General features: G+C 38.1%; 12 protein-coding genes, 1 long non-coding RNA gene, 1 other non-coding gene and 1 pseudogene across 26 annotated transcripts; 9 read left to right on the forward strand and 6 right to left on the reverse strand.

The window, feature by feature from the left end:
* Window positions 1-5,625: 5,625 nt before the first annotated feature.
* Window positions 5,626-9,413, forward strand: LOC103701278 (fructose-bisphosphate aldolase, chloroplastic). Its single transcript, XM_008783285.6, has 6 exons — window positions 5,626-5,946; window positions 6,707-6,976; window positions 7,795-7,904; window positions 7,990-8,080; window positions 8,591-8,860; window positions 8,970-9,413. The coding sequence occupies exons 1-6, from the start codon at window positions 5,800-5,802 to the stop codon at window positions 9,246-9,248; spliced, it is 1,167 nt and encodes a 388-aa protein (XP_008781507.4). The 5' UTR covers window positions 5,626-5,799; the 3' UTR covers window positions 9,249-9,413.
* Window positions 9,414-9,676: 263 nt separating this feature from the next.
* LOC103701277 (glyoxylase I 4-like) lies at window positions 9,677-11,391 on the reverse strand. Its single transcript, XM_008783284.5, has 3 exons — window positions 11,079-11,391; window positions 10,215-10,552; window positions 9,677-10,109 (listed from the first exon to the last, which is right to left on the reverse strand). Exons 1-3 carry the CDS (start codon window positions 11,252-11,254, stop codon window positions 10,009-10,011), a joined length of 615 nt encoding a protein of 204 aa, XP_008781506.1. The 5' UTR covers window positions 11,255-11,391; the 3' UTR covers window positions 9,677-10,008.
* Window positions 11,392-14,195: 2,804 nt separating this feature from the next.
* On the reverse strand, window positions 14,196-18,044 carry LOC103701276 (serine/threonine-protein kinase SAPK7). Its single transcript, XM_008783283.6, has 9 exons — window positions 17,579-18,044; window positions 17,408-17,482; window positions 17,194-17,295; window positions 17,008-17,061; window positions 16,803-16,895; window positions 16,607-16,699; window positions 15,165-15,269; window positions 14,909-15,007; window positions 14,196-14,731 (listed from the first exon to the last, which is right to left on the reverse strand). The coding sequence occupies exons 1-9, from the start codon at window positions 17,696-17,698 to the stop codon at window positions 14,402-14,404; spliced, it is 1,071 nt and encodes a 356-aa protein (XP_008781505.2). The 5' UTR covers window positions 17,699-18,044; the 3' UTR covers window positions 14,196-14,401.
* A 5,104-nt stretch (window positions 18,045-23,148) lies between these two features.
* On the reverse strand, window positions 23,149-33,638 carry LOC103701275 (uncharacterized). The gene is made up of 6 exons (XM_039133214.3): window positions 33,225-33,638; window positions 29,862-30,054; window positions 27,602-27,688; window positions 26,253-26,639; window positions 25,280-25,439; window positions 23,149-24,915 (listed from the first exon to the last, which is right to left on the reverse strand). The coding sequence occupies exons 1-6, from the start codon at window positions 33,281-33,283 to the stop codon at window positions 23,735-23,737; spliced, it is 2,067 nt and encodes a 688-aa protein (XP_038989142.3). The 5' UTR covers window positions 33,284-33,638; the 3' UTR covers window positions 23,149-23,734.
* Window positions 33,639-37,368: 3,730 nt separating this feature from the next.
* LOC103701273 (uncharacterized) lies at window positions 37,369-41,902 on the forward strand. 2 transcript variants are annotated; one of them, XM_008783281.6, is made up of 4 exons: window positions 37,369-37,626; window positions 37,978-38,126; window positions 40,322-40,432; window positions 41,569-41,902. In XM_008783281.6, the coding sequence occupies exons 2-4, from the start codon at window positions 38,010-38,012 to the stop codon at window positions 41,800-41,802; spliced, it is 462 nt and encodes a 153-aa protein (XP_008781503.1). In that variant the 5' UTR covers window positions 37,369-37,626; window positions 37,978-38,009; the 3' UTR covers window positions 41,803-41,902. The 2 variants fall into 2 exon arrangements, with proteins under 2 accessions (XP_008781503.1, XP_008781502.1); XM_008783280.6 differs by having other exon boundaries at window positions 37,988-38,126.
* Window positions 41,903-43,332: 1,430 nt separating this feature from the next.
* On the forward strand, window positions 43,333-54,260 carry LOC103701272 (CBS domain-containing protein CBSCBSPB3). Of its 5 annotated transcripts, none has more exons than XM_088720486.2 (15): window positions 43,440-43,797; window positions 43,882-44,041; window positions 44,165-44,297; window positions 46,061-46,231; window positions 46,731-46,809; window positions 46,921-47,034; window positions 47,163-47,229; window positions 49,340-49,474; window positions 50,126-50,231; window positions 50,304-50,362; window positions 51,079-51,188; window positions 51,265-51,395; window positions 51,520-51,602; window positions 51,687-51,776; window positions 53,086-54,260. In XM_088720486.2, the coding sequence occupies exons 1-15, from the start codon at window positions 43,637-43,639 to the stop codon at window positions 53,260-53,262; spliced, it is 1,776 nt and encodes a 591-aa protein (XP_088576612.1). In that variant the 5' UTR covers window positions 43,440-43,636; the 3' UTR covers window positions 53,263-54,260. The 5 variants fall into 5 exon arrangements, 4 of the variants coding, with proteins under 4 accessions (XP_008781501.3, XP_088576614.1, XP_088576612.1 ...); XM_088720487.2 differs by having other exon boundaries at window positions 43,619-43,797; window positions 53,063-53,234; XM_008783279.6 differs by lacking the exon at window positions 49,340-49,474 and having other exon boundaries at window positions 43,333-43,797.
* Window positions 54,261-58,464: 4,204 nt separating this feature from the next.
* On the forward strand, window positions 58,465-65,599 carry LOC148714146 (filament-like plant protein 3). Of its 3 annotated transcripts, XM_088720495.2 has the most exons (5): window positions 58,474-58,711; window positions 59,187-59,360; window positions 61,105-61,303; window positions 63,104-64,830; window positions 65,166-65,599. In XM_088720495.2, exons 2-5 carry the CDS (start codon window positions 59,250-59,252, stop codon window positions 65,478-65,480), a joined length of 2,352 nt encoding a protein of 783 aa, XP_088576621.1. In that variant the 5' UTR covers window positions 58,474-58,711; window positions 59,187-59,249; the 3' UTR covers window positions 65,481-65,599. The 3 variants fall into 3 exon arrangements, with proteins under 3 accessions (XP_088576620.1, XP_088576622.1, XP_088576621.1); XM_088720494.2 differs by having other exon boundaries at window positions 58,465-59,360; XM_088720496.2 differs by lacking the exon at window positions 59,187-59,360 and having other exon boundaries at window positions 58,466-58,711.
* An 832-nt stretch (window positions 65,600-66,431) lies between these two features.
* On the forward strand, window positions 66,432-66,503 carry TRNAQ-UUG (transfer RNA glutamine (anticodon UUG)). The gene has a single exon. It is a non-coding gene; the product is annotated as a tRNA-Gln (tRNA).
* Window positions 66,504-71,615: 5,112 nt separating this feature from the next.
* SAG18 (senescence associated gene 18) lies at window positions 71,616-75,988 on the reverse strand. Its single transcript, XM_008783278.6, has 7 exons — window positions 75,829-75,988; window positions 75,047-75,143; window positions 74,838-74,958; window positions 73,963-74,084; window positions 73,723-73,844; window positions 72,883-73,042; window positions 71,616-71,999 (listed from the first exon to the last, which is right to left on the reverse strand). Exons 1-7 carry the CDS (start codon window positions 75,956-75,958, stop codon window positions 71,891-71,893), a joined length of 861 nt encoding a protein of 286 aa, XP_008781500.1. The 5' UTR covers window positions 75,959-75,988; the 3' UTR covers window positions 71,616-71,890.
* A 3,526-nt stretch (window positions 75,989-79,514) lies between these two features.
* Window positions 79,515-89,925, forward strand: LOC103701393 (fatty acid amide hydrolase-like). Its single transcript, XM_039133906.3, has 20 exons — window positions 79,515-79,919; window positions 80,037-80,146; window positions 80,494-80,554; window positions 80,717-80,904; window positions 81,197-81,320; window positions 82,461-82,538; window positions 82,636-82,783; window positions 83,194-83,306; window positions 84,273-84,348; window positions 84,448-84,519; window positions 84,618-84,666; window positions 84,883-84,954; window positions 85,129-85,209; window positions 85,391-85,494; window positions 85,591-85,683; window positions 86,789-86,857; window positions 88,420-88,484; window positions 88,610-88,671; window positions 88,746-88,841; window positions 89,587-89,925. The coding sequence occupies exons 1-20, from the start codon at window positions 79,820-79,822 to the stop codon at window positions 89,647-89,649; spliced, it is 1,824 nt and encodes a 607-aa protein (XP_038989834.3). The 5' UTR covers window positions 79,515-79,819; the 3' UTR covers window positions 89,650-89,925.
* Window positions 84,037-84,371, reverse strand: LOC148714147 (uncharacterized). Its single transcript, XR_015977390.2, has 2 exons — window positions 84,231-84,371; window positions 84,037-84,153 (listed from the first exon to the last, which is right to left on the reverse strand). It is a non-coding gene; the product is annotated as an uncharacterized LOC148714147 (long non-coding RNA).
* A 1,654-nt stretch (window positions 89,926-91,579) lies between the features above and the next one.
* Window positions 91,580-95,096, forward strand: LOC103701270 (V-type proton ATPase 16 kDa proteolipid subunit). The gene is made up of 3 exons (XM_008783277.6): window positions 91,580-91,759; window positions 91,846-92,131; window positions 94,767-95,096. The coding sequence occupies exons 1-3, from the start codon at window positions 91,684-91,686 to the stop codon at window positions 94,897-94,899; spliced, it is 495 nt and encodes a 164-aa protein (XP_008781499.1). The 5' UTR covers window positions 91,580-91,683; the 3' UTR covers window positions 94,900-95,096.
* A 750-nt stretch (window positions 95,097-95,846) lies between these two features.
* On the forward strand, window positions 95,847-98,747 carry LOC103701269 (acetyltransferase At1g77540). Of its 3 annotated transcripts, none has more exons than XM_008783276.6 (3): window positions 95,847-96,288; window positions 96,843-96,906; window positions 96,999-97,098. In XM_008783276.6, the coding sequence occupies exons 1-3, from the start codon at window positions 95,992-95,994 to the stop codon at window positions 97,058-97,060; spliced, it is 423 nt and encodes a 140-aa protein (XP_008781498.4). In that variant the 5' UTR covers window positions 95,847-95,991; the 3' UTR covers window positions 97,061-97,098. The 3 variants fall into 3 exon arrangements, with proteins under 3 accessions (XP_008781498.4, XP_008781497.2, XP_008781496.2); XM_008783275.6 differs by lacking the exon at window positions 96,999-97,098 and adding an exon at window positions 98,606-98,747 and having other exon boundaries at window positions 95,848-96,288; XM_008783274.6 differs by lacking the exon at window positions 96,999-97,098 and adding an exon at window positions 98,603-98,734 and having other exon boundaries at window positions 95,848-96,288.
* A 2,526-nt stretch (window positions 98,748-101,273) lies between these two features.
* On the reverse strand, window positions 101,274-107,712 carry FBP7 (F-box protein 7). Of its 4 annotated transcripts, none has more exons than XM_008783270.5 (11): window positions 107,591-107,712; window positions 106,402-106,488; window positions 106,108-106,142; window positions 104,902-105,018; window positions 104,725-104,821; window positions 103,849-103,922; window positions 103,605-103,658; window positions 103,415-103,516; window positions 103,210-103,268; window positions 102,838-103,045; window positions 101,274-101,649 (listed from the first exon to the last, which is right to left on the reverse strand). In XM_008783270.5, exons 1-11 carry the CDS (start codon window positions 107,598-107,600, stop codon window positions 101,590-101,592), a joined length of 903 nt encoding a protein of 300 aa, XP_008781492.1. In that variant the 5' UTR covers window positions 107,601-107,712; the 3' UTR covers window positions 101,274-101,589. The 4 variants fall into 4 exon arrangements, with proteins under 4 accessions (XP_008781492.1, XP_008781490.1, XP_088576623.1 ...); XM_008783268.5 differs by having other exon boundaries at window positions 106,046-106,158; XM_088720497.1 differs by having other exon boundaries at window positions 106,108-106,158; window positions 107,591-107,644.
* A 4,169-nt stretch (window positions 107,713-111,881) lies between these two features.
* The window catches only part of LOC103701392 (mitogen-activated protein kinase kinase kinase 20 pseudogene), an 831-nt pseudogene continuing 712 nt past the window's right edge, over window positions 111,882-112,000 (forward strand).

Here is a 112,000-nt window from a genome sequence, read left to right on the forward strand (position 1 = left end):
GTGATGGGGCCTCGGTCCTCTGCAGCTATTCCAATTTCCAAGCTGCATGGGGCCACTATCAAGCTAATGTTGAATACTAATTTAGAGAAGGGTAGCTCGTGAGCTGTGAAGCGTTGCCTTTGCTTTCACACTTACTTGTAATCGAGGTCACGGACTGTTGACCTCCATTGTCTTCTTTTTGGGTGCGGTTTAGCTCCGCTAGCATAAGCAGCTCATTTGGGTGGTACCCCTTATACATACATACATACATACATGCATATATATCCTCTAAGAGAGTGAGAGCAGAAGAATACTCAAGATTGCTTACCTGAGGGTCCTCTGATTGCCCATATATATAGAATTGGGTAAGTATCCATTGTCTTATTTGTTGGGACAACTAGCCTTATTCACTTAAAGCATAGTAATGACTCCTCATAAAATATTTGCGATATTAATTAATGTATTGATTGTGTATTTATGGCCAAACTAGAATAATTCTTGCTTAGACCATAATTACAGCTGCTTCAATAATTTTTGGTGTTACTCTAGGGCAGAACTGACCATCATAACATATCGGCCAATACTGAGGTCATTCACCTTGGTCAAGGCCAACGTCAAAAAAATCGGAATAATCCAAAATCAGGATGACCAATATTTTTCCCCATCAGTACCTTTTATATATACATACATACTTTACGTGGACATGTAACTATTATGATAAGAATAACATGGTGGGCATGGAATTAACTTCAGCTCAGCCTTCCAAGATTCCATGCCGATAATGTCATTCTTACGATGAAAGTTACATGATTTTTTTGGGAGTAAAGTGCAAGCGAAGTATCTGGATGGTCATCCAGATAAAAAAAGCTAAAACAATGTAGAGGAAAAAAAAAACTACATTAGCTACCTACTGATATCTCTCAATGGGTATTTAGTTTACAATGACGACGTTAAAGATTAGTAACACCTGAGGAAGCCAATGTTGTGGCAGCGTTAATAACAGGAATCTGCCGGCCTGTCCATGAGAAGGAATTAAGCTTGATTTGCTGATGCTTTCATGGTCTGCAGAGCCTGTGACACAAAAAAGCTGGGCAATAAAATAATGTCGTTAATTCTCGCAACACTCACCAAATCGTAAATTGATTCATGCTCGAATTCTTCAAACATTTATTGAAGCCATGTTGCCACCAAAAAAGCTTCATGTAATAAATATGGCAGCTGATCCATTGACCTGATCTCACAAATTCCCAGCTATGTGACCTATAGATTGCGATTTCTAGAACAATTACAACTGCTTCAGCCCCAACTAATGTCACCTTAGAAAATTTATCATAGTAATTACTAATTATAAAGTCTAAGGCCAAGAATTCTTCAGATTGTCTTAATTAAAAAAAAAAGTGTTATTAAGATTTTATTTCTCAGTTAATCGACTCATATTTAAGAGCACAAGAATTGGAACTTCTAACCAGAAGAGTCATATATCTTTCATTTTGTGATGGGTGATGTCTTAATCACACTGATAGACTCCTGATGATTCATTCCACAAAGAAATAACCAATTATATGGATTATAAAATGCTATTTTGATGTAAGTAGCATGACGGCATCATGAAGCTGGTGGTTAGGTGGCCATGTATGCATGGATGGAAGAGCTGATGACTTGGTCTTAATTAAAAAATCTTGGAGTTAACTAATCGTATGATGTGTACCTGTTGAATCACATTGTTAATGACAAAGAATTTTGTTGAAGGGCAGCATGATTGTTCGGATTATTAATATTATTTTTTTTAACATATGTTTTTGGAGTTTGACGTTTGGAGGTTGATGCGTGAGGTTTAGGTGGTGCCTAGGTCATAGTTAATTAGATAGCAAGATAGTTCCACAGGTTGGTGGTTCATGTTAATGGAGGCAAATAAATGGAGGCATCTAAGTTTTTTTTTTTTTTTTTTTTTTTTTTTTATGATTGCAAGGGAGGCAAGAGACACCCAGAATGGAGACATCCAAGGTGACAAAGCCGAGTGACGAAAAGTATTACTGATCTTTTAGAACATCTGCTTTAATTGTGAAAATATGTATGGATTTGGACAAATCATAGACACATTTTTTATTCAATTTTCAACCTTCATTTAGAATGAATATCTTTATACTATTGGTGCAGCCACTGCAATAATCATTATCATTGGAGTTTTAATTTTATGAAAAGATTCAAAATTTTAAAAATAAAAATCAATCGTACCTTTTATTTGTTAGTTTTTTCAAAGGCTTACTTTTTTTTTTTAATTTTATATCGAATATGCGAAAACAAGTCTTCTTACTTAAATAAAAATCTATTTCTAAAAAGCATAAGTGGACTGGTGACCACACGTGCGCACCCTCAGCCTAGCTCGGCCAGCCATGCTTGTTGGTGACTATGCACCTTTTTGCCAAATATACATCATGCTCGCTGAGTCATTGGTGCTTTGGTTTTTTGGGATAGAGATTTTTTTTTTTTTGCTGCTTTTTTTTGGGGGATAGGGGATCCGAAAAAATCATTTGGATCAAGATTCTCAATAAAAAAATTTAAACTGAGTTGAATTGTTGTACCTTAAAAAATTACTGCTTTCCACCTGCAAATTCTAATCTTAATTTAAGCCACAATTAATATCGATGTCGCTAAGACCATAAGTGAAAAACAGAGACAACCCTGCACAAAGAAAGCCCTAGAAACCGGTTGTAAAATATTTGTTCTTTGCTAGGCTCCTTTCAAGTCACGATGCCTGGAGTTGGCAGCAATTTTGACGCAATGCTGCACCACCTCAGACCCAATATGAGAAGAGTCTAAGTCAATGGTGAAGGGCAATACAGCTCTTGAGCAACCACTAGTTTGAGAGGAAAGGAAAACATCTACCAAATCAGGACGGTGACGTTAGGCCACTTAGGTTCCCTTTTTTTGGGGGCAGATCATGAACCATAAAAATTAGCAAATTTTAGAAGAACTATAACACACAAGTTGTGAGAACCAGGTCAACTGGGCCTATCCTGGACCAAAGTTAGCAGGTCCAGCCGGCTTCAAATAAAAAAAAGAAAAAGAGAGGGAGGGAGGATGCACGCAGGTGCAATGAAGGAAGAAGACTTTTGATGGAAGTCTCCTTTCTTCCAACTTTACTGGAGGAATCCGATGCTGAGGTGGATTCCGGCCAATTTTGAGGCCCCTTCGATTTTCTATTCGATCCCACCGAAGAATCGAGGTTTCCGGTCGAAGCTCATCGACCGATTTCTTTGATTCTCTTTTCGATTGTTGGTCATCTTTCACACCATCATTGCACTCGAATCCTCACTAGAAAATCGGTAAGGACCTTACCACTGTCGAGTTACTTCTCTCCTCTTCCTTCCAGATTGTTTGGAGCTTTGATTATAGCCAGTGATTGCCAGAATTTGACCAAGAAGGACGACCCCTATTTCCGTCACTATTTATTTTCTCTTTTCTTTATTTCGATTACCTCCGCTATCAGCGTTCATCGCCGAAGCCCTCAACCCCTTCCATGTATCGCCCTTTGGCTGGAGCTAGATCCCACAATTGCCGGCAAGTGGGTTGAGATCCGAGGATAACCGAGTCAAAATTTTTCTATTCGACCCTATTTTGGCTGGAATTTGGTCGGCCATCCACCACCGCCGGCTACCCTCCGTTTTATGCCACCGCCACCTTACCAGACTATCACGGTCACAACCACCAGTTTTTCCCTTTTTCTTCTGTTTTGCCAAAAAAGAAGAAGGAAGAAAATAAGAGAAAGAAAGGAGAAAAGAAGAAGAGAGGAAAGAGAGAACCATCCCTCCTTTTCTCTTTCTTATTTTCTCTCTCTTCTCTTTGTTTCTCTCTCTACTTTCTTTCTTTAGAAGATCTATGGAACCTAATATTAGGTCCTATCGACCTGATCTACGAACCCTTGTTGACCCCTGTAAAGAACCCTGATCCGTCTTGGTGCCCGAGTTGCCTACTGGACTGATCATTCTGGCCCTGTTGAATGTGCTTGAAACCTTCATTGATGAACTGTGTTGATTAATCTTGGCCCTGCTTGAGTCCAATTCATTAGATGATTCGTCTAGACTTGCCCCACATGAAACTACTGTGCGCTCAATCAAGTCTTCTCGTATTATTTTATTAAAGTCATCAAATAGAAATTAATTTTATTGTTAATATTTTAAATAGGTCCAGCGGAGTCGTCTAGTGAGGTATGACATTCTAAGATAAAAAAGGTAAGTAAATCTTATACTTTTTACTAGTTTTCGAATTTATAAGTAACCCTGACACTTCTTATTAGTTTTCAAATTTTCACATATTTTTCATACTCATAATATTAAATGCTGATGATATCATATTTTTTAAAAAATTAAGAATCAAGTATACGATATTATGAAACTCATGATTTATTACGAAATAATAGTTTCATGAATATTTTAATATTAATGACTAGTTTATGAACTATGAACTTCATATTTATGAAAATAGTATTTTTGTTATGAAAAGAATAATTTTATGATCATTCTACCATTAAATGCTTATTTATGGGCTATGAACTCTATAAAGTTAATTAGTATTTTATTCATTTATGATTCAAGAAAATATGATTCGAGAAATATGACTTAAGAAAAATTGTCTTAAGAAGTATGACGAAAAGACTCTCAGATAGCTATGTATGGTCTCTAAAAGTTGGGTAGATCGACATCCAGTTGGTATACGACCCTGCCAACAGGTAATAGTAGTTGGCATACAACCTTGTAAGCAGGTAATAGTAATTGGCATACGATCCTACTAATGAATAATAGTAGTTGGTGTTTGTCGATTACAACCTCATCATGGATAAAATAGTGACTTTAACATTTAGTCTAAGACAAGTAATTTAAACAATAATATAGTTATATGGTAAATTATTTATAATTTTATTTATGCTACACACTTAGAACCCTGTTTATGACATATTGATGATATTGTATACATGATTGACTTTATGACTTACTTATCATATGATACTATGAAATATTCTATCTTATGCATCGATTCATGCAAAACCTTACGTTTGATCCGATAAGATAGTGAAAAGTTTATTTATTAAGCCGCGTCGCTCATAAATCTCTATTTTTATTTTTTTCTCTAGACGAATAGGATCAGTAGGGACAAAGAATAGTCCGGACTTAAAGTTTGTGCTAGCAAGCTTAGCGATTTATATAGCAGAACTTTAGTTCTTTAGTTGATGATGAATTTGTAGCATAGTAATTTTCTACATGTTTGAAATTAGAAGCTCTGGACTAATAATAGTCGTATTTAATGGATAACAAAATTAGATTTCTATTTATTTTATTTTATTTAAAAAAATTAAAAGTTAAATATAATATCAGCTTCATCACTTCCATCACCATTCTCGATGAAGCCCTAATGTTCAAGCTGAAGAAGTTACGACCCCAAGTTTCTCCTGCTGAGGTCCAACTGAGGCTAATGGAGCATCACCCATTTATATGGATTAAAAACAAAGGAACGAGAAAATGTAGAACACAAACAAGAAGCAGACCAAGACAAACCAAATGCTTCCAAGAGAAAACAGTAATAGGATTGGAACAACCAAGAACTAGAGGCATCTCCTCGCACCCCATCACCCCAGCTAACGCCCGTTCCCACCATTCAAATCCTAAGGCCAACCTCCGCCTCACAACTCATATCCTCCTCCTGGCTCCTCACCACCTTAATAAACATAAATATATACACGCAGCCACTAGCTCGCACCCAAAGAGAATACTCAGCCCCCAGGGAGAGCAGAGAGCTCGAGGACACAACTTTCTTACGCTGCAAATGGCCTCGGCTACTCTCCTCAAGTCTTCCTTCCTTCCCAGAAAGTCTGAATGGTTCAATGCCCGGCCATCGTCGAGCTCTCAGCCCATGGCGGTCTCCTTCACCGTCCGTGCTGGTGCCTACACCGACGAACTCGTCAAGACTGCCGTAAGCTAACCATTTCATAATTCTTTGTGCTATCAAATATCTAGTACAGATACTAAATATGATTGCCGTGTGACTGAAGCACTGCATGAACTGCTTGAGACCATATGTTTTGATCTTGGTGCATCTTAACAGGACATAATTAAGATTTTTCGTATAATTATGGCTAGAAATTTTTTTCGCATATAATCCGCTTGTGATTCTGTTTATGAACTCCTTGAAGTTATATTACTAGGATCTTGGGGAATAATCCTAGCAACATAAGAATTCTGTACTAGAACTAGTTGATATGTATCACTATCAGGCAGCATATATGAAGTTCTTGGCTTAATAACGCCAGTTATATTCTAAAGCTGATAAATGCAGGAATCACTGGTCAATTCACTTATCCATATGATTATTGATTAATCAGATCCTCTATGCAAGCCATAATAAAAAAAGGAAGAATCAGCGCAAAAAAATAGACTTCCATGATGACATAACCATTTCAACGAGAGAGCGATATTTTAGATGACAAACTTCTTCTAATAGAATAATTTCTAGTATGTCGGGGGATTGTCATCTCATCATCAGGGCTAGTTGACAGATATAAGATGAAATAGTCTCCTTGTTGGTAAGCTAATGTGGAATATTCCATGAAATCCTGAAGTCTGAATTCAAAACCTGCAATCAGATTCGAACATTTTACATTGTAGATTTTCTCATTCTCATATTGCAAATATGAAAATAAATTTTCCTCCAAAAAATTGAATTCTGTCTGCAGAAAACCATTGCATCACCAGGTAGAGGCATATTGGCCATGGATGAATCCAACGCCACCTGTGGCAAAAGACTCGCATCAATTGGGCTGGAGAACACCGAGGCCAACCGACAAGCTTACCGTACCCTTCTTATCAGTGCCCCAGGTCTGGGTCAATACATCTCCGGCGCCATCCTGTTTGAGGAAACACTTTATCAGTCAACCACAGATGGGAAGAAGATGGTTGATGTTCTTGTTTCACAAAACATAATGCCAGGGATCAAGGTTGATAAGGTAGGCAATTCACTCAACAGCATGTTGTTATTATGCTTGTAAGTGTTCATTGGAATCACATTTTACATTCAGCCAAAGTTGTGACTAACCTGTTCGTGTCCTAGAAATACACTTCTTCCCCTCACTACCACAATCCTTAGATACAAAACTTTTCCAAAACCTCTGTTTGAGCTTTATATTTGAAAATAAATAATCACAATAAAGAAGAAGTATCTCATACCATGCAACAGCTCTTTAGGTCCTATACCATTATCATAACTCTGATCTTTGTAGTTTATCCATAACCACCGCTCGAGCCCTTCATCTCTGCTAAACCATCATTTGATTAATGTATTACTGATAATAAATAGGGTGCAGGATAACTGATTTTCTTAATCTTATAGCCTAAAGGACAATCTATTACATAACCGAGCATTAGTATAACATAAAAGTGGACTTCAACTTCAGATTGTATCTGAAAAGAATGAAGGCATACTCGGTCATTAGAACAAGTGATGAAGGAATCTCTTTCGCCAAAAAGAAGCGATGGAATAATTTATAGAGCAAAGCCTTTGGTTCTGAACAAATTCTTCTTGTTATGGTCTCTGCACATTTGCAATAACACATATGGAGCAAGATCATTTTGTAGTTTGTGTGTGCATGGATGCACATGCATGCGTAAGCATCTTCTGCATATGTATGAATATTTGTTTCTGTGACGAAAAATCACTAAGATCTGACCCAAAGATTAAAAAGCATACTTGTTATAAATGTTTGTAGGAGAGGTGAGTAACAGAAAGGAGAACTCTAATTGAACTCTGTATTTCTGCTGATTCCAGGGTCTTGTACCACTGACTGGCTCAAATGATGAGTCATGGTGCCAAGGATTGGATGGCCTAGCATCACGATGTGCAGCTTACTACCAGCAAGGCGCTCGCTTTGCTAAATGGTGAATCTACTTAGTACCCACTATTCACTATGAGTTTTCCGACATAAATTTCTGCAGAGGCTTATCCTTGTCAAGGGTTTTGCAGGCGTACAGTGGTTAGTATCCCAAATGGACCATCAGCTCTTGCAGTGAAGGAAGCTGCTTGGGGTTTGGCTCGATATGCTGCCATTGCTCAAGTAAATAGTTTTTTCTCTTTTATTGTTCAATTCCTCAAATATTATTGCAAGGTTGATAAGCTTTATCTGGAAATAGCATTCTAGAACTGTAGAACAGCTTGCAATTCGAGATTGACATCCAATCTACTTTAGTTGATAAAAATATGACTAATCCATCTGAAAAAAAAAAGCAAGAATTGGAGGAAATTATTGCAGTAGGGCACTAGGAAACATACACAGAAATCTCAATTCCTGATATAAAGTTTTTTTCTTATAATTCATAATATTGCAGGAAATTGCTTTAGTTTAAAAACAACAACAAAAATAAAGTTTATCTATCTCCATGATGCCAATCAATCACAGAATGGAGCCAAATGAATAAGCACTCGATAGCAGTAGTTGTCAAACAATGGAACGGATATTACGAACATAAAATCGATTCGAAATGTTGTGAATACAAAATTGCCTCAAATATGTATCCAGTTCTTTCGAGTAATCGGTCCAAGGGATTACATCTGTGGCTCAATGCAGGATAATGGGTTGGTTCCTATAGTCGAGCCAGAAATACTGCTGGATGGAGATCATGGAATTGAAAGGACCTTCGAGGTCGCGCAGAAGGTATGGGCTGAGGTCTTCTTCTACATGGCTGAGAACAATGTCATGTATGAGGGCATCCTTCTCAAGCCAAGCATGGTAACACCTGGTGCTGAATGCAAAGAGAGAGCCACACCAGAACAAGTGGCTGAATACACCTTGAAGCTTCTCCACAGAAGAATTCCACCTGCTGTCCCTGGAATTATGGTACTCTCTTAAAAGTTTGCAGAATCTATAGCAATTCTCTCCTAAAGGTGATGACTAACAGTTACAGAAACCAAACACTCAAAATCTTTCAAATTTTTGTGGCAAACAGTTCCTCTCTGGAGGTCAGTCTGAAGTGGAGGCAACGCTGAACCTGAATGCCATGAACCAGAGCACCAGCCCATGGCATGTCTCCTTTTCTTATGCTAGAGCTCTTCAGAACACTTGCCTGAAAACATGGGGAGGAAGGCCAGAGAACGTGAAGGCTGCCCAAGACATTCTCCTTATCCGAGCCAAGGCCAACTCTCTCGCTCAACTTGGAAAATACACAGGTGAGGGTGAGTCAGCAGAGGCTAAAGAGGGAATGTATGTCAAGAACTACAGCTATTAAGAACCTCAAGATAGTAAGACATTTCAATGCTATAGAATTTGTGAACACTGCTATGTTTACAGCAGGAGGTGGTGAATGTAATGCATTATTCTGGAGCTGTTCTGAATTATTAAGTTTGTATAAGAGTGGAGTGGCATTAGGTAAAACCCACATTGATGGGATAAATCGTGTTGGTTATGGCTATTACTATTGCAGATTTTTCCTCTGAGTGAAGCGAAATTCTTAAAAACGCGCTTGCACTGATAGCGCCTTAGAATCTAGTTTTACTCAAAAAAAAAAGAACTTAGAATCTAGTTAGGGTATGTTCAATTGGCTTGAGGTCTTTATTGTGCACAATTGATAAATCCAGAAGATGAGACTGAATTATAGAGCAATCACCACTGGAACAATAAAAATTGAGGCATTGATGCAATATATAAGACCATAAATAGAAGAAAAGAGGAGAAGAGACACCTCAAATTTATTGCAGAAATTACAAGAAAGCAATTGCTCAACCCCATAATGCCCAAGCTTATGGCTCGCTCTATTTTTAACCTTTTTTTTGGTTCTTTATTGGTGACAAATAACCCCCTTTTTTGATGGAATAAATGACCCCCTTCTTTAGCACTCTAAATAACTTGATAAAGGAGGCTTACAATTCAACCACCAACCCAGAAGACACCTTTGAGACACAAAAGACACAAACTCAAAAGAGATAGATATCCTGTACACAACTGAATCCAAAATCTCTTCTCCATTCCCTTGACAGTGAAACCAAATGCTAGAAGGAAATATCCATCATGTCGGTGACCAAGTTTTCCATGATCACGCACTCTGCTTCAGCTCCACAAGGCCTGCATTGGAACTTTGGAAGCCCCTTGCCTGCACAAAAAGCTTCCCTTAGTCAGATTTAGTACTAGGAATAGTAACAAGAGAGAAGCCTATCCAATTTACACACACAGATAGAGAGAGAGAGAGAGAGCCTACCATCATAGAGAGAAGATAGGATAGGATCCTTTGGATATGGGAACTTAAGTGGGCATGAGGAGAGAGGAAGCATAGGGAGGTTTTCGCAGTTGCATATCTCCACCATATAACCATCCGGGTCATGGAAGAAGAGCTGATCAACCTGAATACCACTGTCCTCGACAACTGCAGTCACGTACTCAATGCCCATCTCTTTTAGTTTGCGCTTCAGAAGATTAATGTCTGAACATTGAAAGGAGATGTGGTTGTCTTTGGGGTTTATAACACCCTTCTTCTTGGGCACATCATCTGGAGAGTTGCATTGCAGCAAATGGATGCCAACTCCATAGTTAAACAACCTGAGAATTTCCACACTTCCATGATCAGTTCACAAGTAAAATTGGTGGACCGTGCTTAATCTTAACATGCTGATTTCTTTTTAAACACTGCAAAGGAATAAATATTTGAACCTTGGAAATTGGGATCCATAGTCTGCTATACTATACCTGCTCTATAAGAACACAGGCCGGAGTTCTCTAGGCTAATTTAAGATGTAAACAATTTATTCTTTAAATTAGAAATATGAGCAAAACAACAATTTCTTTTTTTGAGCCAAAACATGCTTCAATCATTAAATAAGAGTCTTTTTAAGTGTATAAATTAGAATAATGCGATTTCATGTGTTCTATAGAAATCAGAATAAATGATTTCAAATGCTTTATCAGAAAATGAACAGAAATTTTGAGATGAAACAAACATACAAAGATTCTTCTTTTCAAAGAATTTTTAACAAAGAAGAAGTACATAAAACTTATCCAACAACAAAAATGCAATTTTAATCTGCAGGAGGTGGGGAGGGAGGGTTTCCATAAAGTCTATTCTTACCAAGCACCATGGAAGTTAAAGGAAGAGGGTCGCTTAATGCTCACAAACCCCAAGACCTCCTCATAGAACTTCACCGACCGGCTAACCGACCTGCACACGAATGAAACATGATTCAATGACATCAATGGCAGCGGCAACGCGGCATTCACCTCCTCCTCGACAATCTCCAGACCCATCTTCGATTATTTTTCTATTACTTCTGTTCTTGAATTCTATCGGTCCAAGTGTTGCATAGATATCCTTTATACTACCTCTATCTATCTATCTATCTATCTATCTATCTATATATACCAAAAGAATGGTCTTGGTTGCCACTCTAAACTCATGCTTCCCACTCTATTAGATTTGTCCTTTGTTTCTTGAATAACAAAATGGAGAAAGAGTCCCCTCCAACGAAAGAGAGAGGAAACATGTCTTGGTGCTAACGTTTAGAATGTGTAAATGATAAAGATTGGCTTCTTTCATGGAGATCATTCCCTTTACTTGAAAGAACATTACCGAATAATAAGTAAAGAAAGCTATCATGTTAATGATGACATAAAACAATAATTATTAATAGGTTTGCAATATAAACGACAGATAAATTCATTGTGCTCCTCGCCGTAATCTTTTCTTCTATGTGAGGTACAAAAATTTGTACATTCCTTTCGCAGGGAAACTTCTCTTGAGGTGAGAAGACGATGGAAGGAGTCTTTTGTTTTCTAGCATTTGTGATTGGATACTTTTTGTAGCCAAGATCAACAAGAAACTTCGTGTTAAGTGTAAAACTATTTATGATGCCACCTGGGCTACCAATCTTTACGAACCAAACCATAAAATCTGAGGACTACAAGTAACCTCATATTATTTTTTTTTCCTGCAGTACTGTTTTCTAGTTGATCGGCAAATGGAGTCATGTACCTCATCCACTTGCATCACATGCATGTAATCCTTATAGATCTTGCACTCGTATGAGCCATAGTTGTTGATCTCATGCAACATATTCATGTAAATCTATAAATAGATTTATATATATATATATATATATAATCTAAGAAGATTTATAAATAGATTGTTCCCACAGGTATAATATATCACATAACAAGAAGTACACACCCGTCACCTTTGGAGATGAAAAGCAAGAAAGAGTTCCAAGATATGGCTATTTTATTGCATTAGTTTCCTCGCTCTTGCAGACATACTCTGCTACACAAGAATCTATAAGATAAATCTCTTAAATATCATATATACTATAACTGATATAAATCCATTACAGTATAATGGCAACGGATATCATCGACTCTCTCAAATCAAAGACCAAAATTCCAATTTGGATCCAAGTAATTAGATATAAACCGTACAATGTCAAATACGTCTGTAAAAATGCATACTTGTTCCTTCTTATTTCCTTTTTTCAGAACAGGAATGGGGGCATCAACTGTTGACATCTTTGTTGAATTTCAGTAGAACAACCATAGAAACTGCTCAACATGACTTCGAAATAACAAGTAGATCCTACGTTAATGATGGATGCAAAGTGGACTCTATCAGAATTGGATCTCAAAACCCCTCTGTATGTTTCTTCTACTTCTTCATCATCACCCCAACTTGTAATATTAGGCTCTGCATATCATTCTCCTCAAGATCCATTTCATTTGCAATGTAGTCGGGAAAAAAAGTCGAAAATTAAAAAAAAATACCCCTATGTTTAAACATCAGCTCAATTGATGGGATATAGCCTTAGCCTTAGGGACGCTGTTGGGTTGGGTAAAATCTAGGCATACCTAATCCAAAGCTGACTCGTTAAGAGGTTCAGATCTACATCTGAGTCCATGCCCTACTAACCAAAAATCAGGTTGCATTCGCTTTTTTATTTATAAACACTAGTCAATATGATTGAAAATATAGGTAGTATTGACATGAATAATCGAAAACCTAAGAGAGAAGTGGAGATCAGTGTCAACTGGATCAGTGAGTTTATATTTGCTTCTTTGTTCTGAAGGCAAGAGGCCTTTTGAGTAGATTAGATGTAATTGAAGTATAATCATAAATGCTAGCAGAGAATATAGGACACATTTATGTTAGATATTATGGTCTCTCCTCCTTATTGTAAATGACTATAATTTTGTCGGCATTAGCAAATCATTGGGGATGCCATAGCTTTTGACCCAAAAAGCAGTTTTTCCCAGAAGTTGTATTTTGAAGTTAAAAAGCTATTTTGGGGCAAAGCAGTTTTTTGCTGTAAAAGTGTTTGGCTGTCAAGATCCACAAGCCGTTCTCTACCAAAATAAGATAGAAGGTCAGACTAACAATTTCCAAGGAAGCAGGGGCTTTCTATTTCTTTCTAAAGAGCGAGGAGTCGAAAAATCTAGACACTTGATTTTTCTTTTACTTTTTTTCAATAAATTCCTACACATCGAGATAGTATTGGAGAGAATTAAAGCGGCTCTTCTTGTGTTGGATTGCTGATTTAGATGCCGCCTCTATGATTTTTGAAGTGAGAAAGTAGAAGGATGGATACAAGTGTGATTAACCATCTCCCAAGTCAGTTGGTTCTTGTCCCTTTCATCTAGAGGTTCAGCAGGTCCAACTCTGGACATACGCCATCTATGTCAAGGATCCATGGACTGTTAGTTTATATTAGCTGCAGAGAAGCTTCTGCGTGCCTTAAAATAGTCCAAGGACAATTGGAGATTTGGATTATTGGCATTTGGAAAATTGCAGCTAAAACATCTACAAATTCTGGCCAGACTGAACCAATAACTTGCTAGCCCAGCCCGGTGATTGGTGAGGATACTATAATTTGTGATGGATCAAACTAAAAGAACAAGAAGAAAGGCTTATATCACAATCGATCAGTATCTCAGTACCTTGATTGCTAAAGCAAAGAAAATGAACCAAAGGAGGAGATTAACACCGATCTGGACTTCTTTTTTCATAAAACAATGATTGAGAGGAGTTAATGAAAATTATGAGAAAAAAAGCAGGATGAATCAATAGATGAATGGAAAGGAAGAACAGGTTGCAAAAGCATTTTGGTGCACATGAGTGGGGAAACAGGTGCAGCCAAGCCTGGTGTTATTTGAACATTCAGTAGCCTGTTTTTTTGGTTGGAGTGTCTGAAATAGCTGCACGTAATTTGTTACTCCGTAATTCTACAATATAGTATGCTGCATGACAAGGTCGTACCAGCATTGATAATTGTACAGTGTTATAAAGTACTACAGACACCATATTTCAGAAAAAATCAACTCAAACAAAACTTACAAAGATCCATAATTGACATTGAAAGACCAGGAAAGCACGAAATTACTTCCTTTCCCCTTTGTTCACCTGTTATTTCATCAACTGATCGGGAATTCTCCACTGGCATGGACTTCCTTGACCCTCTTATCATACTCATCTTCTTCCTCCTCTTCATTCTCTTGGTTCTCTTGCTTGTCTTCATCCTGCTCATCTTCCTCAGCCCATCCAAAGCCTGCAACATTTGTGGATGATGGCGGAGGGGTCCTAGCCTCCCTAACAATCCTCATAATCTCGTCCACACTCTGAAGGGAGTAGGTGGGGGCATTGATGTCCCTCTTGTAGTACACTGCTTGCGCTGTCTCCGTTAGCTCCCTTGGCAAGTTCTTCAAGAACCATGGATGATTCCTTATCTCCCTAATCGTTATCCTCTGTGGAAAGATGGGAGAGGAAAACAACCTTAGAAAGCCACTTTGTCATAATAATATTGTATTCCTTTCTTTTCTCAAACAATAATTTGGTTTCCTTCAATGGAATTCATTCAGAACTAGAATTTAAATTTGATGCGAGGGCAATAACTAAAGAATTTGAAATTAGTTCATGATTACCCTGGCTGAGTTAGCAACGAAGATTCGGGCGAGAAGTTGCCTGCAATCCTGGGATATGTGCACATATTCAGGTATTTTGTACTGGACTGACATTATTCTCTGAAACCCAAACAAAGTGGCAGACAATGATGTTAACATTGAAAATGTATCAAGAGAATTCCTTGCTTCTTAATACTAGAATCAGCTGAAATGAAGAGATATAGGTCATTACTAAGAAGAAAGTATGGGAGAAGAAAAGAGAGAATTAGACAATTACCTGAATCGTCCTCCTAAAATTCTTGGGGTCATTTGGATCCTCAAAGGGGTAGGCTCCGACCAGCATGACATATAAAGTTACTCCACATGACCATACATCAGCGAGCTACAACACCACAATACGCAGCATTTAAACAAAAGATACATATAAAAATAGAGTTTGTACTAACAATAAATTAGACAAGATTAGAATTAAAGAATTGATCATAACAGAACTCAGCAGTTAAAGGAAGCTGATCTTGACTGCATGGAGCGCTGGAGTCTAGCAACAAAATGACCAAATTGAATATTCTTACTTCCCCCTATATATAATCGAATTTTATTATCAGAATTCATAGATTCCTGAAATCTGTCTCTGTTAAACTATAAAAACTCTAAAAGAATAACTGTTTACACATCAATCCCTACAACACTGTCATGCAGTGCATATGTTTCCACCCATTAGTTGCCATTCTATAAATCTGACACGCTTTGAACATACGAGTGAACCGGAGAGGCAAATAACCTGTCTGCCCCCCCAATTGGCCCTCTCATGTGAGGTTATCCTGTTTTCACTAAGCATCTTCTTTCCTCCTAGTTCCTTCTTTGAGCTACCCGTTGAATAAAATTGACAGAATTTCTTAGCTCTTTTTTTTTGCATGAACATATACATACAGTTTGTCTGTGAGTTATGATATATCTCACAATATACGTTCAAAAATCCATCTTCAATCAATGAGGCAACTTAAGTACTGCACACCATTCCACAAATATCAAAGCTGATATCTTTTAACCACCACCCAAAAAGAAAAAAAGGGCAACCAAATCCCATGGCTGTGAAGAAAAAAAGAGGTAAATCCGGTGAAAATACGAGATAGCAAGTATGGGGCCCTCAAAAAAGACTGGTTACCAAACCAGTCATCATAAATAGTCCGAAGATAAATCTCTTTCAGGAAATCACGGCCATCCATCCAGTAAACTTAGACTATGCTGCACGCAGGCCCTGATCTCACCAACGTCATCCCATCAATTCCATGCACCAAACAGGCGCATGAAATGGACAGCTGAGATACCATACCATCAAAAAATCATTAAAACAAATTTGTACACCAAATCGATCCAACGGCACACCATACCAACTGCATACACGAATCACTCTCTACAGGAGAAGTGATGGGACACAAGAAAACGACCGCGGAATCCACCCACTTCGGAGCTTGGACGCATGCTCCGGATTTTCCACCTCTGAATGCGGGCGGGACCCAAATCGGGCCCCACCACATCCCATCCAAATTCCACTCCGCCAAAAACCATCAACAACCCGTCCCACTCGAGCTCTCCGATTCCAATACGAAACCCTCGTTAGGCTCCACGTAGCATCCACGTATAATTCGTCCCAGAACGTGCAATGCATGGATCCAAAACCCGTTAAAGGAGAGGCTTTGGAGAAATTACGGAACTTACCTTGCCGTCGTATTCCCGGCGGGAGAGGACTTCGGGGGCGATGTACGCCGGCGTTCCGACGGTCGATTTGGGCCGAGAGTGGAGCAAAGAGGACTGGATTCCAGACAAAAATTCGATCGTTAGTAAAGAAAAGTTACGGATCGAGACCGACTAATTAATTTGTGATTTCGTGAAGACATTATTAAAAGAATCGGACCTTGGAGTAGCCAAAGTCGCAGATTTTGAGGCGGGGCGCCGGACTGCCGTCGAGGAGAGTGTTCTCCAGCTTCAAATCTCGGTGGCAAATTTGCTGAAATCGATAGTTTTCCGATTCAAAATAGTAAAAAAGGATTCTTTTTATTTTGTACTTTTGAGATGATATTTTTGGGATTTCTCTTTCTTTGGGATGGCCGGGATTTTACCATGAAATGGCAGTAGCTGACGCCGGAGATGAGCTGCTGGAAGAAATACCTCGCCTGAAAAAGAGGGAAAAAAAGGGGAAAAAAAGCTTAGTATAATTATCCTATTTAATCTTTTTTTTATGAAGGTAAGTATCCTATTTCATCGAAAAAATTGGAAAAATCACTAAGAATAGGAAATTGGAGGACCTCGTCTTCGCTGAATCTCCCGGCGTTGCAGATCCTCTCGAAGAGCTCCCCGCCGGCGGCATACTCCATCACGATCGCCAGATGCGTCGGCGTCAGCACCACCTATAGCAAAAAATAATAATAATAATAATTTCTTAGGGTTCCCTTCAGAGAAGAATCGAATGAAACCCTAATAAGACGCCATGAGAGAGACTCGCTGCTTCGAATCCCCAACCTCTTTGAACCGAATGATATTAGGATGCCGCAGCGAGCGGTGATTAATGATCTCCCTCGCCACATTCTCATCGATCTGCACCAAAAAACGCCACATCAAACCCGATAACAACCATCATCCAATCTCGAATCAAGAGAACAAAACGAAACGATTCGATCGGAAATCACTCACCTTCTGCCCTCGGGGTATATACTTCATGGCAACGAGCTCCTTGGTCTCCTTGTTCCGCATCAGCCTCGCCACCCCGAAATTCCCCGACCCTATGTCCCTCACCAGCTCGTACTTCTCCATCTCTCCGAAACAGCCCCAAATCGCTCCACAGCACCGAGAAATCGATGGACCGAAAGGTTAAAGGCGAGACGTTTTCGACGGATCGAATGGAAGGGGGCCAAAAAAGGGATCGATTGGAGGGATTTAAGCGAGGAAAGGGCGGATTATTCTACTGCGAGGACCACGTGAGAAGCCTCGATCCGATGCCTTCCTTCCCCTTCTCTCTCTAAAATAATATTTTTTTATATTTTCTCTTTCTTTCTCGATCGTCGCGAATGGGAAACGGTGGGAGTTTCTTACCGCAGGTGGGGAGCCAAGCCAACTTCTTGTTTTCTAGTGCTCAAGCTTCGAACGCAGAGAGAAAGACAGACGAATCGAATAATTACGGGTATTTGACGTCGTATGTTGGATGTAGGGATGGCAATCACCCGGACCCGCTAATACCTATCTCCGTTATCGGGTCGGGTCGGTAAAATTATTGGTGTGGACCGGTTCGAGCCGATAAAATGAGTTGGATCGGATCGAATTTGCTTGAATAAAAAATTTATCATACAAATATTTTATAATAATTATAATTTTAGAAGGAGAGATTTAGATTAAAATTATATCAGACTGAATTCGAAGCGGATATTCTGTATTGACCTAAATCCGTTTCGAATGTTTTGTCTAGAATCTATACCCATCTTAAGATTTAAATGGGTCGAATATTTGGTTTATTGGCTGCAATTATCTTCTTTGGTGATTTTTAATGAAGGGATGGTTGATTTTTTTTTAGGTGAGTTTGATTTCAAGGTGGGGGCAGTGTGGTGGTCGGATTGGTGTAGATTTGATTCTTTATGATTGATTGATAGTGATAATTTTAGGTTAGAAATCAACCATCACTAATTACTAGAAAGCAGGAGGGGGCCACGGATTGATTCCAAGGGGACCAGCCAACTGAAGTTGAAGTTTGGTTCCAATATTTGGCATCTGCACTTCCCTTTTATGTTGTCACGATCCATTTCCTTCTTTTTGGAATCTAGACTTATTGAGAGAAGGATTATAATTACTTAGACCTATCCTTTCTAGGTAGAAGAAAATTTAGTTAGTTGGGTCATATGAGGGACATGAATAGGTCTCTACAAAGTCTTATCCATATTAATATGATTAAAATTAATTGTGAACCAGCTCCAAGATCATCATCTAGCATTTTAATGAAAACAAAAATTATTATTTACTCGATCCATCCTTATGATGAATTTTGGCAACATGAAACAGCATCATTTAATTTGTCATCATTCAAATAATAGATAGATCAATACATTCTCTAATGATAAAAGAAATTAAATCTTACAAAATATCAAAAAAATAAAAATTTTCAAGAATATGCTATCCATCATCACCCATGCTACGTTACCTTGCCGTATGCGGCGGTCGAGGGTTGGTATAGTATAATATGGATAGGTGAGTCTCCATTGCATCTGAGCTATTGTTAATTAAGGCATCTTGACACTAGCAATAAGGAATGTAGGAGAAATATATCTCATATTAGTCTTAAAATAAGATATATATTAAATTATTTAATAGTAGAAAATGAAAACATCATATAATTAACAATCATATTTATCTATTACATAATGATTGGTCTTTAGATTCTCATGCTGTAAATTTATAACATTGCAAGAGACTTTTGGAACTCTTACAGCTGCCAATATACTATTGTAATAGCCATTAATTTGGACCTTGGTGTCTCTCCTAGTAGTTCATTTGAGCCCATGTCGGCCATGGAATAGAAAAGTAAGAGCAACATTTAAATCGAGATGGCAGCCTCGTGGGGGCAGTGCAGCGTTTCCGGTGGCATGGGATGGGCACCGACACACCATCAATCTAGCTCATTTAATTCTGTAATCTCTCTAGGTAGAGAGCTGGCTTTCAACCAAGAAGACTTGACCATATTTCTTGGAGAAGACAATGTCTATGTTTTCTTTGATGTAAAAGGATAATATAATGTTTATGTTACAGAAGAGTTTAGCTTGTGCCATGTGTTGGAGAAGCTTTATATAAGTCAATACATAGTATAGGATCCTGCATTATAATACTAGAGATAATGTAGCATGTCAAGAGTATAGTTTTATACTTGGTAGCTTTCACTGTTGTTTGAAGGCATGTGCCATGATGGTAGGTAGATAGATAGTTTAGGCAAGATTCCATGTTACGTTGTAAATATTAATTGCGAGCTTCGTTTGGTATGGTCATGCTTATATCGTATTCATTACCGGTTGCGTTGATTATGATATGTGGAGTTATGTTTGACCTTATTAGTAGAGCTTCCTCTGGCCATACTTATAGTGTATTCGCCGATGATCACCTTGATTTTTTTATTAGAGTAACGTGGCCTTGTTAGTTGACTTTTAGATAACATTATATTTGTGTTACGGAAGAGTTTAGCATGTGCCATATGTTGGAGAAAGCTCTTTTATAAGTGAATATATGGTATAGGAGCCTTGGTTCTTATTAGAGCAGAAAAAGGAGTCGTGTTCCTGCACGAGGTATTGTCCGCTTTGGGATGGTTTCAAGCTCCTCTTACGGTTTTGTCTAAAAAGCACCTCGTGAGAAAAAAGATGATGGAGACTTCTTATAAGCATAATCCTTTCTACTACTCAAGCAGTATGTAACTAAAGGGTATGCCCCCCTTCCACCCCCAACACTAGCCTCCCTAGTGGGAAAGATTCGTGCAGGGTTATAGTGGGAAGGTCCACGCACCTTCGGCGCGCCTTATCTGTTAGAGCAGGAAAAGAAGTTGTATCCTGCGTGAGGTATTGTCCGCTTTGGGATGGTTTCAAACTCCCAGACGGCTTTGTCCAAAAGGCACCTCAGGAGGGAAAAAGGGATGGAGACCCCTTATAAGCACAATCTTTTCCACTACTCAAGCAGTATGGGACTAAAGGGTATGGCCCCCCTCCACCTCCAACAGTTTTGATGGTAGAGATAACGCAGCATGTCAAGGCATAGTTTTATATCCTTGCTGGTTTTCATTGTTGTTTGAAGGCATGTGTCATGATGGCAGACAGATAGGTTAGGAAAGATTACATGTTATATCTTAAATATTAATTAAGAACTTCATTTGGCATGATCATAATTATATACTGTGTTTGCTGATCACCTTGATTACAATATGTGGAGTTCTTATATAATTCAATTGAATCCTTCTCTAAAGTTATGTTACTACTCAACAATGAGTGCACTGAGACACCAAATTATACAACTTGATATCCTTGTGCCCATATATGATACAGTATCTAAGTAATATTATATGCTGACATATGCCTCGACTCATATTGTAATGCCAGCTTATAGCTAGCATGCTCAAGAATTATAATCCGATACATTAGCATAGGATGATCGGCATGCTGAACCATACTCTAAAGACACTTTCTTTAAAAAAGTTTCTTTTGTAAGGTATATCTATGGCTATTTCTTTGTGAAGTTCATGGAACCTAACTTCTAAGACATTGAAAGGAGAAGAGGTCAGAATAAAGTCTTCTAACTGTTCAAAATCAGGGGAGACCCATATTATAACACATACAGTGAGTGGTCCTAGCATCACAGGACCACGCCACCTAAGTTGGGTCAATGGAGTCCAACTACTAGGTGTTATGCAAAGGGATTGATGGATTAGGGAAGCTGAACAAGAGGCAATCTCAAAAATTCCCAATCTTTTAGCTGTCACACGTTACTCCATGAATGGGGAAGCAGTGACACAGAGATCTTTCTCCATGTACCATTTCATGTCAGTTCGTAGTCGAGATGAGGCACAAAGCACTAAACTTTGATCTAAATTGAATCCTAGTTAGACAGTTCGCTAATAATACGGCGGTAGGACGATATGGTTTACACTTGGTTCGGTAATATGACTTTATTTCACTTGTAGATGTTAGGAAAACAGAGGTGTAACAAAACAACCATGATTTCTAAACTTAGTGGCACACAAAGACATAACCTAAACATTGCTTACAGATTGCAAGAAAAAGAGCCACCTGGCTTTTATTGAAGATCAATCGTATTTACAACAAAGATGAGAGGCAGAGATGAGTTATATTATCAAGGGAGGAGATGAATAGATGCAAGAAAAAGAAACTAAATAGTTCCAAACCAAGTGTTTGATAATCAAGATAGAGAATGCTGATGCTCGTAAAAAAAAGCAATGGAAGAAAGAATCTCATCCAGACCAATAAGCAGGAGCATTCATTGCCTGAAAGTTTCCAACCAAAGATTCTCAAAACAACACTTTCCTGCTATACTAGCATTGAATTCTAAATATGTCTAAAAGCCATATATCCTATTCAAATATCAATAGAATATATCTCATTCAAATAATACATTCTTATGTGTTATGTTTAACATTCATTTTATTTTATTTTCCCGAGGCATGCATGTTCATGGAACTTTCCTCTCGGGCGTTGGCGTTGACAAGGAAAGGGCTTTTCCCTCGCATAAACAAGAACAGGTTAAGTCTGGTGACTCGTCTCTTCTGACTGCTTAGAAACAAGCGAGACCCCACCGTAAAGCATCTGCATGGCTCCGGCGATCACATGACCGACTGCCCCAATGTTGGGTCCGAGGATCCCCAACTACTCTGGTATCATGGAGGAGAAAAAAATAAAGAAAGAAGTACTGTGACATAGTTCAGATCTGCACCTACGACAATTGAGGTACGAATAGGCTAAGAAGTTAAGTCAACGAGGTGGCGGGTGGAAGGACCGAAGGAGGCTTTGCCATCCATGAATGCTGAAATCCAACAGTCACACTTCACTCCCAAAATGCTGAAATCCAACCCCTTCAGATGGTAAAGATTCCTGGATTTGGGTTACATGTTCCGCACGAAAAAATAATTATTTTCGACCATTGGATCCTGCCCTATATTGATCTTAGAACACTCCAAACTCCAACCATCTTTATGCAGAAATTTTAAAGCAGCTATTGTGCAATCTAATAATAAATTCATGTGAATTATTATTTTTTTTTTGCGCGGAAGATACAACACGTCAGGGGGAAAAAGAGAGAGAGAGAGAGAGAGAGAACATGAGAATATATGGTCTGGATATTAGTTATAAATTGTGAATAGCAATGTAGTTGCTGTGAATAGTGGCGTCCCCATCAACTTGAGGACTGCTCATGAATACGCGAGCGTCCATATCAGCTAAAGTATAAAAAGCTTCCAAGAGTGTTCCATCAATTGATGGGACGCAACCATCTATATGATGTTTCTTTCGCTTGAATCAGCCACGCACAGCACCGAGCAGATACAGAATGGCTGGACCACCGACTTCTCTTTATGTTGCTTTAAAAAGTGTCCTTCCTCTATTTACTGTAGCATATATTTTACTGTGGAACAAAATAAGTGAGAAAAATAATAGGTGGAAGCCGAAATGCAGCCACGCGAAAGAGGCGGAGGCCGGAGATTCACGAAAGCGGAGCTCTACCGTTCGAAATAGGAGCCAAGAGAGGAGCCTTTTATTAAAAAAAAAGAAAAATAAATAAAGTCGGTCATGAATTTACCAACTTTTACTTAAAATTCTCAAAAATAAAAAAAACCCCTCCGGACCCTTATTTCAAATAAAACAGGTGCAGCTCTCCAGTCTCCTCCACGTGAAAGCTTTCCGGCCTCTCTTTCTTCCTCTCTCTCTCCCGCTTTTTCTCTCTCTTCCTCTTTTTTCTTCTCCATCGCTGGTCTCAGTTTCATTGTCGGGACTGTCCCAGTTTGCCGGCTCGAAATGCCCCGAGCCGGACGGTTCAAAACGGTTCCGCCCGACCATGCATCAGATATTCAGTTCTATCATCCAGGAAGCATGCACACCAAACATCTCAGATTCTCCCTTAGCTCAAAAACCTGACAACTTGTCAGCAGAAAAGAAAAAGGAAAAAAAGTGGACAAGCTACTTCTTGCATACGCTAGCTTGTTCATATTTGCTTATGACAATGCTGAAGTTCTTCAATGTTTTCCAGCTATACGAAAATGGTACTGGAACACCTCCCTTGGATGTCCATCCTATCTCCACCACCCTTGCCATCACCAACTTAGTCTTGTTTTGCACAAATTGATCCAGCCTCGTCGTCACCAGATGATTTATTGCTTGATGCGATGTCCTCTAATGCTGCATGCTGTTCCACCTGTATGCAACTCTGCTTGACCTCATCAACCCCAGCCTCCGTACCAGCCGACTGCTCTTGGGCCACAATTGGATTCTGAGAACTCACAGCATTCACGCTTTGGCTCTTGCCGGACACCCCACTGGCCGATTTAGTGCCCTCTTCAACTGGAATCTGAGATCCACCAACATCAATTTCCCTGGCTTTGCTCTCAGCTGTTCCAGTGTCAGGTGGAACTGCTTTGTTATCGACAGTTTGATTCTCATCAATTTGTGATTTTGAGATATCCATACCTCCAGCTACAGCTTTTTGCATGCCACAAGCAGCATTGTTGACAATGTTGTTGTCATTCTCACCCACATCCAGGCTCAGCAATTCTGTTTGATGGTTCTGTGCTGCAGCACCATCCAGTTCCAACTCATCTGCACCTCTAACCTCTTCAGCCAACAACTCATCAACGTCAATGGTTGCGATAACAGGGAAAGCAATATCACTATTGCTATCAGCATTTTCTTGTGAATCAGCAGATGGCTTGGATTCTGACAATGTTGGTGGAGCTGACGAGTTTGGTACTGCAGCACAGCCGGTCGGAGGATTGCTTGTAGGTCTTTGAGAGGAGCCTTGCAGTTGCTGCATTCCATGCCTGGGCAGAGTCGGTGACAAGACTGAACTTGCTACAGCTGGTGTAGGCATGGTAACTGCTAGCTGAGCATGGCGGACACTTGGTGGCTGTGATCCCACCATGTTGGTGGCAGGTGATGATTTAGCTGCCATAATTGGAGATTTTGGATTAGCACCTCCCCCATGTCTGATATGAACAGCACTTTTGGATTGTGCAGCTTTGAACAAAGAGGCAGCAGTGGACGGAGTTGCAATGCGTCCTCCAGCAGCAAAGGCAGCGGCTTGTATCAAAGGATTGGGACCTACAGACGGCTTGCCAGGGGCCACTGGTTTCTTGGGGATTGTTCGAGGCTTGTTTGAAGTGTTTGAGGCTACTTTTTGGGATGCTGTCTGGGTGGAAGCTTGTAGAGGAGCAGAAGCAGGCAATGCCTCAGATGCTGAAGCTGAGAGCGTAGCAGAACTGGCTGGCGTGTTTGATTGTGTAGAACCTGTTTAATATTCAACTGATTTTGGTTAGTCTCCATTACACTGTGGATCACAGATAAAACATAAAATTGATGCAGAAGAATGGGAGAGAAAGAGAGAGACAGAGAAGCAATTTCACCCGGAATAAAATATAAAGAAACTAGATTCAGAATTTAATCTTTTGCTATTAATTTTCTAAGTTACACATTACATGGCACATAATAGGATCTGGATTTCTTGTAAGAGGTGAAAAAATGCTTATTTATTATTGGAGTAAGAAAAATATCCTTACACTGCAACAAAGAATGTAGCTACACACATCATGTCTGTGATGATGATGATTCTAAAAGTTTAACATTAAAAAAAAACAAAAAACAATGGAAAAACCTGATAGTATAGCAGATAAGCTTCCAGTCATAGGCATATCAAGAGCCAAGGAAAATGCCTTTTGTGCTGCCAGCCTCTCCTCAGACCGCGTTGAGTTGACTGTTTTGTTGCCAGAACCTGCAAATAAGTTGGCCTGGCGCCTCCGAATTGTGGCCCATCTCTGAAGATATTTAAAAGATATAGATCATTATCCACTGAAGCTATGATGAATATTGGAAAATTAAAGGCAAAAAAGTATCAGTTACATTTCATCATATTCTAAATTAGCAGCAGTTCTGCATAAATTCCATTTTCAGATCCAGATCAACACTTTTTTTTTATGTTGCAACTTTCCTCTAGCTAATGCATCTGTTCATTCATAACTAGAACCCAGAAACTCAGCCAAATACCTTTCCCACATTGGCAACGCCAATGACGCGTTCCTAAAGAAGCATATTCCAAAATTTAGATGTTAAGGTTAATTTAGAATTCATCAGTAATCAGTTTAGCCACCATGTGATTATTTTCATTGGTATCATCATCTAGTAGCAAAAGGAGATCAGGTAGAAACAGATAGCTATGGAAAATGAAGATCATGGGAAGGAAGGAATGTACAGATCTTGACAATGAAAAACTGATCTAGTCAACAACAGCATATAACTAGATCCATCCAGATTACACGTGCTATATAGATTCTCAAGAAGGATAATAAGAAAGTCATTTGGATGAAGGAACGCTTCAACAAGGAGAAGTCCAAGAAAAAAGTGATAAAGTTCCAACAGGCATTTCTTTCTCAACTCTCTATTAAGCGAATTGCGCATACATATCAGCACCAAGGTGAGAACATGTGGCCATTAGCATTGACTCAGAAAACCACGTCAAAAATCAACAAATGAGCAGGAAAACCAAGAAAGCTATAAACATCATCTTAATATATAAGAGTTTTTTGAAAAATAAAAGCTCAATGCATAGTAAATATTCTGAGTAGTGGTACCTGAGATAGCTGCGAAGCAGTTCTGTTGTGCTTGAAGTCTCCTTTAAGAATGTTCGCCCAATTCCCTTCCCCACACTTCTGCACAGCAGCTATTAATTCCATATCCTCCTCTTTAGTCCATAATTTCCTTTTCTTTTTAGCAGGCAAGCCTGAACCTGCTGATCCATTTCCATCAGACACTTCAGCAGGCCTTTTTGTTGCTAGTTGTTGTTTCTGAACAGAATGAGAAACCCCAGCATTTGTTCCACTGGTGGCATGAGCAAGCTGTTGTTTATCTGATGGGTCATGTGGTGTCTGTCCATCAGGTAAGTTTCTGGTCAAAGGAGCTTCTAGGTTTGTACGATTTGTTGGGCCTGATTCCCGTGAAGAGCCCGACACGATCAAAATCTGGCCGTGTATTTAATAAAATAATTATGTTGTCATCATTCAGATGTAACAAGTCAGGAGATTAAAGAAAATACTCGGAGAGAGAAAATTCTTCCTCTTCTCTTTGCAAGGCGTGCATCTACTGACAGAATGTGGGAACAGTTTCAAAACAATCTCGAGTTAAAACCAAGCATAGTAAAAATATAAACTAATGCTTCAATCTTGTGCTCATTCACTCACATTACTAACTTATATGCATGTTTATGTGAGCACAGAGCTCGAGATACTTGTCATTGTAAAGGTAATTAAAAAATTCTTAAGTACTGCAACCTGTCTGATACTTCTTGAGTAATCACTTTCTATGTTCAGGTCATGTGCCTTAAGCAAGGAAATATACTATTGATTTTTAGAGAGGAAAGGAATACATTTGTGTCACAGGCTCTTGCAAGGCTAGCAGAATCGTGGTCCACCATATCGCCAAATGCAAATGTATAAAAGGTAATTAGTAACATGGCTAGACTATGATACTGATAAAAGTGGTAGACATCATTCTTTCAGCAAATGATAGAATGCAGATAGATATAAGCCCTTTAAAATAAGTAAAGCAATCTTCAACTGTTGCAGATCAATCCCTAAAAAATTCTTGAAAAGCCACTGCAAAATCTACATGCCCTGCCACTCAAACATACATGTAAAAGAACAAATCATGAAAGACAGACTATCAATACAGTAATCGATTTAAATGTCCATGCCCTTCGCCCAGTGGCAGGTCACCTTCTGAAGGTGGCTGAGAACAGTCACATGAAGCAAAGATATCAACAAACATAACAAACTAACACCAGGATTCAATAGAAAACAACTAAACCATTAGGCCTTATTCATGAAAACTTTACACATGCATACATGTCACCTCTGCAAATAACATATAAAAGAAAGTACTATATTCGAATAGGCTTATATGTTCAAAATATTGATGATTATACCTTAGCACATGCTGTGGCATCCGATAATGCTTCAGCACTTGGAGCAGGAAAAGCTTCTAATTCAAATTCCAAATCACTGTCATCATCCTGCAATTTTACTTGCATCAAATTAGTATTAGTTATTATGAGAAAGCAAAGATTAAACAGGAAAAAAGAAAATGATTTGCTACAGATGAGGGTAACTAAATATGAGTAACAAACACCAAAAGCATTTTTCCTTGATGGTAATAAGCACAATCAACATGAAATATGATTTTAGTGGAAAAGTGAAGAGGAAAGTGGAATTCTGGTAAGGAGTCTGCCAAATGGAATGCAGGCCAAGTTACAGGGATCAAATGCATGAACTTAAACCATATAGAATATCATGGTGCTCAAGGTTAAAAACCAGCTTGTAAATGATGAAATCTATGGTTAGATTTTCAGTGAGGGTTTAATTGAAAACTGCTATTCTGACAGTACGGTAAGGGGGCTTAGGCTCTGTAATAAACATTGAAGTCTTGACAGTTGATCAAGATTTGGAGGTGGCTATATGCTGCTTTATAATGTTCTACAGCCTTTATTGGCAGGGGAATTCATGTTCTATGATAAATATCAATATTTGGCAATTAGTTATTATTCCATCGGAATTTGTTTACTGTAGAGGCAAGACTGTTCTATAAAGTTTTAGGTTCCTGACTCTGGCTTATGGTTGTAAAAAAGTCTTCACGAAAGTTTATAACAAAAATCTACATGCTGAGAATAGGATGGATTCTGTTGAACATAAGTAGCTGATCCACTTATTGCACATGCAAGGTTTTGTTTGTCCATAGCTAAAAGAGGCTTACCATTTTATTAAGTGGATCACTTTCTAATACCTTCATGTCTTGAGGCTTGATTTTCTTTGCGATGCATTCTATGCTGAGAAGTGTCGGCAGTAGTTGATTGAGTTCATGTAATGTAAGCACAGAGAGTTCACGATATTTTGCCAATGATGGAAATCTAGCCAGCTGAATGTTGGAATTGGAAGATATTGTTGATGAATTGTAGGTTTTTCTTGGACAGAATTAAAAGAAGAATAGTTGTTTGGAAATATCCTATAGCATAATTTGCATCTTCTTTTCCACAAAAGGAAGTGTCACGGAGGGGAGAGAGAAACCAAATAAGGCTCAATGGAAGGAAGAACAAGGATTTTTGAAGGGAGCACAAGCTAATGATTTTTTAGGAGCAAGTGTATCTAAAACCAACTATTTTCACAATAATACAAATGCTTGTCCATAAAATATTGGAATGAGATATAACATCATGGACAGGAGATGGGTGGTGGAGAAAGGGATTTATGGGGAAACAGTAATGTTCGTTAATTTTTTTTGTCCATTGCTATGACCAACAGAGTGCTTGTGGATATTAATAGAAGATAATGCATGCACTAAGCCATACTACAGGTCAATTTAGGAATCCAATCAAGAGATGTATTAAAAATAGATATATTACTAAGTTTGCTCATTAAAAAAAACTTTTTTTTACTAAAACTTGTTTTAACTAAAGTTTGCTCATTATAAGAACTTGTGACGGTTTGTCAATGGCACATATTTTAAAAGTGAAATGTAGAGGATCATGAAGATTGTTGACATGTTACTCTACCCTGATGGATGGTTATAGCATGGAGGTGGTTCCCTAGAACAGTTGAACAGGGCAATAACAAGAACAATATTCCACAAGCCTGGTGCAACTGAGATTGGGGCCAGATCCTTGATTTGGTCTATTCAGAAACATGTCGTGTTATAAGTAAAAGGAAACAAGAATTTTACTTAGGTGGTTCTAAGAGAGCACAAGTAAATTTGTTCCTTGATCATGCGCCTAGTAGAATGGTTCAAAGCCACATAAAGAGATCGATTCATGGGAACCTCTTTGTTGCATCACTATTAGTTTCCAATTGATGATATTCTCTGAAGGGAAATAGGGAGGATCTGAACAGGTTCCATATGGTTTGATGAAATCAGGTTTCTTTAGTAATATAGTTGATACAGCAACCAATGATATGTAGAGCAGTACTATTCAATATATACAAAACCCAACATCTTAACAACTAGAAATACCATCTTATCTGAGATGCCAGAACCACAGGTTAGATGGCTATCACTAGAAGAAGTGAAAGGTTGGAACTGAACAAATCTATGATAAAAACCTAATAAGAGTTGCAAATGTTCCAAATATAATGGAAGTATCTGGTAGATGCAACTCTGAAAATATTTTATGTTTTATGTAGGAGAGTCAAACAAACCAAAGGTTCACTCTTGTCTTCCACTTTGTCCAGCAGTTTATCACGGTAGGCCAGATGTCGCCATAGCATCTGATATTCCCGAGGATTAGTGATCCCAGTCGAAGTTTTCTTAACGAGTGCACTCCAGTCTATTTTTGGTCCAGCAAACTGAGAAATCTCCTGGAGAAGAGCAAGAATTGATGTCGCAGAGTACCTGAAAAAACAAAAGTTGATGTAAGCAAGAGCAAAGGACATCAGCCAAATATACAAGTCAAAAGGTTAACATAATCAGCTTCATACAACAACAAATTATCCTTCTTTTTTTTTTTTTGCTGAAACACATGTATCATACATAGCGGATAAGAATACATCTAAAGAAATCAAAAGATAACAAGTCCCTGAATGCACCGGGTAGTTCCCTCTCTCCCAGCCACAGGGTCTCCCCACAGTGGTTAGCCACATAAGAGACTACCCAATTTGCTGCTCCGTTGGCCTCTCGATATACATGCTTGGCCTACAAGGCCATACCACCCCTCACCATTTTCCGAATATCCCTAAGAAGCGGATGGTAATCACCCACCTCTCCCACACTCTGCTGGATCCAACCAATGACAGTAGCTGAGTCGCCCTCAAGTACTAAGGTAAGATATTGGCCTGCAAAATGCGTCAGACATACCTTAGGCCAGTCCAGGTAGCCCTCAACTCCGCCCTCGGGACAAAGGTATCGAAAATCTAGGACAAATTATCCTTTACTGAAGATTGGAATATAGAGAAAGCTTTACTTATGTTGAAATATGATATATACAACATAATTTTGACCTTGTAGAAGGAAAATTATTCAATAGTTCTCTCTATTGTTAATTTACATAACAATTACAGTAAGAAGATACAAGAAATTATAAATAATGTTTTGGTTCAGCTCTTTTAACTTGTCTTCTAAAGGTGAATGTGATTCCCCATATCAAATCATGCCTTTTTTTCATTTCATCTATGTCCTTCCAAAGCCCAACACAATCTTTAAGAATCACTCCCTGGTTGCATGAGCTTAACCTGTGCAATTAATATGGTCAGCTTTCTTCATATTAACAGCCTTGAAAGAGAATATATACCATTTCACAGAGGCTTGCATTCCATCTAGATCATGTAATAAAAGGTTCTCGAAATCTGAGGGATCATAATAGACATATAGAATCAATCCATATATGTGTGATAAGACTTGCAAATGATGTAAAGACATTTTACACATATGCTCAATAATTCTGTGGTACTATTCTTTCTTTAAAAGCAAAACCTAATGAAAATATTTACATGCACCTAATTGAATATGTGAACTTTGCGTATGGAGACAAGGAGTGCATAATACTGAATGAAACATTATGTCATCTGTTAGCTTGTCATTTTTGAAAACGTGCATCATTACCATATTTACACTTACAAGCCAATGAGCTCATTGAATGTCTCCAAATGTTTGTTTGGGAATTCGAACAATGATAACAAAGTGATAGCATTTATACTTTCAGTAATAATCAGGAAAGAATTAAGACAATAAGAAAAAAAGAAATTCTTATGAAGCCAGATGTGAGAGAGAGAATGCGAGCGAGAATCACACGTATTTTAACAAATGGACTGTATCTTCTTAGTCTTGCAGTATGGAGAAGAAAATGCTTTTTTTTATCTATACAATGAAAAATGAGTCTCAATTTCATAAAGATTTTGACAATCAATTTTCCTTCCCAATTTACCATCAGCTTCTGAACAAAAGTAACATAGAGTAATATATATACTACATTGGCATGTGATTGTTATTAAAAATTAACATGCTTGTTTCGTATAAGCCACTTACTAAACCATTCTCAACCACAAAAACCACTAGCACTTATTTCCTTTTGTCTCTCTGGCAGAAGAACGTGGGATGCAGTTGCCATAGCACTATTATTTCCTTCCATTATTTCCCCAGAATCAACCATCGCCATAACGTGGGATCCACAAACCCCACATAGTCCTTTCCAACATAATAAGGTGCAATTTTCCTCGAGCTATCATAATATGGAGATCTCATGTGAAAAGCAAAAGAACCACACGGTAGCTTTCACATTGAAGCTACAAATCAGCTGCATAACCCTTTTGCATGACAATGTTATGTTATCAGAGTCTTTTCTAACTACTACGATTAAGGCATAATAAAGCCGATAGCGGATCCCATCTGACCACTGTAATGGAAAAAACAGCTATAATTATCTGATTCGAGCATGTGGTTAAATGTATTTAAAATAACAGCCATTATGACAGCTATTATTGTCTGCTGTAACAGGAAATAACTGACGGCGGTGGGAGAGTAACTGTGTTATTTGAACCATCCATAGAATAAAAAGCTTGTCCTGCACATATGGTATGGAGTTTTAAATTGGAAAAAAAATGATAATATTTAATGGTATGAATGTCGAAATATCACATAACATCAATTTCCATGATATTCCAAAGTGTTCCATTGATATACAACCATTCAATGACAGCTAAAGAGAAGGGGCTAGCAGATTATCTAATAGAATTACAAGCATTCAAAGAGTCGTAGGTATTTAACTCGATGGTTTTTCGGGAAGTTTTGTTTCTCCCAAATATCATTAGCAGTCGCCATTTTGAACAGCTCTAAGACATAAGGGTGTGTTCAGGAGAGACACAAAGCAGCGGACTGAGTTTGCAGAATGAACTTGTATAAAGCCAATGGCAATTTGAATCCAGAGCTTGCATAATATGTAAACGATGGTAGGTGAGTAAACTTGGATTAGCATGAAGTTCATATACATTGCATCTGCCTCCCAGAAAGGTCTGCCCAAAACCTATATTCTGGAGCATGACAAAATCGTGGCAAGATACCGTTTTTCCCTCTCCAAAACCCTAATGTGAAAAACAGTAAAATCCCAAACATGTCACAGTTGGTGAATCCGTGTCCAAAGTGGTAACTTTGGTTGAGAATTCCAACGAGATCTAGTAAAAACCGCTATATTGATCTTCTCACACAAGCAATTCGCATGGTAACACAGAAACAGGGGATTTATATAAAAACCCAAATTCACAATAAACAGCCTAACCCGGTTCCAACCTGGTGCCCTTATTTTTATGATTATTATACAAAGTAGGGTTTTTTTTTAAAACCTGGTTCATGAAAAATATCATCCAAGAACAAAATCGCATTTTCTTCTACCTTCTACAACCTCACGAATAAACACCCAAACTTCTTCGATCAGAGATTAGTATCTAAGAAGAAAGAATAGGGCAGTACATCCAATCCATCTCATGGATTGAAATCTCTCAAATAAAGAATCGATAGGACGCATGAAGACTGTCTAAGACCGAATTAAATGATCATTGAGGAAAGAGAAAAACCTTTGGACAAGGATCGAGACATCATCCTCGGTGATGGAGCCCTTCTTCTTCGACCCCATTGTCGCCCTCCCCAGCCGAATCGGTGAAAGATTCGAACGTTTGGATAGCTGGGGATCGAAAAACGAGATGGAGAAGATTAGCGTATCGTCATTTAAGGGAATTCATTGATCAGCGAGGGAGGGAGGCGATTCGGGCAGAACCCGGGAGCCATCGAGACGGATTTGTTTTTTTTCCTTTCTTGTATTTTGTCAGGGGGAGGGTGTTGTTGCGTAAAATAAAAAAGCGGAATAAGCTCGTCAGCCCAATTTCGCCAACATATAGTTATAAATTTTTAGTATATAACATATATTGTAATTTCAATTTTATGTTTGCAAAGTTGAGATTGGTGGTTGAGTGGTTGTCTTTTAGGGCATTAGGTGACAACAATTCTCACCCTTTAATCCTTGATTTTGGTGGCCGCTTCGATCGAAAAGCAAATAGTATTGTTGATTGGGAGCCTACCCTACTGCCATTGTTCCTCCATAAAATTTTTTAATGCCATCGATGTGTTTATATCAGAATTGTATAATTCATTTGTTCTACCAAAAAAAAAAAAAAAAAGATAGTGAAAATCTCTCGAAAAAAAAACTTGAAGTGAGCAGCTTTACTCTTCTATCAGCATCCTGAAAATATTATTTCTTAATTCAAAAGGGCATCCATCTTTAGTCGAATTTGGCCTACATTTTCTGGTCCGATGCATATAGAGTTCGATATTATAGAGTTTAATTGATGTTTTGTTTTGTTCTTAGTCATCTTCCATAAGTTTTATTAATTGTTGGTCTATGTATAAAGTTTTCTTTTTTTGTTTTCAGTGATTTTGATCACTTGTACAAATGTGCTCACCTTGGATAGTGGAATAATAGAATATAAAGGAAATAAATTTGAAAAATTCAAATGTGCTTGCTTAGACAATGTACTTATAAGAAATGGGAGATAATCAAAAGAAAACAAATGCCGTCCTACCATATATACTTTGTTACATCTTTACAAAATAGAGAGATGGGGAGAGAGAAAAGGGACATACCTTTTAATTTTCATTCTTATTTTAAAAGTAAGTTTTTTTCTTCCTTTTTATTTTCTCTTTACTATGATAGTGCAAATACCGACTCTACCCGAGCTTTTGACTCTACCTCATTTTAGAGTTTGTTCAAAAAAATTCGAAACAACTCTAAACTTCTAGAAAGGAGAGGAAAGATCCTTGGATGCATGATATCCACATTAAGACTTATTCTTCCAATCATAGACTTATTTTTGGATCCTTGCTTTATACTTTTTGTCTTCTTTTTCTCTTCTCGAGTATGCATTCTAATACTATGATGATGCCAAAAATATGCACAAGCTTTGCTAGAAGAAATATCAATACTTTATCAATATGCAAGGAACTCTAATTAAAAGAAGTCTCGATGAGATAGCCTAGTGGTCTCGAGGGTTCCAACTAGCCAAATTGGTAAAGTCACTTGGTTTGATACCCCTATTCAAGCATACCCTTAATTAAGTATTCAACCAAGTTTCCAACTATCCTAATTCTTAAAAAATAATAAAGAAAGAAAGAAAGAATGCCTCCAATTGAGCTTTTTTTTTTTCTGTTGAAGGGGGAAAATATTTTTCATAACTTCATACATATTAATGCTAACCAACATGTTATGTCTATTTGCTTATATAGAAAATCTCATTACGTAGTTTTTATTACTGTTATGCTAATAAAACAATATCTCTTTGATAGTACAATATACTGCAATTATATTGTTTGAGAAAATAATGGTGTTGTATATGAAAGGATGAGAATACATTTAAGGAAGTATTTTTAATAAATAGAGCACTTGCAATAATATCTCATAAGATCTAAACAAATGTAGCTTTTATATATTTTCTACCAGATCACATGAGTTTTTGACCTCCATAAAAGCGCACATGAACGAACGATGTCAAAATTGAAACTTTAATTGGGGCCGCATAAATATTTATGCAATGCAAGTTTTGCTTTTTACTATCAACTCAATTTTGCTTGCTATTATTCATATTTACTGCAAAAAAGAGTACTGTCTTACTGGATTATGGATGATAATCTAGAAAGCTAGTAACCGGGAGAATGAACAATTAAAATTATGTTTGTTATTTTAAGCATACCGATAGTAAGAAATTCTAACTCCATGTCGATTTTAGGCCTTATTTCTCAATTTTGCAAATATTAAACATGCAAAATATGTTTAATATTTATAAATTAGTATAATGAGAGATGTATGCAAATCCTACCACTATCCTTTTTTTCTTTTAAGATACCTCTGTCCCTTTTCGGTAATCACCTATTGGTAGAAGTTTATGTTATTATAGAAGATATTACTGTAAATACAATAAAAAAGAGGAAGACAAGTATGAATATGTTATTGTACTCAAAGTCTATATTGGAATCATAACAAATCACTAACAGACAATGGCAAGTTAGCATCAAGATATGTTGCTACAAATATGTAACTCCCTTTGCATCTCATGATATGTCCTATTTTAGCAAATTTACATGCCACTTTTTACATAATTTTGCACTAGAAATTGCCATGAATGATGGTCCATAAAACTCCTTTCGTACACACTTAGACTGATGATTTGATATTAATATATATAACATCTTGATGTTTAAAGCATTTTTAAAATTATTCTCACTGTTTTATTTTTACCAAACACTACACCAAAAATTATTTTTGGCAGCAAATTCCTTGTGATATTTTTTATTATATGCTATTATTATTATTTTGCTGCATTATAGTACAAATGCTACTATCTTCCAATAAATATTTTTTTATTAGTGGTACTTTATTATAAATGTTGCTATAAATTTGTATCCTATGGCATATAACTTGAAATGTTGGAAACTAGAACTATTATTTTGGTATTTAACTAATATATCGGTAAATAATATCATAATTTTGGAAGATTACCACCAAAGTTTAAATTGTCAATTTTTATACAGGGCTTGAGTTTGGTCACACTGATGCCATCAAATATGTTATCGTACATATATTTTCTTAACATTACCATATATATAGGTTATTGGTTCAATTAAGCTTGTATTAAAATATTAAGAATAAAATTATTTATGATAAAAATGTAATATAAGAATATTACCAATTTTTGCATAAAAATTATTATTACTTGTAGCATAGCGTAAATAAGATTAATCATGAATTGACTATTCTTAAAGAGTTTGTGAAAACAATATGGATGAATATGGTGACATACAAAAGTTAATTTTTAAATATTTTTATCAATAACATTTGAAAATATAATAAAAATAAATAAATTAAGTTCATTTTTATGATTTTTTTTAAAATAATGATTAAAATATTACAAATGTACATCAAATAATTATTTAATGATATGAATGTATGTTAATAAGTTAGATAGCAGTACTTATTTAATAATTAATTGCCGACACCATCTTAACATGACACATGCCATTCTTTCTAGCTTATAGTGGCACTTTAAAATACCACTATTAATTATTTTTGTTCCAGTGAAAATAAACAAATTTCTCCATTCATTTCCATATTTTTAAATCCACACTTTTTTTTTTGGTCAAAAAATAGGAGAGGAGGGGGAGGGGCCAGCCTACCCGCGTAGCAACCTCATTACTGGGTCCCCCTTCCACTAGGAAATGTTCGATACAGGTCGCAGGTTTCGCGTGCCTTTCCCGACTCGTGGGCTCACCCCACTGGGTTCACCGCCTCACGTGTAGGTACGTCACTCCAGCGCCACCTTGGTACAAGTGAAAGGAAAGCATAACCGCCAACAAGCCAGCCGGGCGTGGGGCATTCGGTCTCCTAATTTAATCGACGCCCGCGCGTTTCGAACCCGGGCAACTTGGGCAGAATTATCGCCCCCTTAGTACCAGGCTACTACCTTGGTGCCTCCTGCTATTCCACACTTTCAAAACCTTGCTATTCCCCCTGCTCCACTCTCTTCCCTCCTTTTTGCTGCCCTTCACACGCATTTTGGACTCAGGCCCGGTTGGGTTCTTCTACTGGGCCGAAGTCTACCTCTCCCAAACCGGGATAGATCTGGCACGGCCCGAGCTCGGGCCCATTTCCAGTCCAATTAAAAATTAGCCTGGTCCAAACCCCGGTCTCCCGAGTCCCGACGCTGCACTCCGCATCCACCCTCTTCTCTCAGTCTCTCTCCGCCCCCATCCGACCTCCGGCGGCCCGCCGTCCCCTTCGCCGGAGCCCTTTCCCCCTCCGGATCCCGTCGAAATCCGAATCCGCCGGCTACGGTCGCTGCCCGCCGATCTCACGAGTCGCGCGTTCTACCCAAAAAACTCTCGCGGTTGCCGTGGCCGCGCTTCTATCTTCGCGGCGGAGGAGAAGATCCCGTAAGCCCAACCCCAGATCCTTACTTATATTAGATCACATAACCTAAGCCAGCCCTCTTTAGCACTATATAGAACTCATAATCCAAAGCTCTATCCCTAATTCCGTAATTTATATCTGCTCCAAACTTTTATAGTCACTAAGTTCTCTGTTTTTAAGCCCTAATCCTAATTTCAGCAGGCCAAATTCCCAATTTGAGTTAAGAAGAAGAAAGAACGCCTTTTTATTACTAATATAATGCTGAAAATTTATTGTAAATCCTTAGAGTTGTCTCGACGGCATTGTTACTTTCTAGATTTATTAATGGTTCTTTCGATATGTTTGGTTTGAGTTGTGTTCATGCTGTTGTATAGTCTTTTGCAGGAAAATTGCATTTGTTATAGCTATGGATAAATTATTGGAGTTTGGAAGGAAAACGTGGTTTATGGTCAGGGTGCTCTCGGGATACGAAGAAAGAAGAATTAGAGCATACAGATTACAACTCCAAAAGCGTATAGAAAAGGTTCACCATTTGAAGCACAAATATATGACCATTAGTATTTATTTCGAGGCCACCTTCTGCTACTGTCATCTGTGCTATTTTTTCATAGTTCTTAGATGGATTTATATACAGCACAAAAGAAAGTGAAATTAGAAACTTCTTGTGTCATAAATATACACATCATTTCATGTAGTTGTTATGATGCACATACATTTTTATTCATTCTTTGATCAATTTCTAGTTGGATTATATTTAAGTGGATAGATGTTTTACACGAGCAGTATATGATGCCTTATATATGCGCATGTTGCCGCCGTATCCGAACTGAGGTAGGAGTGCAACTTGAATGACCTAAAGGTTGGCTAGAGACGGGTTAAGCAGGTTGGTCAAGGCATTGGGTGCTGGAGTGCTTCGCTGGGTGGCCTGCAAGAAGTCTCCTTGCGGGAGGATTTCCTGCGGAGACCCTCCGATGCCTAAATCAAAACAACAAGGCAACAGTATGAAAGAAAGAGATTTTACCAGAGTGAGGGCTCTCTGAGAAGGATAGTATATTGCATACCTCAAGTTCTCTGGATTGTTCTCCTTATATAGGGGAGCCAACCTTATCGTTACCTGGGCCAACGTAACGTGAAATAACGTCAGGTAGCGACTGGTGGTACGACCGTGGTATGGGGGTCAGTCTGTGTGGGCAAAGTGCGGTGCAGGTCTAACGTGAGACGTGGGGCTGCCATGATTACAGACTGACAGGGTTGTCGGTTGTTGGGTTGTCAGCCTTTGTCGATGTGTGCCGATTTTTCTCTGCGGCTGGCGACTCTTCGATTGGAGCCAAAGTCGTTCATCTCGGTTTACGTCCGAGGACAGGAAGGTCGGTTGGGCCCAAGGTCAGGGTGTCCAGTATTTCTACCATTAGCGCACATATGCATGCATGTTTTTGGGTTAATGCATGACTTTATACTGAATGTTGTTTTCTAGAGGGCCTTATTGGGCATGCACACAAATATTTTGACACCTTTTGTGCACGAATTTGATAGCAAACTTGTTTGTTGCTTAAGTTTTATGTGGCACATCTTTTTTCCCCTTTTTGCTGGAGGAGCATGCATGCATATGTATATAGCTTCATGCATTAACAGAGCGGCATGTTTTCTCCTTAATTTTTCTATGCTATCATTTCTTAGAGGAACTTGATGGGTGATCAGAGCACAGGAGCATCCCTAGGGAGCTGTTTGTCCAAAGTTGTCTCGAATTAGTGAGGGTGGTGAAACTGATAATTTGTCCAGTAGGTGGTGTAAAGATTCTGTGAAGACACTATGAGAATTAGAAGAGGCTATCATAAAGGATAGCATTCTAGCCCTGGTAAATTGCTAAATTTCCGGCAGAAATGATGGTGGTATAGGCCAGAGATCAAATGGAAGCCTCCACAGAGAATATTGTGCAAACCAAATGCTTTGGCTGTTTTGATGCTAGTAAGTGCCATATGACGGGGTGCATAAAGCCTGAAGACCTTCAAAATTGTGTTCAAATTCATGGACGAAGGCTTGCATGTAAAAAGCTAGGCAATTAAGATGGCTTTACATTCATGCCTATTTATGGAGATTCAGTCACTAACTAGACAACATAAACTTTCACGGTAAGTTGCTAACAAGCTGTACGTCCATTTCTGGAGACAGAAGTGCTTGCGGTGTTAGGTCTAGGTGGTCATGGTGACTAAACCATGATTAGATGAAGAGGGTGAATGGTCCATTTTTATAATAATCAGGTTAAAATAATGAAGAAAAAAGGTCAAAAATCATGTATATCAGGAATCCAATAGCAGATAAAGGATCATCATGCTAATTCCATAAGCTTTACTTATCTGGATCTTTTTCCACATATATATACCTTAAGTAATGCACTCACGGAGTTTGAAGCAATACAAGCTTAGGGAGATAATTCTGAAATATAACACTGTGAGAGACCTTGAATAGATAAGTTTGTTTATTTGTTGTGACATCTATCAGTTCATTGTACAAGATCCACCAATTTTTGTCACCTACTCGCCTTTGATATGTTTATTAGTGTTTGGGATTTCTCTTTGAACCTTGGACTGATGTTAGGTTTGTTCTACTTGAAGCCTTGCACATCTATCATTATAGTTATCCTTGTGTATGGCCATCATAGGTTTTTGAAATATGCATTTATTCCTGCATTAGGACTTTCTATTTGTTTTATTTGTTTAGGCACAAGCTAGGAAGGAAGAGTTGAGGAGGATTCCAGAACAGGCTATTTTGGCAGAGGTTCGTCGCATGGTTGAGCAGATGCAAGCACTCAACCATCAGCTGGAAGAAACGGTAAGCCCCCTCTCAAAATACCTATTGTCTTGAATATTTACACAATACATCTCTACTTAAAGGTATGCACGAAGCATCAGGAGATAGAGTCCACAATTTCTCTCATACTTACACAAGCGCAAAACTTAATGTACCTTACATGCTTTTAAGAATTTCTGACGACATTCTAATTGAAAGAGTGACAATAATACCTATAGTATGCATGCACAATGTATCAGACAAAAGAGTATGGACATTATGAGTTATGCCGCCACATAAACAACAAGAAACAATACTTCATCTTATTCAACTATAAATGAACCGAACATACAGAAACCAAACCTTAATATATAAAATAGGAACGGCATATAAAGGCATAAGTATGGTGGGTACTACTGTACTAGGCATATGTGATTGATATTGCCCCAGCATCTATTATATAAAGGACTAAAGAAGCATCAATAAACTATCATTTACTTCTTCCCTAGTTTTTGAATTGTTTGAAATTGGAGCATGTCTATGTATTCGTTGGTTAAAGAAGACTTAGTCTAACTGAAAAGCGGAATCACAAGAAGAGATGGAAGAAGATGCATGATGTTGTGCCGAAAATCAGTTGGCCAAAGAATAATTGTGTAGAGCAAAGCATCCCTTGGTTAATTGTTGAAACCATTGAAGTATAACTCACATAAGCTGAGGTGATTGGACACGACTTATTGATTAAATGACGTGTTCTGGCCAAGCAACATTTTTGCGCCCCCCCCCCCCCCCCCCCCCCCCCCCTCAATATTATATAATCCTCTCTGGAAACAAAACACACAAGCTTCTGGAAAGATTTATGATGTTGGCTTAGTGCAGTGAGCAACCTGAGCTTCTTTTGCATGTGAAATAAAAGTCTCATAAATTTGGCCTCTTTGGAGTTCTTTCAACCATAGTGGTGAATGATCTGTGTTGATTAGCTCTGTGATCTATTTATGATCGCTAACAGGGGAAAGCAAGAATTCTGGTTGGAATTTTACTCTGTTTCGGTGTGTCACCTCCCTTTCCGAAGGCAATGACTGGGAGATTGATAAAATAAAATTCTTTTCAGAGGGATGGTTGCTTTTGTCAGTCTGATGGCACCAACATTAATGCTTGCCAACTTGTGTCTTCTTCTGCAGGAAGCTGCAATCGAAGAGTACTTCAAACCAATTGATAAGAATGCAGAGATCATAATGAGTATGCAACTTGAGAAAGAAGAAAAGCAAATGAAGGAGATGCTGAAGGCTATGCACGAGCAGGCTATGCTGCAAAGAGAGCTGGCAGCAAAGAAAGTTGTCGACAGTGATGCAATCCATCCCACTCAACAAATGACATCCACCCCATCAAACCAAGAACAGGCCAAAGAATCATAAACTAACATTTGGCACAGAGTTAAAATTAATTAAGTGTATCTTTAATTTTTGGTGATGCACATCTGGCTGCATAATAAAAATATTACTACTGTTTCAGAAATTTGTTCACTCATCAAAGAAGTCTAAGATGCTTCAGTTTTGGCAGTTTCTGAGTCTAATACATCCTTCACTTTCTCCTAATAAGTTGCATGAATTTAAACCCAGAAAGTCTGTATGAACTATTGACAGCTAAGATTTCGCTACTTATGACCAACCGAAAATAAATTCCTTGTATACCTTTCCATAAGGACAAACCTGGAAGAGCCATCCCATACAAGCTACAGCATACAGGTACCTCCTAGCTAGCCTGGTCAGTGGGTTAAGGAAAATGTAAAGCTTCAACAGGGATTGGAGGACTCCAGCTGATACTCCAGCATGACAAAGAGCTCATATCTTGCATCTGATGGTTTCAAGCATTTCAGTAAGTTTTTTCTGAACCCACAAGAAGGCCTTTTGTCTTTATAGATTCAATAGAACAGTTTGTAAATAAGAAAAGAGATTTCCCTACATGAAGCTCAGAAGACTCCTTTTATTCATAAAAACATACAAAATCTGTCTGTATATTTCTGTTGACACATTGCATTGGATAAGCATGTGAGATTCGTTAGCAGCATTAGGCTACGCTCTAAATGAATGACTTATCATGAAGCCTGAAATTTGTTCATCATGAAGATATTGTCCATCCATTCTTTGCAGAGGAAGTTGATAGCATTCTGATAGTCGTTACCCTAATACATCTATTATTCTCCTTTTCTGTGTTATTTCTGAAAAGATGGGCATAAAGCAAGATGTTATTATTTAATTATGTTAAAAGTAAAAAAAAGCTCCATCGCTTCGATTAAATAAAATTCAAGAAAGCATAGAACAATACAGTTTGGTTGGGGATGACTCAAATATTTGGCATCGAGCCTCGGATGGCTCCATTTCTACAAGCATTTCCATATAATAATTAATAATATGGATATAATCAGCATTTACGGACAAGTTAATAAAACCAGCAGGATTTCTACTAGCTTAATCACCAGGCCTTAAACCAACACTTAAAATTGACATAATCTTGAAGCAGCATAATATATGAAAAATTATATCCTACACCGTATGGACGGTATCAGTGCACTGCACCAATCAGCTTTCTTATTTCTGGATCCCATAAGTTTTATAGATTTTTTCTCCTCTCATTTGTTTCGGTGGTGCATTGTTGAATCCCAAACTTGTGGCCAGACATTTTCCTACGTTTATGTCTTGCCTCGTGTCACGGAACATGAAAGCGTCTTGGCAATAGATTTGGGCCTCGTAACATTGTCTCATTGCACCATGCACCCCAAAACGCGTACAACTTTCTTTTTGTTTATTTAGCCAAGCGATACCCAACACGTGCGACACGGATTTCTTGTCCTCTTTTTCGCCAAGCCTCCAAAATCTTTGTCACTTTCTTTCGCCAAAACAAACGGTGGTCAAATGCGTCAAATTAGATTCGCCTCCCCTCACGGCGTTCAAAGTTTCAAACTTCACGCGAGCCACCACATGGCCCGGCCTTCGAGTAACTTCCACGCCACCTTCTACAAATATCTACGTGATTTATGATGTATAATTAGTAGTTATAGACCCAATATTTTGAAATCCAAACACCTGGGAATCGGGTGGGGGAAAAAAACCACAAAAAAAAAAAGGTAAACGGCGGAAGGCGAAGGTGGGCGAGGAGAAGGGAGTCAAATTAAAGACCCTCGGCCTTTTCTCCGCCCCACGTTCCGTCCCAAACTAGGGTTTCCGATCCGAACCTAATCCCAGCTCGAGGATGAACACCCACCCCGTCCCTCCGCCGAGAAGGAATCACTTAGCCGCGCGGCGCGGCCCGTCGGTTGGGAGGAGGACCTCCGCCTCGGAGAATGGGGGCGGAGCCGCCGCCGTCAACGGGAACGGGAACCCCGCCAAGCCGACGTCCCCCAATCAAGCCTCGTAAGAAAGTCGATTCCTCTCTCCTTTATTGTCTCTTTTATCTGAGAAAGTGTGGATTTTAATTGGTTTTTGGAGCTGGAGCAGGGGGGAGAGGACGGTGAAGAAGCTGAGGTTGTCGAAAGCTCTGACCATTCCCGAGGGGACGACCGTGTCTGATGCGTGCCGGAGGATGGCTGCCCGGAGGGTGGATTCTGTGCTGCTGACGGATGCTAATGGGCTTCTCTCTGGGATTGTTACTGACAAGGTTCTTTTAATGATCCTATTTACCCTTTATTGGGGCTCAAGTTTGATCTTTTAATGGGCTTTGTGCTTTTCTTGGTTCAAGAATGACTAATTATGTGGATCTATGTGGTCCTTGTGTGGATAGGATATATCAACCAGGGTTATAGCGGAGGGGTTGAGGCCAGAGCAGACGATCGTCTCAAAGATTATGACTAGGAATCCGATGTTTGTCATGGCGGATACTCTGGCTATTGAGGCACTGCAGAAGATGATCCAAGGTTAGTCTGTTCAAGATTTCTCTTTAAACAATATTTTCTTTTTGGAAAAAGGGGTATCTTTTGGTATGTGCCATGCTATTGCTGTGGGTTATGTTACCAAGCGAGATTGCTGAACGTCTTTACTTCAATTGAGTGATTATGAAGTGAAAAAAGCTACAGTTATTCTTATTTCGTGGGCAGTATAAGACTAACATATCTAGCACGAACCGAACCCCATCCTGGTCGACAGAGCGAGCTTTCTGGGGAACTGAAAATGCAATTTCTGATACTTTATGTTAATACTAACGAGCACTCATGTTACGTGAGGAAATGTGAATTTCTAGGAAGAACTGTTTGATTGTTTCATTTACTTGGTGGGAAAAGAATGTTTGGGGTATCGGGAACATGGGGAGGTCACCCCATGTATGAATATGGTGGACCTTTGATTTGGATTGTGTAGGGAAGTAAAAAAGAAATAGAGCATGTTTGCTTAGAAGGGAGTTGTGCCCCAAGTTGGGTGGAAGGTGCCATGATATGTTTAAAGTATGATCAGGATATGAACTTTTTTTGGTGCTCAGAGAGAAACCGTTGTCCTCTACTGCTTTGTAAGTTTTGTCTGATCACTGATAATGCTCATTGTTGCATGAAAACTTGTTATTTTGGTTACATTTCCTAGCAACCAACCTGAGCCTTTATGAGTGGCTGTTAAATGATTGGTCAGCACCTTTTAAATTAGTTTCAGTGGTCCTTATGTACTTCTGAGGTTGGAATGGCTTTGGCAAGAAGTTATAGTTTCAGGCAATCAAACTGACTGGGCACCTGGAAGATCCTGTTAAACAATGCTGGACATGGAATACTTTGTCAATAATAGTCAACAGGGTTAAGCATGATGGTCTACAAAATTGACAAGCACAATAAATATGTGCAACATGAAAGTGCATTATTAGACATGGCCACAGTATCTTTGGTTTTTCCCCTTAACTACTAAGTTTTATTAAAATAGATTTTTTCCAAGTAGGAAGAAACCTGAGAATAATAAAACTAGTAACCAGAGATAGATTACTTGAATATGTATCTGATCTCTGCATCTAATTACATGCATAATAAACCTTTTGAAAAGTTTAAAGTTACTAACTACCCAAAAAATTTTGAAGTTACTAAGAATATAAATGTACTGTTGATCTCCCAAATAATGCTGCAGAATTTTGAAAGAATTCATTGCATAAATGTGGGGATGGCCTGGTTCATCTCCGAGTTCCTTTTTTTTTTTTTAAAAAAAATTGTCTGCTTAACATCTAAGGTCATTCTCTGCCTCTGTTTATTAACCTTTTCTACAGAAACTTGACAGATACTTGGGATCATCATCTATATGAATCATAGAATCCTGATTTGTGATGGTCTGCAAAATTTTCTACCATATTAAAAGAAAATTATATCTTATGTTTCTCTACATTCTAGGAAAAAAAGGTGAAAGATCTAAACTTTCTTGAACATTTTCAGGCAAAATATGTGAAAAATGCATATATACTGTTTTGTTGAGTCCACAATGGCATGTCATCTATTTTATTTTATTGCATATAGATGATGTGCGAATGTTATTTATATAGTTATGTTACAAAATTGTGGTCTTATTTACATATATTTATGTATTTCCCCCTCTTTCTTACAGATATGATTAAATCATTAAGTTTTCATGACAGACCAATCTCATATTAATGCATGCTCATTTTCTTCTGTTACTAAACTTGGTCTTCCATTATGACTTATTTATTTATCCCTGTCAGGCAAATTTAGGCACCTTCCTGTTGTAGAAAATGGTGAAGTTATTGCCATGCTGGACATTACGAAGTGCTTGTATGATGCTATATCGAGAATGGAGAAGGCTGCAGAGCAAGGCAGTGCCATAGCAGCTGCTGTGGAAGGGGTTGAACGTCAATGGGGAAGCAACTTTTCAGGTTATTACTTGTTCAGCCCTCTTTGTATTGTCAACTATTTTGTGGATCACTAGAGTGGATCCTTGTCAGTATTGTAGCCTTTAGTCTCACATGAAACCATGTTTTGAAAACAGTGGTACATGATTGGGTAAATTTAGAAACAAGAAGAGGAGCTTGAACTGTCAAAAACATATAATTTCTACCCACAGGTTGCTTTTACTTTGTTGACATGGCAAATTGTCTGCCAAGGACTAAGCAATCATTTAAGCAAAAATATAATGTCATACAGAATTGTTGTATTGATTAAGGAATAACATTAACTCTAAAATATGATAAAAAATAGAACCATAAGCTTCATGCTCACCTGAAGATATTCATACTAAATATGTTCGTAACATAGCATCTGGCATTGTAGTTTTGAGTGGCAAAAAGTAGGCTTTTCTTGTTTTCAGTTAATATTTGTTAATATAATTGGTCTGCATCCTATTCAGTTTATTGACGTTATCATTCCTGTCCGCAGCTCCTTATGCTTTTATAGAGACTCTTCGAGAGCGGATGTTTAAGCCTTCTCTGTCAACCATCATCACAGAGAACACCAAGTATGGTGAAGATTTATGTGCCAAATACCTGGTCTTAATGATGTTTCTAATACCGTTTCTAATAAAGAAACAAGTCGTTGTTTTTGGTTTTATAACTATCCATATTTGCAGAGTTGCAGCGGTATCTCCTTCAGATCCTGTGTATGTTGCCGCCAAAAAGATGCGTGAACTTCGAGTTAATTCAGTGATCATTATGACTGGAAGCAAGCCTCAAGGGATTCTAACGTATGTTTGTTGCTGTGAATGATTTGTCTTTCGGAGCTCATTTTCTGTAAATTTGGCAGTTAACTTGGTTTTGATTGCCATTCTTTTTAAGTAGTCACTAATGTCTGCTTCATCGCAATATTCTGCAGCTCAAAGGACGTCCTCATGCGAGTGGTGGCTCAGAATCTTTCCCCTGAGTTGACTCTAGTGGAAAAGGTTTCTTTATGCGAAACTCATTTTACATTGTTATTTCTTTTAGCAATTGGGATAATGTACTCTGTGATTTTCTCTCCCCTTGATTGTGCTTATATATCAGGGATATGGTTTTTGTGTAGTTCAATTACACTAACAAGCTCTATGTATAAGTTCACACGGGCATCTTGCTTTTGAATGGTTGATGCTTTTCTAGATAAGCTTAGTTGACTAAAGGCCTGCCAGAGTAATCTCATTCAAGCACTCTTGCCAACATGGTTCATAACATCCGAAAATCTAACAGAGCAATAATCAATCATAATATTTTCGCATCAAGCTTTTATGCATTGCTTCATCTACAATACACTTTTTAATTGGAGGAATACATAAGAAATGGAATTTTATTTTTATTGGAGGAACAATTAGGAATTGCAATATATACTATAGTGCAGATTGTGGAATTTATTATGACAAATACTTCAAATGTCAGTCTTTTTGAAATACACTTCTGTAGGACTTACACTGCATGATTATCTGCATAGTTTCTGTGTGTTGATTGCAAATTCATTTTTCAAGAAATCGAGATGCAAGAGTTGAAAAGATTTTGTAGTAGCAAGATACGATAACCTGATCCGCACTAATCTAATTCGCTGTGGATTCAATGATACATGCGGCCTTTCTCCAAACTTGGCATGTGCAACATAGACTACTGGGTTGTTTGCTGTATTTGCATGCTAACTTCTAAGGTGGCATATAGAAAATTGAATAGCTGTAGGCTTTTGGTTGGCATGTATATTTATGATCTCCATTAAGAAGTTACCATCAGAATGTTTTTTCAACATGGAAAGTCATGTTCCTAGAGTAAGGATTTCCACTCTTTTTTTTTTCCGATGAGAAAAACGAGATTGGTTTCTGCATAGAGGTTTAATTTATTTTGATCACATATGGTGTTTTGCTAGAAGTCAATGTGGTAAATTGCAACATGGCTCATACTTTAAAAGTCTCGTTTCTTTATAAGGCATCAGTATCTGAATGTCAAATATGCAATGCGCACATGTCAAGGTTGCAGAAATATATGATATTGTGTATATAACATTAGGGCTATCAAGTATATGATATTGTGCTAGTTTAGTAGTTTATGTGTTCAGAGCATTTTGTTTTTCGCCCTCCGGATTCTTGCTTTTGCTTGGACATGTATCTTTCACCATTTTCTTCAGAAAAATTGTACGGTGTCATTGCAAGCATGCATGCATGCCTGCTTGTTCCTTTCTTTGATTAAGAATGGTTCCTCAGATTTGTTCTATTGCTGTTATTCTGACCATCAATATACTTCATTAGGACCCCATGAATCTCCTTTTCCTGTTTATTTCTTCTCAGATGATGAGTCTGCCACGATTTTCTTGTTAGCAAACTTCACCGTTCATGTCCCATTATTTCTTCTCCTACTCCCTTGGTGTATGTTTGCAAACTTCATTATGGCTCCATTATGTATAATTCAAGTGGGTGGTGATGCTAGCCAGCATTCCCATCTAACCATCAATATACTTTCCTTACATTAGTGCCTCATGAATCTCCTTTTCCTGTTTATTTTTTCTCAGATGATGAGTCTGGCATGATTTTCTTGTTTATCTCAATCTTCTCCTTTTGTTTACTTGATCAAGATCCATGAAGAGTACATTGATGAATCCTTAAGTTGCTTTTGCCAATTATTTGTCCGAGTGCCTGATACATTAGTAGTTTTGAACCTTGGACTGATCTGCCATTGACAGATGACTTAGGGTGTCTAGCGTAACTAAGTCTACGGCAAATATTTAAATAAGAGCACATGAGCAATCTATCGCCAATTTGAGGCTTCAAGGAAGGTTAAAAATGTTATACAAGAGGAGAGAGACAACAGGCATACATCTTTTTTATATATTATACATTTTCTTATTTATTCATTTCTCATGGACTTCTTTCTTAGGTGCTACTGAGCTTCTCTTTGCAATCTTTCTCTAGGTTCTATCTCTTTTTAGGCTCTCTTTCACTCTTACCATCATCACTAGTTTAGGTGATAGGTATGGCATGACATATTATGTACTATGCCAATGCCTCATTGACTTACAGCACTGGCGTGATCCTTGCTGCATGTTAGTACTTGGCATATGTCGGGGCAGTGTGTTCCAAGCATGTCCGCACTGGAACTGGCATGGAACTGTTGTACTTGCTAATGCTACGTTGGCATGCCGTTGACAGACATTATTTCAATCCTTGCCATGAATGCTTTAAGGTAATCATGAGCTTCTTTGTGCTCCTAGTCCATCAATTTTTGTCAAGGGATGTCACCCTTTGGTCACACATTCACTCCTACCTCATGAGACTATAGTTTCAATATTTTTTGCCCTAATGTAGCATGGAGTATCCACTTTGAGCTAGAATAGAAAATAGTTGCTTCAGTCTTGCCAACCTCGAGGTTTGCTATGGTTATTTTTCTTGGGACATATCGATATCATCACTATCATTATTAACAATATGGTCATCATGGTTTCTCTGAGAATTATTAGTGTTCTGAAAATTCTTCATTGCCGAAAATTGAAACTTTTCTTTTATATGTTGGTCTTCTGTAGATACCATAGATTGGTAATTGCTGGCTAGCAATACTTTTGTGCATCATAAACTATTACATTCTAATGGAATACCTATATCATCAATGTCTATATTGCATGGTGGTAAGTGGTAACAGATATTTATTTTGTTTATGTTTGTTATATTACCGGCAATATCATTGTACTGTCTTAAACAATGTATCTTGACACTGGTATGAAAATGTGCTCATATGATGTTTCAAATGCTTCATGACATAATTTTTGTATGGTTAGTTTTAGACATTTTTCCTCTCATTAGTTTTTGTGATGTGTACCTTTTTATGATTATTTTATAGGTGATGACTGCAAACCCTGAATGTGCGACACTGGATACAACAATTCTTGATGCACTGCACATAATGCATGATGGAAAATTCTTACATCTTCCAGTGCTGGATAGAGGTAAATAATGTTCACTTGTAGTGGGCAGCAAATCTCTTTGCCTTCAGTTAACTGACGCAACTTCTCAGACAGATGGCCAAATTGCTGCTTGTTTGGATGTTTTGCAACTTACGCATGCAGCAATTTCCATGGTAAGACCCCTTATATTTGAAATGCTTTTACCTGAATCATGCACTGTTTAATTTTCTAGGATTGCTCTTGAATGTGGATGTGTGCACAATGTAAAGAAGTTTCTTCAATGTTCTTCACTCTTTATTACATCAGAAGAGTGCAATCAATGTCTATTTAGAGATATCCTAAGCCACCAATTTGTTTCAAACCAGTAGATTGATATTTACTTATGATGAAATAACTTTCCTTTATTCTATATAGCTTTCTGGTGCTTTTTACATACTACAAGCACAGAGATTTAAAATGCTGCAAAAATTTATTGATTGCGAGGAGTATTGTGTTTGAAGTTGGGGACTGCCGCCAGATGGTGTCTTCTTGAGTGTGTTGCTATCTGATTATTCCTCACATCTTTGGCTGATTACTCTGATTGACACATACACCACTGAATTTTATGGCTTAGTGAAAAAGATATATTCCTACTAGATAAATTTTACACGTTGATTGTATCAAACCGATTCCCTAGCCAGGTCGCAAGCTTTTTCAGTTAAGCTGATTTTTGTTTGTTTGATCATGAATATTGTGTGTTGAACCGCAATACTTGATTTATTCGACCTTCAGTTTTGATCATGAATAATGTGTGTTGAACCACAATATTTGATTCATTCGACGTTCAGTTGAACTTGTTCATGAGTATATCTGTATTTTTTTATCTTAATTCCTTCTTTTCTTCTTGAAGGTTGAAGGAGGTGGTGGAGTTGTAAATGATGTGGCAAACACGATGATGCAGAAGTTTTGGGATTCTGCCCTTGCTCTGGAGCCACCATATGAGGAGTTTGATACACATAGGTGCTATGCGTGTTCTTTTTATTTTATTTTTTGCTGACCAGCATGTTCAATGCCTCTGAAAATTGTTTATCTGCAGTGAAATGTCTGCATTGATGGCATCAGAGTGCACAGAAAATGGGAAGTATATGTACCCACCTCTAGGTCTTGGAAACTCGTTTGCTTTCAAGTTTGAAGACCGAAAGGGACGACTGCATAGATTTGATTGTGGTTAGTGTGATACTAAGAGCAGTTTTCATATCAGAATTTGGGTTGTGATTCTTTTTTTTTTGTTGTTGTTTATTCTCGAAATATCGAAATGTGGCTCCAATGTATGACCATTTTCTCGCTATAGGTACAGAGAGTTTAGCTGAGCTTGCATCTGCTGTAATGCAGAGAATGGGGCTTGTCAGTGACACAGATAAAATCCAACTCTTGGTGTGGTTACATTCTTGTGTTTCTCTTTGCAGCCGTGGTTTCCATTTGATAGAAATTGAATTTTGACCATTCTGCGTCATGCAGTATGAGGATGATGAAGGTGACAGAGTGCTTCTGGTTACGGATAAGGATCTCATTGGAGCTGTGAACCATGCCCGATCAGCTGGGTGGAAGGTGATTCCTTCATCTGCTTTTCTTTCTAAACTAGGTTCTGCGAACATGCTAAAATAGCAAAAAACTACAGCCCTGAAGAAACAGGGTTAGCACGTAAGTATTTGAATTTAGGTGTTAAGGACCATGTGCAGTCCCCACCTATAATTTGAAATTTCATGCAGCTTGTCCCTGTTTCTTCTGGGTGTTTGTGAGGATTGTCTTTTGGTGTAGCATTGATCCAAGGATTATAATTGCTTTCATCATTAAGAAAAGATCAAAGCAATGCCTTGTATCAGGCTTTCTGCTAGTTGTGGGGGTTGTGCATATATAAAGAAATGTAAATTAGGGATGGATTATACATAGAAATTGTTGTGATCCAACATAATTCTGCTACGGGCCTAAAGATTGATGCTGTTGCTGTTGGTACTGTCGGTGTCTAACTATTCTGACACTTGACATGCATCAACACAAAAAATTACTCAACGCTATCATCTAAAAGGAAGCAAATGCTGGAAAATTTTCTAAAAGAAGCAACTGCTGAAAAATTTTCTAAAAGAAGCAACTGCTGAAAAATTTTCCCCTTAAATTACACTACTCTGGATAGCTGGTCTATCCATATGTGACAATTGGTTCGTAGATAGGGAAAATGGATTCTGCATTGATAATTTGTGGATAATGTTAAGACATATCCTACCAATGCAGATGGTCCTTGACCGATGTGTGGCACAGAGAGCATTCATTCGCGACCCTTGTAATGGGGCCATTATTGACATAATTTATCCAACTTCGTGATACTACTATTTTTTTGGGCTTCTTGAAATGTATGGCATATAAATAGCACAAGTGCAACATTCTTGAATAAGGCCATCATAGATAGAATTAGTGCCTCTTTATGGATTATTTAACCATCAAGAAGACATGACCTGTAGACATCATATGGATTGAACCTTGTAAATGTAACCATCTTTGACACAACCAGCCCAACATTTTGTTTACAAAGTACAAAGAAAAGTCAAAATTTCCAATTTCCCTTTAAAAACAAAACATTAAGAACATTTTCTTCTTTTGAAAGTCTTAACCTACCATGGGTACCATTTGATTACAGCTAGATGATTATAGGAGGCAAGGCCTCCTGTGAGATGTGGCTGATGTTCTGGTCCTGCACCAGCAGATATATGAATTTGAAAGATGCTGGAAATGTTTTCTTTTATACAGGAACTGTATCTCTTAGAAGTGGTCAATCTTTTCTTATCACCTTCCGCTCTGATGTTTTTGACGTGATTGAGAATGGGCCTTATTCGTTTCAGCTGTCATCATTTGCTTATTTCAGATTTTAAGGCTGCATATTGAAGACTCTGATGCCAAGAAGGAAGCCACAGGATCGAAGTCAGATCTTGCAACACTACAGAGAAGAGGATGGACATCTCTGCAAACTGGCATCGTGGCAGGTGCAGTCGTGCTGACAAGTATTGGAGTAATGGCGTACTTGAAACGATCCAAGATGTGATTTCTCTTGCAGGTGAGCAAAAAAATATTTGAAGAGTAGCATATACAGGTTCATGCTCCTGTATAATTTGGAGAGCAACATCGTAAGTTAAAAGCTCCCTGGAATCAGAGCATTCATCAAATGACTTAAACTTTAAGAGTCTCGTTCTTTTTTTCTGTGATACCACATCATATAATACAAATGATGCAGTTGGCTGGGGAAGGCATAGTCGAATGTAGTGAATGATTGTTGCAACCAAGTCATACATGACAAGGAAATAAGCTACACAGTACACCATTCTGCGATCTTAAAGTTAGCATGCCGCTAAGTGCTGTGCATCTATTTTCTTCACATCTTTTGCATCAGTGACAGCAGTTTTTTTGTCAGTTATATCTGTCTGTACAGATAAAAAAGACATCCAGAAACTAAGATTATATACATTGAAAAGGAAAAAAAAAATACTAGGAACATCGAAGGGTGTGCATTCCAACTAAACGATATTGGAGTAAGCTCACCAGAAATTTTAATGGTGTTTTATTTCACTGTTTAATGATTATTTCAGTTTGAGATTTCCTCTTTTCCATTTCCATGGTGGAAGTCAAATTGGTTTTCTTCTCTTTTGCTGTATCTGCTATGGTTCTTCTCCTGTCGGTACTACAGATTCCTTCTGATATTTTTGGCCCACACTGGGAGACAATTCCTTGGATGTTCTCCAGCTCCAGGAGGAAGTGGGTCCTGGTGTCATATCTCATCTACCCTGGCTTTTGTAGCGGCTTGCATGGCCTGTTTCTTTGGTTGAGACAAGCAAGCATGGTAGATGCACTGCCTTCTTGCCTTTTCTTCTTGACCATTATTCGCTAATGTACTGTGGGTATTACATTGCCTGACAAGCTGCTGTGTTCAGTATTCCGATCCTGTTGATTTGTGGAGACTAGAAAGGTCAGGTGCTCTTTGTGATGTAAAACTAGAATCTTTGAACTTCTTTTTGATTAATAAAAAATATTTAACATTTTTATGGACCTTGTCTTTTGATGACCGTCAGAACTGCTATACATCAGATTTAAATGTTGGAAATCCAAACATTTGAGGTTCTACTTCTGGGTGCAGCATAAACCCACAAGGTGGCGATGGAAATACCAACCCACTGAAACAGGAAAAAAAAAGAGACGATGAAGGGAAAAAACAGAAGGTTCAACCTGAGCATTTCCTTCTGACTTGGTGGTAGTTGGTGCGATTCTTTTGCTGCGTGGAATGAAGTTCTTGATTTAGACCAGATACTGTTAACTGCTCTAAGCTAAATTAGCAGGAGAGGAAAAAAAAAGATGTCTGGAGAAAAGCTTTTGCTTCAAATCTATTTCCAAATTTTTATTCTTTTTAACCAGGTTCCTTACCAAAGCGCTTGGCGGCGCATGGATCCCTGCTGTTGCTTCTTCTTGAGAAATGAAGTTGCGAGAATATTACAACTTGGGTTGTGGATTGGCTTTGCCGTGAAGAAGAGATCGAACTTCCTTCCAGTGGAGTTGAATGTGATCTAATGAGGGTTGTGAGACTCATGTTGAGAGCATAATCCACGTTCAATTGGACCCATGAACATCTCTCTCCAGATATTCAAACTCTTGCATTAAAATTTTGATACGCTTCTCTATATGCCACTTGGCTATGGTGCAATACATTGCATGTACGTATCCTCCAGAATGATGTTAAGTGCCCATTCTTTGGTAAATATGTTAAGAAATACTTATTAAAAAAATATAGATTTCTGGTAAGTTTTTTTACCCTCCAAAGAATGGGCTCTAAAGGAATTTAAAGATCTCTCTTTCTATCATGCACAAATACACATGATTAGTGGGGTTTTGTAGCCAATAATTGGAATAAAAATCATATGGGGCCAGCACTGGAGCATGAAACATTGGACGAGCTTCCTATTCTGCCACGTTTTTGTTAGTGTTTATCTTAAAGAAGAAATCCAAATGTCAGAAACTTTCTTTACTGGCAGAGTCATTAGTCTCTTGATTTTTTTTAAAAAAAAACAAGAAAGAAAATTGCACTCATTATCCTTTTTCTTCCTCATTTCTTTAATCGGTCCACATTATCTAGTTAAGTGATACACAACAAGCAAATTAGTCATCTAACATCTTACCTGAAAATTGCATGGGTCCTTACCGTCCCGTCCCATATGATTTTTGTTTCAATAATTACCTCATGCTCTCACGTGAGCCATGTTATTGTAATGATTTGTGCATGCTAAGTGGCCAACATGACAACTGTTAGGATATAAAGCTGAATGCCTTCTAGGTGTCTACTTTGTCATGCGCCCACTGGCCCCAACTCCATATCAACCCGGACCGAAACCACCACGGGAAGCCGTAAAACAAAGGAGAGGTCCAAACTAGTGAAGGATCAATGTCCTTGTCCTTTGCCATGGACCCTCTTGGCTCAATGGTCCAAAGACACCGGCCAAACATCGGTGGCATAGATCACGGGTTCTTCTTCTGTTCTTTTTGGGTCTTCTCCTCTGCAACGGTTTGCACTAACGAATACACGCCAAGAATAACATCGTACCTGAAATCACTTTATTATTATCCTCTAATTTTAGGAACATAAATCTAGAGAGAAGATGTCAGTTATATTTCAGGCTTCTAATCTATTGAACTTGCCTTATATACTTTTTTCTTTCTTTCTTCTTTCTTTTTTGCATTGAAGAGAAAGATAAAGTTGGTTCATCACCATTCAGATTTGGCTACGTACGTAGCAGTTAGCCCTGTTGGTCTTTAGAACATAATTGTTATATGTTTTTTTTTCTTATGAGGAAAATGCCTATAGGAAGTTATTGATGACCATGCTCCAATATAACAGGCAATTATCGCATAATGATGTCAACATTTCTGCATATTCCTTCTTATATGTGATGATCATTATTATTTTTACACCATTTCTAAATCCTTTATGGCATCACAAAGAAATTTTTTATCTAAAAGTTAATGAACTTTCCTAGATTTGATATGTATACGAGCAGTGAACATAGATATGCATGCGGAAAGATAGCTGGATAAAGCCACTGATTGATGGGAGAGAGGGAAAAGGATGCAGGAACTACCCCATCCTTGCATTCCAATACATAAAATTAACCAAAAATTGGAAGGAATATTGACATCCAAGCAAGAGCTCGACTCCTTTTAAAGTATTTGTTCTAAGAACATGGCAAAAAGGTGAGTTGTCTGATTTGCTAGATATAAAAGAACACAAAACTATTCATTTTGCAAGTGAAACTAGATATCCCACATTTCTGTGGCTGGAGATTTTTGTTTAGAAAAACTTTGAAGCTATTGGATGTGACCATGGAAGTGGATAGCTAATGCTTCGAGATTGAATTCGTAGGGAAGGGCTAAGATGCTTCATAGTAGTTCGACAGCTACCTTTTTGATGTTGCTCTTCCAAACTGCAATCTTTCTGAAGTTTTTGTTATTTTTCTTTGATGAAAATTAAACGAAAAGGTTAAATGAAGTTTAAACTTTGCAAGTACTTTGACAGATGATTTCATGAAAAGGAAATTTTGCTAAGAAAGGGGCCTATCATCTAGACAAGTGGCCTTTCCTTCATGTAGGTGGCCTATCATTTCTCTTGTCAAGATCAGCAGTCAGTGTTATATGATTAAGATCAAAATACCTCCATGTGGGACTGTGAGAGAAACTTAGCTGCTTTGATGCCATCTTATCTGAGCTGATAAGGTGGAGCCATGCACTTTCAAATTCTTACTCCAGTATAGCTATGCGACATGCCGAGGGACATCACCTTGTAGGGCCGATTAGGATTCAGACATCACATCATAGAATGCTATGTCCCATCTTGTGTGAGACAGCCAAGCTAATCTCTTGTCGAACAGCTGAAATCAGTATATTGGAATGCAACAGCACAGTCCACTATAAGGAAGTAAGCGAAGCAACTTGTCAGCCACCAGTGGAGGCTAGGGGGTTTGTGTTTTTGGTTGTGGTGTCCTGTTTGAATAATTTGATTCATTTTTTTTGTTGTATCCATGAATATTTTATCCCTGCCTCTATAGTTAACTTTGGTTTCCTTTAAAAAAAATTAGAAGTGAAAGGTTTCATCATCTTTAGTTCTTAAAAGGGATCTCATCATCTTTCAAAAGAAAGGAATCTGCAATGATTATTTAAAATGCGAATGTCCTGCTCACCTTTTACTAAAATATTACTTATGTCATCTTAAATAACAGAGCTTAAAGCTCAAGTTGTGGTTGCTTGGTTGTCTGGATCCTACTACATCACCAATTCATCTCAAAGAAGGAGGAAATTAAGTGGAGGCCACAACTATAAAGCTTCAACTCCTACTTAACCAAAATTATGGATTCAGCTCTCTGCAAATTATATATACTTGCAGATGTATGTTCTTCTAGCATCATCAACTATAGTCAAGTATTTCATGAGGTCAGGCCCCTGCAATCTGCAGTGGGGACCGTGAATTTTTGAATATACTTAGGCTTAAGGCAATGCTTTAGCATTAACCTTAACGACCTTAATATTCAGCTTCTATATGATCAAGAGAAGATGCAAAAAGATCAATTATTTTCACTGCATGCAATGCCAATTTGGCGACACTATCGATTCATCCTAAATGATCAAAAAATTTAATCTACTAATCTAGACTAATCACAACCAAACAAATCATGCTGCCTTTCTCCTGCATTGCTGCGGAGCCCCCAACATTAAGTGCACACAGAGAGCATGTGTGATAAATTGCCGAGCATCTTTATAATTGCACCAACCACTCTGAAGCAAGTTAGGAATCCTCATTTGCATTCATTGCGCAAACTAACCATCTAGCAAAAGGATTCAAGTTGTATCTTTGATTGATCTTTTTTCGCTGCATCAACCATCGGATCGCATGTCGTAAAAAAAAGTAAATCATTTTTTTGCACGAAAAATACAATCTGAACCCTAGCACAGACATCCAAGATGAGGAAACTTATGTTAATGTTAGAAGGGCAATTCAGGGGTTATAAGCCACAACAAAGTCAAAGTGTCAAGCTATCTTACCAGTGGGACCCAAATAATCTCATTAGCTAAACCTTTTTATTTTATTGGTAAACCATCTAAAACCTGTGTAAAAGAGCATAATATAAGATTAAAAATAAAAATCATTAGCAACTGTACTTTAATGCTAAAGTAATCAATATAAAACAGGCAGGTGACAGAGTAGCTGCTAAAAAAAAAGAATGGGAGCAGGGAGCCAAGGGGAGCTCTGAGCTCTCTCTCTCTCTAGCAAAGCTTGATTGTTTAGTACTGAGAGGAACCGAGAAAATACTCAGTTCTGCATCTTGCGGGCGGGAACAAGGCCGGCTTCGTTTCGAAAAAAATAAAGAAGCGGAGTCCCCGACAAACTGAAGGAAAAGGCTGAAAAGGGCTTCCAAGGAGGCGACTTTTTTCTTTCCATCACATGCGTTCGCTCCAAAGTGGTGAGATTGATTGAATAAATTAATGGGCGAACAGTAAACTAATGTTTCTTTGGATAAATAGTAGCGAAATTGGGAAAAATTTTGAAAATAAAGCATTTTGGATTCAAATACCACACGCCGATCGTCTTCTCTGTCGACATTCCCCACATCCCTCACGCGTTCCTCTCTTTCGGGTATTAATGCCCTCTGGGTTTGATTTTGTTGTTTTTCCTTTAAAAAATGGCTTTTTTGGTTGTGATTCTGTTGGGTTTTCCACGGAAAGATGAGATTTTGGGGTGATGAGTAGGGTTCTTCTGGGGTTGTAGATTTTTGATCTTGTGGGGTTTTCTTTAGGGTTTTGGTTGGATGATTAAGTTCTTTCTTGATCAGTGAAATTAAGGGTTTTTATTTCAATCTGATCTGGTGATGATTTCTCGTTTGAAATGGTTGGATCTTTTGGGGCATTTGCTGCTGGTGATCCGTGGAGGAATTGAAGTGGTGGTGGGTATGGAGATGGAGTCCAAGTGCCATTTTTCTGTTAAATGGTCGAGGTAGCAAGATGGATCGCCGCAGTTGGCTTTGGAGGCGGAAGTCGTCCGAGAAGAGCCCCAGTGATTCTGAGAGCTCGGGATCGATGTCGTCTCATTCTGAGAGGTGCTCAGATGATCAGGTTTGTCTGCTGTCCTCTCTGTCTCTTCCTGTTTTGTCTGTCTTCCTTCTTTGCCCCCCTCAAACATTTACGCAGATGACCACCGCAAATCCTTATCCCCTTAAAGCTTCAGAAGCAATTCATATAGTTGAAGCATTGCATTCTTATTTGAACTTTGGATGATGCTAAGGATGTTGGTCCTGATTAACTTAGAACAGCAAATTACTCTTTCTAGCTTAAATGGATTCCAAAAAAGAGGAGAGATTGATGAAATTCTCTCCAGCAGGACTGAAGCAAAATGCTTAAAGTAGAAGTGCCTTTTGAATGCCATGTTGTCATCTGATGCCATTGAGACCTAAAGGAAAGTCAATTAAATGATTAAAACATTCCCCTGAGTTATCGATCAGAATGATAGGTAGTGAGGAAATCCCATCAGCGTAAGATGTATAAAGGAGAGATGGGGATGTTGAGCTGGAGTGCAGCAGATGAGGATTTTGAACTCATTACGGTGATAAACTAGGAAGTATTAAATGAGTAATGAATAAGATAGTAGAAGATTCAAAGCTGCATTATAGAAGACTAGTGAGGAAGAACTGGTTTAGTTGGTTTGGCTGTATGTGGTATAGGCTGTGAAACAGCCCTGGCAAGAAAGGATTTTGAATACAAAGGGCCTAAACAAGAGCATTGGACACAGAAAACAATTGAATGGATAGACTTAACTCTTTTTAAATCTCGGCCTATGCCATCTCTTGCATATAAATGTTGAATATAAATTTGATACTTTCCCCCTCAAGGTGAAAGCTCGCCTTTAAGTAAGGTGCTATAAATTGTTAATGTGTAGCTCAACAGCTTCATTTCCTGCAGCAATTTGACGATATTGTCTCTTTCTCTCTCTCTCTCATTATTTCCTGGAACTATCTAGGTGTATAATTCTACACTGCATAATTGTTCCTTTTTCCATGATGATTATGATGCTCATACATTTTAAGTAAGAGTTCTCAACTTTCATCATGTGGTAACCTGAGCCTACTTTTAGGCTTGTGTTCTAATTTGGTTCTTCAGATCATTATCTTCTACCTCAACGATGAATGCATGGATTTTTTGTGCTGGATAGCTGTTTATTCTTTAATGATGATTGCACCAAAGATATAAATTATGCGAGAGCTTGCTGATATTAACATGTAATAATGCCTTGATCGTATTTTGGGGCTTGTGCTTGAAGTTGAAACTTTGGCGTCTGACTTTATACCTCTAACAATGATTGCTTTCCTTTATGTATGGTTTTTTCCTCTTCGTCTAGACTCTTTCCAAGTCTTGGAGTTCTCAGAAGGTTGCTCCTTTTTTATCTGAGCTTAATAACAACATAACCGCAATGTAGGATTTCCTTCAACAGAAACTAATCATCCAGCTGCTGTTACTACAACATGCCACTCTCCTGGCTAAAGATGCTTCATCCGAAAAAGTTTGTAGGTGGTTAATGTTAAGTGCTGAGTACTAAAAAAAAAAAAATCAAACTTGGTAAATAATGTTTTAACATATCTAGCTATCCCCACGCATGACAGGCTTGCTGCTTAAGATAAAGTTGAGGCCCATAAACAACACTGCTTTGCCTTTTTTGGAAAAAAATTACTTCATCAAAAAGATAAATGTGTGAGATGTGCTGGAAATTGAAATTGGAAGAGAAAATTTTAAATTTAACCTGGTGTTTAGCTATAACTTATATGACTATGGTGGGTCATAACATGGTAAACTGATTGTTAAACAGGAGGCAATGAAGGGTTCTCCAAATAATGCTTCCCCAAATCATGCCCAAATGCTAGAGGTTTCATCAAATATTGGTGATAGTGAAGTCCATGAAACTGCGAAGAGTTTGACTGAGAAATTGTCAGCTGCTCTTCTGAACATCCGTGCTAAAGAGGAATTGGTCAAGCAACATGCAAAAGTTGCAGAAGAAGCTGTTTCAGGTTAGTGGTGCCATATTAAGAAGGATAGGTGTATTAGTTGGGCATGCTGAAGGTAAAGAGAAATACCATGCTTGAGAATTCATACTATAACAGATGGCTTCCTTGAACAGATGCGCATGGATGCAGGTTTATATGCAGCAATTACTTAGGCTGCTTCTGTTAGTAATAGCTCACATAATCTTTTTTCTTAAACTTTATAACATAATTTCACAAATTATATGCACTGTAACTTTAGTCTAGACAATTGCTAGCGAATTTGATGATTCACTTGATTCAATTCAGTTTCACAATTTCACAATTCATTCTTTTCCTTTCAACTTGATTTGCTTGGGTTAGGATGAGAAAATAAATTTGGCTTCTTCTTGTTTATATAATGTTATATTAAATTTGTTTTGAAGTATAATATTTTTTTCATATTTTTTTATTCATTAAGGGTACCATCTCTGTAGAGAGGTAGAAGCAGAGGACATGCAGATCTAATGAACAAGGGTTGATATTTTACATATAAAATATAATGCTTATCTTTGCATATAAGAAGGAAACATACTGCTAACCTGTACATTTCAGAGAAATCCACAATTTGCTTATGACCTAGCAAATTAAGTAACTACGGTTTGGATCCTCATTTGTCTTCCTGGTTTGGACTTCTCTTCTACTTACGCTCCTGCTTAATGATTCCAGTTATTTGTCTATCCTTAGTATCATGATGGTCAACTTGTGCGGAACACTAATTATATTACAATTTGTTGCTGATCTTTGGTGCTGTTGAAGCTCTTTCACTAATGAGCAGTTGTATGCTTTGTTGGGCCATTCAGTCTGTGGTGATTACTTCACCTGGCTATTCATGTTCTCCAATCTTCTATAGAAAACTTGTTAGAGACTTTTCTTCTTCCATTCTTGATTGTAAGACTCTATAGAGGCTGACATGACCATGCCCATTTGAACATGTGAGTCAAAAAGTTAACTTGCTGAACAAATAAGATAGTATCTCAATAAGTTCAGAATGTGAATTTCTTAGGTCTAACTGGAACAATTCTTAAGAACTTATCAAAATTTCCCTTTGCCTTTATATACTTGTATATAAACATAGGTATTCTAATTTGTCCTGTGGTTCCTTTCTTGTCTAAATGCAGCATACCTCGTTATCACTTCACATCATAAGGCAACTTTATCTCTGCAAAATAAGAAAACAATAATGTCGTGTCTGTTGTTCATGAATTATGTGTTGTAATATATCACCATCTCTCTCTCTCTCTCTCTCTCTCTCTCTCTCTCTCGCGCGCGCGCGCGCGCACAGAGGTCTCAACAGATATGCATACATCATGTATAATAAATAATTTTTGTTTTTTACTCCAAAAAACACAAATATTTACTGTCTTGATCAATTGTTTCACTATTATTTCTCTCTACATGTGCAAGCATATGTTCCTTCTCTGTGCAGTCAAGAACACATGTTGATGCAATTGGTTGTTAGGCTAACAATATTTATTCACTAGTTAGCAACAAAGCATGGAGAAAAATTTACTACATATTTTTAAGGAATACTTGCTAAAGCTTAACTCTGTAAGATAAGACCTAGGTGAACTTGTTTGAAGAACTAGATGACACATTCAGAATATTAACCCAAGATTCCTGGTTATGGTGGGCTTACTACTCTACTTTATTTTCCGTAGATAAAGCATCTGTCAGTTAATGAAGTCACACAAGCTTCTTCTTCTTCTTCTTTTGCTTTGTTTAACTAGAATTGCATAATTTTTTCATTTGATTGTTTATGAATGTTCAAACTTTATATTTCGATAGGCTGGGAACAGGCAGAAACTGAAGTTTCAGCTCTGAAGCTGCAACTTGAAGCTGCAAACAAGAAAAACTCTGCTCTTGAAGATAGAATTGAACACCTTGATGATGCCCTCAAGGAATGTGTCAGGCAGCTCCGCCAAGCAAGAGAGGAGCAAGAGGAGAAAGTCCATGATGCTGTCATTAGCAAGACCCGTGAGTGGGAATTGGAGAAGCTTGAGCTTGAGAAGCAGCTTGTTGAGTTCAAAGCGCAACTGCAAACTGCGAAATCTGAAGCTGCTGCAGCAGTTGACCTTGGTCTTCAGGCAAAACTTGACGCCTCTAAGAAAGAAAATGCAGCTCTCAAGGTTGAAATATTCTCTCAATCTGAGGATCTCCGGATGCTGACTTTAGAAAGGGAGCTGAGTAATCAAGCAGCAGAGACAGCCAGCAAGCAACATTTAGAGAGCATAAAAAAGGTTGCTAAACTTGAAGCTGAATGTTGTAGGTTACGGTATCGAGCACATAAAACAGTACCAGTTAACGACCACAAGCCTATTGCAAATTCAATTTATGTGGAATCTGTTACAGATAGCCAATCAGATAGTGGGGAACGGTTGCTTTGTATGGAAAATGAGTCAGGCTGCTCGGATTCTTGGGCATCGGCTTTAATTGCTGAACTTGATCAGTTCAAGAATGATAAGGCCAGTGAAAGAAACCTCACTGCTTCTGTGGAGATTGACCTAATGGATGATTTCCTTGAGATGGAGAGACTTGTTGCTTTGCCTGAGGCTGACCGTATAAGCTCTAGCATTGAGCTTGAAGCTGATTCTGAGCGAGTTGATATGAGAGATAGCCCACTGAAAGCTGAAGCTTTGCATCAGCAGTTGGCTGAATTGGAAGAAAAGATTGCGAAAATGGGAAGTGAGAAAGCAGAATTGGAGATGGCTTTAGTTGATTCACGAAATCAGTTCGAGACTTCTTGCAATCAGCTTGGAGTTGCTGAGGATAAGTTGCTTGAACTGCAGAGGCAGCTAGACTTGGCCAATGAATCAAAACAAGTGGCCACAGCAGAAGTGGTGGCTGTGGAGGCAAAGAGGAAGGCACTGGAGTCTCAGCTAGAATCAGCAGAACTGGAGGTCAGAAAGCTATATGATAAGGTGTGTTTGTTAGAAGGAAAAGTTGAGGGTGAGAAGACACTGTCTGCAGAACTTAAAGCTAGTGTAGAGGCTGCAGAGGCTGCTAAAAGGGTATCGGAATCTCAGCTTGACTCAGCTCATCTGGAAGTTGGCAGTCTGCGTGAAATGGTGGGTCTATTAGAAAGCAAGGTGGAGGAGGAGAGGGCATCATCTACAGAATTTGCAGCTAGCGTACAGGCTGTAGAGGCTGCAAGAAGGGCATTAGAGTCTCAGCTTGAGTCTGCACATTTGGAAGTAAGCAAGCTTCGTGAGAAGGTGGGTTCCTTGGAAATGAAAGTTCAGGAGGAGAGGACAAAATCTGCTGAATTTGCAACTAAAATAGAGGCTGTGGAGGCAACAAGAGAGGCATTAGAATTCCAGATTGAGATGGCACATTTGGAAATAGGACGGCTGCACAATAAGGTGGATTTATTAGAAATGCAAGTTAGCAAGGAAAAGGAATTAACTGCAGAATTTGCAGCCAAGTGTCAGAAATTGGAGAGTGAGATATCAAGGATAAAGCGAGAAGCTGAACTCTGGCAAGTTACAAGCTTTGGAGACCTGAAGATTAAAAAGGTGAATCCTAATGTTCCTTCACTGGGAATTTGGAACGATATCTTCATTTTCAATTAGTTTTTATGTTATTATTATTATAACTATTCTAATGCACTTTCGGCTTTCATAATCATTCAATGATTCGATGCTTTGAGTGGCCAATGGACATTACAGTGCGTAAAACAAGACTTTCGTATGAAAAAAAGCAAACTAGAATTTGCTATAGTCCTTAAATATTTCTTTTGAATGCCATTAAACTTTTTTATACTTAGAGGTTTCCCGCTATACACCAGTTAAAGCTCTCCTTCATAAAATGTTTCCATGACTGCTCATTTTAATGATCTTCTTTATCACAGGAGAAAGAGCTTGCTGTGGCTGCTGGGAAGCTGGCAGAGTGCCAGAAAACAATTGCCTCTCTTGGCCAGCAATTGAAATCACTGACAGCTTTAGATGACTTCATGCTTGAAGCTGAGAAGCTAGAACCTAATGAATGCTCGCCAGATCTTATATTTCATTCTAGCAGTTCCTCAGAGAAGATGCACAGCTATACTCTTCCCAGTGGCAAAGAGAGGGGGTCTCCACTGTCTTCGGTCTTGTCCTCATCCTCTACTCTTCCTGGGTTTACAAGCTTCTTGTCTCGAAGTAGGAGCAGCAGCTGTATAGAAAACTAGTAGATTATAGAAAAGCTGAAAGTTTATATGGTTTTGGTGGTCACTGTATTACAAATGTACATTGAAAAGAAGTGTTCTGTTAGATTACTGGTATTAATTTTATTTTTTCCCCTGTTCCATTCTTTCTTTCTTTTTTTTTTTTTGCTAGAGCTTCTTTCTTTCTTTCTTTCTGTTTTTTTTTTTTGGCTGTCAATGGTTAGCTGTACAATTTCTTTCATTATGTTGGAATCCTAAGTTAATCAACAGATAGAGAATGAAGATTGGTGGGGTTTTAACTTTCTGCATTTCTTTAAGATGTTATTGTAGCATTATTTAAAGAAGGGATGAATGCTTTTTGACTTGCCCAACTGAACTTTCATCTCTCTTTGTTACTTGTTAGTAGAAACTCGACTTAACCTTTGATTTCTGCACCTAGTCGATCCAACATTTATGCCTTGTTGTTAGATTCCATGATGGCAGACTCTATCTGACCGCAAATTGATATCTTACGTTTAGATGCGCAACCTATTAGCCGATTTTTTGGTTGCACACCTGGATTAAAAGCTTAAAACATCAACCACAAACTCTGTTTCTGCATGATGAACTTTTATTTTGTTGACCAAATATTGGCTGGCCCTCTCTCCCAGAATATATGAAAAGACTAGGTCTTATAGAATAATCTGCACATAAAAATAAATAATAAACTCAGATTATTTATTATTTTTTTATAAAATGGATAGATCACGCATGTTTAGTATGAATACATTCCAAAGAGTAGATAGATAGCGAATCAGTTCATAGAAAGTCAGCCGAATGCTAAGAGGCAACCTAGTCAGCTGTCTTACAGAGAAGTGAGGTCAATTAATTCTTTCAACAGTGCGTAAATCGAGAGGTGATTCTAACCCTTGATTGGGAACCATCTTTCAGATTCGTTTGTAAACAATAATAGATCTTTGGGCCTGAGATCACCTTGGTTCCATGGTGTAGTGGTTAGCACTCCAGACTTTGAATCTGGCGACCTGGGTTCGAATCCCGGTGGGACCTTTTTTATTTCTATTGATTTTATAAATGGAATCAAGAGTTTTTCTTTCTCCTTTTACTTTTTGTCATTACACTCAGCCATTTTCTGTATTCTTTTTTTCATAAAAAATTAAGTTTTCTCTGTTGAATTGATTTTATAAATGGAAATAAGAGTTTTTTCTTTCTCCTTCTCCCTTTGACATTACAATCAGGCATTTTTAACGGTTAAATTATAAATTGATATATAAATCTAATACATGGTAATGTAGGACAAAAATTTCATTTGAACATTAATCAAAATTGATATTTGATTCCTAGGAGAAAAGAGGAGAGCCTAACATTATGTTAAAAAAATATACTACAATATGCATGTGTCAAAATCCATCAACCATTAAATTATGTGTTTATTATTTAGTTAGGGAATGCTTGATTGCATGGAAATCGATGAATAACAAAAAGAAAAACTAAAATTTTTTATAAAAAATATAAAATTTTAAAAATATAGTTATAATTTTTCTAAATTTATCAGTTGTTTAATAAAACAAATAAATAGAAAACAATATTTTCAAGAATTTTTTTTTTCTTCTATGCATCTAGACATATCCTTGACACTTGTATTTCCAATTTTTTTTGTTAGTATTGGGCTTGTACAAAATTCATGAGATACTTAAATTTGTTTCTCAAGGATTAGGCTTTGATATGGACACATACTCTTTTCCCAAAAAGACTTGTGGCGAGTAGATGAACGGTCATCCGACAAGATGATCAAAGTATAGAGACCCTGTCTATTGAGAATGGAGTCAGAGAATTCTGCATGTCATGTTGCTAGGGTTTTCTCTACATAGGAACATGAGTTATTTCAAAGGTTATGGTAAAACTCCAATATACATATAGATAAAATGTATAGGGCAACCACGATAACGTTTGCAGGATCCTTTCATTTGATGATGCTCTTCATGATGTAGCATTGGTCTTCAAAGAAAGTCTATTGTAATTAGGATACGAGTTTCGGAGATCAAAAGACACGATATGCACTTCAATTTCATAAAAATCCTTTTAAACATTAAAAAAACTACTTGAATCTTTGATATTTTTCCTCCTTTTGGAATGAAAACTGTAGGAATATCTACCCATCATTTCAAGCGCTCTAATAGACACTTATCATGTATCTGAATCCATGAGAGAGAGAGAGAGAGAGAGAGAGAGAGAGAGAGAGAGAGAGAGAGAGAGCGCACGCGCAGAGCCTTGGACCCCTTTTGATAGAGGATAAATATTCAGAAGCACATTTCTCAAGATCAATTTTGATGGATCAGTGCTGGATGGAGACACAAAGGGTAGAGCGGGTTTCGTCATTAGCGACCCGAATTTCAGAGTCATGGCAGCGGGAGACGGTCAGTTATTTGACTGCACGATTCCTGGTGCAGAGCTGAGTGCTATCTGGGCGGATCTTCGACATGCTCAGCGTGTGTTCTCAGCTAGTTCAGTCATCTTGGAGGGTGACTCAGCTACGGTCATTGGCTGAATCCAGGAGAGTCCAAGGGTCATTGCTGTTGACCATCCCTTGATTCGCGGTATCTGGCCGATGATGAGGGATAGAGGGGTTGTCCAGGCGAAGCATGTATTTAGAGAAGCCAACGGAGCTGCAGATTGGATGACCACCTATGTGGCTAACCATACCAGTAGCACTCTGTGGGCGGAGGATGGGGAGCTGCCTTGGGAGCTCCGTGATATTTTATTTTCCGATTTTATTGGGTGCATCCGTATATGTGTTGTATGAATCATCCGGTCTAGCAAAAAAAAAAAAAAATCTGGATTCCTTTACAAATAGATTCATGGCTGAGATATTCCTCCCGCCCCGATCAAAGGGCAAAACAAGGACCATCTCCCATCAAGTTAAACGCACGGTTGTGATACGCCATCAAGCTGGTCCATCATATCTACACCCCCATTCCACATCGGTCCAAACCGAGGCGGCAAGATATGGAGGTCCACGTAGCAAGATACTGGGGCTCCCCAAGGTGGGGTCCGTAGAAGCTTGAGATTGGGGAGCGCCACGTCATCCAACGAGTCCTCCAACGGTCGCACACGTGGCAAGCCCCGGTAGAACGCGAGCAACGCTCGCCTCTTATCGGCAAGCTGTCCGGCATTAAAATATATAAATTCCCGACAAGAATTTTCATCTATATTAGCCGTATTTTTCTCTCCCCTCTGCGATCTTCGCCTCTGGATCTGATCCCCTCCATGACCACGGCGGCGGCGCTGTCTCTGCTCCCAACCTCGCTTTTCCGGCCGTCTTCTAATTTCTACTCCAAAAAGGTGAGATTTTTATCCTCAATCCATAAGGGGACCTTTGAGAAATGAGTTTCTGACCAAAAAAAAAAACCTTCTTTTTAAAACTTTTAATATTGAAATCTAGAATCATTTGATCAGATCGTTAATAGAGCTAGTTGTGGCCAAAAAGTTGACTTTTTTTTTATCATGTTCAAAAGTGAAAATTTAGGCTAACTTTTAAATGGGAAATGTGACTTCAGAACAATCCAGAGAAGAATTCCTGAATCCTGTGGTTGAGTTAGGTATTGCAATTGCTTGATCCAAGAAGGTGAGCTATGTTCATGTTATGGTGATTTAGAAGTAGATATAGTTAGTTTTAGGCAAATGTGGTGTTCATTAAAAAGATAATCAGTGATGGCCATGGAGAAACTATTTCCGTGATTCAAATCTATAATCTGTAGGTCACTATGGAGTAGCACTATCAATGTACTAAGGCTCACCTTTATTTCCAACATTCCTGTTGTCACTAAATAATAAAACTTATTTGTTTCTTTTATTGGTCCATGTAAACATATGGAAGAAGCCACGCATCATCTCTTTTTCCATGAACCGGTGGAGCAAAACTCCTACACTTGTAACAGGATAGCTCTACAAAATGAGGAGATGGATTCAATTTGTTTTGAATCTGCCATTATTGTCAATCATAGACCTGAAAATATTTGTCTGACATCAGTATTTTGTGATAATGACCAGAAAACCCATTTCCATCAGAAAATACGAATGTGATTCCTTCAATTTCAGTAATAGGTTGAATCATTATGAGGGATGTCACCATTTTGTGCTTGCGTGAATTCCTATAAGCCAACTCTAATCACGACAGTAGATGATCAGGAAAAAATAAATGTTCTTCTATTGTTCTAGACGTCAAAAGAATCCATGTCACCTGAAATCACCCTGATGAAACTAATTTTAAATTTGATATTTGAAACACTGAGATCAGTAAAAATTTGTTATGCTGGTAAGAGAAATCTTTTTTGTCGGCATTCTGTTTGATATAGGTATTTGTACTAACACTATCATCAGCAATGGCACCATAGAATCCTCCCTTATATGGAATCTGAAGAAATCCTGTTCCACCATTTTCTTTCACATTCATGAGAATATCTCATAATGTAGATTGCACGAGTACTTATTATTGGTTCTTGTGCATGTATATATGTTCAAACTATAAGTAGAGAAGTACAAGAGAAAAGTAGACAAATAGTATGTTTGAGATCGGTGAACATATAAAGCTGTATTTTTATCTCATATTCTAACAGACGTATTTAATGCATGCAGCATTTGAAGGAGTGGAATTGAGAAAAGTTGCACATCCGTGCATCTCTGTCCCTCTCATCATAATATTGTATGCTAATATTACTGATAATATGGCAAAATGAGGAAGAGTTTACAGGAAATTTTAAGGTTGGTGAAGACACTTTTGAGCCAGCCAATTCCATGTTACTTTCATACCGACCATTCTGTTGCTCTCATAAAGCAGCAATTTACCCCAGCAGCTAGACATTGCAGTTCCTTCGAAAACTTCCTACGCCTTACGGTCTCAGCTTCTCAGCCGGCAATTCCATGCAACTTTGTTTACGTGCTGATGAATATCCTTTTGATTGCAGGTCCTGAAGGAGGACCTATGGCTAGTGGTTGGGCAGCAGGACAGGATGATCAATGGGGAAGACATTTGGAACTCGCCATTGTTATATGACAAGCTTGGGGTGAGGTACAGGCTATGGAGAGCTGCACTTGAGAGGGGTGCTGAGCATTTGCTAAGCAAGACAACTAGTCCATGGTCTGCATGCAATGCAGCTGCAGTTCAGCTCCTGTAGGTATCATCTGGAACTGGATGGTGTTTACGTGCGATAATAACCAGATCTCTCTGCAGCTCTTAATGATCAAGACATCTTTACCAACCATAAGCTGTTGATTGAAAGCTGGGAGAAGATGAATAGGCCATTCCTTGTAATAAGTTGTACACTAGCCAGTTCACCAAGTCAATGCAATTTTTTTTTGGCCATTCCTCCATATTTGGGTTTCCTGTTTCCCCCTTCATTTTTCAATTTGGTGAGGCACAGTTCGATGATAGTTGTAGAACTACCAGCTACCAGTTGGCACTAGTTAGCTGAAATCCTTTTTTGTACCAATAAAAGGGATCGAACACCCATGCTGTTAATGTGCTGTATACTTACAAAGTATCGGTTTGGTAAATGGTATTGGAAGAAATCAATCCTGAAGTTGTAGTAATTAAAATTAGTGGAGCATTTTTATCAGTTCAAACCAAATTTCTTTCGGATCTCCATTGACAGCCAGCAGGGATTCTGCGGTTGCACAAGGGTGAGTTGAAAAGATGCTACAGAGTGCGGTGTTTAGGTTCCTCAATGGCCTGCAAGAGAGGATTAGAGATTACCAGGTCCGCCCAGGCTTCTATTTGCAGGTCAGAGACAGGGCATGTGCAACAGCAGAGGTCACATTTGAGCACAATATCCGGCCTCATCTGTGATTCCAAGTTTGCTCACAAAGTTGATGAATTGTTTATGTATGTACACTCAGGACAAAAAAGAAGCATTTTTCCTTTCAAAATATAGCCAAATAGAAGGGCGTATCTCCCATGACATTTTGATGAGAAATTTCCACATGCTGATAGGTCCAAAACCATCTGCGGTTCACAATATGATCTTTAATAATGGAAGCATTTATAAATTGGCATCCTACAAGATGATTTTGCTCATGTAAGACCAATCATGAGTCAGCCATCCCACTAGTCAATTGATTCAAGCTAAATGTCATGGTTATTGGCGCTAATTGGGCAAAGAAGCATTAAGGTAACATGTGACATTACTCTATTACTTATAAGGAAATTATTGTGTGCTATACTTCTTACAAAAAAGTTTCTCAGAAGGGGTTGGTCTTGGATATCCATATACAGTGGTTAACAACAATGATGCCTCTCATACTGTGTTCGATAACAATGTACAAGTCCCTCAAGAAATATCTTCAGTGAGGACTCCTGATGTATGATTTATGCCATCATGTTGTAGTCGAAACTGCAAGAAATATCTTCAGTGAGGACTCCTGATGTATGATTTATGCCATCATGTTGTAGTCGAAACTGCAGTATACTCACAATCTAAGCTCTCCCCCTTAAATCGACTTTCTTTAACTCTTACCCAATAAATCCGCCACTGCTGAAACAAACTTATCCTGCATGATATAGAAACCGTCAAATAGGTGAATAGCACTAGGTGCGCAATTGAGAAAAGATCAGAGTACCTAGGCCAACATTTGAAAGATAGGACCTAGTACAGGAACAAAAATACAAAAATAGATTGTCCAAACACAAACTCCACAGAATTTTCTTACAAGCAGGCAATCATCAAACCGTGCCACATGTTTGGTGCAAGCTGTTTCTAAAAAGGTTGGCAGAACCGTCCTGAACCGCCTAGTTCGGGATGTCCCGAGCCATACCGGAACGGTTCCAGCAAAGAAACTGAGATGTCATCGCCGGAGGAGGAGAAGGAGAAGAAAAGAGAAGAAAAGAGAGAGCCGAGAAGAAGGAGAGGGAGGGAGAGAGGGTGGTGGAGGCCAGCGCTAGCCAATGATGCAGATGGCAGAGGCTGCAGCCGGACCTCGATTTGTTGACTTCACCTAAAAATCGTAAAAATTTTTAGCAGTCGAACCCTGTTTCGAACGAAACAGGGGTTCGGCCGCGGCCTCCACCACCTGCACCAGCACTGCCCTCCCTCCCTCTTCCTCCTCAAGCTCGCTCTCTCTTTTTCTCTCTCCCACGGTCTCCTGTGTTGGTATAGGCTCGGCCCAACATGGTGCAGGCCCATACCGACTCATGCCGTCGGGCAACCGGTACGGTACTGGTACTGGCACGGCAGACCCTGGTTTCTAGTGATAATTTTGCTGCACAAAGTACATGACATGTGCTTGTGCTTCGGAAAACTTTTACCATGTCAGAGATGAAGTAATTTGACAAGACATTGTCTCTTTGTCCCGGCAATTTTTTGGCTCAAATGGGCCCAGCATTTATAGGATGTGGAGAATAATATCTGATAAAGAGATCAAAGGAAAGGCATACCTATCAGCCTCAATACTCCTTTTTGCGAGCATGAGTGTCAGAAAAACAGGAACCATTGCAGCACATAGATGCTTGAGTGTATGTCCACTGACAATGTGATGAGTCCATTTATATATCACTTTGTCCATGGCTTCTTCTACCTTGGCCAAAAGATAAAATCCTGCATTTACCAGATAACAACGTCATAATGATTATCGCGAGAGCATTGCAAATTACCTATTCAGATCAGCAAGAGAAGGAAGTTTTAAAACAGGTACCAAAAAAGAAAAAAAAAAAACAAATTCTTTACAAGACTTGTGTAGATGTTTTCAGATGTCCAACTAAGATTATCTCTAACAAACACAAAATTATTCATTGAAATACTGTAATTCATGAAAAAGAAAAGAAAACTCGAATTCTTGATGCTATGCTTTAGGTTTGGAAAGAGACAAATTCCGAAAGTTACAATATTGTGCAGCCCATAAGATGTGATACTCATTCAAGTCAAGAGGATGGAGAAGTGCTGGTTTCTATTATGCCAGTGGGCCCACGTAAGCTACAAATGAAAGTTCTAAATATGTTTTCACACTAAATTTCTGACACTTGAAAACAACTGTTCCTTGTTGAATGGTCCACAATTAAAGAGATTAACAAGATTATCGAAGCAATGAAGATGGAAGGCATAGCTCCAGCCATCTCAAAAGTAATAACCATGGTTACATAAGCAATGAAGAGGAACTGGGCATTCCTACTTGAAGATTCAAACAGTTTCTTCAAATTGTCAAATGGAAAAACAAGAGAACACAAAAATAGACAAAGGTAACAACCGCAAAAGGATTTCAAGTATTGCTGAAACCCAACCTGCTGCCCACAGCCAGTAAGCAGAATGTGTATACATTGGAGGAATTAGAATAGCCATCAAAGGTATAATGATGCAAGGAACAAATTGAACAAGTGCATATAGGCGTAAATCATCAAAGAACCTGCAAAAAAAGTCAACAAAAGGTTTAAGTCTGATTCAGATATTCAAGATTCATTCAAGTAATGAATGCACAAAAATACGAGCATAAGATGGTATAGATCAGAAAGTAGTATGCTTGCCTCCAATATAAAATGCTTATTATACCCGCCATAACAAGTGGTGCAATTGACGTCATTCCAGTTTTTTCATCAATCCTTTCAATGATGAAGATTGCCATGATTGATGTGAATGCGATAGTCATCTACATACAGAATAGTTAAAAATATCAATTTTACTGCAATCAGCCGGTTGAACAAAGGTCAAACCATATGCTAACTAGTGGTGAGATAATATAATTGCACAACGTAGAATGTACTGGCTCATTGCAAGTACTGGCAACAGCCACAGCCCATGAAATCAAGTTTATCATGACAAAGAACAGCTTATGTTGGTAGTATAAAATATAATATGGATATGTTGTAGATAGCCAGAGAGCATGCTACTTAAACACCTATCACAGGACAACTTCTGCCAACAACTCAGCTAACATGCACAACAACATGCACATTGCACACCATGCTACACCAATCAAATTGGTTTCTCCAATCTCTTAAATAAATAAATAAATAAAAAGATAAAGCATCCTTGAATACCTATCCATGAACTCCATGAAAGAACCCAAGTGCCTCAACACAACTGTGAGTTTCCACAACCATGTCATTCCAACAATGGAAGCATTCAAGTGTCCAAGTAGTTAAGATTATCTATTGCTTTTCAGCTTATGCTTCCTACAATTTGTCGATGCTAGGCTTGGCTGCCTAGCACTTTTCCTAGTTAATCATTCTAGGACAATTTTCAGCCATAAAAAAAAAGAAAAGAAAAACTAGATTTTATGCTGCTTGTAAGGGGCCTAGACATATTAACTGGCTCGGTGTCAACACTAAACCTTTATTAACATATTTCATTAAATTGATGCAGTGAGGCTAAATGTTGAAAACTATTCAATGAATCTTACAGGTAATCGATCCCAAACTAGTCTAGCATCATTTGGCTTGAGATGGTAATAGGAGGAGCCAAAAGCAACAGCAGCCACACCAATAAAGAAGCACGACCAGCCCCAGACTTCACCTTGCAAGCTGTCACAACCAAAAGGATCACCTTAGCAAATGAGAATCCTTCTCTTTACCAGAAAAATGTCAAAAGATCTAACATTATGAACATCACCTTAGCCTGAAGCTTCCACGAAGGCAAAGTACAAACCCAATTAAACCAATCACAAGAAAAGGAAAGTTTGAAATCACATTCAACGTATTAGGTATCCCTGCAAAAAAAATAATATTTAAACAACACAATGAGCATAACAGGTGATAAGTTCATTACGTTTGTACATGGAACTCCAAGAAAACACTACTTGAACAGCACCACTGTTAGCTCTTGTTGCGACTTCACCAAAACAATCCAGCAGCAATCAAAGTTGTAAAGTCATGGAAAGATTTCGATGCTAGAGATACCATTTATCATCAAATTGCGCAAGTTTGAGGTCTAAATAATACGGGCAAGCGAGATAAGAGGCACCAGGATAATAGAGATCTAATCTTGTCTGATGTCCTGATATAGAAATTTCTGTAATACTATACATGAAACATAACCAAATAGATCAGCTTCACATAATTAAAACTTTCCTACTTGGCTTCATATAAGTGGCAGGCTTTCATGCCCTCTTGAACGCTACTTTTGTTGGTTTTTTCAGTAAAAATTTCTCCTTTCCCATTTCTAACGTCTCATAACCTCTTGATTCCATCACTACTTCTTCATGATTTCCGTCACAATAATGCATATAATAACAAAAAAGAAAGTGCTAACAATCAAAAAGTTAGTCAGGTAACGGAACAAACCATAGTAGCAGAAAATATCAAAATATTGAAAACGATTTGAAAGCAAAACCCTAGAAATCAACCATTCAAGAGGAGATAGAAACCCTAACATCAAAGAGAGGCGATTCTTACCCAAGAACAATTTGCGCTGATCGGCGAAGTCGTGGTACTCCTGAGACTGGGGAATCGCCGGGGTTACGATCATTAACACTATAAAGATTACGATCGCAGCTCCCCACCCATAAAATTTCCTTCTCCCCATCGCGCCCTTTCTCTCTCTCCCCCTCCCCCTTCTGCGGACGGTAGCCGTGAGAGGAATAGGCGAGTCATTGGGCTGGGCCACTTTTCTTTGGGCTACCCAGGGTGACATTTGGGCTATAATATAATGAGGCTGGCCTTGGATTTTGGGTCCAATGGACCATAATAGAGTAATTAGAATATTTCTCATCATATTTCTAAGAGAGAGGATGACAAATGGCTACCTCATCTAAGAAAAGCTGCAGTTGCACAAATTTTGCAATCATGATATGGGGAGAAAGTAAAAATAAATAATACTAGGCTCTTCGGGTTTGGTAATTAGAATAAGAACAATCAAAATCCATCAGAGGGCATGTTTGCTGCAAACATATGTGGTAATTTCAGCTCCACTAGCTTATACTTAAGTTGCTATGGTTAAAAATCTTGTAGTTGGAACTTATGTTTGGTAGGCCGACCCAACCCATTATATGCACCGGTCATTGCATCCCTTCTACTGGTGATGTGCTTGTGTCCTAAACTGGATTGGTCCTGCCTCAAATGCTGTTACCCTGAAGAAATTTGACTGCTCAAAGCAATCCCACATATTAGAGACGTTATTAGATAAATGGTTGCGGACCAATATGGGGCAATCATATTTCATGATTAGATGTGAAATTCTTGGATTTATGAAAGATGAACCATCATGAAAGTATTTGCCAAGAATGTTTTTATTAATCAAGAATGAAAGTTGGCGGTTCGAAGACCATTAGATAATATGTGAGTCTCAACTATCGATGCCAACCCGGAATTGATAGATGTTGCTTTCAAGATTTTTTAGGATATTACCAGAAATCAAAATTTTTGGGCTTTTTGGGAGCACAGTCGCAAGGGTGAAACTTAAAAGAATTGATGGAAGGGCCCTACTAGAATTGGGCATGTCGCTTAATTTGATTAAACATGATGAAATTCACCAAGTCTAGACCTAGCAAGAATTGATAGACAGAGAGCTTTTTCTTAATTCTAATGGTGGTGGTACATGGCTATTTTTAGTTGTTGAGTGATTTGTATGGTTAATTTCATTAACGAATACGAGCTCAACCGACTAACTAGCTATGCAGTCCATAACCATCTTTCTAAAGGAATTGTGTCTGCTTAGGCGACGTAATTGCGAAGCAATATACGGTCTATAATCCCCTTAGATGTTTGATCCACAAGCATACTGCACCGATGTATTCGATAAGTCTATAGCCTTGGTAGATAGGCTCAGGAAAACTTTAAAAATTTCTTCATGATGGAGATAGATCGCTGCAATTTTCACTCAATGGAAGGAGAGGGGTGCCATCCAGCTAAATCGAAGCATCATTGTTGGTCATTTAAAGAGAAATGCCACATCGATCCATCATTGTAGTACTCCTACCTCATTTCTGAATTTCATGGTTCAGCTCCTTGAACTAGAGGGACCAAAACAACTTGTCAGTGCATATCATGCACCTAAATCAAGACAACAGACAGCAGAAACAATCCAAAGGGATGTTAGGAAGAATGTCTGTTGGATCCCAATTGGATCACCTTGCTCCTGCGAGAAGACTTAGCTCTTCCAGACAAAGCCCTAGCCTAGTAGTTGGGCTAAGAGTACAAAAAAAAAATAAAGTAGCCCCTTAGTGGTTGGGATAGGCTAGAAGATTTTATGTTTCTCCAAAAGTAACTTGGGGAAAACCTCAGTGAAATAATGGAGATGGTGGAAGTAGGATTGAATCAAAGTTGGTGGCGTGGTTGGTTGGTGTTTCCAGACACCTAGAGACAAGCAAGTGGGGAAAAAGAAGCCCCCATCCACGGGGAATGTAGATATTAGTTCAGTATCCTTAAATTCGTTAGCGTGATGAGGCAGTTGTCAAATGATCACGGACAGGAGGAAAGTGAGCCAAATAAATGAGAGGCCGCTGAAAAGAAATGGGAAATATAAAACTTTGGATAATCAAAGTTTTTGGCTTGTGTAGGCAAGTGAAGAGAAGAGAGGATGGTTGCTATCTCTCAAGACATATGGACCTCCTACAGACTTCAATCAATCATGTGAGAGAGAAGAATTGAGAAAGATTTAAGCCCAAGCTTGTTGGCTTGATTCAATTTAATCATGTGGCAGCTTCAATTTTGTCGAGCAGGCTGTCTGTGTTTGCGATCGACATCGACCACATCGGAATCATGACGATGCACTGATGTTTTACCAATACATGATCATAGGAGGGGGTAGCTCTTCTATCATGACTTGAGCACTGCTTGTTTTATTATCTACAAGACCTCAATATGATTACTTTGTTAGAAAGCTTGTGCTTTTTCTTCCAGAAAAGAGAGAGTTCTAGCATTTGAGTACCATCCTTTCACTCATCCAATGGTTTCGTGTTAAAAATTCTCTCTTCCTTTGGAAGTTTTCCGTAGCAAAACTTTTCTAAGCTCAATATTTGACTTTTCACTGTGCAAGCAGCACGATTCATATAACCAATTAGAAAGTCATGGAGGTTTCCATAATTCTGGGATTCAGGATGGGTTAAATTTATTTATTTATTATGGTATACCATTCTCGGACTCATAGGTAATGCCTTTTGGACAAGCATCAATTTTGCAAGTGAACTCTTTGTTGAAGAATGCATAGGTTCAGAGTTGGACACGCAGCAAATTGCAAAAAATTGCAAGTCATTTAATGCAAATTCCTATAACTTTTGTGCCAATGGAGATATAAGTGATACCAATCATGGGGCCTCATCAATGAATTTGGTTATACTTGTTTTTCTCTTGCAAACCTGACTGAGCTTTAGGAAGCTATGCACATCTATTATTAATATTTATGCTAGATTTTTCGGCCCCAGTGCATGTCGTGTTCAACATTGCCATGTATAGCATCCACATAATGAAGGACATTGTTGAAGCCATCACTTTCAAATGCAAATATAATTTAAGAAGAGGTTCTGAGTAAGCTCCACTCAATTAACAAGGTCATTTGATCAACATGATATTCTTTCATTCTTTCACGGTTTTGGAGATACATGGATGCTTCGTAGTATTTCGAACAAAATCTAGGATTAGAAAAATTTCGATGGAGATTAGGGTAAGGGTGGAAAACGAATCGAGGCTCATGTTAGCGACCACCAAAAAAACAATTTATGCCCATCCTTGATGGGATATTAGCCTGGATGCCCATGGGATATTTGATTTGCAAACATGAGATACAATTGGAATAGTAAATGATCAATTGTCGAAATTATCCCTCATTTTGCATAGCAAACACTCAATTCTTGTTTTATAATTGAGATTTAAGTATAGTAGGCATTCTCAAATCATTTGATCTAAGCCAATACAACAATTAAATGGACTCCTAAACTCACACATACAACAACACAAGGAGTGAATAAATCAAGGAGATGGGATGACGTTAGAGGGATTTGTAGGGGATTATGAGGGGATTTGGTCGGTGAACAAGAAATTAATCCAGCTCAAACAATGTACGAGAGACTTGGGTGGGTGGGTGGGTGGGCCATTGGATTATTCTTGTCTCCTATTAGTACACAGTGGCGGATGGGTAATAAGCCACGGCTCTCCCGGCTCTTTCCCTCCATCCAGTTCCCGGGAAAAGTTACCGTTAAAAACAAGGCGACCACCTCAAGACTCTGTCCTTGCCCAACTCCCCACCACGAGATAACGGTGTTGACAAGAAACGATACCACCTCGATTTATTTCGTCCACTCCACTCTTAAGAACATTCCGATTGTTCTCATCTTGGCATAAGTTATTCTTTTTTCTTGCTAACTCCGCCTTTAATCCGTCTATATATACACCAAACGTCAAAGAAGCCGGCACTGTCATCACTCGTAGATTGAAGTGCAAATTTCCATTCATGGGCCTCTTCAGATCTGCAGGGAAGGTCTACAAACCAGCCCCCGATGTCAATCTTGGCCCCGACAGCAAGGAATCCTATCTGCATGCTAATGTGAAAGGTACTCTGTTTTGATTCAGGGAATGGCTTAGTTCATTGTTTTGAGGATTTGGGAAGCTCTTTGATCCTGCTAGTTTTTAGTGTGATGATATGGGTTTTTGTGGATGCTTAATTTTAGCTCCTCGGGTGGCGGGGTTTCTTGTGAAGATCTTTGTGTGGATTTTGGAGTCGAGGATTTTTGGACCGATCGCGGTGTATATACTGAAAAAGGATAATCTCATCCACAAGGTATTTGAAAGTTTCTTTTTGTTGATTCGTATGACATGTTTGGCATTGTCTTCTTTGCTTGTCCCCTGCTCTCTCTTCATTCTCTTCAGGACTAGCGTCAGGTCCTTGCAAAATTTAGCTTTTTTTTTTTGTAAAAAAAATTATCTTTTAAAGTTTCGATGACACATCTACTGATAGCTTTGAAACCAGTGAAATTTGTATTGCAGAAAAGCGATTTCCACATAAGCTAGTTTGGGATACCAATAATCACAAGTTCCATAAGAATTCACTGAGTTTTAATAAGCAATAAGGTCTGATAATTTGTTTCGATAACTGAAGTTTTGACTACGGGTCTCAACTTCTTGCAGCTTGTCTCATTTGCCGTGATCCAGGAGCCACCTCTGTTCACCAACACCCATAATTGGGAAGGTTCACTTTCTTCTAAAATACAACTTCTTTTTTCTTAAAGAATTGGTTATTTTGTTTAATTTTTATGATGGTCCAAATCTTAGCAAAATGAAGACAATTTTGAGTCATCATTAGTTAATGTGCTTGAGATCTAGTTCTTAACTGGTTTCAAACATTGCGCAGACATAGCAGAGCAAAATGTTAATCTCGTAAAGCACAACTTATCTCCTGCTGAGCGAGTTCGAGAAGCCATGGATTGTCTTCCTCCTTGCCTGGAATCTACCCTGAATAGTCCGGATTCTAGCTTCAAGCGTTGGACCATACGGGACTTCTCAAGGGCCTATAGATCAGGAGAAACAACTCCTCTTGCGGTATTTCATCTCACTAAAAGAATTTATTGTTGAGTGATGTTTCCCAATGATTATTTAGTTCTCTTGGGTACATGAATACATATGTATAAAAATGTCTTCCTCAAGACCAAGCAAAGTTTTTAGAATGTTTTCAGTTCATTTCTTACTTGAGAACATCCACCTAATCTTCTTTCTGCTCTGCTTTGGGTCTGCCAGTAGCACATTTAGATTACTTGTATGCATGCTCCGCCAACAAAGTCTGTTCCAAGAATATTTGCATGTTTTCTCCAAGTTTATGCATGAATATATGCAGGTAGCAAAGCGATTTTCAGTGGCTGTGGAGGAGTCTACAGATCTCCAAATGGCTTTCTTCATCAATTACAATGCTCGAGATATTCTAAGGCAGGCTGAAGAGTCAACACTTCGATACAAGAGGGGTATTGATGCTCTAACTTTAATATGTTGTAATAATAATAATTTGCTGTCTTGCAGTTTTTTTCTTTTTTCAACTTGATTTTCTTTTTTATTCGTCATGTAACGTTCCTATTGAGGTTTGATCACCATATACAGTACTTTCTTGCAAATTGCCAATATTTGTCATACTTTCAGCATGATCGTCTGAAGCTCGTTAAAAAAATGACTTCTGATCTAGGTTACATATTAGTACAGAATCAGTACACCTCGATATGGATGTCGGTATAGAGTACTGAATGCCCCACCGATTATACGATGTATGCCCAATAAGAATTGGTACGCACCGCAAACCTTGTTTGAAACTATTCGAGCATATTGTGCATGCTATACTATGCCAAACATCATGATATAAGTCCAGGAAACAGTAAAAATATCATGAGGTTGCCACCACTCATTTGATAGCGTGAAATGTGATATAGAGGAGCTAGCCTAAGGATAGCATAGAGGGAATCAAGCCCAAACAAATACAGGCGAATGCGAAAGATGCTTAGCCACAGGACATGGAAGCAAAAGAGTAATAACCATATGAAGAATGAGACACCTCATAAACTTGATTCAAATTACCATCATTTATTTGCGACCGCTGCATCAATAGATTATTTAGCACTTTCTTTTCTCTGTTTTGATTTAAATGAGGATGTTATTCCATTATTTTAAGAAAGAAAAAAAAAATGTTAAAGATGTATAAAACAATGAGGATTTTCCATATATTAGGAAAAAACCTTCATCAAGCTAGCATGAAGATGTGTAAAACAGAGTTGAGACCTTAAGACATTAGTTTATGATAACAAAATCATGTATCATACATAAAATTTCGATGGTATGGCTGGCTTATATACATCCCTCCATCCTTTTTTTCCATGATTCAAAATATTTTTCATGCATTATATTTCACTTGATGCCAAGCGATCTCTCTGTCCCTCTTACAATTAATGCCAGTTTATTTTTTTGGAAGCGCTTGCTTATTTTATGTGGTCCATGGTACCTTTTACATTAAAAGCCGCAGTAGTAGTTAGTTTGGAAGGTGAGAAGGTATTGCAGCTGAGCTGTGAAACTTAATGTTGTGTTCCTGTGTCTCTAACTGCTGTAATGGTCCTCATCAGGGGCCCCAATTTCAGTGATGGATGGAGTACTAGTTGCCATCAAAGATGAGATCGATTGCCTGCCCTATACTACTACTGGTATCATGTTCTAGTGTCAGTTTTTAGAAATCTATGTTCAGCTACTTCTCCATATAGTTGTCACATTCTTCTATGGTTGGAATGCTGGTTTTTATAGGAGGAACAAAGTGGTTGCACAAGGTGAGACCTTGTACTAATGATGCAACCTGTGTCAAGCAATTGAGATCATGTGGTGCTATATTTGTTGGCAAGACTAACATGCATGAACTCGGTGCCGGGACCAGCGGGATCAATCCTCACTATGGGTACAAACATGCCCTTCTCTTTTCCCTCGAAGCATCATCATAGTCCTAAATAGGAATACTTGGCAAATGAGAATTTATAAAACTGATTTCATATAGTTGGGACAAGGTTCGATGGTTACCAAGGTCCCCTATGATGTTGAAATAGCAGACGGAACAGGGAGTAATCCGTGTGATTAATATGTTATTAGTGTTGGGATGGTCATGGAACAGCTGTTCTAGTGAAAGCCTTGATCCAAGTTATTCCAGCACTTACTCTAAACTATTCTGAATTATTCAAACAAGTGCTTGCCTCGGAAAAAAAATTATAGCTAGGCAAAAAAAAAGAGAGAGGCAGAGAACAGGACTAGCTAAGATAGCAGTTTTTATTTCAGTTTCCTAATTCTTGAGTACATTTCTTCAATTTATTACAGGTCTACTAGAAATCCGTATAACATCAACAGGGTTTCTGGAGGCTCCTCAAGTGGATCAGCTGCAGTAGTGTGTGCTGGATTATGCCCTGTTGCACTTGGTGTTGATGGGGGAGGTAAGTTTGCTGTGGATAAATTCATTCAGAGTAACACTTCTGACTGTGTCGCGGCAAGATCATATGTTTTACCTCTCCCTTCAGATCTACAGCTATTTCTGGTAATCTTTTTAGTTGTCGACCTCTTGGAGGGGTCAATCTTTGATGGCAGCCAGCCTCTAGTTCAGAGTGGTCCACAACATACACAGCATAGACAATATTGATGTTTCTCTGCATGTCTTTAATGTGCACTACTTATAGGTTAAGAAAATAATGTCATTGAACCTCCCAGGTCCCCCCCAAAGTAAAAGTAAGCATCTTGGTGACTGTGAGACTGGCCTGAAACATGTCCCTTGCACGTGCGACATCGAACACAACACCATTCACCAGTCAGCACATTTTCGATTCACAGTCACTACTATCAGTAAAAAGTACAGATGAAAAAGCCTGCAGTTTTAAATTGCTTCTGAAAATACTTGCCCTTGGAGATGGCTTCAGTGGTATATTAGCATTGGAATTTGGTACAATAAACCACAATTGAGGACATTTTTCTCTTGAGCATAGCGCAGAAAAAGTTGTTCAGCTTTTCAAGAAGTAACAGTCTTTAATCATCTAACAGACTCTGAAAAAATTCGATGGACAACTTCCAATACCCCTTTAAAGCAGCAATTCACTTGGATGTTGCTCGCAGACTTTTTGATTGCCTAATGACACAAATGACCATCACCTGCTTTCAGCGATACGAACTGTATGGTCAGATAAGTAAAACACCATCTTCAAAGATAAAACTGGATGACAGAATTTGTCGATCTCAAGTTCACTACTACACATCATTGATAAAGGATTACACATACAATCTTCATCAGCACTGCATGATTATAATATATATGCTGATTAGTTCTAGCACACGTAATATCTTTGGCTGATATTTTATCGAAAATTCACCTTCGAGAACCCTATGGATCTTATCAAGGTTCTTATGCTTAGGGTCGGTGCGGATGCCTGCTGCTCTCTGTGGCGTAGTCGGTTTCAAGGCGACCTCTGGACGCTTGTCTAATTCGGGGTAAATTAACTGGCCATCAGAAGCTTCTCCACTATCTCCATTGCTTGTACGCTATATTCCCCCTACCATCCTGATAGGCATTTTATGTCGTTGTTTCAGTACCCTTCCGCTGAATTGGACAGTTGGAATGCCAGGCATATTAGCAGCAACTGTTGAAGATGCACTAATAGTGTCAGTATTTGATTCCATAAGATCACAAACATTTCTATTTTTTGTAAGGTCCTGCTGCAATCAATTACTATCTAAATAAACATTCTTGTTCATACCAGTTATGCAGCTATTTCTGGTAACCTCTCTGGTCACCAAGCACCTTTGCAGGTGAGAAAATCGTCCCCCATTCCTCATATCTCAGACATATTTAAGCAGTGCTTTTTCTTTCATTCTTCATAAATTAAAGAAAGCAGAAAAAGTTCTCTTCATTGTGCTTGGGTGCTGTGAAGAGATTCTGTTACTAGTATTGTGAAATTCATTTTTTTCAGGAGTCTGATAAGTTGAATTTTTTTTTTCTTCTCTTTTTTTTCGAGAATCCTCCAGCCTAAATTGAGTTTTCCTCTGCTGACATCCACACAATCAATCACGAACATCAAATTAGCCAAATATGGGGAGGTTAGCTCTGAATTTCCAAACATTTCGGAACTAAGCATTCTTACAATTAATACTAAGCATTCTTACAATTAATCCAGTTTGATGGATCAATTTCAGTTTCATACAAACTCTTTCTTTTTATTGTATTTCGGAGACAGATGCTAACATGATGTAATTCTTGTTTGGAAAAATCAGTGGTTTAATGACTGCACAAGTGAAATTAGAAATTGCTGTGACCAAGCTTTGCAAATGCTATGCAAGCATTATGGGTGGAAGGTACTAGCATTTTATTTAACTGCCTTAGTTCATAGAGCGAAGTGCCTTCTTTTCTTCAACCATCCTAGTAAAAGTTCCAGCATCCTCTGATTTTCTAATGTACACGAAAAGTTCCATATGCTAACATAAGTAAATATTGAAACATCATTTTCTAATCAAATGGAGCTTTCCTACCTGTAAGACTCTGGCTGTGACTGTACCTGAGATAGAAGAGATGCGTTTGGCTCATTATATAACAATTGGATCTGAATGCACTGCTTCATTGGCTCCACATCTCGAAAAACTGTAAGTAGCTTTACCTGGATGCAGTTTAATCAGTTCTGCCAGTGGTGTTAAAATCATAAATATAGGACCTTACATTATGTCCTTGTATTACTATAGGAATTTTGCAGAGATAGGGTGGGATGCAAGAATAGCTCTTCGTGTCTACCGTTCATTCAGCAGCAAGGATTATTTGAATGCTCAGCGGATAAGGTACTTCAGCATGGCAGTACCAAGAGAACCATTAGTTTTTGCAGCATTTTTTTACTTTAAAGATGTTCATCTTTATATTGAAATGTCAATATCATATTAATGCACGTAAAGGCTCCAGTTCTATTGCCATTTTCTTATGAGGTAAGGCAGTTGAATATGTGTACTAAATTGAAAACTCCAATTAAGATCCGCTTACATCCTTTCTTAATTTTGCCTTTCAGCATTGCTGCTAATTTAGAAGAACAATAATGGTTATGGCTTATGAGCCTTGCAAGTTTAAATAAGAGATGTAATGATTCAATGCCTTAATATCTAATTATTCATTTCTGTCATGTGAAAAAAGGCAAATCTATAAGGCCCTCAAAATGGGAAAGTGAGGAATTTAGATGAAAATGCAGTATCTTATTCTTTGAAGCAGAAGGATAAGATAGATATTAGAAGAAGTGGCTGATCAATAATAGACATCCATGAGTGATACTAATAAACAACAGGAATTGAGCTATGACTCCCAAAGCAAACTATGAGAAGGAAAAGATGCCAATAATTAGGCCCTTAACCATTTTTAATACTTTATCACTATTGTACCCCCCCCCCCCCCCCCCCCTCTAAAAAAAAACTTTCCACTATTGGGAATTCTAATAATCTCAAGTATAACAGATAAAGGATTGGTTCTTGTCATGACATGCACAAAACAATCTCTGACAGTCAAACACCATCTCATGCTAGAATGCAAGTTTAGTTATATGTGGTCTGCCAGGGCCTTGCACTTGTACGTGTGATGCTAAAATCCTTTATTGGATGAACTGCTATCACATGTATATTGTGAAATATATTTGTTTAATGATGCTTGATATTGATACCTTGAAAAATTAGCGATATAAATATAATATTTATTTATTTATTTGGTAATCTAGCCAATAATTCTTCAATTCTTTTATTTCTAAATAGCATGTTTGACCTACTCTTACGTAGACAGCAAAACCTATGTCCATCAGCATCAGTACATGCATACATACATAGACACCATGGTTTGTCATGCAAATCATGTAAATCAAAGTTTTGGTTGTGCATAACGGCATGGTCCTTTTTTACCATATATCTCCAGGAACCGTCAGATGTACTTCCATAAGAAGATTTTTGAAAGGGCGGATGTCATTGTCACACCGACAACTGGGTATTATGCTTCAACCATACTACTGTTAGCAAAATATGCAGATAAATATGTTTAAGTAGGTTATGGGGTTATGGATATGTTTAAAGTTTCTTAAGCCTCATAAATTGGAAAAGTCTTCTTAACCCATTTATAATCCATGTAAATCACCAATCATGCATGGTCATTGTGAAACATTTTCAGTTTTGACACAGACCAGTCCAACAACACACACAGAGCACATACCATGCCATCAGATGACCTGCACAGGTTATGTGGGCAGGCGACCAGGCAAGTGTACTGGCACCAGGACTTATATCCTTGGTTATAATAACCTCATACGGATAGAGTTATCATCTCGGCAAAAGCACAGGCAGATGACAGGTATAGTTAGTGTGATTTTTTACTCGGTAATTGAGCATGTCATTATATTTTGTTTGGTTAATTTGCCATTGTATTCTCCGACGCCTTCATGTTGTCAGTTAACTCATTTCCCTCTATTCCTAATTTGTATATTGACCAGAAGGCAGCATGATCGAATAAAATTTGTCCTCACTAAGATGTGTAGTTCTATCTTAAAACTAACAAAAGAAATTAATCAATAAAGAAGTATTTGCATCATCAAGATGGCCAAGATAAGGAAAAGGGAAGCAGCTTATAAAGTGGAGCACCACTATAATAGAAAGCTCCATAAATGGAACCAATGCTCAAAAAACTGAACTGCAGATCTGATATTCTCCATCACATAGTTCCATGCTCCATCCGCCTCTGAAGACACTTGTTGGAATTTTCTACATACGCACATTTACTGGATTTGACAACATTCTCATAAAGTCGATTGCTAAAGATTTCATATAAGAAAAGACAGTAGGAAATTAAGCAAGATTTTTGTTGATAGCAATCTGTAGGAGTCTGTATGTTGATCATTCCCATACAAATAAGGTGTATAAAAAAAAAGAACCACACGAATGCATTTCCCTTTGCTGCTTTGTTGAGCACTGATTTGGAAGGATATGACAACATGAAGTAAAGCAGTAAGCAATGCATCACCTTATAATGAGATAACAATGCTTTAAAGCAGCACACATGCATAGCCAAATTAATATCTTGATACCATAACACTATACCTTCAACTAATTTGATTGTATTCGTGCAGAAGAAGAGAAACATAAGTTGATCGGAAAATAATTGTCCTTGGGAACAGATAACATGGCATTGCTATATTGATCACTTTTGTGCATCCTAAGTGGCCATTTTACTATAATGATCTAATAATTGTCAGCAGAATGGCAATTTATTTTGGAGGCAAAGTTCGGACATTAGTATATTCTTAAAAACAAAAAGTGCAAAAATAGTAGGGTGGATTACTGTATTGATCACTTCTGTGCATCCTAAGAGGCCATTTTGTTACGATTATCTAATAATTGTCAACTGAATGGCACTTTATTTTGGAACCAAACTTCAGTTGTTCATATATTTTTTTAAAATAAGAGGTATGGTAATAGTAGGATAGATGCTCATAGTTTTCCTCCTACATAAATTTGTTTCTTATATGTAAGATGTTTACGTTTTTTTCTCATATACAGTGTCACTGCATACCCACTGCTAAGTGATGCCTTGAATAGTGGAGAACTCGATTACATAAATGGAGGTACTAGAAATCTAGATTGTGGAGCTTGGATATCCTTTCAAAAGCTCAAAATTGCGTTTTTCATCATTTTCATATGGTTTTCTTAGATTTTAGGGGAGTAACTTGATCCTTGTATCTTTTTCCAGCGGCACTTGTGAGGTTCTCAATAGCAGGAAATTTTCTTGGCTTGCCTACAATTACTACTATGGTACATCTTTTCCAACTCCTATTTGTATTAGATACCTACTCTATCTTTATTCTAAAGGCTATGCTACTTCAAAGGTTGGGTATGACAAGGGGGGCATGCCTATTGGCCTTCAGTTTATTGGGAGACCATGGTCCGAAGCAACCTTACTCCATTTAGCATTTGCCATGGAGGTAAGCAGTAATTTTGCAACATCAAGTAATTTGTTGGTTTATTCGTGGATCTAGAGGAGCAAATTTTTGATTCCTTTTCCAGTCTTAATTTGTTGGCAAAAGAAATGTTGAATGTCCGGCACTTAGAACAAGACATTTTTGATTTCTTTTCCAATCTTAATTTGTTGGCAAAAGAAAAGATAACCAATGTAAATAGTATTAATAAAAAAATCTAAAGATGCAGCTCTCTCATCTACTCAGCATTGGTTGGTTACATGTAAAGCACATCTACTTGTCCATACATCTATACAAATAGCATGAATCACATATTTTATGTTAGAACCACAAAGGACTAATGCTAAAACATCTAAAATCATGCCTAGTTTCAGTGTTTGCTTACACACTAAGTTCAAATAAATTGATTAAACTTCGGTGTTTACTTGCAGTTGCATTAAGACTAAGGTCTGTACTATTTGTTACTGTGCCCTTTTAACATAGTTGATATTTAGTTAAAAAGACTATGGGCACCCAAAGAATGAACTAAAATGTGCTTCATAAGATTTTGGATCTTAGCTCTCAGAAATTTTAAGACCAATGCTTCATTTGATGACCTTGCTTGAGAAGGATGTAATATGTTAAATTTCAACACTATAGTTGTGACAATACTATTCATGTACTGAGAGGGATAAGCCCATTTTTGGTGTTTCTTGCAAGTCCTATGCTCATTTCCAATAGATAACTGAGTTAATGTATTTTGTGGTGACAGGCTCTATGCATTGGTAGTTACAGAAAGCCAAAGGTGTTCTATGACCTCCTGAAGAAGGAATAGAGAAAGCCGGTTATGCTATATTTCCAAAAAAATGTTGGCCTAGAGGAAGGCAGAAAGTTAGTTGAGCCATCATTAAACAAAAGGAGTGGCATTTTGATCTGGGTAATTATCACGCAAAGAGGGCAGTGCCTTCAACACCATATTATAGGGTGTGAATGATTCCAGTACTGTAAAGTTGGGATTGGCCATATATGTGAACATTAGTAAGCTTAGTTCCTTTTATTGTTCCCTAATTATATAATATGCAAATCCTCACTGAATTTTTTTCTGAATTCACCACATTTTTCATGAATTCTGAACCACTATTCCCAACCAAATTGTTCCTTATGCTAAATTAGTGAATATGATTAATATCAATATTCCCATGCCTATAAACCACAGGACAAAGGATGCATTAGTCTGCAGAACAAACATGTTACCAATGCCAATAAGTTTCTATGCAATATATGCATACAGCTTGAATCATCATCTACTCTGGTAGACTTTCCAGAGGAATCATTTTTCTTGAATAAAGTTTGGATTTTTCATATCATATAACTCACAATCCACCTAATAAACTACTAGACCACTAAGTTCCAATCCAAGAGTTCAAACCAAAAAGATCAATTCTTTTCACTAAATAAGAAAAAAGATCACCCCTTTCTTATTAGATACCAAAAACAGAAGGGAGGAAGACACTGATTAAAGCAGCCATTGTGGGAATAACCTATTAAGCATTCTGGCGATCGCTGACGCGTCCATATTCCATTCATGAGCAAACCCGTTGCGGTGATGGCTTCGACCTCGTCGCGGAGTGGAATCGAGGAGAGTTAGGGTTCGGACCGGTTACCAGATCCCACGTCGAGGCAAGGGCGCTGTAGCACTTGGAGGCGGCTCCAGATTTGGGGAGAGCGGCGGGAGCCATCTCCATGGATTCGATTGGAGAAGAAGAAGAAGAAGAAGACCAGGGTAGAAAGGAATATCCATAAATGAATACATAATTATTTATTAGTTCTTCGGTGCAACTCATAAGCTCGCAGTGCTTGGGCTCAACTTGCCTCGATTAATTACAACTATTAATTTTATTTTTTTAACATATTTGAGTCATTGGATTTTCTAAATTCTTAATTAACTACCAAATAATAAAAAAGTCAAGACTATTAATTTATCAGCTATGTGGTATTAAAAACTGAGATCAATTTGAAGATTAAGCTGTTTTACCGAAAAATTATATTCTGCACCGGAGAAATTTAAAAACCACGTATCCAAAGATGTGGATGGCTTGGGATACCATATCCCTAACATCCAAATCCTAATGACGTTGGGATTTGATCCCAAATTATTTGATATATCACAAGCAAAGAACTTACCAACCTGGCAACATGAGGTTACTTTGAAAGCAAAACCAATTTTAAAAATGCATGAATGTCTTGGAGCCCAGATACAGCTGAAGATGATGTTCTTCCCACCAGATTTAGAAATCTTGGGAAGTGATACATGTAAGTAAGTAGGAATGTAACTCTTTCACAATATGGACGATAGACCTGATGTTAACATGGAAACTCCATATAAATTATCCAAAAGTAGACCAGGCCTAAATGTGATCCAAAATGCAAGTGAATTTGGCACCCAAAAGGCCAGTCCCCTGGACTAGGCTAACCCGGTTGCAACCTCATCCTACGTGGCAACGTATGCCCCAATGAAATCAAGCCTTTTCGCGTGATCATGATTTGTCCATGCAACTCACGGGTGACTCCCGATCAGCCTCATATATTACCCACCCAATCATACGAGATAATAAAATACTTATACATTTCCGCAAATCTCCTTGCATCGAACTCCGACGATTCTGGTGAAACGTGTAAATTAATCAAAATCCAGGTTCACTCTCATACCTCCTCAATCACGAGAAGCCTTTCGGGCTCTTCTAAACCCCCTCTCTTCTCATAGCCCCAATTCTTTCCTTCCTCTCACCCCCCCCCCCCCTCCCCCCGAAATTCTATAAATAGGTTAGGGTTTCCAGAGATCTCTAAGGTTTCTTGGATCTCCGCGACGATGTCGAGCTTCAGCGGCGACGAGACCGCCCCCTTCTTCGGATTCCTCGGCGCGGCGGCAGCCCTCGTCTTCTCATGTGATCCCACGGTCCCTCTAGGGTTTCTTCGGATCTCCGATCTGGGGTTTTCGCTTCTTGATGAGGTTTTCTCTGGTGGATTTTAGGTATGGGGGCGGCGTACGGGACGGCGAAGAGCGGGGTGGGGGTGGCGTCGATGGGAGTGATGCGGCCGGAGCTGGTGATGAAGTCGATCGTGCCCGTGGTCATGGCCGGAGTGCTCGGGATCTACGGGTTGATCATCGCGGTGATCATTAGCACAGGGATAAACCCTAAGGCCAAGTCGTATTACCTCTTCGATGGCTACGCTCATCTTTCCTCCGGGTTGGCTTGTGGGCTTGCGGGGCTATCCGCGGGCATGGCTATTGGGATCGTTGGCGATGCTGGAGTCCGGTAACCTTTTATTGCCTCTTCTAATTTCTTGATCTGGATTTCTGGATTCCTAGATTCATTTGTGTTGTCTGGTTGAGTGGTGCCTATTTAATCTGTGATCTTTTGCTACTTCTTCTATGACGACTAATTCATGTCGAAAGATTGATAATATGATTTTAGTTAATATATGTAGAGGTAAGGAGTATCAGTCTCATTACTCCGCAAGGCCTGATTTTGATAGGTTTTTGTGGCGAATGCATGCCTTTCCGTATTGTCAGATTCTAGAGAAAAAAGTTCACGTGGGTGATGATGATGTTAAGGATGATAAGTGATGGGATGTGGCTTGTAGTTTTTGGCCATGGTTACAGGTGATGAGGTGAAGGATTATGGGAGATCTCAATTTTACGTAGGATTGAGAATTGGGAGCGAGATTAAGAGAAATTAGATGGAATCCATTATTATTCTGATCATGGTTTAAATTTTCAAATAATCAATCTTTGGGTCTTTCTGCTGTTTTCGGGTTGTAAAATTTGTCGAGTTCCAGTCTTTCTACTTTTTTTGTGGTTGCAGAAGATGGTGTTGGAAAGTATGACTGATTTTACCGTTCTACATTGTCTTGCTAGTTCTATGGTTCGAATTATTATCCATAATAGTTTGTAAATTTTTCATGACAGGTTTTTGTAAAAAAGTGAATGTGTTATAGTTGAGCAGAGATCGATTAGTACATCCGACTCTTCAATTGTTGTTTCAGAGAGATTTTTTATTATTTTCTGTCTAGTTATTTGCTATTTAGCAGTTCCCTTTTTCTGTGATCACTCACATCTAAGATAAGATGTAATTTGTTTATCATTATAATTTGAGGTTTCTGCTTCTGTAGATGATCATGGGCCTGCGTGCTTCCATGCATTGCTACTTGGCTGATGTCTACAATTCGTATTCAATTTGTGAATTCTTTGCTTCATTTTACTCAGAAATTAAATAATAATTGTTTGTGTATTGATGTTGTATCAGAGTTATTTGTTTGTTAGTAGATTGATAACGCTTATTTCTGTTATAACAGTTTTTGGGAAAGAATATTTGCTTTATTACTACTTTGGCATCAACTGTTCTGATGGCATCCACTTGTGATTAGCATTTTTTTTTTGTTTGTTTGGAGGAAAAGTAATTTCCTTCTTCAGAATATGACCTCACCACTACTGGCTTTTTGTGAACCTTCCTCCATGTATAAATCAAAGTAGAACTTTTATAATATTTAGACAAAAGTTTTGTAACTGTACCACATTTGTATATGAACATAGCTTACTGACTTTGAGACTAAACCACCAACTGATTTTAAACAATATTTGAAGAAGGTTGAAGGATTTAAGTGCCATTACTAGGATGAGTTAACCTTATGTGGAAATGACTGTGGAAATTAACTTGGTGTAGCTGTGAAGGTGTTGAGCAAGAAATTTCCCCCTCTTCTGTAATGTGTACTTGTAAGACATGTAATGATTACAGATGTGCTAGAGAAGGTGCTGAGCTGTTTGCTGTTTTTGGAAGAGTTGATGAGGCAAAATATGGTTTGTACGTGTAGCTGTGGATATGATAACTAGAACTGGAAAACTAATTAGTAACTTGATGCATGGAATGAAACTCTGGTTTGCAAATGGAAATTGTAACAAGTTTATGACCAACACCAATAGCCAAATGATGCAAGCTTGGTCATTCCTGCAATCTATCTAATTTACTGAAACATTGAAATAAATGTAGACTTTTATTTTTGTCGGGTTGAAGAAGTGGAGTATGCTTTTTGGCTGTGATTGTTGGATATAACTGAGGCTTTCTATTTCATAAGATGGCACTAAGTTGGAATTGTTATATGATCGCAATGTTAAAAAGTAGAGAAGATCAAGTTACACAAGATGTCTTTTGCATGAGATTATGGAGTCATGATGCACTAACACTAAAAAGATAATTTTTGTAATGAATAATAGGCATAGGTGTCCCACCAAATCAATTTAGTGGACAAGCAACTGGAACAGTATTGCACATGTATCAGAGGCCCCGTTGATGATGGGTTACATCAAAAGATTTGGAAGGCGGCAAGACAACATTACAAAACATGGAAGTTAGACTTTAGCAAGGATTTTGTAAAGCTTGTGCTGGTAGGGAATGCAGGCTTAATAGGAACGCATTGCGGACGAGTGCTTGTTCAACTGGCATCAAATGTTTTTGATTTCAAATGTTGATAATGGTCATAGTGAGGTGTGGAGGTGCCGATATTAGGCGTGATGTAATGCTTGTAGCTTATGGCTGGTCAGATGTCTGAAGTAGCCTATAGCCTGATAGGAGCATTTTGCATCTTATGATTTCTGTAGAATGGATGACTTGATCCTTCTCATATCATGATGGGCCTAATGTAAAAAACTAGCCATTGTCTTATGATTTACTCTGTCACTTCATTCAGATGAGTAGCTATAATCTCTGCATTGTTCTTATCTTTACCTGTTAATTGGGTGTTTATGAGCTGTGTGACCGTTGTCTTTGATCAACTATTTTAAAAATCCCAATTTGCTCGACTTAGATTAATTCGTAGCATGACAAAATGTCTGAGCACGATGGTTTTCATATGACAGCACCAAATTTGATGGTTTCTGGTTCATATTCTTTGCAGGGCCAATGCACAGCAGCCAAAACTTTTTGTGGGCATGATTCTCATTCTCATTTTCGCTGAAGCACTGGCCCTCTACGGTCTCATTGTTGGCATCATCCTTTCCTCTCGTGCTGGCCAATCTCGGGCGGACTGAGACACGAGCAGCTGGCTATAAATGATTCTATGGGCCTTTGTAATAATTATATTGAACATGCACTTTGAGAATTTTGTTAATTTTGTGGTTCCATTGGGATTGGTATTTCCAGATGTCGCAAAAGATCTTTCCACTTTGTGATCTGACATCTATAAATTTATCGATAGTTATGCAAGCAAACGCCTGCTTGAGTCTCAGTTGTTCGGCTGTTGTTCTTTCTTGGGAATGCTGTGTTTGCGATGAACGGGTACAGTAATTTGTTCCACGAGTCATGTTTAAAGGTTCATATAGTGTTCATATTTGCTTCAGCCGATGTATTAGTGGTAGTAGCAGACGAGAGGCGACGATTGCCAGTCTCTCCAGCCGGTTTGGCTAATTGTGATCGGCATACTGTTGGTGGTTGCAAGGCTCCGTGAGTGGGGCTGATGTGTCTTGTTATTCACTGCATCTATCCCAAATATTATATATATATATATATATATATATATATATACATATATAAAATTCAATCCGTCTGTGTGTCTCTTTCTGCTCCTCTCTTCTTGGCACAAAGTGACTCGATAAATGTTAAATTGATCACAGATTGTGTCCATCAGTTTGAAGAAGTCTTTTCAACCAGGGTGAAAAGTGATATCGGGAGCGGGTGAAGAGCGTGGGAGTGGAGGCCTGGAGACATGCAGCTAGTGGGATGCGCCTCTCATCGGTCTACACATACATCCACAGGAAGTTTTATTTGGGAGAACCACACATCTATCCCTTCTCCTTTGCATTCTATACTTTTTTCTAATTTTGTGGGCTACACACGTAGTATGCGATCCCCGTCGTGCCAAAAGAAAAAAAAAAGTGATTACAAATCGCTATTTTCCACCCAATATTTTTCCCTTGATGAGAGTGGTCCGCAGCAGTGCGATTTCTGGGCCGATGATAAGGTGGCGAAATTATTTCCTTGAGAGCAATGGCGTGCGTGATACGCAGGCTCTCCAATCGGGTCCGGTCATCGGGTGAAACGGTCCGTCCGATTCGGGCCCAAAGACGCATTTAGTCGCCGGCCGGCCCATACCGGGTCCAAGCTTCGATTGAAGGCGAGCGACGATGGTGGGGACGGCAGAGGCGGCGGCTCCGCCGGCGATCGTGCGGAACGAGAAGGACGGGAGGTTCGAGACGGAGGACAAGCAGGCCTTCCTCCAGTACCACCTCCGAGACGTCACGGTCCTCGCCGTTGAAGGAGGCCAAGCCAAGGAGAAGAAGAAGACGGCGATGGACATGGTCCACACCTACGTGCCCAGGAGGAAGCGGGGGTTGGGCCTGGCCGGCCACCTCTGCGTCGCCGCCTTCACCCACGCCCAGCGCAATTCCATGATCGTCATCCCCACCTGCTCCTATGTCTCCGTAATCTCTCCCTCTCTCTCACCCACACGCATAAAAGCTTTACTTAGACCTCCTCTCGAACAGTTTATGGCCGTTCTTAGAACTCCTTTCTGTTGAATTTTGAATATCGATTCGGTTTTTGTTATGGTTCTATCTTGATTATGATATCTAAAACCTCGAAGTTTTCTTTTTTGAGCAGTTAGGTTAAATTATGATTGGAAAAATATGAATTAGTCCCTCAAATTTAGTGGATCATCCAAAACAAAGCAGTTAGGTTAAATTGATTTAATTCCTCCAATCTTATGGATCATCCAAAACAAAGCAGATGAGTTCATCTAGGTTCTGATATACATATCACCTTCGGAACAAAACCAAATTAAACTCTGAATACAAGTAGGCGCTTGGTATGCATGGATTACTCAAGTTACACAGTAAAAAAAGAATCTTTTTTTTTTTTGGCTACAAAATTGTTGGCTTTCGGGGCCAAGGGCTTCTACTTGTGCTTCTGTTCATAGTTGAAATTTTAATTGCTGTGGGAACTGGCACATACTGATTGGTGTTTATCTGCTCGGCAGGACACGTTTCTTCCTCGAAACCCTTTGTGGAACTCACTTGTATACAAGGAGGAGAGAAAGTCATGTATGTGAAATTCTACAATGTGCTTTCAGCTCTCTGGAATAAATGTTGTATGTTAGTAAAACATGTTTGTTATCTTATGTTCTTATAATCAGGTGATTGTTTGCATTCACTTCTGAGCCTATTCAGGGACAATATATCCCCAGCTTTTGAATGAACCATTTAATCTTAGTGAATGAGTTCCTTTTGTATTTATATTTCCAGTCATATGCTTGGAAGTTCTTGTGTTTTCTTGTGGAACATAAAATAGAGTTTTTGTATATGCTGGTTCTCTGAATATGAAGCACTCCAAACTTTCTGGTGCAACCAACAAATATACTGAAGATGGTTGAAGTTTTTATGGAGTTGATGTATTAGCTTAATCGGACCAAGGCTTTCAAAATAAAGAGAAGTTGTGATGATCTTAATTTCCTTCAGTTTGCATGGTTGTGCATTTTGAAAGACAAGATTCCTCCTGGCAAAATTACTTTTTGTATTAAACTGAACTTGGTAAAATTGCTCTATAAGCTGGCCAAATGACATTTTTGCTCAAATTAAATGGGTTTCTTTTTTATTACTCTAAAAAAAGAATGCTTTTTTTTTAAAAAAAAAATGATGTTAGTATATATAAAATTGGTTTCAAATGGAATTTGAAATTATGTATAGTTTAAGTTTCATTAGTTTGATGACAATATTTTCACTTGCGCCTAAAAATTGCACTTTTTAAAAACCTTGTTGCCATGATTATGTGTCTTGGTTCTTCTCCCCACCATGCTTTAGAATCAATTCTTTCACTTAAAGTAAATTTAGATCTTATACAGGTTTAGACAGGGCTGGGTTCTTCTCTTTTTCATAAAAGATGAATCCCATATAATATGTTGGGGGCCTACATTATTTCTCTCAGAATAAATTTCATCAATGCTCAAGATTCTATCAGTATAGATTCCTCGCCTCTCACGTATTTATAGGCCTTTTGAGAGATTTGCTTTAATTGTGAAATCTGGGTCAGTAATGGATGGAAAGATGATAGCCATTTTTCTGTCTGATTTTTCTAGCAAACCTCACTCAACTGGAGACCAGATAAATTGTATGGCCGGAACTTCTGTACAGTAAACCAATCCTTTGATAAAGTGTATGGCATGTGTATCATTCACAACATATTGGTGGCATATTCAGCCTTAAAACATGGGCTGAGAAGTGTCTTATTTGATGCTTAACTAGGTTGTCTGTTAGTTAGAGCCCTTTTTCTTCCAGAAAAAAAAAAGAAAACAAAAAGAAAACAAAAACCATTAAGTGCCTTGGCCCCTCCCTCCAAGAAAAAGGAACTTTTGTCAAGGAAACATTTCATATGTTCGTATCGAGTGTTTATTACCAGCAAGCTAGATGTTAGAGGAAAAATTAGGTTTCAGTTTCAGTTTTTAACTTGGATTTCTTTAAAAGATCAGTGCTTTAGATGCCCACATACGAAATGCGGTTCTTATAGCATGGAACTCTCATGATGCAAATTTAGGTTCATCTCAGGAAGAACCTCTCTTTCATGTCTTGTTAGCAAGATGAAACTGTGGTTGTTTTATAGTTACATCTACTGTGGCTGTGGCACTTAGATACTACTGAGCACCTAAAGGGACCTAGGCGAGGTGACTCTATTCAACAATTGCATTGCACATGAGCATTTAGCATTCCTTTATTGATGGCCCTAATATTTAGGCACATTGTGTAGCAGGAACTTTGTGATAACAAGGCTGAAGGTTGAAACAAGTAGCAAACCATGCAAATTCTCTGCTCCTGCCTCCAATACTCCTGAAGTGACTCCCACCAACATCCAAACCTCAGAAACCAATCAACAAGTTGCATGACCTCCTGCTGTTGCAGGCTCAGTGCAAGTCTAACCACCCTTCACATTGCAAAACTTGGAAGAGAATTTATATCATAACTCATGAGCAAATATGACCTGTTCCAGCTTGAACGGTCATTACTGGATAATGTAGTGGACAACAAATTGAAAAAGGATGATCAGGACTCAGGAAGATTCCATTACTCTGGATCTCCTCCTTCAGTGCCTGAGGTGACCAATGCTTTGGATTGGACTAACTTTGGTCATCTGAATCTCATATTCAGTGCATCGGATGCCTTATGATATATCCATTGATGTAATTGCTCCTCCGTTCTTTAGGTCTGCATATGTCCCAGTTCTCCTGCTGATCTCTGTTGTGCTTTCTCCATGAAGATGAGAAGATCCCATCCTTGCATTCATCCATCACCATTTTGCCTCTCATGTCAAGTGTTGAAAAAAGGAGGATGAGAAGAAAGTGAGGGATGAATGTCAGGATGGATGTTCCATGAACTGAATTGAGTGCCCCACATAGAGCACCATCGCAGCTTCGTAGACCCTCCATGGTGAATGTTAGCACCTTTAAGGGATGCTATCAGTCTTTCATATTTGATCCCAACTCACCCATCAAATAAGGAACGGAAGAAAAAGGAAATCTCTTAGCAAATGAACCCAGAGGGAAAGGAAGAGGAGCAAAGTGTGAAGATAGAGAAGCTACATGATGGTGTTCAATTAATTGGATACAAGATGGAGAGAAAAGCCTTGCTTGTACCTTTCCCATGCTGCCTGTCAGGTGACTACAAGTATAATAAAACTACAAGATGGATTGACAAACACACAAATAAGCATTTCCTCAGGTCATTATGAATCAATGAGCTTCGCAAGAATAATAATAATAATTAATTGAACTAAATGATGATTTTTCCAAGTCAGAAGTTCATATGAAATCAGCTTTGACTGATGCTATGGAGAGGAAGGGAAACCTAGTAGTGACATTGGAGCTGGCATTCGCATGCTTGAAATCATTCACCAGAATGTAGAAATGTAGGATCAACTATAATAGATGAAAGGAGGGGATGGCTCCAAGCTGTTGATGAAATCTTGAGGGCTTCTTCAGTTGGGCAAGACTCTAGGTAGTGATGATTCCTGGAGATTGTCCTCTTCCAAAGACCTAGCGTGTTTTATGGAGATTGGAACTCGGCTATAAAGAGAATTTTAGATAGATGAGCAGGGTGAGAACCATCGACCATGGAAGTGGCTGACAACAAGGATTTGATGTGATGAGAGTGCCTTTGCCTCATGATGGGTGGTTGGTCTTCATATAGATCTTCACACGCTAGTGAATCCAGGGAAAGGATCTAGCCAGTAATTACTTTACTTTGTAATTTTAAGAAGATCGATATGCATGAACCCTGGTCATCAGTATCCAATCCTGGTTCTTTCCTGAAATCCACAAGTCTTGGTTCTTCCCCTTGAGATAAAATCAGGATCTACTGAAGGGCGAGATGAGATTAGGTTCTTCTCCTAATTACAAAAGAATAATCTTGTACAAGATCTTGTTAATCTTGATTCTCTCTCATGAAAGAAAGTTCATTAATACGGAGAGATTATGGTAGCATATGCTCTCTCTCTCTCTCTCTCTCTCTCTCTCTCTCTCTCTCTCTCCCCCCTATATATCCATAGATCTTTTAAGATATTTGCTTTGATTGTGAATGGGAAGGCTGTATCTTAGTGAATCTCAGGAAAAGACCTAACTAATACTTACTTTCTAATTTTAAAATTCCTTCCAAAAAAATTATTTTATAAAATACCTATATGAATAAAACCTACTCCTAGTTTTCTCCTCTCCGCTAATATGAGCGTGGTTCTTCCTCTCAAAAGTAAAATAATGGCATGATTACGATACATTCTTCCCTATGTGGCAAAATCAATGATCTGAGTTGATAGGAACCAAAAGCTATAATAAAGTTCATTTCACCATAATACAGTTCATTTCACCGCCTGAATCTTGTCCTTGGAATATGGCAAGAACGACCTGTGGTTGCATGAAGCAAATGGCATACTGAAGAATGCGTGAAATACCTTTGCAACACCTAATAACAATGCATTAGTAACATGTTTCATGGGGTTAATTCTGTTTCTTCGAAGCTTCCAATATCACTGCTCTGCTGATGTGTTGCATGGTTGACTCCATAATGACGAGCGCTTCCCTTCTTCTGGTTCCAATCAACTCATTTCATTTGCCGGAAACCGGACTGCAGATTGGCTGGTGAGAGATTCAATGGGGACAACAGAATCAGAATTTCTTTGGAGCTCTAATTTTGATCCTGAACTTGATAATACTGTTATTAGTTTGGAAGGGGAGTTTCCCCTTTTCTCTAGCTCCCCACTGTTGCACTGATTTTGAAGTTGTTCCCTACAACCAAATAGGTTTCCCTAAAACAAATGGATTGAAAGCACAGCATGACTGAAGTGTGCCAGCAATTGCAACCTCTATCATACAGCACAAGCTTAAGAAAGTAAAAAAGAACAGAATCTCTTAATAAACAAGAGAACCATGGATCCTGCAAGCATCCAAAGTTGATCAATATAGCTATGAGAGCTTTACATTGTACCCTTAACAACTTGTCCAAATAGGTGGATTAAAAATAAAGCTAGATGGTTCTAATACCAAAACAAGAAGAATACATGTCCAGGTGGAATACCCTGTTATCTTGCAGGGGCTGCATGTCATCGGAAGAACATAGCTTCCATGATCGAGGTTCCTTGAAGAGAGAAAACAAAGTTCTTGACAAGGATGACAATGTATGGTGTAGATACCGATGAAAACAGAACAAGCCTGTATATATTTACACAAGACACCAAGCACTTCAGTATCAGCCAGGAACAAAGTAATCCATCTTGTCCACAGGAAGATTTAGAACTGATGTTTCCACCTGTAACATGTCCAAAAAATATGCTTGTTATTCCATTGTATCCACAAGAATGAAGTAAAATAAAATAAAATAAAATAAAATAATAATAATAATAATAATAATAATAATAATAATAAGGGAATAAATTATTTGTTCTCCATCCAAAACAGGTTATTATATGTTTTTCAGACATCTGTGTGCCAACTTCACCCATTTAACCCATACATACATTTCAATGTATGCTTGCGCTTATATCCTCGGATAGTTTGCGTACTTTGCCAATATTGCTTGTTTCACTTTGTATGTAGGTCAAACTACCTTACATAAAGCACTGAATGTATTTTGTCTATTCATAGTTGTTCATTTGATATCCTATTTGAAGCAGTTCTATGCTTCAAAATAGTCTAACCAATTATTTGACAACAGAGGATAACCTCTCTGGTCAAACTAGACAGAATTACAGCAGAAGGTGGTGAAACACAAAATTTCATAACAACAAACAATAAAAGCACCACTTGCTTGAGAGCTTCACTCCTGAAACTCAAATTTTAAAGAAACCACTTGTTTCAAAGGGCTGAAAATGCTCTCAAAGCCAAGAATAACAAAATGAAGAATGCCTCAACAAGGAAGGCAAACTTGTCTGTTGAAATGAATTCAAACCTCTAAAGAAATTCAAATCAGAAGTGAACTCAGAGCGAACATACATTCATTCTAATGATGTATATAAATTTTTTTAGTGGCGCAACTAATAACAAAGTCAGCTGCTGTAGAAGATGCCGTAAGGGATTAGCCAACCAGCATGCAAAGCTAGCAAAGCCCAATAATGAACTTGCCTGGTGCCATAAAGTGCATATTTGAGATGTGCATTGCCCCAGATCTAAAATAAGGTTAAGCAACAAATTGAAATCATCAGAGAGACCCATTACAAGATATACCTATTTTGTTAAGTGTATTAACTTTCATATAACCAGATGCTTACAAAAGGTGGAAATGATTTCTTATACACAAAAAATTAAAAAAAAAATACTGCTTTCCTAGGGTTCTCAAATAATCAATGAAGTTCATCAGCTGAACTTTTTAACATGCTCAGAAAGAAAAGTACAAAAAGAATAGTACACAGAAAGGAGACTGTACAAACTAGAATTAAAGAGCGACTAACTCTAGTGACTATTTCACTAATAGTACAGAATTTGCTAGAAAGTCACATACCTCCTCAAATGGAACAAATACAAAGGGTGTCAAACCCCTTCTATGGGAAATAGCAGGCACATCAGGGTTATGCGTCTCATCCTCCTGCCAGCCTTCTACAACTCCAAGCATGTCTTCCTGATTTCTTATTTCACTTTCATTTACACCAGTTGTAAGAAGTTTTAAAAGGTCCAGACGATTGTTTGCCCCAATTGTAGTACCTCTAAGCCTGCAAAAAGCCACCAGTTTAAAAAGAACTTAGAACTGCATCCATGTAAGTGGCATAACAATTTTATCAGTTGATGCAAATAGGTGCACTGAAGCTTCAGCTGTGCACCTTAAAGCTAATGATACTAGAAGGTACCATAATGAGCAGTATTATTAACGGAATACCTTAGGAGCATCCTTAAAAGAGTATGACGTGAGCCTGGGTACAACAGCGCAGCTTCAAGCTACAACAAATGAAACAAGATATGCATAAACGAGTCAAAAACTTTTTAGCTTCCTGAAAACAAAGAATTTATCTAGCACTGTCAATGTGATAGACTTTTCGAAGCATGTATTTGGAGAGAGAGTTTTAAGGCTTTCGAATACAGACATGGTCTTCAGTTAATGTGTAATCACCCTTGAAAACAGAGTCTGCCTTAGATGCACGGAAATTCATGCATTTTGCCACCTCCTTTACTCTTTGAGAAGAAACCTGGTAGTATAAAATAATAACTGTCAGAACAATATATCATAAAGAAACAAACTTCTACTGACCACTTTCACCAGTTCATGATTACAACCTTGTAGAGGAACTTTCCACTTGGATAAAATCTCAAGTAACGATAGTAGCAGACCTGCAAAGCAGAAGAGGTAGTTATAGATCAGAGCCTAAAAGAATAGGGCCAACTCGAAGAGAAAATGAATAACCCACATTCCCAATATAAGGATTTGTTTTCTCTTAGTCAATAACCATCTGACATGTAAATTACATTGTAAACTGCCTGTAGACAATTATGATGATAAAGCCATAAAAACATATCATACCACATGGACAGGATTTGTAACTTTCCACTCTGCAACTCCAGTACGAATGTAAGTATTCCTACTCACATAAAGGCCTGATAAAATGAGAAAGGTTGAAGTCAGTTTTTTTTTTCTCCTTTTCATGCCACTATAAAGGTATGCCCAACAATAGACCATAATTGAGGGAAGCTTAATTTTACAGACTGCAGAATCATGAAGAGATAAAATAAATATGAAGTACTTAATGTTGCAGGATCCCTTTTTTTTAAAAGGAAAAAGAGTATACACAGATCTATGTTAAATGAGATTAGTACTTTTATTTTAAGTAAAATTTCTTTTTTGTTTTACTTTTCTAGTCTTGGTGAAAAATGTGATCATATGAGCATCCCTCTAGTGCTTGGTACTCATACAGTCTTTGTTCATGAACATTCAGATAACAGACGATGTCAGGTGAGCCCTTACCCGCACTCCGAGCAGGTGGGTATCGACGGACACAACGACTTAATCAACTGGATCCACCGAAGATAAAATGAAAGAGAAAGGGGTTTTCGAGCAAAAGGTTGGCCTTTGTTAAGGGGCACCAATGTGGGGAAAGGCAATGTTCCTTCTATTCATCACTACTTAGTGTTAGAAAAATAACTGATTTACCAGAATAGTAACAGATGTTAAATCATAAAGATAAAAAGGAACAACTATTATGTAACTGGGTGGCCAATGAAGAATGCATTCATTATCTATGAAGTCAGCAGATTCAGACAGATGTAAAATTGTGATGAACCAGTTAACCATATGAAAACAAGTACCCTAAGCCAAAGAAGTTTTTGAATGGAAACAATCAGAAAGTCACTGTGAGGACTTTGTCTCGAGCACATCAAATGGTGCTTAGTGCGTATTTACCATCACTGCGAATCCTTGGCCTTCGAACCCACATTTTCCTCCAAGAACCCTCATACATAGACTGGACAATCTTGTAGTTTGTTTCTGCTCCAGACATCTTCATAAGCAGGTTTATATGTTTCAGTTGATGTTGTTGCAAATAAAAAATAAATTTTGTTTTAACAGGAATATAAGTACCTGCCAAGTTTTTAGGCACACAGTGCGCCATAAACTGGGATTACGGATAGTATATCTCCATTTGCGGCAGACACATGCTGCCCTTCCTAAAGTGTAAGGACTCGTTCGTGCAAAAACCTGTTATGATAAGTCATGTCATTACACAATTGTTATCAGTGGATGCAATCAGTACTCAGTATATTGCTGAGATATGGGAGCTTGATCTCATAAGCAAAAAGATACACCAACTCATATAGTTGTGGAAAAAGTAAATAGTGGATAAAAGTAGCACATTGAACATCAAATATACCATATCAAAATCATGGCACATAGGGCATCACTCCATAAAAATGGACCCAATTCAGGGTCGTACCACAGTGCTATGAATAAAGTATGGGAACTTGCTGAATCAAAAATTAAACATTTTAACATTATATGTAGTTTATTGACAGTGACCCAAAAGAAACATTCTCATGCAACATTTTGCAGTGAAGAATATGTTAAGGCAGCCATAAGACAAGCAGACCTAGCTAAGCTGTTTGGCATCCCTCTCCATACGGGAGAGGTCCAAAATTTGAACCCTGGAGGTGGACATCCAACTGCGCTTCTTTAAGGGGGAAAAAAAGACAACTACTTCAAGCAGAGTACCATATCAACTCATATCAGTAATTCTTATAATCAATTGCCCTTTTTGACTATAATGCACATACTACAGCTTGAACTGACCAAATTCTTTTTCTCGAACCCGACCTGCTTGTTAACTCAGATGCATTCACTTGAACCAAGATGGTACCCCCACCCCCCAACATCTAATGTACACAACCCAATAATGTAATTTCCACTTCTTAAGTGTTAAATCCTCTTGATTTACAGTAGAATGTAGATATCAAACAAATGTAAGAGCTACAACCAAACAACTTTATCACCAAAAAAAAAAAAAAAACACTAGTAGAAGCCATGGAGTCTATGTAAAACTTGGGCAAAATGAAAATTTGCATGGAGCTACATGCTTTAAAAGTATATTGTAGTCCTCCTAAATATACTCATGTTATGCAGATGAAACATATTTATTGCATAAATTTCCAAATCCGTACAGCATATAGAGAGTACTTTGATATCTTTCTTTTAGACAAAATACATGATTGTGCGGAGCATTAAACAATACCTCAAAGAGCAACTCATCCGGCAAACAGCGATGTATAAGGGCTGGATCAGAAAAAGGCTTACCACTGACACTTCCAAACGGTGCAACAGGCCGAACCCTAATCCCATATAGATCTAATCAGAAAACCAAGAATAAGTAACAAATAAATTAAGAAACATCCAAAAAATTTATAAAGAGACATTGGATTTCATGAATTATCCAAGATCTAGTAAACAATAAACTAATAAAGAAGACTGCAATTGCAATCATTTATTGAACAAATTATATACATATTGCATCAGTGTAAAAGGAGAAGAAAGGAGCATCTGCACAGGTAAATAACCATTAGTCTCAACATATAGGTACTGCAGACTTACTCAGCCAAGGTCTTTCTGTTCCAAGGAACTGCACAGTTCTCAAACGGGAGAATGAGCTAAGTTCTGAAGGAACTGATATGGAGATGTCTGCATAAATGCATTAACAATGACATAAGCATGGCAACTATCAGATAACAACCAAAGCAGTAAATAATTATGCACAAATGGTGCATCAACAATCAATATTTAACAGTTTGAGCTTCATTTTTTATCAGCTATCAACTAAATGTCAACCTCCACTCTTTTAAATCTAGGCTTGGGACTGGCACTGCTGGTGTTAACCGAGGACTGAAATTTCTTAGTAGATTATCTCTAACAATTATGCCTGAAAGCCTTGTTCTCCGATCAACGAAACCTCAAAAAATGCATTCTAATCTCTTAGGTGTTTCCCAGTTTTCTTTGTTTGAAAGTTCATAAAAAAATAGTTTTACAAAAAATCGTTGTTTTTCTTTCAGGAAAAAAGTACAAGTGACATAGACAACCTTTTCCTTAGATAGGGAAGTTTACTCCATTCAGTTGAACCAAAGAAGAGCAATGTTCTAAGCATCTATAAACAAGCAAATTTAGACTTGAACCCTGATAAAAAAAAGTATGAAAAATCTAAAAACTTATCAAATTAGCTATTTGATGGGTAAATCCATCTTTCTTTACGCTGAACCATCGCATGCACATACTAATGCCAATATCCCCATATTACAGATCCACATATTCCTAAATTCAAGATAGTGAGAGAGAAGGGAAATGACAAAAAAAAAAAAGCATAAAAAGCTTGGAGTAAATGCAAAGAAAACCATAATTTGTGTCAACTGAAACAATTAAAGCTCGAAACCACATGATAATCCAAATATTCTCGACCAAGAAGTAATTGGTTAACAATACATCGACAAATGGATTATAACATGGATTACAACCACGATTTGTACAAATTCATGCGAAAAATCCCATCTTTACCAGAAACCCACACTCAAAACCATACAATCCGCATGCACCAATCGAGAAGTCCCAAACTTTATCTCCTTTTTCACCCGCAGAGTCATGCAACAGCTTAAATAAGGAACAAAGATCCCATCTTTTTGAGAGATCGAAATGCCCAGAAAATCCCAAAATTTCTCAACAATTACGAAGGAATTAGTCTGTAGTGTTCAGAAATAAACCAAAATAGGGAAGAATTCGTAAGAAGAGATGCTACCTGAAGCCATTGGAATAAGAGATCGATGGATTTCTTTCAAGTTTCTACCGCGAGGGCGGATAGAAGAAACGAGTTGGAGAAAACCTCGACAAATCGCAGGCCGTTGCGAAAGCAGAAGACCAACAAAAAGAGAACCCCCGCCCCACCAATCCAAATCCTAACGGTTCGTTTCCACACGGACGGCTGTGATGTCTACCAGATGATGAGCGAATCTTCCCGGGGTTTGGGACTTCCGGGTCCCAGCTAGCAGTCTAGAATCATCTTCCCGCCGGATCACCCCCGTAGATTTTAGTACGAACTTCTGATCTGAACCGTCCAATTTGTCTAATTTCGGCCTTGCCGGGACAAGTTCTCTTGGTTTGTTTTTGGCCTAAAAATTATTGAATTGTTGGTGTAGGCGAGCCCAACCTGACCTAATTCATAGTTCTGGTCCGTTTGGGCTCCAATTACAAAATTTGTGTTGGATTTTGGGGTGAATCCACTAGTCCTTCACCAATTGCTTGTATATTTGGATCTGCTCTAGTTAAACTTTGAAATAGAGAGGTGTAATTTATCAATCAGCTCTAGTTAAATTTTGAAATAGAGAGGTGTAATTTATCAATCACAACCGTTCATGTGTTGCACAGTAACCATGATTGAGAGGGCCTTACAAGGTACACAAGATATAAGCCATGTGAAACCAAACAAATCCCTCCCAATGATGCTCATCATGCAATACACAAGCGACCGTGATTGGCAAGTTGGACTTCCCCAATTCAACTACAAATTAGAGAAGATGCTCACTCATTACTTACTTTCAGAAAAACACTAGTTGGATTCCCCCAATTCAACCGTGAATTAGAGACGATGCGGACTTATTGCTCATCTCAGCAAAAGAAACACCACTTGACAATTATTTCGGTCATACTTATCAAGCCTTTATCTCCTCCAAAATGACAAAATGCCGAATATGATTATCGAATGAATATCAAATATGTAGCTAAATGTCATAAATTGCATAACATAATTGGAAGGCTGCTCGCGCTGCTTGAATGAAGAAATATACAACATGCTTGTACTGCTCGCTTATTGCATGCAAGGCAAAGTATGAATCTTGCAATTTTCTAGCATTTTATATCCATGATAAGCTACAACATTTTTTGTGTATATATATATATATATATATATATATATATATATATATATATATATCCTTGTCCACTTTTTATGTCTAAAGCTTGTGTGTTAAATAATCAAATAAAAAGGTTGTATGTCACTGCAAACTTTCTGTATGACTAATGCTCTATTTGGGATTGCTATTTGGTAATAGAACTTTTAAAGTTTTTAGAAGTAGAGCTTTTGAAAAGTAGAGCTTTTGGAAGTAGAGTTTTTATTAAAAACTATTTGTTGTTTGTTAACTACATTTCTGAAAAACCGTGAAACTTTAACATATCGAGAAAGTACTTTGGTATGATAAATTGACAATAAAAGATATTATATAGTATTGCATAGTGGAGTATAATACAATGTAATATTATAAATTATTATATATTAAAATAATATTATTTTGTATAATATTATTATAATATAGTGTAATATAGATTTGAGTACTACAACATAATATTATTAAGATCCTAGCTAATAAAGGTAATTTGGATTATGGTCATACTTTAACAAAAAGGGGTCCTTTTGTCCTTCTAATAGCATGGCATGTTTTTAATACATTATGTAGTCTTCCAATTAGCATTTGAATTATTTGTTTCACAAATTCATGACACCACATTATGCAAAAGACTTACAAAGAGACCACATTTTATATACTTTAATTAACTTAAAATAACCTGCATAACTCACAACTTCTAAATTAATTACTAGGTTTCCATTACTATGGCATGCATACCTGCAGCATTTCAGAGCTTTTTATGGTGTCAAATAATCAAAGACATGAGAAAATATTGTTTAGTCATTAATTAAAATCTAAATAGGAAAACTTGGGAACTAAATCCAACAATCTATGTTGGATATATATGTCAGGAGAATCTTATAAAATTATATGACCTATGTTGCTACAAATCCAATAAACATAGCATGATATATGCTGCTATCAAAATCTACCATATATCCAAATAGCTATTACCAGTAGGCGATGCATAGCTCCTCCTCCTTCAAAAAAAAAAAAAAAAAACAAGAAGAAATTATAAGAGCCTTTTGCATAGTCAAGCATAGTTGTTGTGCGGTCAATTCCATCAAAATTCTAAATTTTATATATGCTCTAAGTTCAACAGGCTAGGTACGTATACATGTAAAAGAGTTTTAGCATAAAAAATAACAATATCCAAACTAAATGGCCACTGCTCGAGCTCGGTTAATTCTACTGAATGTTCGAGTTGATCCATGCCTAAGTTCAAGGGTTACATACATATGTAAAAGAGATTTAGCGCAGATATAGATTTGTTTGAACTAAATCGTCATTGCTCAAGCCAAATGACCATGATAAAACATTTATGGACGCACATCATGGGAGCCTAAAGTTTAAGGTCAAGCTCAAGAGAAAATACAAACATAAGCCTACAAGCAACCTAAGCTAGCTTGGTTCGTCTTGGTGCTATATGTCTCGTCTAATGCCATTGCATAAAAGAAGTCAAAATAACAATAGAATAAGGTTAAATAAAACTTCTAAAGTCATTACAATGTATCAAAGATATAGATGACCGGTAATTGTACAAAGATCAGACTCTTTGGTTTCAATCAAAAGAGCCATCAAGGTTAGCTAAATGAGGGACTACAAAATTGAAGTGTTTTAACTTAAGATTGGATTAGTGGCAACCAAGATAGCAACATCATACGACTAGTCACTGCAAAATCCAACTAAATTCATGGATATTAGTACTTTCTCTAATGGTTCGAAATATGTTAGCCACGGTTCAAGAATCACAAGAATAAACTACTTCCAGCTTGCGCAAGGACACATCGCTTGGATGCATGACATTTAGGACTGTATCTTTAACTCTAGCTCCCTACCACACCCCACCATAACTTTTTTTTATTTTATTTTTACGTTTTTTTAAATTTGGGTGGTAACCCCTCTTATATATTTTCAACTCACAAGACGCTTGGTTCTAGGGTTACCATCACCTATTTACATGGAAGGGGACAACTTGGTAGGAGCTAATCGTGTTTTGGTCACAAAAAGGCAAAGATACTTATGCAAGGGGTTCTTTACAAAACAATTTTGAAACTTGCTACTAATAACATTATCAATGATCACTTTTGTTTTTAGATTTATATATATCTCAAAAGTTTCAATTAGCTCATGCACTCAAGAAAATTAAAGTTGCCAACAAGCTTTCAGGTAAATTAAATCTTTTGCTAGTGTATCTGAGAAAGAATCCTGCACATCACTTATTAGGGAGGATTATGCATGCCACCATGCCCAAAATTATGTAATTAGTTTCTCTCTATGGAGAAGAACAGTTTTTTTTTTTTTTTGATTAACTGAGAATATATAGTTTTCTCACTGGATGAAAATCATGATCCTACTCGACTTTGCATAAATATCTTTACAGTTGGAATATACAATCGTACGTCTAGGATAGGCTAGAAATTAATGCTCACCGTTAGATGTATCCTAGTTATGGTAAGTTATTACCAAAAAAGGAAAAAAAGTAAATGATCATATTAAGTCATCGATTTCTTTTTTTAGGAGCCTTTTGACTCGATGATTTAAAGCCAACTCACGATCCAGACCTTTTCGGATTTGGAAGCCGTTTATTAAGTGATAACGTCTCCTGGATCAGCGGGCTGGGCTGCTCATAGCTTACTAAGATTAGATTGTATATGATAAAATTGCTGCAACGGTTTATGTGTATGATGTGATTAGATTACTACATGTCGCTTTTCCCATTAATTCAATCAAAAAAAAAGTTACTAAGATTACTCGGCAACAACTTTCCATAATCAGGACATATCTGGATGTGGGGATTTATATCCGAAGCCTATCCGTTCTAGATGATCTTTTTTGGCAAATCTATCGTAGATGATCTTCGAAGGTGAACATATGTATGCAAAGCCGAGTAGGATTATGATTCCCACTCCACAAACTGATCTCTCCAAGAAAACGGGAATATTTCCGGTCCCTATATATACTATTCAAGAGTTTAGAGTAAGAGAGTGCAACAGTACGTAGGAGATCGAGAGAAGAGAGATGATGTTTACGTGGAAGAGAGGAGCGAAGTTGTTGGGGAGAGGAAGCTCGGCTTCGGTTAGCTTGGGCATCCTCAGAGATGGATCCTCCTCCTCCCTGAAGAAGCTAATGGCAGTCAAGTCCGCACCAGTCTCCAATTCCTCCATCTTGAAGCACGAGAAAGAGATCCTCGATCTCTTACAAGATTGCCCCGAGATCATCGGCTGCCTCGGCGACGATATCAAGCC

The sequence above is a fragment of the Phoenix dactylifera genome, chromosome 4 (assembly GCF_051530095.1).
Source record: "Phoenix dactylifera cultivar Ajwa chromosome 4, Ajwa_hap1_PhDact_Kaust_v1.1, whole genome shotgun sequence".
In the NCBI taxonomy this organism is placed as follows: Eukaryota; Viridiplantae; Streptophyta; class Magnoliopsida; order Arecales; family Arecaceae; genus Phoenix; species Phoenix dactylifera.

Bases quoted from the DNA above. Each gene is read 5' to 3' on its own strand.
- LOC103701278 (XM_008783285.6), top strand. From the start codon at position 5,800: ATGGCCTCGGCTACTCTCCTCAAGTCTTCCTTCCTTCCCAGAAAGTCT. The intron at 5,947-6,706 runs GTAAGCTAACCA...TTCTGTCTGCAG, and splicing joins ACGAACTCGTCAAGACTGCC to AAAACCATTGCATCACCAGG. The intron at 8,081-8,590 runs GTAAATAGTTTT...GGCTCAATGCAG, and splicing joins GATATGCTGCCATTGCTCAA to GATAATGGGTTGGTTCCTAT.
- LOC103701277 (XM_008783284.5), bottom strand. From the start codon at position 11,254: ATGGGTCTGGAGATTGTCGAGGAGGAGGTGAATGCCGCGTTGCCGCTG. The intron at 10,553-11,078 runs GTAAGAATAGAC...GGAAATTCTCAG, and splicing joins TTTAACTTCCATGGTGCTTG to GTTGTTTAACTATGGAGTTG. The intron at 10,110-10,214 runs GTAGGCTCTCTC...CTTTTTGTGCAG, and splicing joins CCTATCTTCTCTCTATGATG to GCAAGGGGCTTCCAAAGTTC.
- LOC103701276 (XM_008783283.6), bottom strand. From the start codon at position 17,698: ATGGAGAAGTACGAGCTGGTGAGGGACATAGGGTCGGGGAATTTCGGG. The intron at 15,008-15,164 runs GTAATTGTCTAA...TTTGGGTTTCAG, and splicing joins ATTTTAGGAGGACGATTCAG to AGAATAATGTCAGTCCAGTA. The intron at 14,732-14,908 runs GTAATCATGAAC...ATCTTTCCACAG, and splicing joins TCGTTGCTAACTCAGCCAGG to AGGATAACGATTAGGGAGAT.
- LOC103701275 (XM_039133214.3), bottom strand. From the start codon at position 33,283: ATGGGGTCGAAGAAGAAGGGCTCCATCACCGAGGATGATGTCTCGATC. The intron at 27,689-29,861 runs GTTTGTTTGACT...GTAAAATTGCAG, and splicing joins AAGACAAGAGTGAACCTTTG to GATGATGACAGTGATTTGGA. The intron at 24,916-25,279 runs GTTTTTCCATTG...AATATTAAACAG, and splicing joins CTTATCTGCTATACTATCAG to GTTCTACACAATCAAACACG.
- LOC103701273 (XM_008783281.6), top strand. From the start codon at position 38,010: ATGGATAAATTATTGGAGTTTGGAAGGAAAACGTGGTTTATGGTCAGG. The intron at 38,127-40,321 runs GTTCACCATTTG...TTATTTGTTTAG, and splicing joins TCCAAAAGCGTATAGAAAAG to GCACAAGCTAGGAAGGAAGA. The intron at 40,433-41,568 runs GTAAGCCCCCTC...CTTCTTCTGCAG, and splicing joins ACCATCAGCTGGAAGAAACG to GAAGCTGCAATCGAAGAGTA.
- LOC103701272 (XM_088720486.2), top strand. From the start codon at position 43,637: ATGAACACCCACCCCGTCCCTCCGCCGAGAAGGAATCACTTAGCCGCG. The intron at 43,798-43,881 runs GTAAGAAAGTCG...GAGCTGGAGCAG, and splicing joins ACGTCCCCCAATCAAGCCTC to GGGGGAGAGGACGGTGAAGA. The intron at 46,232-46,730 runs GTTATTACTTGT...TCCTGTCCGCAG, and splicing joins ATGGGGAAGCAACTTTTCAG to CTCCTTATGCTTTTATAGAG.
- LOC148714146 (XM_088720494.2), top strand. From the start codon at position 59,250: ATGGATCGCCGCAGTTGGCTTTGGAGGCGGAAGTCGTCCGAGAAGAGC. The intron at 61,304-63,103 runs GTTAGTGGTGCC...ATATTTCGATAG, and splicing joins TGCAGAAGAAGCTGTTTCAG to GCTGGGAACAGGCAGAAACT. The intron at 64,831-65,165 runs GTGAATCCTAAT...TCTTTATCACAG, and splicing joins GAGACCTGAAGATTAAAAAG to GAGAAAGAGCTTGCTGTGGC.
- SAG18 (XM_008783278.6), bottom strand. From the start codon at position 75,958: ATGGGGAGAAGGAAATTTTATGGGTGGGGAGCTGCGATCGTAATCTTT. The intron at 75,144-75,828 runs GTAAGAATCGCC...TTTTTTTTGCAG, and splicing joins TCAGCGCAAATTGTTCTTGG to GGATACCTAATACGTTGAAT. The intron at 74,959-75,046 runs GTGATGTTCATA...TGGTTGTGACAG, and splicing joins CGTGGAAGCTTCAGGCTAAG to CTTGCAAGGTGAAGTCTGGG.
- LOC103701393 (XM_039133906.3), top strand. From the start codon at position 79,820: ATGGGCCTCTTCAGATCTGCAGGGAAGGTCTACAAACCAGCCCCCGAT. The intron at 85,495-85,590 runs GTAAGTAGCTTT...GTATTACTATAG, and splicing joins GCTCCACATCTCGAAAAACT to GAATTTTGCAGAGATAGGGT. The intron at 88,842-89,586 runs GTAAGCAGTAAT...TTGTGGTGACAG, and splicing joins ATTTAGCATTTGCCATGGAG to GCTCTATGCATTGGTAGTTA.
- LOC103701270 (XM_008783277.6), top strand. From the start codon at position 91,684: ATGTCGAGCTTCAGCGGCGACGAGACCGCCCCCTTCTTCGGATTCCTC. The intron at 91,760-91,845 runs GTGATCCCACGG...GGTGGATTTTAG, and splicing joins GGCAGCCCTCGTCTTCTCAT to GTATGGGGGCGGCGTACGGG. The intron at 92,132-94,766 runs GTAACCTTTTAT...TATTCTTTGCAG, and splicing joins GTTGGCGATGCTGGAGTCCG to GGCCAATGCACAGCAGCCAA.
- LOC103701269 (XM_008783276.6), top strand. From the start codon at position 95,992: ATGGTGGGGACGGCAGAGGCGGCGGCTCCGCCGGCGATCGTGCGGAAC. The intron at 96,289-96,842 runs GTAATCTCTCCC...TCTGCTCGGCAG, and splicing joins CCACCTGCTCCTATGTCTCC to GACACGTTTCTTCCTCGAAA. The intron at 96,907-96,998 runs GTATGTGAAATT...TCTTATAATCAG, and splicing joins CAAGGAGGAGAGAAAGTCAT to GTGATTGTTTGCATTCACTT.
- FBP7 (XM_008783268.5), bottom strand. The intron at 103,659-103,848 runs GTATGATATGTT...TCTGCTTTGCAG, and splicing joins TTACAAATCCTGTCCATGTG to GTCTGCTACTATCGTTACTT. The intron at 101,650-102,837 runs GTATGTGACTTT...GACATGTTACAG, and splicing joins TATTTGTTCCATTTGAGGAG to GTGGAAACATCAGTTCTAAA.